This window comes from Schistocerca americana, chromosome 2 (assembly GCF_021461395.2).
Source record: "Schistocerca americana isolate TAMUIC-IGC-003095 chromosome 2, iqSchAmer2.1, whole genome shotgun sequence".
NCBI lineage: Eukaryota > Metazoa > Arthropoda > Insecta > Orthoptera > Acrididae > Schistocerca > Schistocerca americana.
The window spans coordinates 690,972,886-691,117,064 of NC_060120.1; the positions used below are offsets into that span (position 1 = coordinate 690,972,886).

General features: G+C 41.7%; 1 protein-coding gene across 1 annotated transcript; it reads right to left on the reverse strand.

Annotated features, from left to right (window-relative positions):
• Positions 1–5,422: 5,422 nt before the first annotated feature.
• LOC124594341 (putative SLC9B1-like protein SLC9B1P1) lies at positions 5,423–105,839 on the reverse strand. Its single transcript, XM_047132709.1, has 10 exons — positions 105,734–105,839; positions 98,459–98,540; positions 78,684–78,980; positions 67,997–68,179; positions 58,978–59,153; positions 49,831–49,937; positions 31,130–31,291; positions 18,454–18,597; positions 18,263–18,364; positions 5,423–7,777 (listed from the first exon to the last, which is right to left on the reverse strand). The coding sequence occupies exons 1-10, from the start codon at positions 105,837–105,839 to the stop codon at positions 7,586–7,588; spliced, it is 1,551 nt and encodes a 516-aa protein (XP_046988665.1). The 3' UTR covers positions 5,423–7,585.
• Between the last annotated feature and the right edge of the window lie 38,340 nt (positions 105,840–144,179).

Below are 144,179 nucleotides of genomic sequence, written 5' to 3' on the forward strand. Positions count from 1 at the left end.
AAACCAGGACAATTATGTGTCCCAAATGACTTCCTCAGGACACCAGGAGATGTACGTGAAAATCGGGATTGTCCCAGAAAAACTGGGACATTTGGTCAGCCTGCATAAGTGGGCAGTCTATGAACTACCTCATATACAGAAGCTACATAAAATCAGCATTCAGAACAGATCTCAGCATTGAGTCTCTGCCACCAACTGAGGATTCTGCTTGCCAGCATATTCTCTGACTGTATCACAGTATACAACAGTGGGGTGGGCAGGAGTAAACGCTGAGAGAAATGTCATTGGAAAAGATCCAAGGATCACCTGTTTCGAACCACTGTGCTTCAACTGCTACCATCTGATGTTATTCTGACTTCAATGGCATGCAAGTGCAGAACTGGGTGTCATGACTGCTCTTGCAGCAGTTGAAAAGCAGATATCCACTTGTAACATAATCTGAATGTATATGCGGTGGTTTTTACAATTTTTTTTTTTTTTTTGCATTTTGTAAGAGAAATTTCTCATATTAGTGATGCACGGTAATTCTTGACAGCTAGAAAGTGATGTCATGCAAAGTATTGAAATGCACACATACCCTCCACTAATTATTAGCAGTTTTAAGTTGATTTTCAATTAAAACTGACTAAAACTCTCATATTTAATAGTTTTTAATTAACAGAAATAAATAAATGCCATTAGGGAGGGTATATATTTTGGTTATTCTTTTTGGTTTACAAGGGGACCATGCACAGCCAAATCGTGTGCAAAACGAGAGAAAAGACAGTTGCTCACAGAAAGGCAGAGGGCACGGGCGTGAGTCACATTTCACTAGTGATTTTGAGAACGGTGAATCAGTGTAGCCAGAGCTAATAGTTGAAAGTGGTAGTAGCAAATGATGTGGAAAAGTGTTCTCCACCATTTAAGTGGAATGCAAGAGGTTCTTAATTAATATGGATGGCGACCATGGGTGCAGGTGCCAAGGGCATAATAGCAGCCAGAGGCACAGTGGCTCGTTTCAATAAATGCAACCATACTGCAATGTGAAGAATCGTTCATCTGCCACATCGTCTCAACAGCAACTCACCATCTAAACATTCAAGGCAAGTGGAAGACCTTACATTTAGTACAGATAGTTCAATGAGTATTGCCAAATATGTGATGCAGATCTGAATAATAGAGTAATTCAAACTAATGGTTTCAAATTGTTATTTACCTAAACAATTTCCTGATTCCAATATTCAAGTAAATTCCCATATTGAGTATATATATATATATATATATATATATATATATATGCCATATATTGTGCCATATATTGAGTATATATATACACACACACATATATATATATATATATATATATATATATATATATATATATGTCCTTCTTTAAATTTTGCACTTACAACAATTACTTTTCGTCACATGACACAGAATAGCCTCTCAGAACTAAAGAACAATAAATGTATTCAATGGTCACCTATTTATAAATTAAGTTTGCTGGAAACACTTTTCATTTAAAGTATTGTTCGTAACAGATCAATATTGAAATGATTAATAATGTAATAACTTTTTTGGTCCCATTTCACGTTAAAACCATGCATTAGTACTAGTATGCTACAAATAAATAAAGTTGGCTTACCCATCTTGTTTTTGAGTTTGCAGAAAGTTAACATTAAAAGTAAGTAAACAGTTCAGTAAAAGTGTACTTATTTCCTTTAAACCAAATAACTCAGTTAAATTCATATTCAAAATTTAATTACTTTCACGTTTGCTTTAGAAACTAATTACACCAATGAGTAAGGTAGGCAGTGATTTATGATTAAAGCGTCGAACCATCTAAATCAGCTCTGCAATTTGGTGACAAAGTTCGATTGCGTGAAGTGAATTCTTAAATTCTTAAATAAGGAATACACATTTGGAACACCAGTCAGATGTTCACTAAATATTTGTAGTTAAAAAGGAGAGATAGGTTTCATACTACTAACTGAAGAAATACATTCTGTATATGCTTTCCTGGGCGAATAATGGAGTAATTTACAGGGCAGTGACACACGCAAGGTTGAGCAGGTGGCTAAGGTTTTTTGTGTCAGTCGCGCGGCCGGCGGTGGTGGCAAAAAAAGACGCACACGCTGACTCAAGTTACAGCGCAAGGCAGCGGAGCCTGTAAACCATTCCTTCAAGAAAACAGTTTCCTCAGGAATACAATCTGGGTACTGAAAGTGGCTGTAAGCGCATAGTCGCGTTATCTAACATCTCTTCATAGTTAAAATTGATCAACAGTAGTGCTAAAAAGATAAAGTGAGTCGTTCTTATTTGATCTTGCAACTCTAACTTCGCAGATAGGAGTTTATATTCGGAATTATAGGCGTAGTTAGATCTGGAGAAGAGATGAACGTTTCGGTCACATACTGCTCGAAACTTTGCATCACCTGCTACACAGTTTGTGAGAATGTCAACCACCTCAATTCGCAAGCCTTAGAAGAAGATGTGGTGAAAGTAGAGGAGGAACAGAATACTGAAATAAAAGCTGCTGCAGATGAAAGTAAGCAGTATTTAATTTTGTTGTTATTAAAATTTCTCATTGTGAAAGATTACAGCCTCATTAGTGTTAAAAACACTGTACCTTGGTTTCAACTCTAATTTATTATAATTATAATATAATTATTTTCCTATTATCTGGTGTGAACTGAAATTAGTCTTCCATTTTCTCACTTAGGTGTAACATACCGATATATATTCTCATTTTGCAGATGAATCAAGTGAAGCCAAAGGCAGTGGAGCATGAAGCATGAAAAGGATGAAATGTCTTTGAAATTTTTTTAAATTAATACATCAATAATATAACATTTTGATAGCTATTATTATTACCAAATGCCAAATAAATTATAGTGCAATCTCATTTACCTAAGTTACTTCAACACCTTTTATGCTGAAAGCTTTCATTCTGTCATTTGTACAAACAACAAAGCCTATTGAGGAATGAGGTGTTGGGTTTTGATGGTGGCACTGAAACTTACACTAACCTTAACATGCACTACACACCATATGGCTGGTCTGAGAAAAAAAGTCACTCAGCACCGTTTTGTGGAAAAATTACACAGCTTCGTGTTTCCAAATAATTAGCAGAAAACTAGAAAAATGCCTATTTTTGAGTTTTTCCATTTTTGATAGTGTAAAGTATTTTCTTAAATAAGGAAAACACATTTGGAACACCAGTCAGATGTTCACTAAATATTTGTAGTTAAAAAGGCGAAATAGGTTTCGTACTGTTAAGTGAAGAAATACATATATGCTTTGCTGGCAGAATAATAGAGTAACAGGGCAGTGACACATGTGAGCCTGAGCAGTTGGCTGTGTTTAAGACATTTTCCTTTAGGTTGATTTAACAAACACCATCTCATGGAAGATACCAATTTATGAGATACCTGAAATTTTGTGACAGTAATTTGTGGTATGTAATGCTATTAATATCAATGCCAAGTCAAATGTATTGTCTTTGTGTATATAACATTGATAAATAATACCAGCTCTTATCATATAACTTGGAATGTAAATCAGAAAATTCAATGTGTACTTGTATTAAATATCATTCTCCAGCAGTAAACATACTGACATTAATGAAAGAAATGACACTGCACTTCAGCACTGAGATACAAAGGTAGAGTGTTCTCTTCTTCTGCAATCTAATTTGAATATTTACAGTGAACTGTGGATACTTCTTTAAGTAATTTCTCCAAACTGGGTTGGTTCCTTTCTGAAGTGACATATTGCCAAATGAGGAGCTTTTGCTGTATTTGAAAGAGAACTTTAACAAACAACAGAATTTTGCATGGCTTTTCTTATGACAAGTTTTTATCATTTGATTTCAAAAGCTGTAAGATTTGGAAACATCTATTTTCAGAACTTGTTCATTACTATAGTAATTTAGAGTTATTGTTTGTTTTTACATTTGGTAAAGGAGAAAAAGAAAAGAATATATTTACAGTATCAAAAATCAGCAGTATCAATACAAACAAAATTGTAGTGTTGGGACTGAAATAGGCTTCAGAAATGGATAATTGGTAAATTTAGCATTCAATTGTCTCATATTAATTACTAAATAATAAAACACATTACTTAAAATTCTTATAATATTAAATTTTAAAGTCAACACAGTTATATAATATCATACAAATAGAATCACAAAAACTAAGTTCCTTCTTATCCATTCATGGCGATGTAGACAAAAAGTTGATTTGGAATGTTCCATCAGATAATGTAAGACCAGTTGTTGCTGGTTACAGCTTGTAAGACGAATGGAAAGAGCGAGAACTACAACTGCTAGTGCTGAAACAGGATGAAAGGCAAGCAGAAAAAAATAAAAATATGTCTATAATGACCATGAAATCTAAGAAAAAATAGTCAAGAAATACATGATAAAAAATGAGTTAACTATCTTTGAAGATCACAGAAGTGCCAAAAAAGCACAAATATGTATAATAAAACAAGTTTCAAAAGGCATGAGAAATGACAAAATTACAACATATATTCAAGTTAGCATATTATTTGAATACATGATATTGGCCTTAAAATCCAGTTTATAACGATATAATAACAATATTTTACAGTATCATGCACATTGTTTCCACCAAGGGACAATAGTTCAAGAGTGTTTATTAGTGATTTACTAAGAGCAGTCCAGATGGAAAAATAAAAACCTGGTGATAAATATGAAAAAGCTTTAGAAATTGTGCCATAGTACTATTTTTGATGTTATTGTTACTATTGGTATACGATAATAAGAAAATGACTTTACTGTACACTTACTTTATTTGTATTTTGTACACATGTTAGTTAAATCATCTAAATTCTTTTGCTTAGCATAGTAAGTATGACAGTTATCTCAATTTTTGACTAGAACAAACGTTTTGAACATTACTGAACTCCATTGTATTGATTCTCATTTATATATTGGTAAATGTCTGGGTGAAGGTACATCTCAGAAATTGTTACAAAATTTGTTAACTGATTATAAAGCATTAATTTATTTAGTTATAAGTAATTTGATATTTGTAAGAGGCACATTAATTCATTTCTGTATATCAAATGCAAAATTTCTAAACTTCTTATAGTGACAAATAGTTTTGTTACAGCAGTTATCTACAAAATCAGTCAAAAGTTACGAATTTGTTTCCTGACATTAAACTGACTTCAAAAATCTTCCATAAATGAAAATTTGTGTAAGTGGTCTGTGTCTCCCACAGTGTGTGTGTGTGTGTGTGTGTGTGTGTGTGTGTGTGTGTGTGTGCATACATTTCACATGTTCTATACACATTCATTAATATGGGCCTGCTAGCAAATATAGTCTTGTGAATCTGGGAGTAACAGAAAATATAATGAAATACAAGTTTCCATTCTTGAATATTTTTATAAGTCATAAATCTGATAGTGTCTACAATTTACATTTTGTTAACAGTCAAGTCCTGCATTTCAAATTATAAGATTTTTTATATTTTCTTTTTATTGCTATGTGTCTGTTACATTATTATTTTGTAGGACTAGTGCCCCACAGAATTATACTGAATCAGATGACATAGTTTAAGTTAGTATATAAAAGCTGATGTTAAGAACAAAATCGCTCTTTGCACCTATATGAACTGCATTCCCATCGTTGTTTGTTTCAGCTAACACTATAACAAGAACCAATGAAACTGTAACTTAAGTATGTTTGTGAACTTCTGCATCTGGAGTCACGTCAGAAAAATTCTTTAGAATTTATGACAACATAAAAAAAGGTTTTGTCCACTATTCCAGATGACCTTCACTGAAATGTCTCTTCATAATTGTCTCAGGTGGACTTCTAACGACAGTTTGAATAGAAAACCCTTCATGCTTGACATCTAATGCAAATTGGAGAAAATAAGCACAGCTTCAGATTTTCACACAAAAAATGGGAAAAATTAAAGTTATTCAATACCAAGATCAAATCTGAATGTACTCTGAATGTTTTTGATATATTGTGGTGATCTGATAATAAGATTAATAAAACTTTTTGGCCATAGTGAATTGAGCAAAATAGAAAGACACAGAAATCTTTAAGGATAATGGAGTTGCTTAGAAATAACTGTTTAATTCTGTGGTGAGGAAAAGGGTTTTCATTCAGTTTGCATTTTTAATACACATACTTTTGTCATTTTATCTGCAAATTCGTATATTAAATCAGAAAAAATGTTATGGTTATAAATCATTGCTGAATCCGATTTGACTGCTTTCAATGTTTTACAAGAGATGCACAAATCATGCTACACATTGTTCTAAAGACAGTTATGCCTCATCTTTGTACACATAGCATAATATGTATGTCTACAGCAAGCAATTACCTGCATACTCCCACAATCGCTCTTCCATTTCATTTATCACTGTAGAATAGTGTTGATAGATAGATTCTTTGATCCACAGCCCACATGCCCCACTTAAGAAAAAAATATCAAAGGAAGTTAACCTTGATGACTGGGTTGGCTATGCCACTAGTAACATTCTTCCTACTCACAAAAGTTTTGATTAGAAAAAATTGCTTTTAGATACACCTGTGTACTATGCAAAAACGAGACTACCAGCCATCTTTTTGCACTCATATTAACAAGGATGTTGCTGTTGGGAAGTCATGTAGCAACTCCATAAATCCATGATTCTCTATTGGAGAAATTCCAAGTACTACTCACCATTAAATTAAAAGTGTGAGATGAAAATACATTGTCTGCACAATGTTAAGAAGATAATTTAATCACATCTATTATCTAATGAAATTTATTTTACATTCATTCACTACTGTTCAGTTCATTAGCAGCAAGAACTCTTTTTGATTACATCAACATATTTTGAAACAAAAGGAAGTTCATTGAGATCTCTATTCTACAATGCCAATTTTGTGCAAACTTTCTGTTTGAAATGACAAAGTTCGCTTCATTTCCCCCAATTTGTGGCAAGCTCCAAGTAATTTAGAGTTTATTTTGTCCCTAAAGGTTTTTGCTATATATTTTGCTCAAAGAATCTTGGATGCACTTCAAGAAAAAATGTAAAGTGGATTTCTTAGACCATGAATAGCACTAGATCACTGTCTGCCCTTTCAGCTGAAATATGCTAACAATTATTATGTGATAGTTGAAATGGTACAAACGCTAATGAAAGTGACATGTGTCAGTTGTCAAAAAAATGTGTCCTTATTACAAGACAATACAGTCAGAAATCTATAAAAAGTTTATTGAAAGACAGCACATTTTTATTAATGCTTCTCCTCCTAAAATATACTGTGTAATAAATCCCTTATCACATTATACAATTCTTGCTAGCTCATTACATATATGATGCTGCCACACCTGTACTTCCTCTAGCACAAATGTCCATTGATGGACAGTATCTGTCAGAAAGCAATTATAACAGCACCCATCATACTGTTTGAGAAATGAACCATAGCATGTGTTAGACAGAACTCCCACATTCCGAAAGGTGCAATCCATGCTATTTTCACATTGTGCCAAGCCTAGTCTTGTCTTCATCTTGTACCCTTATGGCCTTCTTCTGGGTGTGTGTGGGTCGCCACACACTCAATCTTGTGGTAACCTCAGACAGGACGTTGAGCATCTAGTGGAAGAAGACGTGGCCCCAGCAGCATGATGAGAGCAGATCCAATGGGTGCAGTCAGCAAAATGGCTAGGACAGCCACCTCGAGCACGGTTCGTGCCCACAGCAGCTGATCTGAATCTGGCTGCACCATTGAGCGCACTATGTCCAGCGCCACTGGTCCCAGCGCCGCCTGGAACACACATGGGACCACACAGAATACCTTGCTCATTCTCAACTTTGTCCATGTTCTTATTACGACCCACACAGCATAACAAAGGCAAAGGTACACAGTGTGACTCTGTGAAAATTGTGAATGCCTGCCCTGCAACCCTCTAGTCTGTGACACATTATAAATATATTAAAGTTACAAAGATATTTGAAAAACTAACAAATATACACATTGATGGGAAAAACATCGCACCACCAGGCAAATCAGGTTCGCTTTAAACACACACTGTAACAGTCGTGATCGTTAGTTACCTTTGGGACTGGACGTGGTGAGGTGATGTTACCCAGGAAAGAATTTAAGGCGACAAAGGCCCTATTATTAGCACCTCACTGAGTTTGAAAGAGATCGTGTAAAAGAGCTACAAGAAGCTGGATGTCCTTCTGCGATACTGCAGAAAGACTTGGCAGGAATGTAGCCACTGTAAATGGCTGCTGGCAGCGGTGGTCACGAGAGTGTACAGTCACAAGGAGACTAGGCTCTGGACGGCCACATGGCACTACCGAGAGGGATGACCATCACATTCAGTGTATGGCTCTGGCACATTGTACTGCATCTGCAGCAGCAATTAGAGCAGCATTTGGCACCGCAGTGACACAACACAATGACTTGTCACAAATCAGTTACTTCAAGGACACCTCTGAGCGACACACCCTGAAGACTGCAATCCGAACCACCGTCGTTTGCGACATCTGTGGTGTCAAACAAGAGCCCATTGGAGGGTAGGGTGAAGGTCTGTTCTGTTTTCTGATGAAAGCTGATTCTGCCTTGGAACCAGTGATGACCGTGCTTTGGTCAGACCAACTGTGGTCGCTTGAGGGCCTACAACCAATCTGTCTGCATGGTAGACAACACTTGACCTATTCCTGGTGCGATTTCACGTGACAGCAGGAGCACTCTCGTGGTTATCCCATCCATCCTGATTGCAAATCTGTACGTCAATCTGGCTGTGCTGCCATTCATGAATACCATTCCAGGGGGTGTTTTACAACAGGATAACGGTCGTCCCCATATCGCTGTTGTAACCCAACACGCTCTACAGGGCGTCGAAATGTTGCCTTGGCCTGCTCGATCACCAGATCCATCTCCCGTCGAGCACTTAAAGGACACCATCGAACGACAACTCGGCGTCTTCTGCAACCAGCATTAACCATCCCTGTACTGACCGAGAAAGTGCAACACTCATGGAACTCAATCCCATACATTGACACCCAGCAACTGTACAGCACAATGCAAGCTGATTTGCATGCTAGGATTTAACATTCTGGCAGTTACACTGGTTGTTAATATACCACTGAAAGTCCACTACTCTATGTTAATTATTTTTTGGTATTGCGGTTTTCTTTCCGTCAGTGTAGTCAAACCTCTCGACATCATCAATGAAATTAAGGACGGAGAAACTTATCAGTTGAAGAAGGACAGAGAGAGGAACCCATAATGGCCGTTCAAGAGACCATTTTCATGTTGTTGTTACAGTGGACTTCAGTCTGGAGATAGGTTTGATCCAGCTCTCCATGCTAATCAGGCCCATGCAAATCACATCTTTGCATAGCTATTACAAACTACTTGTTTGAACCTGGTCACTGTAGTCAGTTGTTAGTCTCCCTTATAGTAGTTATTCCTGCTTTCTCCACATTTCACATGTTTATCAAGTAGCCGATTCCTTGGAGCTTCAAGATGTGTCCTATCAATGGATCCCTTCTTTAAGTCAATTTATCATATACTGACAGAGCACTGAAAGATCTGAGTCGAAACAAGGCCCCAGGAGTAGACAACATTCCATTGGAACTAATGACGGCCTTGGGAGAGCCAATCCTGACTAAACTCTACCATCTGGTGAGTAAGATGTGTGAGACAGGCGAAACACCCTCAGACTTCAAGAATAATATAATAATTCCAATCCCAAAGAAAGTAGATTTTGACAGATGTGAAAATTACCGAACTATCAGTTTAGTAAGTCACAGCTGCAAAATACTAACGCGAATTCTTTACAGACGAATGGAAAAACTGGTAGAAGCCGACCTCGGCAAAGATCAGTTTGGATTCCGCAGAAATGTTGGAACACGTGAGGCAATACTGACCCTAAGGCTTATCTTAGAAAATAGATTAAGGAAAGGCAAACCTACATTTCTAGCATTTGTAGACTTACAGATAGCTTTTGACAATGTTGACTGGAATACTCTCTTTCAAATTCTAAAGGTGGCAGGGGTAAAATACAGGGAGCGAAAAGCTATTTACAATTTGCACAGAAACCAGATGGCAGTTATAAGAGTCGAGGGACATGAAAGGGAAGCGGTGGTTGGGAAGGGAGTGAGACAGGGCTGTAGCCTGCCCCGGATGTTATTCAATCTGTATATTGAGCAAGCAGTAAAGGAAACAAAAGAAAAATTCGGAGTAGGTATTAAAGTCGATGGAGAAGAAATAAAAACTTTGAGGTTCGCCGATGACATTGTAATTCTGTCAGAGACAGCAAAGGATTTGGAAGAGCAGTTGAACGGAATGGACAGTGTCTTGAAAGGAGGATATAAGATGAACATCAACATTAGCAAAACGAGGATAATGGTATGTAGTCGAATTAAGTCAGGTGATGGTGAGGGAATTAGATTAGGAAATGAGACACTTAAAGTAGTAAAGGAGTTTTGCTATTTGGGGAGCAAAGTAACTAATGATGGTCGAAGTAGAGAAGACATAAAATGCAGACTGGCAATGGCAAGGAAAGCGTTTCTGAAGAAGAGAAATTTGTTAACATCGAGTATAGATTTAAGTGTCAGGAAGTCGTTTCTGAAAGTATTTGTATGCAGTGTAGCCATGTATGGAAGTGAAACATGGACGATAAATAGTGTGGACAAGAAGAGAATAGAAGCTTTCGAAGTGTGGTGCTACAGAAGAATGCTGAAGATTAGATGGGTAGATCACATAACTAATGAGGAGGTATTGAATAGAATTGGGGAGAAGAGGAGTTTGTGGCACAACTTGACAAGAAGAAGGGACTGGTTGGTAGGACATGTTCTGAGGCATCAAGGGATCACAAATTTAGCATTGGAGGGCAGCGTGGAGGGTAAAAATCGTACAGGGAGACCAAGAGATGAATACACTAAGCAGATTCAGAAGGATGTAGGTTGCAGTAAGTACTGGGAGCTGAAGAAGCTTGCACAGGATAGAGTAGGATGGAGAGCTGCATCAAACCAGTCCCAGGAATGAAGGCAACAACAACAACAACATCCTATATCGGTTTTTCCCAGTTCGATTCAATATCTCCCCATCTGTTATCCAATCTAACAATCTGATCTTCAGCATTCTCCTGTAGCACTATATTTCAAAAGCTTCTATTCCGTTCTTCTCTGGATGGTTTATCATCACGTTGCACGTCTGTACTCGGCTTCATTCCAGACAAACACCTTCAGAAAAGTCTTTGTAGTGTATAAGTTTATATTCAGTATTAACAAATTTGTCTTTTGCAGAAACGCTTTTCATGCTGCTGGTACTATGTATTTTATATCTTCTCTACTTCAGCCAGGGTGAGTTACTTTGCTACCCCAATAGCAAAACTCATATACCAATTTTAGCGGCTCATATCGAAATATAATTCTCTCAGAACTGGCTGATTTAATTCGCCTTTATTCCATTACCTTTGATACTCATAAAACTTATTTTCGAGATATAATCCATTTCGTTGAACTGCTCTTCCAAGTCGTTCAGCTGCTCTTACAGAGTTACAATGCCATTGGCAAACTTGAAAGTTTTAATTTCTATGGCCTATTGATCCATTTTCCCCAATTCAGACAGAGAAGTTTTTCCTGAAATTTTTTTTTTTCTCCAATATTCGTTTTGCTTTTCTTCCTTTTTTCTCTTAAATAGGTTTATTGCTCTTTTCATGGTCTACACGTGATGAGCATCTACTATTCGTGGATCTAGATTCATTATAATTATTATGATATAATTTTGTGATTGGATACCACTCCTGTGACTATATCGTCATTGTAACCAAAGGTAGGAAATAAACTGCAGCGCCTTCTGTCTGTCAGGTAAAAAATAGACAACTGTTGATAGGCGGTAATACATCTTGGCTTCAGAATTGACAGCTGACTTAGTTTTTGATTGTATTTAAAAGATATACCAATAAAGGTTATTCCAGGTTGTTCCAACTATGCTTAGTCTTTGATTGTATTTAAAAGATGTACCAATAAAGGTTATTCCAGGTTGTTCCAACTATACTTCAAAGTGATGTTAAAAATCAGGAAGGCCACTTTACTCCCAGTAATGCGTTAAAGTCTATAGTGTACTCTGAATTTTTCGTTATGGCTGCTGATAACAAACTAGAGAAAAATGCAGAATAGTATATTTTAGAATTTCAGGCACCTCTGGCGCATTACTGACAATTCTGAATCGTCTACCATCTCATCGAAGCCAAATACACGAAGCTTCAGATCGGTATAGATTCAACGTATTCACTGAAAGCAAGTTTCATAATTCACTCCAAATCCATAACCATGCGTCTCTCAAGGTTATCGTACCCGTATCAATCACCAAGGGCAGAGGCGGGAAGTGTATGCATAATCAAAGAGGGAAGTGCAAGGTACACAATGCGTAGTAAGCAATATACACACTCCAAACACTGAAAGTCAAGCACCCAGAAGGGGAGACGAAAATGTAATGAAACCTCATGGGCTGAAAGGCTATGTGGTATTTTCAATGATTACAATACCGGGTCAAATTTATAAAGAACTTGGCAGTGTGAGCCCACTTGTCGGTGCAAATTTACCCCCTTTCTGACGTCGATGCATGCACTAATTCGGTTGGTAAGGGTGTCATAAAGCCTTTGTATCCTTTCCAGCTTTGCAATTGGCCTTGATATCCAGGACACTGGCACTGGGACAGTGTTGATATCTGAGCTACTCCCGCACTTACTATCAGCTCTGGGGATCTTGCTGGCCGCGGGAGTAGCTCAGCACCGCACAGACAGTTCACAGAGACACGTACCGCGTGCAGACGAGCGCTGTACTGTTGATAAACCGCACCACGGTACTGTCGCTTGAAGGATAACACATGAAGGAGTGCATTGTCAGCAACGTATTGTTGTGTCATCAGAGTTCCCTCTTCACTATGTAATGTTATGTGTGCCTCACTGCTTTTTTTTTAAACTAATTTGTGCCTGATTTTATTCTGTGAATCTCAATAATGTATGTAAATACCGTAAATGTAAATGTGATTCAAAAGTACTTGAAGTGAAGTGAAGCGCAGCTGGACAGCAAGAAACTCTTTAGCGTGCAACCCCCGCAACGATAGTATTAGAGAATCTTTGAGTAAGGACTCTAAAAAAAACAGTTGATTTATTAAAAGAAAGACTGTTAATCTGTATCTTGTGGAAAGAGGACGTGTTGTCAGAACATAGTTACATTTAATGAAAATTGGTATTTTAGTGATAAAACCGAGTAAAGTATGTGTAAGAGTTGCCAAACATTAATGTATACAAATTTTCTGGAAGTGAAGAATAGAAATATATTGTTTTTGGAAAAGGGGGTGAACTTAATTGTCGTTGCCGACAGAATTGTAAGTGTACAAAGTTCACTAAAATACAGGAAAAGAAATAAATTCTCTATAGTTTTCATTCAATAAGTAACAACCTTTCATAATTTCTTAATTACAGTAATTGGATTATGTTCTTTTACAATAGTATGGTGCTGAACTCCACTGACCAATTTTGATGTAGCAGGACGTGTAGTTTGAAGGAAGTTTGTGTGCCAAGCAGTCTCCTTTTTTTCACGAAAAGCAGATTGCTGTTTGATCTTACTTATTTACAACAGTGGTCCCTTAGCTATGGAAAGCTACGAAAACTTGGGCTCAAAGCTATCCGCAATGCGGCCAAGTAACTAACAGAGTCGTATTTTAAACCTTAAAGAACAATAACTTCCTCCAAATTGTAATATGTCTCCAACTGGTGCAGAAGCTGATCTTTCAAGGAGGCAGCAAACAAAATTCAGTTACCAGTTACGACTTAAAGTAAAAATCTCAAACAAAAATAAATCTCTCTCTTTCTCTCTCTCCAAACACATATACAAATATTGTCATTATTATTAAAAAATTCATTTTTATAACTACTGGCTGTGACCTGAAGTTACACCCAATGATACCAGAGTACACTGCCGTGCCTCTCCAAAACTTTGGAAGAATAGAACTTTTCCCCAGGGCGCCGCCATAGTCGTCGACGACAGTCATCTGGGGAAGTATAAAACCGTGTTACATCGCTGAACACAATACGACACCCCAAATGCATCCATTTGTGTTGTTGTGTTTATGGCAGCCTGCAAATGGGACACTGTTCACACTTCTTATACAGGGTGGGGCAAATAAAAGTGGACCGGACGAGGGGATAGGATTGGACGTGAATGTATGCCTGTAACCACACCACATGTATGCCCATCACGTAATCCACTCTGACTCAGAGTGTAGTCGGGCTGTGTCAGTGTGAGTAGAGCTGTGCAAAGGGGTGGAGATTGCCACCCAGGTCATGTAATGTCAGTGTGTGATTACTTTGTGAGGGGAGCCCTCAAGTCTAAGGTGTATCGCAACAATCCTCGTGGTCCTCAAGAACTGCAGCAGAACATTTGGGATGAGATTGCAGCAATTCCAGCACTTCAGCTTCTATCTGCCTACAGAAACTTGTTGACCAGGACCCAGAAATGCCAAGAGACGAATAGTGGTCACTTTCAACATTATCTATGGTCAGATTAGTACTATATCTCCTTTCCTCTGCTGTGTTTCCTTTGTACCCTGGAACCCTGTTCTCTTGGCAACTTTTATTCTTCCCACCCTGCACCGTATACCCTATCAGGCGTGGTAACAAAACTACATGTGAACGGTACCGAACGCATTGTAGTGGCCATTTTACCTATTTCAAGAAACTGCGAAGCATTTACATCCCACTGAAGGCGTGTACGTGTGAAAAGCTACGCAATCGAACCGTGTGTTCTGGGTGCTTCACTTTTTTGTCTGGCAGTGTGCATGTCGCTTGGAAATGAAATCATAAAACAAAGGAAAATCTGACTGTCTGAGAGAGACAGACGATACTGCATCGGGCAAGACTGTCATCACTGAAAATAATATTAAGCAAAATTCTGTACCAGTATAACATAAAGACGGTAACCTACAAAGCACTCATGGGACCCGCGTTAAGAAGACGGACTGTTCACAAACGGCACCAGATTACTGTTGGATGAGAGATAAGACATGAAGATGCAGATGACGCAGATATACTGAAAATCTAAACGATCGGGAAGAGCTGTCTAGAAACTTACCAAAAGGATGTACAGAGACTAATGTGGAAGAAATAAAATTACTGTACAAAGGGTTAAAAAACGGTAAACGAGCTCAGACAACTCATCAGTATTTTCAGATTTACCAAAATTATCTGAAGATTTAGAAATTAGGAACTGCTCTGATGTTTTGGTGTTCAAAACTGTGCCGTGAAGTGAAGCACATTTGTCTTTCCCGCCGCTGGCGGTGAGTGTTCAGTTGGATGTGGCTGCTAAACATGTGAGATGTTGCGAGCAGAGCCAAACAAGGCAGCCACCGGTTGGTAACAGGTGGAGTGGAGGCAGAAGGGAATCGGCCAGCGAATGGAACACATCTAGCAGCTTGGAGGTCGAGGACTGCCTTCTGGAGAGACGAAGCGAGAAACATGTGATGGAGCAGCGAGGTATCCTGTCAGATGGACAGCCAAGGCTGATAGGCGCTTGCTGTCAACAACGTTCATTGTTCCGGCAGGACCAGAGGGCGATGCTGGGCTTAGCAAACCGAGGGAATGCAGTGAAGCCAGGAGTGAAGTGCTGGTTGCTCCGGCACTACAGTTAGAGGAGTAAGTGCTGGCTGTAGTGCACACGAACGAGGCAGGGCTGGCCTATTTGAGCTGCCTATTGATTTCGAGCTGAAAAACAAGGCGGCCGCTGTTGGGTCTAGTGTTATTCAATTGAAAGAGTACTAGCTGAAGGAAATGTGCCAAGGGATTTTATTGCTTTACCTTTCTGATATTCTGTGTGCTGCGGAATGTGTAGAGCGTTGGTTCCACTGAGAATTTATCTATCCTCTTTTGTCTCTTTAGAATTAAGTAGGGTGTTGGCTTTGGTCGGGTATCTTTGGAATTTGGTTTTGAGATGACTTCGGGTACGGAGTATCTTTTATGTTTTCACTGTGCATTGTTATTTGTGTATCTCAGTTCATGCCCTTGTGTGTAACATGAATCAACTCACAGGGACTACTGTGTTGTTAGATTTTATATTCATTTGTACCCCCTTATTGTAACATAGCCTGATTCTCTTGGGGCAAGTTTAAAAGCGCCTCACAGTGGTAGCAGAGGGTGGTTGTGAATTGTGTTCGTGTGCCATCAGTGGTAGGATTAAGGTAGTTAATGATTGTGTGTCCTTATGCTCTTTTGGTGTGATGTTGCAGGAATAACTGTTAGGGACGTTACAGGTGCCATTTGGTTGAAAAGGGATGAATTCGGCTATGAGGTTACTTTCGAAGACACACCCTTGGAAGTACAATGTCAGGATTGGTCCAAAAGTCTCGACAGGTTCTGGGGAAGCCAGTACGTTTATCAGGGGAGCACCAGAATATGAGTAGTGGATCAGCTACTATCCGGTTTGCGTTAACTGCAAAAGAGCAAGTGATTAACTTTTTTTTTTAGGTTGAAGTGTCCGCCCACTCACATTTAAAAAGGCAAAAGGCTCGGGTAGCTCATTATGTGAACTGGTTGAACGGTTTGAAACTCTTAAATAAGGAGCACTTAAACGATGAAGTATGACACATCAAAAGTACCGCTAGGATTGCAGGAAAGCGTTACAGTAACCCTGTAGAACAAAGAGCAAGCAGGTAAGGACTATTGCACAATCACCTGCGTATTTCACAATTCTAAACTGGTACTTGCCATAATATACAGAAGAAACCACAGTGACATTTTGCAGAAGCTGTAAAACGAACTCTTATGGTATGCGACACAGAACTTCTGATGAGTGCAAAAACTTGATTAATATTCAGTTTGTTTCAAGCAGTTGCTATTACAGCATATGTAGACCTTTAAAAAGAACGAAATGTAGTATTACTTTACTGGGCCGAAAATAAGCCGCACTTTTTATCCAGATTTCACCTTCGAGAAGTTAGGGCGTGGCTTTGCAACAATACATCTAGTGTCTGTAGCCGAAACTGGAAGCAACGCATTTTGTTACACAATCGTGAAAACTTTATGATATTTTATTGGCGTTAACATTGTGTAGGTCTAGCAATATTGTTTCGTTAGATTATAATTCAATTTCAGCTGGCTGGTAAGAACGTTTGATTTATGCCGATTTCAGCCACCATTTAGAGCGAAAAGCATCATGTAGCCAAGGAACTCGGTGCGGTTACGACGCAAGCGTCAGACTTAGAATTGTGTGTAGTACCAAAACCACAGCCAACAATCCAAGATTTAGACTTAGAATTGTGTGTTGTACCAAAACCACAGCCAATAATGCAAGCCTCAGGCTTATTCTGTGTGTTGTACCAAAACCACAACCAACAATGAGGCCGGAAGAAAGTGTGGACTTGCCACTGTTGGCTGTTGCAGCCTATGGGAGAATGCTACCCCCTTTCGTCATTCTGAAGAGAAAAACTATGACCAAAGTAAACTTTCCTAAGGGCTCAGTGATTTCATGCCAAGCAAAGTGCTGGATGACGACGTAACTAATAGTTGATTGGCTGTTTACTATTTGGAATCGCAAACCTGGGGCACTGATTTCTAACACAGCCATGTTAATTTTGACTGCTTTAAAGGGACATCCAACTGCTGAAGTGAAAAATAAACTTGCTGCACAAAAGACAGACCTTGTCGTAATACCAGAGAAATGACTGCAGGCGCCAGACGAGGTCGAAAGTAAGCCGTTCAAGTACAGCCACCGAGAAATGTATTCAGATTGGCTCCTGGAAGAAGACCATGCCATTACACCGCCTGGTAAAATTAAGAAGCCATCGTTATTTTTCTGTGCGAACGGATTCTTCTTTGGTAGACCTCCAGATAATCTGAGTCCATTATCAAGGGGTTCATGAAATGCTGCATATCGAATGCGCCGAATAGCAGCGAGTATGGTATACTAGGGACGAGAATGAAGAAAATGATAGAAGTAAGAGTGATATCAGTACAGTGAATGCCGGTCCTGATAGCGATAAAAGTGAATATGACAAAATATGATTCCTATACGTCAGGTGCCAACGTGTAATACATGTTTATGATAGAGCAAATGTTTACGGTACACACCAAAGCTTTACACGAAAGACAAGTAAATTTCTGGTACTCTCCTCTGAATCAGTGTGCGACTTATTTTCGCGCGATGTTTTTTTCATTTTTTAAATTTAGGGATGCCGCATGTATGTCATGGTAGCTTACTATAAGGCCAATATTATACTATTTCTGATTAATACCTGAACAGTAGCCTTCGGCAACCATGCAAACGCTAGAAACGTTTTCTCCTTCACATTGAAGCCAGCGCCGAAAGCAATGACGACGGAAATGATGATTCGGCACTGAAACAAAAAAGCAAATCGATGTTGACCGACCGGAGTTTACAGAACACGAGCTCAGCACATTACTGCTCAATAGACTTCCACTTTACCGTGAGGGCAATAGCCAAACACGCTATGGCGAGTCCGACACGATCCCCTTCCAGCTCAAAGAGGTTGATCTCCGCACCAATGAGGCCAAACAGCGCTGGTTGGAAGAATGCCCAGATCGTTTTGAAGGACTGTGACACAGGGCTCTGCAATGGAATAAAATCCATGTCATTCACCGATTCAAGGAACGCTACAGCGGGATGTCCAAGCGTTTGCAGCAGCTACACTGAGGTGTCACGAACCATACGTTAGCGATATGCACATATATAAAATGGCTCTGAGCACTATGGGACTTAACTTCTGAGGTCATCAGCCCCCTAGAACTTAGAACTACTTAAACCTAACTAACCTAAGGACATCACAGACATCCATGCCCGAGGCATGATTCGAACCTGCGACCGTAGCAGTCGCGCGGTTCCAGACTGTAGCGCCTAGAACCGCTCGGCCACCCAGGCCGGCGCACATATACAGATTGCAGTACTATCGAATACACAAGGTATAAAAGGGCAGTGCATTGGCGAAGCTGTTGTTTGTATTTGTACTCATATGGTTCATGTGAAAAGGTTTCCTACGTCACTATGGTGGTACGCCGGGAATTAACAGACTTTGAACGCAGAATGGTAGTTGGAGCTAGATGCATAGGACAATCCATTTCGAAAATCGTTTGGGAATTCAATACTCCAAGAGCCACAGTGTCAAGAGTGTGCCAAGAATGCCAAATTTCAGGCATTACCTCTCACCAGGGACAATGCAGTGACCGACGGCCTTTACTTTAACGATCGAGTTCAGCGGCGTTTTCGTGGAGTTGTCAGTGGTAAGAGACAAGCAACTAAGTGTAACACAACTGAAGAAACCAACGTGGGACGTACGAGGAACGTATCCGTTAGGACTGTGCGGCGAAGTTTGACGTTCACGGCTTATGCTAGCCTATGACTGAGTGCATTTGCTAACAACACGACATCGCCTGCAGCTCCTTTCCTGGTCTCGTAACTATATCGGCTGGACTCTATCCTACTAGAAAACTGTGGCCTGATCAGATAAGTTCCGATTTCTATTGGAAAGAGCTGATGGTAGGGTTCTAGCTTGGCGCAGACCCCACGAACCCATGGACCCAAATTCCAACAAGGCGCTCTGCAAGCTGGTAGTGGCTCCATAACGGTGTAGACCGGGTTCTCTGGTCCAACTGAAGCGATCATTGACTGGAAATGGTATGTTCAGCTACATCTACATCTACATTTATACTCCGCAAGCCATTCAACGGTGTGTGGCGGAGGGCACTTTACGTGCCACTGTCATTACCTCCCTTTCCTGTTCCACTCGCGGGAAGAACAACTGCTGGAAAGCCTCCGTGCGCGCTCGAATCTCTCTAATTTTACATTCGTGATCTCCTCGGGAGGTATAAGTAGGGGGAAGCAATATATTCGATACCTCATCCAGAAACGCATCCTCTCTAAGCCTGGACAGCAAGCTACACCGCGATGCAGAGCGCCTCTCTTGAAGAGTCTGCCACTTGAGTTTGCTAAACATCTCCGTAACGCTATCACGCTTACCAAATAACCCTGTGACGAAACGCGCCGCTCTTCTTTGGATCTTCTCTATCTCCTCTGTCAACCTGACCTGGTACGGATCCCACACTGATGAGCAATACTCAAGTATAGGCCGAACGAGCGTCTTGTAAGCCACCTCCTTTGTCGATGGACTACATTTTCTAAGGACTCTTCCGATGAATCTCAACCTGGCACCTGCCTTACCAACAATTATTTTTATATGATCATTCCACTTCAAATCGTTCCGTACGCATACTCCCAGATATTTTACAGAAGTAACTGCTACCAGTGTTTGCTCCGCTATCATATAATCACACAATAAATGATCCTTCTTTCTATGTATTCGCAATACATTACATTTGTCTATTTTAAGGGTCAGTTGCCACTCCCTGCACCAAGTGCCTATCCGCTGCAGATCTACTTGGAGACCATTTGCAGCCATTGATGGACTTCATGTTCCCAAACATGTCACCAGGCCACAACTGTTCGCAATTGGTTTGAGGAACATTCCGTGCAATTCGAGCAGCGAATGATTCGGTCAGCGAGATTGCTCAACATAAACCCCATCGAACATTTAAGGGACATATCGAGAGGTCAGCTCGTGCCCAAACTCCTGCACAAGCAACAATTCTGCAACTATGGAAGGTTATAGACACAGCATGGTACAATATTTCTGCAGGGGCTTCCAACGACTTGTTGAGTCCATTCCACGTTGAGTTGCTGTACTGTGGCGGACGAAGGGAGACCTCACACAATATTAGGAGATATCCCACGACTTTTGTTCAAATCAAATGGCTCTGAGCACTATGGGACTTAACTTCTGAGGTCATTAGTCCCTTAGAACTTAGAACTACTTAAACCTAACTAACCTAAGGACATCACACACATCCATGCTCGAGGTAGGATTCGAACCTACGACCGTAGCGGTCGCGCGGTTCGAGACTGTAGCGCCTAGAACCGCTCGGCCACCCCGGCCGGCACGACTTTTGTCACCTCAGTTTATTATGCACAAAAGATCTCACTGAAAAGAAAAACTTAGTTACGGTATCTTCACCTGCACTGCGGTTTGTTAGATACAATGGAACAAATAACTGTCGAACGTACGAAAACATTGTGTTCTCTTTTTGTTTTTTTTAATTGTAATTTTGTGTCGTTATTCTTCTGGCTTATTTGATGCCGTCCACCACGATTATTTCTTCTCCTCTTCCAAACTCCCTCCAAACGTCCTCATTTATTTCTTGTCTCTATTCAAATCTCTATCTTCTAGATTTTTTCCCCTTCACACCACCATTTAGTCTCATAGAAGATGTCCTATCAATCTGTACCTCCTTGTAGTTCATGTCTCTCCATGTATCTCCTTTCTCTCTGATTCTGAAAAGACTTTACATTTCTCATCTTGTCAAATAACTTAATTTTCTGCGTGATTCTGTAATAACACGTTTCAAACACATCGATTTCGTTATTTTCCGGTTTTCCTGCTTCTCATTTCCGTGTGATGTTGTGCTCCAGACGTAATTCTCAGATATATCATTAATAAAACTTAACTAATAAGTAAACATTAAGAATTACACATTAACATCTCCTATACACGTTTGCTAAGTAAAAAGAATGATGGAAAGAAGTTAGATCATAGGAAACAGAATATAAACTCGGATACACAAGAAGAGTGTAAGAAATTAGTGGTCTTTTCCAATGGAATTTACCGATACTTCCTTTGTCGGTTTAGAGAACCACGAAAAATTAATCTGTGCAGAAAATTCTGAAAAATAGGGATAAACTGTAAGGAAACACGGGTAATATACAATCTCAACTAGAACGAAGAGGTAAAAACAAGAATGGAACAGGTAGAACGACGTGCTCGGATTAAAAAGGGTATAAAGCGTGTAACATAGGGACGTATTCTTTGGATCCTACGCTTCACTTTGTTCATCGAAGAAGCGATGATGGAAATAAAGGGAAGTTTCATGAGTGAGGCTGAAATTCAGGCTGAAAAAATATCAATGATGAGAGTCGCAGATGAAATCACTGTCCTCAGTGAAAGTGAAGAAACATTGCAGGACATCATGAGTGGAAATGAACAGTCTAATATGCACACACTGAGGCTGGAGAGTAAAGTGAAGAAGTAATGAGGAATAGAGCAAGTGAGATTAGCGATAAACTTAACATCAAAATTGGTGACTACGAAATAGAAGAAGTTAAGGAACTCTGCTCGGAAGCGAAGTAACATAAGACGGACGAAGCGTGGACGACACAAAAAGCAGATTATCACAAGCAAACAGGACAGCCGAGACTAAAGGAAGCCTTCTGATATTAAACATACCCCTAAATATGAGGAAACAATTTTTGAGAGTGTTCGTTTGAAGTACAGCATTGTATGGCAGGGGATCTTGGGTTGAGGGAAAAACGGAAAAGAAGATCACTGAAGAGGATTTGAGATGTAGTGCTATAGAAAGATGCTGAAAGTTAGGTGCACTGATAAGATAAGGAATGAGGAGGTTCTCCGCAGAATTGGTGAAGATAGGACATGTGAAGCACACCGACAAAAAAAAGGACAGGGTTGCAGAATGTGTGTTAAGGTATCAGGTGATAACTTGCATGGTACTAGGGGGAACTGTAGAGGATGAAAGCTGTAGGGGGAAGAAAGACATTGCAATACATCCAACGAATAATTAAAAGCGTAGGGTGCAAATGATATTCTGGGATGAAGAGGTTGGTGCAAGAGAGCAGTTCATTGTGGTCCACGTCAAACTAGCTCGAATGCAGACGGCGCAAAAAACACCTCCCTCCCTATCAAATTAACTGTTCTTTGATGCATCAGATTACGTCATACTGGCGTTCCCACTCTTTAGTCAAGATGTGCCATAAATTTAGTTTCCGTTCATTATATCCTCATTATTTATCTAATATACCCATCCAATTTCCAGCGTTCTCCTGTAGCACTACATTTCAAAAGATTCTATTCTCTTTTTGTCGCAACTGTTTATCATCCTTGTTTCACACATTCTAGACAAACATCTTCAGATCTCACAGTGACGCGTGTGGGACAAAACACTTGCGTTTTCTCTGTCGGATACACAGTGCACGATATGAAAAGATATGGTTAAGAAGACATGTCGAAACGAAGTCATTGCTCAAAATGTCAGCCGTGGTCAGAACAGTGAGTGCAACTCACATACACATGAGTCATGTGTGTGTGAGTTGCGTTTGCGTGAGTGTGTATGTGTGTGTTTGTCGTCTAATTTTGACGAAGGCCTTACTGGCCGAAAGCTGTATTTGTGACAGTCTTTTTGTTGTGTCTATCCCGACTCAGCATCTCCGCTATATGGTGGGTAGCAACTTTCCTTTCCACAATATTGTTACATTCCATCCTGGATTTTCTAGGATTAACATTCTACATCTTCATTCAACATGTTTACTCATTTGCAGCCCTCTGCCGCTAGAGGGCTCCTATCTGTAGCGTGTAACATGGCCGTGGGTACCATAGGTATGTTGGTGCGTGTGAAACAGTGGGGTGTAATCTACTTTCGTATTGAAAGGGTTCGTGGAGCACCGTTTCTTTTAGCATGACAATGCCAGCCCACACATCAGCGTTGCGGCGTTTATAACAGTCCGACGCTCTGGGTACACTGTCATCGATCATCTTCCGTACAGTCCCGACATGGCCCCATCCGATTTTCATCTGTTTCCAAAAGTCAAAGAACATCTTCGAGGACTTCGTTCTCATGAAGCGATGGAAGGAGAGGTGTGTTTTTGGCTCCGTCAACAAAGATAAACATTCTACACTGACGATATCAACAAACTGGTCTCTCGTTGGCAGGGATGCGTTCGTCACCTGCATGACTATGTTGAGAAATAAATATGTAGACATGAAGAATAAAAATGTAGGATGTTAATGACCTTAATTTTGTTTAAAAAGCTTTACGAGTTTCCACATAAAAAATTCAGGGGCATTAAGTTCCAGGACGCCCTCATATGAGATTGCCTTGAAAACCATACAGGACCTCTATTTACTCATTCCGCGACGACTGGAAGCTGTTTTGAATGCTAACGGTTTTGCTACAACTTATTAGGCATGATAGTATGGTGTGTTTTTGGTGTTTCTACATTCCATTATTCTCGTTTTGCTTTTGTTGATGTTCATCTTATATCCTCCTTTCAAGATACTTTCCATTCCGTTCAACTGCCCTTCCAGGTCCTTTGCTGTCTCTGACAGAATTACAATGTCATCCGCGGACCTCAAAGTTTTTATTTCTTCTCCATGTATTTTAATACCGACTCCGAATTTTTCTTTTGTTTCCTTCACTGCTTGCTCAATATACAGATTGAATAGCATCGGAGAGAGGCTACAACCCTGTCTCACTCCCTTCCCAACCACTGCTTCCCTTTCATGTCCATCGACTCTTATAACTGCCATCTGGTTTCTGTACAAATTGTAAATAGCCTTTTGCTCCCTGTATTTTACCCCTGCCACCTTCAGAATTTGAAAGAGGTTATTCCAGTCAACATTGTCAAAAGCTTTCTCTAAGTCTACAAATGCTAGAAACGTAGGTTTGCCTTTAGTCGAATTAAGTCGGGTGATGCTGAGGGAATTACATTAGGAAATGAGACACTTAAAGTAGTAAAGGAGTTTTGCTATTTGGGGAGCAAAAAACTGATGATGGTCGAAGTAGAGAGGATATAAAATGTAGACTGGCAATGGCAAGGAAAGCGTTTCTGAAGAAGAGAAATTTGTTAACATCCAGTATTGATTTAAGTGTCAGGAAGTCATTTCTGAAAGTATTCGTATGGAGTGTAGCCATGTATGGAAGTGAAACATGGATGATAACTAGTTTGGACAAGAAGAGAATAGAAGCTTTCGAAATGTGGCGCTACAGAAGAAAGCTGAAGATTAGATGGGTAGATCATATAACTAATGAGGAGGTATTGAATAGGATTGGGGAGAAGAGAAGTTTGTGGCACAACTTGACTAGAAGAAGGGATCGGTTGGTAGGACATGTTCTGTAGCATCGAGGGATCACCAATTTAGTATTGGAGGGCAGTGTGGAGGGTAAAAATCGTAGAGGGAGCCCAAGAGATGAATACACTAAACAGATACAGAAGAATGTAGGCTGCAGTACGTACTGGGAGATGAAGAAGCTTGCACAGGATAGAGTAGCATGGAGAGCTGCATTAAACCAGTCTCAGGACTGAAGACCACAACAACAACAATATCTTTGTCCTCGCTCTGTACGTTGTATGACAGGGAACGACGCGCGTATTCTGTAGTGAACGGTGGTCGCGCTTGTTATTGTAAGAATGTCAGCTTCATTTTTGAGAAGTTTTATAAACAGATATAGGAGAGATGAGATCGTTACAGCAATTCATACTGAGAGGCAGTTTCGGCGTTAATACTGTACACCCACACAAAAGCTCAAAGCACTCCGTCGTCAGGCCACAAGTGGCTCATAGGGACCATCCGACCGCCGTGTCATTCGCAGCTGAGGATGCGGATGGGAGGGCGTGTGGTCAGCACACCGCTCTCCCGGTCGTTATGATGGTTTTCTTTGACCAGAGCCCCTACTATTCGTCCTCAATTGGTACCATGACGCTGGGTGCACCCCGAAAAATGGCAGCAGCGCCTGGCGCCCCGGATGGTCACTAGAGATGGCCAAACTCGTTCATCCTTGGGAACTAGTTCATTGCTAATCGTTCTTTTTTGGGAACCGTACATTTTTACTCGTTCACCGTTCTTTTGTGCTTGATATATGGTTCTTATGAAAAACTGAAAACTAGTAGTGTAGGTGATTGAAGGATGGAGAGCACCAAAAGGGGGCACTTGCCTCCCCCTGGAGTATAGAGTTTTTATTCATTACAGAATTCTTACGCACTTTTAGAAGTAATTTCTGTGATTCTGCAGAACCTGTCGTTTAGCCAACCGTAGCCTTGTGTGGCTGATCGAAGGGAAATAATATAGGGTGGCGCACGGAAAACCGGCCCCGAGTACAGACCGCTCGCCAATGACGGACGATATGTTGCCCGTTACGAGAAGATACAACAAACAGACAAACACGTAATAATTAGGCAGTGAAGAAATAACAAGCTAATGCAAGCAACAATTGCGAAACAATCGATGACGATGTGTAGAGAGCTGGAGAAGAGAACATGAAAATCTCACGCGACGCGCATGGGCTATAGCTCATGTAGTCTTGTAAACCTGTTGGTGCCTGTTTCCCAACATAATAGACCACAAGTGTTTTGTATAAAATTCTTCGTTTCGACTTCTACTACATAGCTATGCTACGTTGTAAACAATAATCGTTTACACCCTATATATACTTCACGTTGTCTCTGAGTTCGTAGGCGAAGTAGAGACTTCATGGAAGCATGAAATAAAATGTGGTTTTCTCACACTTGCGTCACACGCTTGGTAAAAATTAGGTTTTTATGTTGCATTATTAACGTTAATGCAGCAATAATAATAATAATTAAGTTCACAGTAGTAAAGTTTTCGGTTTGAAAGCTCCTTCTGAACAAATGTTTTTGAGATAATAAGTAAATATGATTTTATGGCAATCTATGTCTTTTCAAATGGAGAGGCACCGCTTTTCCTACTGAGCCGAAATGACCCACAACCCAATTTTTTTCCCAAAGAAACCAAACTAGCAGGTAATGCAAATTGGAAACAACCAAACTTAAGAATAATTAGAGCCTTCCTAAATGTAATGTTTTGTATATGAAAGATAGCCAAAAATCGTTTTATATGAATTTTCTTACACTAAAAATTAAGCAAATTATTGAAAGTTAGCTGCTAAATCAAGTCGATGATACCAAAAAATATATGAATAACAAAAAAAAAAAAAAACTTGCCTTGTTATAAGTATGTCTTATGCTGTTCATCGATATAATGAAGTGAGCTGATATGGCCTTTTGTTACCTGAAAAGACGTACCTATTACATACAACGTAATTTTTATGTAATCTACGTAACTATAAAATACTTTTTGATTACCGGTCGTGGACGCTGAATAGCCAGAGCCAAATGCAAGAACAGTTTGGAACACATTTAAAATAGGCGAGCGCAGTCAACGAAACGAACAGACAACTGGATACTGAAATGACCAGGAGCAGTCGGCAGAGGATCTGAGACAGGTGGTCATGCGAAGAACGACGAGTGCGGCCGAGGGAGACCGAGACTGAGACGAGCACGCGACCGAGGCTGGAACGAGAACTGCCGAAGTGACCGCCGGGACCGAAGTGAACTAGTGAACTATGAAACTATCGTTCCTCGTTCCCGGGAGCTATAAGTAGACCGCCGCGACCAAAGTGAACCATGAACCGATCGTTCCTTGGAATTCGTTCCTCGGTCCTTTCGTTCAACGCAACCTATCCAAGTGCCGGCCATGCCCGACTGTGTTTAACTTCGGTGACCCGACGGCAACCGCCATATCCAGTGCGGCAAGGCCGTTGCCCGTAAACCTGCAGCATGGCGGAGTAAATACATAAATGTTCGGTACAGAAAACAATACCATTTTACTCTCCAGATTAGATAATTTGATTAATTTAGGGTAGTATATGCTGTAGACAATTTCAGGAGAAGAAGTTCGACGCAAAATAGGCGACATGGAATCAGCGAACGGTAAGCAAAAAGATGTACAAGTTATTTGATGACGTACGAAATCTATCAGCCGCGTCTCTGTAATTGTTAAGCAACCGCTACACTACTGTCCTAAATCCTTTCTCATGCCACTTCCTCTCCAATCCGATATACGTCCAAACCCTTCACCCAGAAACTGTTCGCCGGTCGTAGTGGCCGAGCGGTTCTAGGCGCTTCAGTCTGGAACCGCGATACCACTACGGTCGCAGGTTCGAATCCTGCCTCAGGCATGGATGTGTGTGATGTCCTTAGGTTAGTTAGGTTTAAGTAGTTCTTAGTTCTATGGGACTGATGACCTCAGATGTTAAGTCCCATAGTGCTCAGAGCCATTTGAACCATTTAGAAACTGTTCTCAGGAAGTTTCAAGACGATATACGTCACCAATCACATCAAAATTAAGATAATCGTTTTTATTCCTGTCGATATATTTTTGTGTATTTCGTAATATTTTATTCACAGGTTGAAGAGCGGCCAGCTCAACCACCCTCGGGGGAAGTAAATCTAAATAAATAAAACTTGCCGTATGTACGAACGATAATCACTTGAGAACTGCACCATAGATCTGGCTGACTTTTTGTTGTTGTCTTCGGAATTTTCAAGAGAAGCTTGGTACGTTTTTGGAAAATTCAGCGGAAAAGTCGGAAATTTGGATGATGTTTTTGTATGAAAAGCGTCTATAGTTTCCGATTCGCGTAGCATTCCGAGTGACTATTAATAAATCGCAAAAAAAAAATCGTTTGAAGTATGTGGAATAAACCTTGAATTGCCGTATTTCCGCATGGGCAGTTGTACGTGATGTGATCGAGATTCCGTAAACCATCGACGGTATTTGTTTTCTCTCGGGACGAAGAGACAAAAAATGTTAATCTTGAAGTGCTTCAATGAACGTATTAAAAACCCGAAAAAAATTATTACGAAATGAGTGAATTCCAGCTTGTTTCAGTTGAATAAATTCATGATCTTATTGAAATTTTTTGTACGAATTCACTCAAATTCAAGGAAAGATTCGGTTGGATGAACCCTTCTCGATCAACCGGCTGACTGACAGAGACAAAGCACAGCCTAAAGCACCAGTTTATTTCGTTTTAATAAATTCATAATCTTACTGAAATTGTTTTGTTCCAATTCACACAAATTCAAGGAAGGATTCGGTTGGGTGAACCTTAACTCGATCAACTGAAGCACGCTACACAATAAACAGTTTTTGTTAAACCGGCTGCGAGAAAGAACATGCTAAGCTCTGCAGTGAAAATGTGTGGTTTTGTTTTCTATTCGCAGTCTTTTTTAATAGTAAACAGGAAACCTGTGTTTACAGCTAACTTTATAATCCTTCATATTCGTAGATTAAAACCGCGCGAAATATTAAGACTACTGTTCTCACAGATCCAGCAGTTTGAAAAATCTCTCTCTCTCATGCCTCGTGTATTAATTATTCCAACCGATTTATTCATTCATTTTGACTTCTGTTCCAAGTCAAGGTTTCGTTTGTAATAATAATAATAATTATAACTAAATAAACAAGGTTAGATAGAGGGGGGGGGGGGGGGAGAAGACGGGCAGAGAAATGGAAGGAAATACACACACTACTCGCCATTAAAATTGCTACACCAAGAAGAAATGCAGATGATAAACGGGCATTCATTGGACAAATATATTATACTGGAACTGACATGTGATTACATTTTCACGCAATTTGGGTGCATAGATCCTGAGAAATTAGTACCCAGAACAACCACCTCTGGCCGTAATAACGGCCTTGATACGCCTGGGCATTGAGTCAAACAGAGCTTGTACGGCGTGTACAGGTACAGCTGCCCATGCAGCTTCAACACGATACCACAGTTCATCAAGAGTAGTGACTGGCGTATTGTGACGAGCCAGTTGCTCGGCCACCATTGACCAGACGTTTTCAATTGGTGAGATATCTGGAGAATGTGCTGTCCAGGGCAGCAGTCGAACATTTTCTGTATCCAGAAAGGCCTGTACAGGACCTGCAACATGCGGTCGTGCATTATCCTGCTGAAATGTAGGGTTTCGCAGGGATCGATTGGATTAAAAAAGGACGGGGAAGGAAGTCGGCCGTGCCCTTTCAAAGGAACCATCCCGGCATTTGCGTGGAGTGATTTAGGGAAATCACCGCAGGGATGGAATGAAGGGTAGAGCCACGGGTCGTAACACATCTGAAATGTAACGTCCACTGTTCAAAGTGCCGTCAATGCGAACAAGAGGTGACCGAGACGTGTAACCATTGGCACCCCACACCATCACGCCGGGTGATATGCCAGTATGGCGATGACGAATACACGCTTCCAATGGGCGCTCACCGCGATGTCGCCAAACACGGATGTGACCATCATGATGCTGTAAACAGAATCTGGATTCATCCGAAAAAATGACGTTTTGCCATTCGTGCACCCAGGTTCGTCGTTGAGTACACCATCGCAGCCGCTCCTGTCTGTGATGCAGCGTCAAGGGTAACCACAGCGATGGTCTCCGAGCTGATAGTACATGCTGCTGCAAACGTCGTCGAACTGTTCGTGCAGAAGGTTGTCGTCTTGCAAACGTCCCCATTTGTTGACTCAGGGATCGCGACGTGGCCGCACGATCCGTTACAGCCATGCGGATAAGATGCCTGTCATCTCGACTGCTAGGGATACGAGGCCGTTGGGATCCAGCACGGCGTTCCGTATTACCCTCCTGAACCCACCGATTCCATATTCTGCAAACAGTCATTGGATCTCGACCAACGCGAGCAGCAATGTCGCGATACGATAAACTGCAATCACGATAGGCTACAATCCGACCTTTATCAAAGTCAGAAACGTGATGGTACGCATTTCTGCTCGTTACACGAGGCATCAGAACAACGTTTCACCAGGCAACGCTGGTCAACTGCTGTCTGTGTATGAGAAATCTTTTGGAAATTTTGCTCATGTCAGCACGTTGTAGGTGTCGCCACCGGCGCCAACCTTGTGAGAATGCTCTGAAAAGCTAATCATTTGCATATCACAGCATCTTCTTCCTGTCGGTTAAATTTAGCATCTTAGCACGTCATCTTCGTGGTGTAGCAATTTTAATGGCCAGTAGTGTAATGACTCCAACCGATTTATCCATTCATTTTTACTTCTGTTTCCAGTCAGCGTTCCATTTGTAATAATAATAATTACTAAATAAGCAAGGTTAGAGGGAGGGGGGGGGGGGGGGAGAGAGAAGATGAGCAGAGAAGTGGAAGGAAATACATGAGTATATGAATAGGGAGATGTTGGAGGAGGAGGAGGTGGGTTAGAGATGTAAAGGGAGAGGGTGGAAGGTGATGGACAGATATAGCCGAAAAGGAGGGCAAAGGCAGAGAGAGGGTGGAGGAGGACAGGGATAGAGAGAGGGGGAAGGGGACAGAAGGAGATTAGGACGTGTATCCAATTCCCCCATAAATTTAATAGTTGCAAAGCATTGCCAGGTACGCTGGCAGCAGAGACAAGTTGAGAGAGGGCGGACTCACGGTCTGGGGCCAGCCGTGCCTGCGCCAGCCGGCGGCGGCGACGAAGCCGGCCACGGTGGCGCCCAGCGGTCCCGCGCCGTTGTAGCCCACCGCCTCGGAGCCCAGCACGCACACCAGGCCGCCCGCCAGCAGCAGCCACGTGCGCAGCGACACGCAGAACCTCTGCAGCACGGCGCACGCGACAGTCGCGTTACAAAAACGAGAAGGAGAAGCTCCTCAAAACTATGACTAAACTACAGTTCAACATGGAAAAGGGACATCTGGGCATCACTCCCAGATACAGCGAGATCAATATGAGAAACAACACTTCTAAATCAGCCCGAAACAAAAAGCTGAAAAGTGCCGACTGGAAACTGAAGCCAAACTTGTTCACAAAGAGAATGATCTGTTTAATAGCAAACTTACGAACATACACACAGAATTAGCTAATTTCTTCGACAACTATGCTTTGATAAAAACCCTAGACATGAAACTTCCTGACAGAATAAAACTGCGTGCCGGACCGAGACTCGAACTCGCGACCTTTGCCATTCGCGGCCGAGTGCTCTACCATCTGAGCTACCCAAGCACAACTCACGCCCCGTCCTCATAGCTTTATTTCTGCCAGTACCTCGTCTCCTACCTATTCTAGACAAAATCACTAATCCTGTAATTAATGAATAAATGAAGATCACTCGTAATCAGTGCCTTAAAATCAACAAATAAAAAAATAAGCAAGTAAACAGTTAAAACAAAAGTAATAACGACACACACACACATAAATTTTATGATTTATCAAATAGACAGACATCATATTCAGAAGCAGAGAAAACAACTTACTAAGTAAAAGGCAGAAATATAATTTACAACCTGAAATCAACGCCAAAAGTATACAAAATAATAAAAGAGATTAGTGTTGCAACAAAAAATGCTTCAGATATAGCAAAGTTAAGCAATACCAGAAAGACACTTATAGCCCAGAAGACCATGAAAGCCTTAAGCAACGAACTAAACAAACATGATGCAAGGTTCTCGGGAATTACGCCGGATAATATTGTAAAGTTACAATATTATCCGGCGTAATTCCCTGGAACCTATCAAACAGATGCAGCGCCGGGAAAGCCTCAAACAGCACAAACATGATGCAAGTTATAATACCTAGCAAGAGGACAGGAAAACACTCAAAGATATAAACTAAAACCTAATGACCATGAAGCCATACCTACTATGACGAACAAATACAACACATTGTGTATAATTAACGAAGAAGAATATATAAGAAAACAACTGGATTTTTTTTATCATAAATGTCTTTACTGAAATATAGAAAGACCCCGCGAAAGCATACAGACAATAGTCACATCACAGCTGAAAAACACACATCTGTTGTTATCTGACCTTGAGAAGAATTATGAATCTTTGGGCACCAAGGCTAAGATGGCAACCAAAACTACACGAAGAATTTTCCCTGTTATGATCAATTGTGAACTCCAGGTTACAAAATTATAAACGAACTTATCAACATACTAGCCAAGACATATACATACACTGAAAACTACGCGATAAAAACATTTTTCAGCTAGCAGAGGAAATTAGAAACATCATCCTCCAGTCAGCCCAATCACTACCATGTGACATAACAAAACTATACACAGACATACCCATCCAGAATCACTCGAAGTCATCAAATCAAACATTTCAAAACACAAAAAACTACCACTGACTGAAACTGTTGAATTCATGCATATTCTTTAACTAGTTCTAAACCACAACTATTTCACACTCAAAGATTAAATTTACTTGCAATGTAAAAGTCTTGCAGTGGGTATAAGTACAGCAGGTACAATGGCCAATATAAATGTCAACCACCTCAAGCAAAAAGCCCTTGTAGTAAAATCAACCTCCATGAATAAACTTACTTATTGTAAACGTTACGCAGCTGATACATCACTCTTGGTACATGATGACACAAATAATTCAATAAACAGAACAAAAGTATAAAATTCGTTGTTGAATACGAAAATAGCGACAGCAGTAACTTCCTAGACCTGAACATACTTTTAAAGTTCACTGACAAACCAGTAACAAAAAGATACAACCACACACAGCTCATAATGCCACCCCATGACATAAAAACATGCTCCACACAGATCATTAGTTAACAGAGCCAGTATCATACATTCGGATAACCACGTGCAGCTCTATGTATTCAGCTTGACCAAACAAATGCTGCAGCAAATAGCTTGGGTCACTCACTTATTGACAACCTCACACGAAAGAGAAGAAACAATTACCTTTCACGTGCCTACTCTCCCACAGGCTAGCAAACATTTTCAGATCGCACAGTTTTAAAGCTGCTTTCACATCACATAACAAACTGCAACGCATGCTGAGACAACTTAAACACACAGACAAACACACAGTCAGGCGTTTACAAAACTACTGTTTAGTACATGCAAAGCCCTCTATGTAGGTCAAACTGGATAGACCTCCAAAAAGATACAATGAACACACAAAACACTGGCCATCCATTCAATGATATCATGGACGATATTCATATATTGCGTGAAACAGACAAGGAACACTAAACAGATATGCATTAAGAATTAGAAATTTTCATTTGTTGACAGTATATGGTGACAGATTTCTAAATGATAAACTGGTAAGTAGCAATATAAATTTCTTCAAAAATTTATCCATTATTGAATTCTTATTTTATTTAAAAAATCTTAACCAAGTAATCATATTCTTCAATACGTGCTACTGCACAAAGTCATCTATACAGTAAAGGTTTCATTTTTACTATCTTAGCAACTGTAAAATCTCTAGAATGATGTAAACATCTGAATACGAAAGTGTTAAGCTGTGACGTTTTTAATACTGTGCTCTGTTTGTGAGACAACTAAATTTCCAGCAAAAATGTAAGTAAATACGCTAATGAAATGATTTAAAACTTACGAACCACTAATGGTGCACACTAAAATAAATGTATCTTTATGTATGAATTATATCTCGATGCATAACCTCATTCCTGCACCCAGAAAATGAACATCATAATTCAGGTTATTGTAATGCACAAATAATTGTAATGTAAGTAATGACGGCAGCATGCTGCCGAAACACGTTGTGCTAATTAAATATTAGTAAAAAGCGACTGACATAGTACAAATTATGTCATAAACACATAGCACCTACTTCCATAGCGCATGTTGACAGTATAATGACACTCGATCCTGTGTACCTTATTCGCGTCTACATGTGTACCCCGCAGGCCACTTAGTGGTGTGTAATAGAGGGCACATTGTGTAACACTGTCACTCTCCGTGTTCAATCCCCATTCATTACGAATCACACGTGGGAAGAACGATTATTGATAAGTCTCAGTGTGAGAAACTTCCAGGCAGATTAAAATTGTGTGCCGGACCGAGGCGCGACCTCGGGACTTTTGCCTTTTGCGGGCAAGTGCTCTACCATCTGAGCTACCCAAGCATGACTCACGCCCCGTCCTCAAAGCTTCACTTCTGCCAGTATCTCGTCTCCTCAGTGTGAGCTCTAATCTTTCTAATTTTAGTTTTATGCTGTTTCTGCTATACATTCATACAAGGCTAATTCTTCAAGGAAAGTGACTGCGAAATTGTACGTCAATGTGGTGATTCGACCTGTTGTGCTACCATTCATAAACAGCATTCCATGGGGTGTTTTCCAAGAGGATAAATTTCGAAACTTTCTGGCAGATTAAAACTGTGTGCCGGACTGAGACTCGAACTCGGGAACTTTTCCTTTCGCGGGAAAGTGCTCTACCATCTAAGCTACCCAAGCACGACTCACACCTCATCATCACAGCTTTACTTCTGCCAGTACCTTGTCTCCTACCTTCCAAATTTTACAGAAGCTCTCCTGGGAACCTTGCAGAACTAGCACTCCTGAAAGAAAGGATATTTCGGAGACATGGCTTAGCCACAGCCTGGGGGATGTTTCCAGAATGAGATTTTCACTCTGCAGCGGAGTGTGCGCTGATATGAAACTTCCTGGCAGATTAAAACTGTGTGCCAGGAAGTTTCATATCAGCGCACACTCCGCTGCAGAGTGAAAATCTCATTCAGGATAACGTTCGTCCACAAACCGCTGTTGTAACCTAACGTGCCCTACCGAATGTCGACACGTCGCTTTGGCCTGCTCGGTCACCAGATCCGTCTACAATTGGGTACGTATGGGGCATCATCGGACGACAACTCCAGCATCATCACAAACAACACTAACCGTCCCTGGATTGATCGACGATGTGCTAAAGGTATGGAACTCCATCCCACAGATTGAGATCCGGTACCCATACAACACACTGCATATACATTTGATGGTTACGTTCAACATTCAGGTGGTTGCACAGGCTATGAATGTACCAGCATTTCACATTTGCAATGGCTCATCTCGTGCTTATAGAGCAGTTTTCACGCAATGGATTGGTAGTCAGGGGCTTGTAATGTTAGCCAATCAGCAGACTGTAATAATACTGAGAAAGTATATTTTGTGCAAACATACACTTCTTTAAATGGAACAATGCCTACTGACATTAACAAACTTAAAATAGTCAGTGGTGTTTGTTGTAATATTCTAGTACGGGTCATTTTCAGGATATGGTATTTTGAAAAGTTTCCACACCAACACTTGTACAATACCTATAGCAGCAGACACCAAATTTTAGTTGTGTGGAGTCTGACCAGTAACGAGACAAATGACCATAACGGGTTGTGATCAAAATGACAACCGGCAGTGGCAATACACGCTTCCGATCTGATATGGAACGACTACTGCACATGTACTAGCATTCCAGCGGAGATGTCCGAGCAGGTTGCAGTAATACATCACTGCATATCATCGGGTGTAGTGGTATGTCCTTGTAGAAATCGTCTTGCCGCTTTCCCCACAGAAAACAGTTTACAGGCGTCAAATCCGGGGAACGAGCCAGGTACAAGTCCCGTTCGTCCAGTCCAACGATTTAGAAACAATTCATGAACCATGCCGTGGTACTTGGTGCACTATGTGCTGGACAGCCATCATATTGGTACCACAGGTTCCTCTTGGTCTGCAGAGGAACGTCCTCTAGCACCTGTGGAAAATGGTCTGTTAAGAGGCCGCGATACTTCTGCGCAGTCCAGTGTTCCGTCTATGGAAAATGGGTCCATGAGCTGATGGTTCACTATCCCACACCACTCGTTTAAACTCCATGGACTCTGACGCTCCACCTGACAAAGCCAACAGGGATCGTCGACAGACCAATGGTGCATGTTTCGTGCATTTAACCTTGCGATGGCTGGTAAATGTGGCTTCATCGCTAAACAAGATACATAATAAATCTCGAGTATCCTGTCTCATCGCCCATGTACAGAAGTTAACATTATTATCATTATCGTTTCTATGCAGCTCTCTTAATATAGGGTGCAACTTAATCGTTTCTTGCCGCATACACCCAACAACGAACTGCATTCTTATTACACTCTCTGTACACCATGAGCATGTCGGATTTTTCTGAACTCACGACCTCCTGCTTGGACTGTCACACTCTGACTGACTAGCAAGTCACAAGGCACTCAAGAAACACATAAGCACGCTGTAAGCAAACATAACATAATTGTTAGAAATCAAGTCAAAACAGTCTATATCGCGTTTTCAAATTTTTATTCGGCAGCAACAGGTTTCGGCCCTTTCCTCAGACCATTTTCAGGCTTGTCCTCGCCATTATGGCTGCCGGTGGCGGCAAACGGAGCGAGATCGGAAGAAATAAGGATGTCATTGCTCACGCTTAATTCTACGGATCTCGCACCTTCTACCGCCAGCGGCAGCCATAACGACGGCCTGAAGATAGTCTAAAAGGAAAGGGCCGAAACATGTTGCTAACGAATAAAAATCTCTAAATACGAATGAGACTATTTTTTTATTTTTTTATTTTTAGCATTGTATACCGATCGTGGCTTTGCTTCAGTTACAGAATGCTTACTAAAATTTTAAATAACATCACCGTACCTAGCAACTACGTTGGTTGAATGGCACAAAGAAGTGTCGGCATGGAAACTTTTCAAAATACAATATCTCGTAAACGACTCGCATTAGGGTGCTGCAACAAACAACACTGACATTCTAATTTATCCTGCTTTTAGTCTGTTAATGTCAACAGGCATTGTTCCATTTAAACATGTATGTTTGCACAAATAATACACTTTCTAAGTATTATTACAATCAGTTTATTGGTTAGCAATATGAGCCCCTGAACACAATCCATTCTGTGAAAACCGCACTGCAATAGCACTTTCCATTTCCACAATACCTGTTGTTGTAAGTTTTAGATAATTCACCCTACATCTTACCGGTAGCAACAATCATTAGTGTTTGAATACCAAGAGGCCAAACGAATGTTGTGCGCACCTGTTCGGTAGTGCGTGTTACACCGTCCAGGAATCTCACGGAGCGTAGGCACATGCCACTGTTATTGGCGATAGCTCTGACAGAGAGGGATGTGAAATTCCATCGTCTCCTTGTAGCTATTTGGAAGGGTTGAACTACACTATCTCATCAAAAGTATCTGGACGCACATTAAGTCCGCAGCTCTTGGCTAGTGGCTAGCGTTGCTGCGTCCGGATCACAGGGTCCCGTGTTCGATTCGCGGCCGGGTTGGGGGTTTTCTCTGCTCGGGGACTGGGTGTTTGTGTTGTCCTCATCATCATCTTCGTGACAGCGGCTACATTGGATTGTGTACAAATTGGACTGTGTAAAAATTGGGACTTTGTACGGGCGCTGATGAGCGCGCAGTTGAGCGCCCCACAAACCAAACATCATCATCGTCATAACTTCCGAACTGTTCCTCTGATGTACGCAGCACACAATGCTGTAAAATGTGCTTATATCCTTCTGCATTTAGCTTTTTCTTAAAGGTATAACAGCAACACATCATATGTACTTGCTAGTGGACTTCGTGCGCCTTAATGTCCGTTTGTGAAATGTCTATATTGGTCTGTTGATTTTTTAGATTCCTTTTCGTACTTAAAGGACAGTATGAAAGTACAAACTTCAGTTGTCCCAGTAAATGTTGAAAAATTTTCCAACTACGGGCACATGTTGCTTGGTAATAGACGTCGCTTCACTTTCGAGTACCTCTCCGGGCTGAGTGTCATACACTGCAATAGTCAAAGATGTTACTCCAGGTGGGTGTAAAAATAAATGTGCGCAACGGAAATAATAAACGCTAAAATGAAGATTTAGCCCTGTCTGACTACCCCCCGAAGCAGATCTTAGGATCTCTTACTGGACTTTAACATATAAATTACAGCCTAAACATAAATAAATGATTAAGGCAACTAATACTACAAAATGATAAACGTTGTTCCTGCTTATATATTACTGTAGATTAAAAAAACTTTATATTACAACGTTTACATTTCCTAAGTAAAATTACAAATCAATTACCCAACTCTGCCCCTTATTATGACTGCGCGGTCTAATATCAAGCCGGTCGGAGTGGCCGAGCGGTTCTAGGCGCTTCAGTCTGGAACCGCGCGACCGCTACGGTCGCAGGTTCGAATCCTGCCTCGGGCATGGATGTGTGTGATGTCCTTAGGTTAGTTAGGTTTAAGTAGTTATAAGTTCAAGGGGACTGATGACCTCAGAAGTTAAGTCCCATAGTGCTCAGAACCATTTGAATCTAATACCAATAACCGCAAAGTATGTGGATGGGTGCTTTTAAGGTGCGACAATAACTGACATTGTCTACGTACCAAACACTAGAAGACACTACTTTCAAAGATGATCTACGGTGGTGTGGAACCTCAGTAGAAATAAACTAACGTGATCACAGCTGTTTAGCTTTATAGCCCTAATAAACCGAAGCAATTTGCGGTATCACCTTATGTGCTGCGTCCGTTGCGTCGAAGTGGTGGTTCTCGTACACGTCTGCGACGATCGAAGAACTCCAGCCCAAAATAAACTCCTTCAAACACTAGGACGGCAAAAGGCGGTCCTCTGACTAGTGTACTCTAATACTGTCTTCTCCTCTCTGTGTTCTACAGACGAGAAACGCGAACTCCCAGCCACAAGGACGGAGTTCAGACACGTCTCAACGTAAGTATAGGCAGAGGGACTGCTCTAAATTACTGAACGGTGCGTACTCAACAACGACTTCCAAACCGGAGGTGAAATCCAGAATCATATAGGTGCGCAACAGGACAGTGCCTAACTGTTCCAACTATAAACTCTCCTGAAAGCAAAGACAGTAAGTCCGTCTGTATCACCAAAGCTGACACCGAGCGACCATCACACACGGGCGCTCACAACGGAAGACCTCGTCTCTCCACCGCTGGCTTCCCAGCAGGCTCAGCTCCCCCCATCGTAATTCCGAAAACGAATCATATTCCCGAAACCACGGAATGTTCTCCCTCTCTACAGATTCTTCCGAACGCCGACCAACCATATTTTAGTCTTTTGTCTTCCAGAGCGGAAAGTTTGCGAGGAATAAGCTATACTCGTAAAATGGTACACTTCTGAGTAAAAACCCTTGGAAATAACCTATCCTGCTTGTTTTCCGAGGTGCCGCTTCTTCGTTCCTCTCACCTGCATCCAAGATTTACAGAGTTCGGAAGTATTATCTGGTTATCCTTCCGGCCCCTACTACAATAGCGGCCGGCCGTCACCCTATTGTGCTCCAGAGCTCAGGTGCCACAACGTCCTTCTAGCTACTTCCTGTGTTCAAACAGGACCAACACCTGTGTTGGCCTTCCACCCAGAGCTTGAGTTCTGCCTGCCGTTTCATCTCCATTGGCGTTCCAACCTCTACTAGTATAGGCAATCATTCATTGCGCTGTTTTTATAATAAAGAGACTCCGTCACCTTTCATGCAGTAAGCGTTAACAAGTGTTGACAAGGCGTACGTGACAATGTCAGTCTCCTTTAAATATACATATATACGATGTACGATCTATCAAATCATATCTAATTGTGTTTGTAGATCAGCGCAAAGTATGTGGATGGGTGCTTTTAAGGTGCGAAATTATAGCCACCTTACAATAGCTACACGATGGTTATACGGTTTTTGTGCATCTTCAAAGAACTTTGATTTCCTAAAGGAAAACGTAACGATTTTAAACTAAATTTCTTTTTCTAATTTCAGTTCCAACCTGCCATGAAGCTTTTCATTACTCTAGTTAATTTTACAATGAGGTGACAAAAGTCGTGGGATAGCGATATGTACATATACGGATGCGACAGTATCGTATGCACAGCTTATAAAAGAGCAGTGCATGGACGGAGCTGTCATTTGTATTCAGGGGATTCGTGTGGAAAGGTTTCCGACGTGGCTATGGGCACTCGACGGGAATTAAAAGACTTCAACGCGGAATGATACATGGAAATAGACGCAAGGACATTCCACGTGTGAAGAATACCAGGCTTTATCTCTCATCACGGACAACACAGTGGACGACGACCTTCACGTAACGACCCAGAGCAGCAGCGTTTACATGGAATTGTCAGTGCTAACAGACAAGCAACATAGCGTCAAACAATAAGAGACATTTATGTGGGACGTACGACGAACATATCCCTTAGGAGAGTGCGGTGAAATTTGGCGTTAATGGGCTATGGTAGCAGACGACTGACGCGAGTGCCTTTGCTAACAGCACGACATCGCTTGCAGCGGCTCTGCTGGTCTCGTGACCACCGTAGACGCCTGGAAAACTGTGGCCAGGTCAGATGAGTCCTGATTTCACTTGGTAAGAGCTGATGGTAGGGTTCGATTTTGGCGTACACCCCACTAAGCCATGGAGCCAAGATGTCAAATGGTTCGAATGGCTCTGAGCACTATGGGACTCAACTTCTGAGGTCATTAGTCCCCTAGAACTTAGAACTAGTTAAACCTAACTAACCTAAGGACATCACAAACATCCATGCCCGAGGCAGGATTCGAACCTGCGACCGTAGCGCCAAGATGTCAACAAGGCACTGTGCAAGCTGGTGATGGCTCCATAACGGTGTGGGCTGTGGTTGCATGGAATGGACTGGGTCCTCTGGATATTGGGCTACTTTAAGAACATTTGCAGCTATTCATGGATGTCACCTTTGCAAACAACGCTAGAATTTTTGTGGATGTCAATGCGCCTTATCACCGGGCCAGAATTGTTTGCGATTGGTTTGAAAAATATTCTGGACAATTCGAGCGAATGATTTGGCCACACAGATCACCCGACACGAGTCTCATCGAAGATTCAGTTTGTGCACGAAATCCAGCACCGACAACACTTTCGCAATCATGGACGGCTGTAGAGGCAGCATGGCTCAGCATTTCTACAGAGAACTTCCAACGACTTGTTGAGTCCAAGTCACGTAGAGTTGCTGCATTATCCCGGCCAAAAGGAAGTCCGACACGATATTAGAAGGTATCCCATGACTTTTGTCACCTCAGTATGTACCTCAGTTTACATATGTTTTATACAGAGTGGGGCAAACAAAACTTATCCGGACGGGTGTATACTATTGGACGTGAATTTATGCATGTAACCACACCCCGTGATGCGTACACCACGCGTACGCCCGCCGTGTGACCTACACGGCCTCTGAGAGTAGTGCGGGCTGTTCCAGTGTTAGTGAAGCAGCGGGTGTTCATTCCGGAAAGTTACGTGACAACAAAGTCGTGGAAACGATGTGCTCAGTTGTCTGCTGAGACATTGAATGGTTTCAAAGTGCCACCAAAGAGTGCCATCCAACGCTCAGTCCGAAAATGGCTTCAGACTGGTTCTGCTTTGAACAAGTCAAAAACAGACCGGTACGCGGCCGCACACCAGAAAAAGTGGCTGCAGTTCACCAGAAAATGCTTCAGAGTGCTATCAAATCAATCCGACGCCTGTCGCAAGAGACCGGCACATCACGTCGATCTTGCGGACGGATATTCTACCTGGATCTGTTCTCCGGCTCACTTTTATTTGACGCACCATACATCATTTTTGCGTCATTTTATCGGTATTTTCAGGTCATTCTAGTGATAATTTTCTTGTATTTTAGGCCATAAAAATCTGAGCCTTGCGTTTACAGATCCTTTTTCATATTCGTAACCTAACTGAATTCTGGCAAGGGGCGTCTGCCGCCATTGCCATCCCACCTCTCCCCCATTCCCCTTTCTCAGCAGGGGTCCGTGGTTGAAATGTCTTTGACTATTTTTTACTCAGGTAACATCCTCGTTCGAAGTCAATGAGTTCCCCTGTTAGACTCTTCTGCTGTTACTGGTTCTCTACGAACAACGCAATACTCTACCTCTTCTTCTACACTGGCGGGTCCACCTGTCGTGAAGAGTAGTGGTCAATTCCGCATTACGTAGGAGCCTCCGCGTACTTTTAATCAGTTTATTAGTGAAAACTGCATCAAAATCCCTACAGTAGTTTCTAAAAGCAGCCTTCACACATTGATAACAAATCCTGGAGTGGGACTTTTAATCGCCGCGCGGGATTAGCCGAGCGGTCTTCGGCGCAGCAGTCATGGACTGCGCGGCTGGTGCCGGCGGAGATTCGAATCCTCCCTCGGGCATGGGTGTGTGTGTTTGTCCTTAGGATAATTTAAGTTAAGTAGTGTGTAAGCTTAGGGACTGATGACCTTAGCAGTTAAGTCGCATAAGATTTCACACACATTTGAACATTTTTTTGACTTTTAATCCAGTAACGTGTACAGATGACTGCTTGATTACATTTAACTATGAAACCAAGCAACCGTTTACTCAAAGTAAGGAATAACATTTTTACACGCCCTAAAAGTTAGGCGACTGCGAAGACCTGCCTGATAGAGAAACACACGTTGACTCCGCGCGGCGTGAGTCACACGTTAACGACTAAAGCTTGACATACGGTTGTCATCTCTTCAAGGTAATGCGGGTCTGCCCAGTGTAGGGTGAGGTGTTAAATGCTCATGCCAAGCAAAGTAAGCACCAAGCTGCCATCGGGACAAGCGGCTATGCTCTTACAATGTGAAAGTACAATATGACAGTTTTACAAGTAGGTCGAAGCTTTTTCCTTTGCACTGGGTAAAGCCGAGCTCCACTGATAAAATTTCAGCTGTTGTTCAGGGACAGTTTGTCAATATTTTGATATGAAGGACTTGTGATCTCCGGTGGCTCGTCACACAGTAATAATGCAACTGTAATGTATTCGGTTTGTTACGCCGGTTATCTTTGTTTTCATGAAAATACTTTCGCAATAATGAAAAAGGCTCTAATATGCTATTTCAAAACGTACAGTACTATCTGAGGATGCAAAAGTATTGTGATGAAATTGCCGTCTTTACGGTAACAGCTGACCATACACTTTTTGGGCTCTTTCATTACATTTAATGAACCCATACGCGAGGTGTATATCGAGCAGCCCTTCAGACTGAACCTGTTCGTACTTCTGTGTATCACAGACAACGAACGTACAACTGACACTGTCGAAAAAGCATACTCGAGACAGACCCCAGCAGTAATGTGCGCAAGTTTGAGGGCGAAGAGAAAAGTGCGCGTTACTGTTGTCAACTGCAAGCACTGTGATTGAACGAAAGAAGTTTGCGTCCATACAAGACATACAACGCATACCGACGACATTCTCACAGTTGTGCGGATACTTGCAGCGTAATACGGACACAAATATAATTAGGGGAAATAAATCAAATGAAATTCAGTTACTATGTAACGAACCACAGGAGACCACAAATCTCTCATGAAAAAATAGTCAGAAAATATCACTGAACAACTTCCGAAATGTTGTCGAAGGAGTTCGAGTTCACCCACATATAGTTGATAGGGCTGGAAGTAACAAAATCTTCGAACAATTGTTCAATGGACTGCCTGCTTAGCACATGGAAATGAGCGTTTGGCGTCAATGGCCGGGAGGCCCCTTGCGGGGCAGGTCCGGCCACCTTGGAGCAGGTCTTATTACTTTAGACGCCACACTGGGCGACCTGCGCGCCGGATGGGAATGAAATGATGAAGACAGCACAACACCCAATCCCTGAACGGAGAAAATCCCCGACCCAGCCGGGAATCGAACCCGGTCCCGTAGGACGCCAATTCGTCACGCTGACCACTTTTTTTAAAAATCTCATTTTGTTCGTTTTCGTTCGTTGTATTTGCTCGGGGCGGACGTCGCAAGACACCCGTTTCAGTTCGTCGTTGATACATTAACTCCGTTTTTTTATTATAGAGGGCAGCGAACCCATCCGCTCAGCTATCGGGATATGCACTGAGCTGACAGAAGTCATGGGATATCTCCTAACATTGTGTCGGACCTTCTTTTCCCTGGCATACTGCAGGAACTCGACGTGTCATGGACTCAACAGGTAGCTGCAAGTCCTCTGCTGAAATATTGCCTCTACAGCCGCCCACAACTGCGAAAGTGTTACCGGTGCACATTTTGTGCACAAACTGACCTCTCCAATACGTGCCATAAATGTTCGATAGGGTTCATGTCGAGCTATCTGGGTGGCCAAATCAGTCGCTCGAACTGTCCAGAATATTCCTCAAACCAATTACGAACATTTGTGGACCCGTCACACGGGACATTGTCATCCATAAAAACTTCATCGTTGTCCACCTGAAAATGGCATCCTAGGAGCCAAGTATAACCATTTCCAGTCAATGATAGGCTCAGTTTCACCAGAGGACCCAGTCCATTCCACGTAAACAGCCCACACCATTATCGAGGCACCACCAGCTTGCACAGTGCCTTGATGACAACTTGAGTCCATGGCTTCGTGGAGTCTGAGGCACTTTCGAACCCTACCATCAGCTCTTATCAACTGAAATCGGTACTAATCTCACCAGGCCAAGGTCCAAACGATGTGGTTAGAAGCCCCGGAAAGGAGCTGCAGACGCGTCGATCGTCTGCTGCCACAGCCCATTAACGCCAAATTTCGTCGCACCGTCCTTAGCGCTGCGTTAGTCGCACATCTCACATTGATTTCTGCAGTTATTTCACGCAGTGTTGCTCGTCTGTTAGCACTGACAACTGTACGCAAATGCTGCTGCTCTCGGTCGTTAAGTGAAGGCCGTAGGTCACTGCGTTGACCTTGGTGAGAGATAACACCTGACATTTGGAATTTCCAGTACACTTTTGACACTGTGGATATTGGAATGTTGAATCCTTAACGATTTACGAAGTGGAACTGCCAGTCCACGTTCAAATTCACGACGTGCGGCCGTAATCGCGTTACAAATCTTTTCGCATTAATAACCTGAGTACAAATGACAGCTCCGCCAATGCACTGCCCTTTCATACCTTGTGTAAGCGATACTACCGCCATCTGTATACACGCATATTGCTATCCCACGACTTTCGTCGCGTATTGAGTACAGATGAGAAAGTTAGTGCAGATAAAGAAAGCTTTATTCAAGAAAAGGACGAGGTCGGTATTAAATTTTGAGTTCTAATTGAGAACTATAATTGCAAACTGCTCGTCTGGAGCACAACGGCACACAGATGTCAGATGCCGACGATGGAGAAAAGGGAACAGTATTTGTAAGTATTTGAAACTTTATGTAGAAGCTAAACGAATGGGGAAACTTTTCCCAAAGAGATATAAACAAGAATAGAACAAGACTTTAAGAAAAATTTTTATTCACAGTTTATAAAAGGCAGGAAGATAAAGGTCTGAAGTTCAATCGACAACATGCTCTGATAAACAAAAATGACGAAGTAAATCGAATATGTGTTTCTCAGAGCGACCATACCGGCACCTCTTGTTGATCGGTACAGGGAAACCACAAAAATCTGTGCTTGGGTGTCGGAACCGAATGCTAGATCGCTGCCTTACCATTGCGCCACTGCACTAGATATTTACCAGAAGAAGAGACGGGCTAGGGGAACATCTGCTAAGGTATCTCAGAATATTTAATTTATCGTTAAAAGGAACAATACAGCAGAATCAAAAAACAACGCAATCAAGCTAGCCAAAATGTTTCAACAGGCACCGTATCGTAGATTTATATTGTATGCAGAGAAAATGGAAAAACATCATACGCCAAGTGACAACACGGAGGAAAGTGTGTGTTGAATGACCTGAATAAGGTTGTGACGAAACATAAGAGGATGGTAGCTGCAAAAAATCACTGGATAATTGCATGTCGAACTCGAAAACCCTGTCAGCCCTATAACAGCACGTAGGAACCTCCATAAGCAGTGAATTGGAATTCCGAAACCACTCATCAGTGATACAAATGCCCGTAGCAGAAAAACGCGGTACCGAAGCCATAAAACCTAGACTATAAATCAATGGGTCTTATTTCACGATGTTTCCAATTTCTGGCCAAATTTAAGTCCTAAGAGTAAAACATGGCGGGTTTCAGTGATGATTTGGGCAGCCATAGCATAGTACTCTATTAGCCCCATGGTTGCTCTGCAGGGTTGCATCACTGTCTCGGATTATGTGACCATTTCGGCCGATCATGTCCAACCCATGGTACAATGTTTGTTCTCCAATGGTGATGCTGTATTCCAAGACGCTGTTCGCTCAGTTCGCATCGCCCAGTACTGGTTTTGTGAACACGAGGATGAACTGTCGCATCTCCCCTGGCCACCACAGTTACCAGACTCAATATTATTGAATCTTTGTGGTCTACTTTGGAGAGAATCTTGCGTGATAGCCGTCCACCTCCATCATAGTTACCTGGTCTTGCCACTATTTTGCAGAATAAATAGTATAAGATTACACTGAAAACCATACAGGACCTGTATTCATGCATTCCGAGACGACTGGAAGCTGTTCCGTATACCAACGGTTTTCCTATACCGTATTAGGCATGGTAAAGTGCTATGTTTGGTGTTTCCATATTTTTATCCACCCGCTTAATGTGAGGCAACCAAGTTTCGCGTTTGCCATACTAATCGTTGAATGAGAAATTGTCTACAGTGCATCACAATTAATAGCGAATGCCGACACTGTTCACTTTGGAATATTGTCCTGGTTAAATCTAAATGTATCTGAAATGGAAACACAGTCTAAGACCAAGAAAAAGGACACACCACCAAGGAATTATTTGAATGGGACGGAAATCAGTTGATGTGATGTACGTGTAGAGACAAATAAACGGTTACAATTATAGAAAAATCGGACGATTTATTCAAGAGAAGTAGCGTCACAAACTAAGCAACTCCATAATGCGTTGGCCCACGTCTGGCCCTTATGCAACCAGTTATTAGGCTTGGCGTTGGATGTCCTCCAGAGAGATATCATCCCAAATTCTGTGCAACTGGTGCATTCGATTGCCAAAATTCCGCGCTGGCTGGAGAATCCTGTCTATAATGCTCCAAACGTTTCCAGTTGGGGCAGGTCCGGCGACCTTGCTGTCTGGGCAGGGTTTGGCACGGACGAAAACTAGCGGCAGAAACTCTCGCCATGTGCGTCCGGGCATTATCTTGCTCAAATGTAAGCCCAGAATGGCTTACCACGAAGGGCAACGAACCGAGCGTGTAATAACGTCAGTGTGCCGCTGTGCTGTAAGGGTGCCGTGGATGACAACCAAAAAGATCCTGCTATGAAATGGAATGACGCCCCATATCATCATTGCTGGTTGTCGGGCCATATGGCGAGCGGCGTGGGTTCCAGTTCTAAGCGGGACTCATCACTGAAGACAGTGCTGTTCCAGTCAATGAGAGTGGAGGCCTCGATGACCAGACGTGTCAACAGACACCCCAGACAGTGGCTGAATACCAACCTGACTGTCACCCGTCATGTGGCGTGACAGATAAAGTGATGGTATGGAGTGCCATTTCATTTCATAGCAGGACCCCTTTGGTTGTCATCCACTAGCACAGCGGTACGCTGTTTTGTTGCCCCCCATGCACGCCATCCTGTGCTTATATTTCAGCAAGATAATTCCCGCCCGCACACGGCTAGAGTTTCTACTGCTCGTCTTCGTACTTGCCAAACCGTACCTTGGTTAGCAAGTTAGCCGGATCTCTCACAAATTGAGAACGTTTGGGGTATTATGGACGAAGCTATCCAACCAGCTCGGGTTTTTGCCGATTTAACCCATCAATTGGACAGAATCTGGTGGGACAACCCTCATGGGGACATCCAAAGACTCTGTTAATCAGTGCCAAGCCGAATAACTGCTTGCAGAAGGGCCTTATGTGGATCAACACGTTATTGATTTGCTCAGTTTGTGAAGCTCTTTCTCTTGAATAAATGTCCGCCCCGATAGCTGAATAGTCAGCGGGACGGAATGCAGTCTTAAGGGGTCCGGGTTCGATTCCCGGCTGGGTCGGGGATTTTCTCTGCTCAGCGACTGGGTGTTGTGTTGTCTTCATCATCATTTCGTCCCCATCCGGCGCGCAGATCGCCCAATGTGGCGTCGAATGTAATAAGATTTGCACCAAGGCGGCCGGACCCGCCCCATTAGTGGCCTCCCGGCCAATGACGCCAAACGCTCATTTCCATTTTTCTTGAATAAATCATCAGATTTTTCTGAAATTGGAATTCGTTTATCTGTACATGTACATCACATCAACCGATTATCATCCCATTTGCGTAATTCCTTCGAGATGTGTCTTTTTTGTCTTAGACTGTGTTTTGGTTAGGTGCCCGCTTAATTGGCTCATGTTTCAGCCAGACCCAGTGGCCAGGGAATGTAGTAAATGATTAATGTAGAACCGGTACCTCTTGCTACTGATGTAAGACAACATCTAACGCACCAGCATAGTCGAAGATCGATAGGTCGAGCAGGGTCTGAACCGTAGACTCCGATTTCTGACCTCAATTCTCTTGGTTTTACTGTTAGGGGTTGTCTCAACATAGAAGTGTACAGCATTTCTGTTGCTATGGTTGAGGATCCGAGACACCGGATTATACGGTCTTGTGAAGATTTACTAGATAATCCGGTGTCGTTTGAAAGAATTCGTAATTCGCTATGAGACGAATGCAGTATTGCATTCAAATGCGAGGACGACAAGCGGAGCACATATTGTAACACACAACCTGCTGAAGCAGTATTGTGTTTTTTGGTTATGTAGCCTGCTTGAAAATGGAGATCAATTAAAGGGGCAGTTAATACAGTCTAAGACAAGAAAGACAGCTCGAAGGAATTACAAAAATGGGACGATAATTGCAGATCCATTTGTTTTAAATAGGACAACACGTCGTATCAAAGTCAACGGTACGTCGGGAGACCCATGTTTACTGGAAGGTTTTTGTTACTGTTATCATATGTTTTCACTTGTGTCAGTTTTTACCATTAATTACAATACGCCAACTACATATAATTCACCGGAATACATAATTCTAACGCTTGCTTGAAAGTGAAGCTTTGCGGTTCTAGTACTGGCGTCCATAGTGTAGTGGGAATGGAACATCGTGGTAACCAACACCTGGATCGCGGATTTAGCCTCTCGTTATACACGAGTCATCCTTGGGAATGACTCATGCCGTTACTCGTGCGACACTGCAAAGAAGTCACAAAGTCACCACCACACTGAGACGTGTAGAACGGTTTCATAAGGCAAGATAATGTCTGCGCACGGGAGTTACGTCAACAGGGGTCTATAAATTGCACACTGACTCACCTTGCTCACATGATTAGTACACTTCATGGACCAGCTAAAGCAGTAGTCTTCGATATCGTAAGAGACTCTCGATAATCAGCATTCATTGAAGGGCAGTTATTTTTTAACAATGCTGTTGGTTAAAAAACTAACACAGGATTCTTATGGCAGTACATTAGCACTTACATCTTCCGGCTTTGGAAAGAAGTACAGAATGACGCCCCAGACGATACCGAAAGCGAGGCCAATGATAATTCCGAGAGGTCCTTCAATAATCTTCATGGTGAGGTTTCCTGCAGGAAAAAGAGACAGGGCTTAAAACATTGTTACATTGTATGTAATACTGCGTTTGATGTGTAATATTGTGTTTCATGTGTTCCGTGAAAACCTGAAAAAATGTGAGTAAGGTTCCTGAAAGTAGCGAAGCTATAATAGACCAATTTTGTACTTAGATGAACAAGTTTTTCACGATAAAAGTGCAATAATAAAGGTAAGACTTTAACATTACTCTCCCTCTAAACTGCCATAAGCCTAATTTAACTAAAGCCTTGTTTGGTAGTTACATCTTTGAGCCAGCAAAAACTGCTTTCAAAATCAGTTTTATGCAGTTGTTGCTAATACCATGCACTAACCAACAGTCTCATCGTTAGGTATAGAAAGCGGTGCCTGTTTCTCTTATCATCTGGATATTGTACTCTATGAACGCATCACTTATGGTAAAACGATATTATGTTCCAAATATATACTTTCTTTTACCGCGTGCCATTGATTTAGATTAGATTAGATTAGATTTACTTTCATTCCAATTGATCCGTAGTGAGGAGGTCCTCCAGGATGTGGAACATGTCAGAAAAACAACAATACATGACAAATATTTAAACTAAAACAAATAAGCTAATGTACCATTCCACAGGTCCCAAGTGGAATGATCGTCATTTTTTAATGAACACTAAGAGTCATTTTACAAATACTATTGCACTGAATTTAAAATAAAAAAGTTTTATATTTATTTATAAGGTAAGAAACATGTAATACAACTACTGTAATACTTATTTACAATGATTTGTGAACAGAATAGTGCCTACATGTTACTGAAGCCTCAAAACGCAGTCGCTAAGTGTTAATGTACATAGGAGTTTTGTTGGTCAGTCAGTGAAAGTTATCTAATCGCTTTGAGATTTATATACATTACACAGAAATTCTGCTCTAAGTCTGATGTGCAGAGCCATTTGACTTACGGCACCCAAATAAAGTAACTCCCAAATGTACAACATTTACGTGAATTAACAATATATTTTGTTTTTTTAATGGTGGTTATGTAGTGTAGAAAGAAATACATTGTGATCGAAACGAGCTACCCGCAGTGCAACAATTATTGGTTTGTGTCTTTCATTGCTATTAGTATATCGAGTGTTATACTACACCACGGCAGTTTAACCCAAGGCGACATCGGCTATATATTTATGATTTGGTGGTACTGTGTTAAGAGTAATTTCTATTCATTTATTTCATATGCTCCACATAGTTTCAAGCATTATTACAAGGGAAGTGGAGAAATAAGCCAGTACGCCACAGCTAATGACAAGCGGCTTAATTATTGCGGCAGAGCAAGTAAGTATGTGGAATGGAGGAGATTGTGCTATAGATACAATTTCAGCTAATGTAAATGAAAACCTGAGAGGTACTTCACAGCAGCGACAATGTGACACTTTGACTACTAGAGACAGCAGTTTCTAGATGCACAAGATGAGAGTTTAACTCCTTTAAAAGCGAGGTACGCACAGTTGTAGGTGCAACACAGTCCTAAAACAAATCAAGTTTTGACAAATAGCCCGGATTTTTAGAACAGAGGAAGGATGAAAGTGTTTTTTGTGTTGGTGGAGTACCTTAAAATATAACCACATAAGCGGCACATTGAATCAGCAGAGCTACTGAAAACGAACTAATGTTTCACGACAAAGATTCATTGGTCATTATAATCTTTTTAAATTTTTATTATATAAAAATTACACACACACACACACACACACACACACACACACATATATATATATATATATATATATATATATATATATATATATATATATATAATTGAAAATTTGTCCCAGAGCAGGAGTCAGGCGTAGATTTGCGGCCTATCACCAGCATCCACCTTTACTTTCAGGCTACCTGAGCCCTCCTCCAGGCCTCATTCATTAATTTTTATTGTCAGTGGTGTTTCCACTAAATATTACTGGAGGTCACTGACAGAGATTCGCCCTTCTGGAAAGAATTTTACGTGTCTAAAATGAATTTTTCACCTTGCAGCGGAGTGTACCCTGTTTTCAAACTTCCTGGCACATTAAAACTGTTTAAAATCGACACTTAATGGCGTACTATAGCTGTGAGACACTAAATCAAAACAGAAAGTATCAAAACGGCGCGCATTCCTCTGCACAGTGAAATATTAGTTCTGGAAACAATCCCTTAGGCTGTGCCCAAGTCATTTCACGACATTATTCTTTCTTCCAGAAGCGCTGGCTCAGCGAGGTATACAGGAGAACTTCCGTGAATTTCGAAACCAGAAGAGAGGTGGCTAGGCAGGGATCAAAGGGGAGGGTGGGGGTGCGAGGGTCGTGAGAGTCATGACCCCTCACGCCAAAAACGTATTTTAGTAGAAGATTTTGTATTATTACGTGCATCTATTTTCAAATTTCACAACTGCTGAGGATTGGTAGCATGGAAAGTAAGAGGTTAAAATATACCAAGGATTTCTAGAAGCCACAAGCTTTGTTTCAGACAGGATACCTCTCAGCTGCTTGCGTGAGGTAGGCTTGTGACCTGACAAGTAACATTACGCTACGGTCGCAGGTTCGAATCCTGCCTCGGGCATGGATGTTTGTGATGTCCTTAGGTTAGTTAGGTTTAACTAGTTCTAAGTTCTAGGGGACTAATGACCTCAGCAGTTGAGTCCCATAGTGCTCAGAGCCATTTGAACCAAGTAACATTACAGCCGCGTGAAAATGCGCATTCACAGGTACAACCGGTAAGATCACAGGAAAGAAACAGCATTTCCCTCATTTACACGCTCGCGTAACCATAGCATCTAACCTGTGTTCGCAGTCCTAGTGCTGAGTGCGATACTGATAATGGTGACTGCAGATTTCGATCTTATATACAGGGCTATTACAAATGATTGAAGCGATTTCATAAATTCACTGTAGCTCCATTCATTGACATATGGTCACGACACACTACAGATACGTAGAAAAACTCAAAGTTTGTTCGGCTGAAGCCGCACTTCAGGTTTCTGCCGCCAGAGCGCTCGAGAGCGCAGTGAGACAAAATGGCGACAGGAGCCGAGAAAGCGTGTGTCGTGCTTGAAATGCACTCACATCAGTCAATCATAACAGTGCAACGACACTTCAGGACGAAGTTCAACAAAGATCCACAATCTTCTAACTCCATTCGGCGATGGTGTGCGCAGTTTAAAGCTTCTGGATGCCTCTGTAAGGGGAAATCAACGGGTCGGCCTGCAGTGAGCGAACAAACGGTTGAACGCGTGCGGGCAAGTTTCATGCGTAGCCCGCGGAAGTCGACGAATAAAGCAAGCAGGGAGCTAAACGTACCACAGCCGACGGTTTGAAAAATCTTACGGAAAATGCTAAAGCAGAAGCATTTCTTAAACAGGAGATTGGAAAACCGATGGATCGGTCGTGGTGGAGATCATGATCCACAATTCATGTCATGGCCTCCACGCTCTACCGACTTAACCCCATGTGATTTCTTTCTGTGGGGTTATGTGAAAGATTCAGTGTTTAAACCTCCTCTACCAAGAAACGTGCCAGAACTGCGAGCTCGAATCAACGATGCTTTCGAACTCATTGATGGGGATATGCTGCGCCGAGTGTGGGAGGAACTTGATTATCGGCTTGATGTCTGCCGAATCACTAAAGGGGCACATATCGAACATTTGTGAATGCCTAAAAAAACTTTTTGAGTTTTGTATGTGTGTGCAAAGCATTGTGAAAATATCTCAAATAATAAAGTTATTGTAGAGCTGTGAAATCGCTTCAATCATTTGTAATAACCCTGTAGTGCAAGTTATGACGTTGCCGAAGTTTAGACAGTGTGTTGCTATTTGCACAAGGGTAATTTCATAAGTCATGACAACTATGGTATATACATAATGCGACGACATGGGAATTTCACAATAAGCTTTGAACAACGTGTATCTGAACGCCAACATAAAATAAGATTCCAGCACAGGAGATCGCGGCAGAGGGAAAAATGAAACATATGCATTGGAACTCTGAGTAAATGTATTGTGCACAAATACAAGATGAAAAGTATTTAAACCGACAAACTCTGCGAGGTTGTAGGTGACATCAAAACAAATATTTTTCCCTAATGTCATTTTTTCCTACGAGGATTATTTAAATCGGTGGAGGCCATATTACGCTCTTCAGATGTTAGAGGCCGTATTACGATCTTCAGTTGTTAGAGGGCGTATTACGCTCTTCAGTTGTAGGCAACTGCTGTCCACCAGTGTAGTAGTGCATTGTCTGTGTTTACTGACAGAGCGATACACCTGGAGTGAGTACACTGATATGGTTGGTGCATACTACGTAGCGCACCACAACGGACGAGCTGCACATTGGGTTTATCAACAACAATATCCTAATCGCCGTATCCCGCATTATACGACCTTTGCTGCTGTGTACCAACATCTGCGTGAGATCGGGTCATTTAGCAGATTACCTGGACAGGGACACCGTCGCACGGTAAGAACGCTGCAATTTGAGGAAGCTGTCTTGCAGGATTTGGAGCGGGATCCTTCAGTCAGCACTCGTGCAATTGCACGTAACATGAGGAGGAATCAGACGAATGTAAGAACAGTCTTTTGGGAGCAATTGTTACGTCCATTTCACTTACAGCGTGTCCACAACCTGGAACCAGTTGATTATCCAACCAGAGCACAGTCTTCGCGGTGGTACCTGGAACAGTGTGAAATGCATCCTACATTTCCATCCTCTGTGTTGTTTACCGATGTTATTTACCGGGCATGACGGAGTCTTCAACATGCATAATTCGCATGTTTGGAGGTTTGGAGTGAGGATAACCCACATGCCACAGTTACTAGCGCTCATCAAGTGCAGTTCTTCGTAAATTTGCGGGTCGGTGTTGTTGAGGGCTGTTTAATTGAGCCGTATCTGCTACCTAGACCATTAAATGGCAGGCGCTATTACAGTTTACTCGCCAGAGCATTGCCAGAATTGCTGGAAAACGTCCCGCTCACTACAAGGCAACGCATGTGGTTCCAGCATGACGGGGCGCCGGCACATTTCAGTCGTCGGGTGCGTCGATTCCTGGACCGACGGTTCCCAGAAACGTGGATTGGCAGAGGTGGTCCTGTACCACGGCCTGCTCGATCCCCAGATATGTCCCCTCTGGACTTTTCTGTGTGGGGAGAGATGCACAACCTTGTTTATGCAACTCCTGTTACATCAGAAGAGGATCTGATTGCCCGGATAGTAGCAGCAGCAGGAACAATTCAGGGTACTCCTGGGGTTTTTGCCCGTGTCAGACAGAACATGATTCGACGGTTTAACCTTTGTTTACGTGTAAATGGAGGCATTTTTGAAAATATACTGTAATTGAAATTGGGTTGTGTTAATGTGTTGCCTCTTGGTCATAAAAAAATGGAAAAGTGTTTGTTGGTTTAGTTAATCTGCCACCAGAGAAATCTTCCTCTAACGGTTTAAATATTCCTCATAGGAAAAAATGACATTAGGGAAAAATATTTGTTTTGATGTCCCCTACAACCTCCCAGAGGTTGTCGGTTTAAATACTTTTCACCCTGTACAGATGGAACAAAAATTAATTAAAATCAACTACTGTCTTTAAAGACAGTCCGCCAGTGGGCCCAGACAGCGTTGTCAAAGATGAGGAAGGTGTTGTGTGCCCTCGGCATTGCCATCAATGTGTGACATCCGTCGCCGAAATGCAGTGACGATATCCGCCCCGTTTGCAAAGCGAATCCCACGCAATGGTTTCTTCAGTTGTGCAATGAAGTCGAAGTCGCCTGAACTGGGGCCTGATGAGTAGGGTGGATGGGAGAGAATTTTCCTCTCCCATCGTTGTATGCAGTTTTTGATGATGTCTCCAGTGTGGGCTGTAGCGTCATTATGGAGTATTACTGCATTATCCACCAGTGCCGGACGTTTTTGCCGTTTCCCACAGTTGATCGTAGTTCCACATGACAATGAGCATTCCTGTCAGCGAGAAAGGCAATTTTTACGTTTGTTCGCTGTTCCACTCTGCTTACATCCATATTGTAGCACGGCCACGCTCATACTGAATGTTTCAGACGCTGGTACCGTGACATCCTCGGATGCGCTCGCAATCTGCCATTTGGTTGCGATTGTTTGCAGCAGGTTTTCAAATTCTATTACTGCGATTACAGTGATGCTACATGTTCGCACGGTATACCATAGTTGCCAAAACTTATGTAATGATCCTTGTAGCTCTTAAATTAATTACATGACACATGTACAGGGTTGTTATAATTACGGTTTCGTTACTTGAGAGGCCCCCCATGAAAAAACGAAAGATCGTAGGAGAATGAAAGATTGTGGAAACATCTGTAACGACGTGTGGAAGAGAACTGACGAATAAACTGCTGAAAGAAGCATATTTTAATATCTACGTGAGAGGGTAACATTTGTCAACTGCGTGCAATTTTTGCGTCCTAGGTTACAAACGTTGCTTCTGTGACGACCGTCTACACTCTGGGACCACACTAGACATACAATTTCACAATTTTGCGCAGGAGTTTTCGAACGGTGGACCGTGGAATGTACAGCTGTCGTGACACAGCCCTTGCACTGCTTGAAGATCGCACATTGTGTTCAACATTTGCAGCCATGGCACAGTAACTTTTTCAACAACTGGAATCAGCCTCTCTCAGGAGCAATTCGCAAATCGCCATTTAGTTCCAACTTACGGATCACGTTCTTGAACACCTGCTCGAAAAGAGATCCTCTCCGCATTCCTTTAAAGCGTCGATACTCGCGAAGAGCAGCAGTGCTGTTGTTTTTGTTGTGGATTGGCATGACAGCCAACCCACTATGAGAGGAAGCCGAAAGGCACGCGTTTTAGCTCACGCAGGCTGGCGTGAGGTCTGGAACAGGTCAAGGAAATGAGACTAACAAAAAACGTACGTAGCTGTTGGAATACTTAACTTTAATCCATAATTGGTGAACATCGCTCTTGACGGTACATGTTTTACAGCATCAATAGTAACTAGTAATGGCGCTTTGCTAGGTCGTAGCAAATGACGTAGCTGAAGGCTATGCTAACTATCGTCTCGGCAAATGAGAGCGTAATTTGTCAGTGAACCATCGCTAGCAAAGTCGGCTGTACAACTGGGGCGAGTGCTAGGAAGTCTCTCTAGACCTGCGATGTGGCGGCGCTCGGTCTGCAATCACTGATAGTGGCGACACGCGGGTCCGACGTATACTAACGGACCGCGGCCGATTTAAAGGCTTCCACCTAGCAAGTGTGGTGTCTGGCGGTGACACCACAGTTTTAGTGAAGCAGCTTTACGACTAAAGCCCTGCTCACCTTTTCCAGACCCATGTTGACTGTGAGCAACTGTAATGTATACTGATGCTCGTGTCTCAACACTACGCCGCCGAACTCGTACCGGCGCCTAGTGACAAGTCACGACACTATACTAACAACGCAAATCCTGCTGCGCACAGTCTGAACATCATTCCTGTAACGTTGGGTACCCACACGGTAAACAGTTTTCCGCGTACACTGGCTCAAGTAGCGGAAGTTTAATTATAACCGCCCTGTACTTCTCAACTTTTCGGACGTATGCTTTTCAAATGCTTTACTTATCTGAATTACAATTTCTTGGACGTTATGCTAAAGCGCTGTATTAAACACCGATGTGAACGAAATTTTATCATTATATTAAAACATCTCATACATTTTATTGGAATCAGTTTATTATTATTGTCTTGAAAGAGTTCCAGTTTCCACAACAGTCTAGTACACGTGTATTTAGTGGAAACTTATTGCAGAGTAAGGATCACTACTGAATGTCAGAGCATTTTGAAGTCAGGACTGGTCTTAGACGAGGAGACGCCTAATCTCCAATGCTTTATAATTTAATTTTAGAAAAGATAGACAGAGAACACCAGATATTAAAGCAAGCTGGAATAAAATTGGTTAATAACATAATAAATAGGCTTACGTATGCGGACGATGTTGTTTTAATAAGTGGTAGTATAGAGGACTTGCAGCTCATGACAACTTCTTATAGGAATATTGCAAGGAAAGTAGGGTTACAAATTAACGAGGAGAAAACTGAGTACATGGTCGCGAGGAAGGCATCCAATGAACAGACTGCACTCTTAATTGATGAATTCTCTTTGAAAATACTTGGGGAGCATTTTTAGCGAGTAGAATAGAATGGAAACTGAAATTAAAGCAAGGATCGCAGCTGCAAACACATCATGTTTCGGCTTATGGGACCTGCTATAAAATAGAGCAGTTTCGATAAGTTTTAGAATCAGAAAGACACCAGACTATAATTCTCCCAGTAGCTATACATCTTTCTGAAACATTTAAATTAAAGAAAGCTGATGAACAAAAACTGTTGGCCTTCGAGAGAAAGATGTCAAAGAAAATGTTTGGTCCCGAGAGGGACACCCACCCACAGGCATGCACGATATTAAAAAACCTGGAATTGACAGACCTACACTCACAAACTGATATTGGGCGAAAGATGAAGAAAAGAACATTGATGTGGGCAGGGCGTGTAATGAGGGTGGTAGAGGAAAGACTACGCGAGTAGCACTCTCAGGATCCGTGGAAGGCAGAAGGGGCCGAGGAAGGCCACGGAAAAGATGGACAGATGATGTCAACAGGGATACGCAGGCGATGGGCCTGAGAAAAGGAGAATGGACCACGAAAGTCAGAAACATAAATGATTGCTGGGGGAATGCAGAGAACGCATCTGGTCTCGCAGGCCAAAGTGAAAATTAAGGAAAGGATATTACGAGATTGTACGTGTTTTGTCGTTAGCACAACTAAAATTAGAGACATCAGAGACCCGTTTAAAAATACGTTGACGGAAAGTAAAGTGAGGGGGGGGGGGAGGTGGAGAGACGATAAGGAAATAAAAAACTGTGATTTTCCCCTACGCCCCCCCCCCCCCCCCCCCGCCCCCCGCCAATTGAATCCTGGTTACGCGCCTGAAGAGGTACTGCTGCGGTGGAGGACATAGGATGTAGCGATGGCAATACTCAGCAGTAGTGAGAGCGGAGGCGGTCGTACCTTCAGAGAAGATGACGTTGATCATGATTCCAAACATGGAGACGGCGAAGATGTCGTCGACGCTGGCGGCCGCCACCACCAGTGTGGGGATGCCCTTCTTGGTGCCGTAGCCGCGCTCCTGCAGCGCGAAGAGGCACGGGATCACGACCGCGGGCGACACCGCCGCCATCGCCGCTCTGGCAACAGACGACGCCTGTCAGCGCACATCGCTGTAACACCCACGTCTGTTTCTGCTGACAACACTAACACGTAGCGCGGTTAGGCCGCTGTACTCGAGCTCATGGAATATTGATTTTACGAGCACAAGATAAAATGTAATTCCTCCAAATTTTTTATGTGAGAACTGTTAAATTCTTTTAAATGAAAAAAAACGTCATTAACATTCTACATCTTTATTCCTCATGTCTACATATTTACTTCTCAACGTAAACATCTTGGCGACGAACACGTCTCCCCTAATGAGAGACCAGTTTGTTGATACCGCCATTGTAGAATGTCTCGCTTTGTTGGCGAAGCCACAACCTCACCTCTGCTTGCACCGTTTCATCACTATGAAAGAGAAGTCCTTGAAGGTGTTCTTTAAGTTTTGAAAACACATGAAACTAGCATGGGGTCAAGTCTGGACATTATGGAGGAGGGTAGATGACAGTGAACCCCAGGCGTCGGATTGTTGCATAAGTCGCGACGCTCGTGTCTGTTGTGGCATTGTCACGCTTAGAACAGGCTGCTTCATGTGTGGGCGAACTCTTCGAATTCATGCTTTCGGGTTTCCGAGAGTCTTTCACGCACCGACGTAGTTACGTTACGGACTACAAATCGGAGCTCTCTGGCGGCAGAGGGTTGCTGCTTGTCTCAACGAAGCGGAGAAGACGACCAAGTAATATGCGTGACGTTTAATTGCTCAGAATAAAAAATTCGGAGGTATTACATTTCAGCATACCATTGTATTTGGTTAGCGTACTGTATTCCAAATTCTATATAATCCTATATTAAAGATACAACAAGGGAAGGAAGATTAGAGCTAAAGTGCCGTCGACATAGAGGTCATTAGAGACGGAGCAGAAACTCGAATAGTTTCGAGGATGAAGATGCGGTGCTCCTTCAAAGGAATCGTTCTGACAAGATACAAAGAATTGTTCATAAACCAAGTATAAGATTTAAAACGTAAAACAAAACGACTTTATAACGAATATCACAAACAATCGAATTTTGTGTGTAGTTAACAACCTGAAAACTGGGCCAGGGCATTCTAGGAGACGCCAGATCGAGCGAAATTTTGCAGATATGCATAGTTCCAAAATGAACCACTGTGACGCAACGTCCATAAAACAAGAGCCAGTATCGATAATTTTTGAAGCCTCGAGCATTAGGCATATGCAACATGGCGGGAATTTTCGAGAGAGTGGGCCAGCATTTCTTTGATTATGCCAAATTTTTAGCAATACTGGAGGCAGGAATTTCGAGCATTTGTTCCAAAAATGTGATCTGAAGAAAAAGGGTGCTAGAAACGTTTGTTCTCTTAGTTACACTTACTGATGGACTGTACTCATCAGAGGAGACATTCACTCATGCTTTCTGTGCGTTAACAAAATGTGAAATATGTGGATTTACGTTTCTTTATCAATAACATTGCACGTTACAGTACTAGATGTTGACTAGCACACTGCAGTTCCAGTTTTTCTTTTTTTTTTTTTTTTTACGCTACAGCTTATCATCTGAATAGATTAATGACCTGACGGTACTCTAGCGTAGTTTTTTTAATACTCAAACTTTACCTGTAAACGTATAAGAAAAATCGAGTCTAAGGTAACAGCCATGGTTAGCAGTTTAAAAATTGTCTAGCTCTGACCATTCATTTGAAACCATTTTCTCCTGTTTAATTGTGTCCACATGCCTGTAACTTTCTCGATCTGGAGTGTAAAAAAATTATTTGTCCACCACAAATGCGATTTCGGCTTTTCATACCATTTTCAAGTGATGGCTCACTTTTAAGAGAACGATGCAGCGACGCACTTCGTGGTGACATATCACTTGGAACAAAAAATCGCGATTTTGATGAATAAATATATTCTTACGTGCAGGCGGAAAATGTTGACTTTTCTGAAACCCTTATTTTCAACTAATGCAACTGATAACAACACTCTTTAGCACAACAGACATTGTCTGGGGCATGTCAGTTTGAATGCACACACGTCCGCACGCACCCCGTTGACTGGCTGCCGTTTCACGGTGATAGTCCCACAGCCGTGCATTTCCAGCCTGCGATTACTTGCAAACTTTTGATCTATTCGACGTCCTGTACCGCACTCTGACCTTTCTACCAGGTTGTTTCTCTCGACCCTGAATATCCAACGGTATCTTTGTTCGCTGTAGAGAAGACTAATAGTATTGTATGACCATACAGGGAGTTCTGATGTAATAAGGCAGATGGTTGTCTTTTAAATTCACACTGACATTCTGGTGAAGGTACTTTCCGGCATCGGTATAAGGAGCCCACATATCTGCCTAGGCTTTTAGTTATTTTGTTAAGTTTTGTTCAGTGATCGTCAAACTGCGGCCCATGGGCCGCATGCGGCTCGAATAAGGTGTTCGTGCGAAACGCGCACCTTAGCCGTATTTTACAGTAATATGCATCCAACAACTAACAGCTGAATCAAAAAATGTCAGCTAACGTTAAGAGCTTCTTAAAGGTATAGTTTTACGCCCAGTAACAAAAAATAGCGAGTAACTTTTTCAGATGTACTTAATTTTAATTGATGTTGGTGAATTGGGCAATGAGCTAAGTTGGCAGCTTATCTCAGGGGCAGAGGTGTAGGTGGCGTGGCCATTGCCGGTTTGGGGGATGTAAGAGGGCGGATGTTTTATTGCCTTTCAGAACCAATAATTCCACGTGTGTCTCGTACCTATCGGCTGCTACAGCATAAATTTCAGACGGAAATAACACGGATTTATGAATGTACATTACAGAGATGATCATATTCAAACGTGGTACATATTTCTAGCCACCAATATGAAAATTAATTAACGCTGTTCTAATACAGATCAATGAGTACAGAAGAAAACTGACATTTATGATCCTGTATCATGCGGCACAAAGTATTTAAATATATATACAGGTAATGTCATTTTTAAATTAATCATCCTTTCACACAGAAAACTGCCACATTTCTTTCAGGCAATTATAGAGTCACAATTTTGGGGTCGCTGGGGGTAGTATCAATCTTACAAGAAGAACAGTCGACACGAATTATTCCGAACGGTGTCGGCTTTTAGCGATCAGTACCTTGTTGTTCGGCAGCCAACATATAGCGTACTTACTATACAACTAATCAATTGGAGTCTTGTAACATACTGATTTATGTAGATAACCAAGTACTAATAACGTCGGCACGAGTGTGCCACCCCACAATGTCAATACTGGTTCCTGAGTAAGAAAGTTCGACGGCTGCTGGGCTAGTCCATATTTTCTGGTCTAAATAGAAATTAAGATACGAAAAAGCAGAAAACTCTGCAGATTGATAACTACATGTTTGAAGAAGTAGATGAGTTTAAATATCTGAGGGTGGTAGTAAACAACAGAAATGATGAAAAACAAGAAATAGAAACGAGGATCAAACCGCATCTAGAGTGTCATATACACTCAATAAGCTATTGTCATTCAAAATCTTTTCAAGCGGGACCAAAATATGGACATATAAAACTACAAGGGCTTGCTAAGAAGTAATATGTCCGATCTTGTCATGTGAAATCTCTTAAAGCTTTTTTAAAATTAAGGAAATGTTACTAAGATTCTACGTCTTTATTCTTCATGTCTAAATACTTGCAGCCCTCTGCCGCTAGGGGGCTCCGAATAGTAACGAGTAGCATGGCGGTGTGTAACGTAACTATGTCAATGCGTGAGAAACTGAAACCACGAATTCGTCCACATACGGAGTACCCTCTCCTTCAACATGACAATTCCAGAGCGCACATGAGCGCTGCGAATCTGCAACAATCCGACGCCTTTGGTTCACTGTCTTCGATCATCCTCCATACATTCCAGACTTGGCCTCATCCGATTTTCTTCGTGTCCAAAAGTTAAAGAACACTTTCGAAAACTTCACTTGATAGTGATAAAATGGTGCAAGCAAAGATGTGGTTGCGGCTCCGTCAACAAAGTCAAACATTCCAAAGTACGGTAGTTTCAACAAACTGGTCTCTCGTTGTGGAAATGTGTTCGTCGCCAGGGCGACTACGTTGAGAAAGAAATATGGAGAAATGTAGAATAAAGATGTAGAATGTTGATAATTTTTTTTGGATTTAAAAAGCTTTGGAAGCATTTCTTTTCAGCAAGTAATCGTATAATCAGACCAGTATTGCTATGAGAGGCAGAAATATGGAGAATACATACGCACGCAGACAGAAAGATAAATGTATTTCAAAACAAAATCCTGCAAAAAATATTTGGACTAATCTGTGAGGGAGGAGGACGGCGAAGAAGAAATAACAGGGAGCTCAGGGTGATATATAATCAACCGTATGTTGTTGCAGAAGCCAAGACAGGGAGTCTGGGATGGGCCGGCCTAGTCTATACAACAGAGGAGGGATCAATACTGCAGCAGTGTCAAGAAACCCGAAGGACGAAGATCTTTTATACACGCCGAAAATAAGATGAAGAGACAAGGTGGTCAGGGATTTTTAGGTACAATGTACTTGGAGCAAGATAAGAAGAGGCCAAGGACAGAACATCGTGGAGAAGGCTACTTGACAAGACTGTGGTTTGTGAGCCAGGAGAGTAAGAATAACTAAGTCAAAACCTGGGCTCTTCTGTTACGTAGGGAAGGTCGTGGACCTGTGCGGTTTCTTTTCCATTGCTTTTGCTGAATTTCGATGATATTAAAGTTGTTGCAAATCGTTTCGTGGTTTATAAATATGAAGAGGCTCTGTTCACATCTTCGAACAGTTCGTGAACTGGAAGTAAATAATTGCTTCGTATTTTAGTAGATTCTCCGACAAGTGCATGGTTGCGTATTAGTGTGGGTGAATGTGGCTGAGTGTAAGGAGCCAATAGGTATCATCTACATGTTGTAATTTAGTTCTTCGTCAACCTTCTCGACACGGGCACTAATAAGTCTCACCGGAGCAGTATATTCTTATAGTAGAGTACCCGAGACCCAGAGCTGGATCACGGATGATAGACGTCGTGTATCCCAAAGTGACATTGCAGAAATTTTGAGGAACATCGTTCTTCTCTACAATGAAGTTCCTGACATACCTCGGCGTGACTCTGTACAGAAGTTGAACAAAGACCGCCACGAAACATGAATCAGGAACAGTATTCAAAATCGAAGTAGGTCAGCGCTAAGGTTACAAAAGCTAAGCTTCATCAAGAAGTGAAAGTATATTCACTCAACTAGTTGTAAAGATGTTTAAGAAATAGATAAAGCAGTATCACGATATATTTGGTAGTCAGAAGCATCAAAAAGCAAAAAAAAGGGTCTGAAATTGACGTTACATGTTATTTTCACTGAAAAACTGGAAAAATCTCATCAACCACAACAAAGCAACTATTTGGGAAGACGCCTGTCCCTAGTCGTCAAAAATGCTAGAGATTCAATGAGATGATTCAAGAACTTTGTTTCTAGTGGTGAAGAAGTTTGAGAGGGTCATTGCTGGTAGCTGGCGGGTGCCTTTCCCCAGTGCATTCTACATCAGCGTAAAGACAGTGCGTGATGGTGAGTACTTCTTATCAATATTAGTTATTTTCTGTCTTAACCCATTCGTGTACTGAGAGAGAGAAACTGTCCACCTATACGACTCGATACACGCTCTGTTCTCTCTCGTCACATTTTGGTGGTGCCTCTGAGAAAACTGTATTGGTAACAACAGAATAGTCACACAGTCGTCTTCGAAAAGAAGTTCTCTAAATTTACCCAATAGTGTTTCTCGAGAACAAAGTCGCCTTTTTTCTAAAGATTTCCGTTCAAATTTCACGAGAATCTGAGTTACATTCTCGCACGCGCTATGCGACCTCTCCCGACAATTCGTTTGATTTCTGCTGTCGCGCCTATACGATAATGACTCCAAACACGAAAAGTGCTCTAGAATCGGTTGCACGAGCGTCTTCTATGTGGTTTTTCTTTACAGATGCAGTTCGCTATCCAGAAAACCGTTCTGACAGATCTAAGTGTTCCACTCACATTCCTTAATACTGATTTTACGTGTTCATCTCAATTCATATCGCTTCTTCGTGTTATGCTGGAATATTCAAATGGCGTGACGTTTTCCCGATGTTCACCACCAACCTTGTAATCAGGTACTACCGTGATATTTCTCTTTTCACGAGCATTATCTAGCATCAGTCCACATTTGAAGAGAGCTGCCGTTCATTTCACCAGGGGGAAATTTTGTCGTTCTGCATTTCCTCACGTGCTGTATAGGATTCAGCTCTGGACTCCTCTTTGAGCAGGTAATGTGAAGAATATTTTCATCTGCGAGAAATTCAGATAGTGGAGCTGCAGCATGCGAGTGGGCACTATCGTCTAGGAAGAGGAATTCTGGATCAGCTACACATCCGAAAAATCGCCCATGTGGTAGCAGCACCATTCTTCGTTAACAGTATGACACTGGTAACCAACAAACATACGATGCTCCAGGCACCTACCAAACATAATACCTGCTGCACCCGGTTCCCAGCCCCTCTTGCAGTAGTGTTTTCTGATATTGTATCACATACGACTTTCCCTCTAGACGAAAGGTGAGACATTTATCCTGCATATCGAAATAAGATTCATCTGCAAAGAGCACATTTCCCTATTTATTCGTTCTCCAATTTCGGTGTTATCGACTCCATACTAATAGAGCCCATGCCTGCACTGCTGTGTGCCGGTAACACAGTGTGGGACGTACGGCGTACACACCAACTTCTAGTCGCTGCATTTCATCATGCAACTAACACCAGGTACTTGTCACGTTATGGAGTGGTTACACTTGAACAAACTCGCAGTCTGCTGGTTTGTTCTATGCGTGAATACCCCCTCCACAGACACACACATACACACTCACACACACACACACACACACACACAGAGAGAGAGAGAGAGAGAGAGAGAGAGAGAGAGAGAGAGAAAGTGTGTTTGCGTTGTAAGACGTGGAGAGTTATGTAAGACGTGTGTATTTCTACTGTCTATTGTCAAATCACGATTTATGAAAGGGGTTTATATTTTATTAATAGCATTAAGTAGGAATAATTAATATTTGTCATGTTGGAAATAATTGTGGTAGCAAGGAATGTCTGCACCAAAGTATTGTTGACAAGAGAGACCGCAAATTGATATAATTTTAAGAAGGGCGGGAGAGAGCGCTTATGGATACAGTTTAAGAAAAGAGCGGGAGAGACCGCGCATTGATACATTTTGCAATGGTAGCAGGGATTGTCTGCACCAGAAAGGATTGTTGGCAGGAGAGACCGAACTTTAGTGTTCGTAGGAAGTCAGTAGTAAGCGAGATGTGAAGCGAGTCGGTAGCAGGTCTGAAGTGAGAGGTTGAGAGGAGCGGTGTGTTTGCCAGCCACTAGCTATGATTTACAAGAGATTATAAACGGATGTACAGAGACATCAGCTAATTATTATCATAAGAGGAACTAATATTATTGAATTATTTTCTTTGCGAAACTCAAGAGTACTGAAGGTATGTTTGCGCAATGCTAGTCGTAAGATTATTATGAAAAGTAAGTCCCATTTGAACGTTTGTAAAATCATTTCATTACCAACAGTAAATATTTGAAGCGTTTTCAGAATATAATTAATTTTGCCAGCAATGTTGCATTACTGATTATAATCCATCCCAAAAACCATCAACGTAAAACTTTGCAAAACTTTTACTGTTGTCAAGAAAAAGTGTAACTATGAATTACGTAACTTCAGTCAAATTAATTAAACAATAACGTCAGCTTTGCTATTAAAGAATAACGTCAGCTTTGGTAATAAATACAGCCACTTATTACGACAGCCCACCAGCAGTTAACAGATTATAGTAAACCAGAGTAAGTATATTCATGTCGCAGTTCGATGTAGCAGTCAGATGGCGATCCAGTAACAGTAAAAAAGGTAAGGAACAGTTTTGGGTTATTGCAGGTAACGGCTGAGGGCCACGACGACGACACATTCTATGTTTCGTCGAAATAATCAGAAAATCACTTTTAACAAGCAGCAATTAAATTTGTATGCGAAGATTGAGAAAGAGAATAAATTTCAAAGGGAAGATTTCATTTGTTATTATTAAGCAAGAGAGAGAAATCCTAAGGGAACGTTACATAGCTTATTGTAAAAGGGAAGGTTATCATTAACAAAAGAGGTATAGAGGAGACGGGAAGATTTCAAAGGTTTCAGTGTGTGTGTGTGTGTGTGTGTGTGTGTGTGTGTGTGTGTGTGAGAGAGAGAGAGAGAGAGAGAGAGAGAGAGAGTGTACTAGAGTAAGAGCAAAAATTCTATGCCTTTATCTATTTTCTGGAATTAAATCAGGAGATGGTGTAGTACTTAGATTGGGAAATGAGACAGAAAAAGGGGTAGATGAGTTTTGATCAAAAATGGCTCTATGCACTAAGGGACTTAACATCTGAGGTTATCGGTCCCCTAGACATAGAACTACTTAGACCTAACTAACCTAAGGACATCACAGACACCCATGCCCGAGGCAGGATTCGAACCTGCAACCGTAGCAGCAGCGCGATTCCGGACTTAAGCGCCTAGATCTGCTTGTCCACAGTGGCCGGCTGAGTTTTGATATTTGGGCTTGGCTACTGTGAGCAGGTTGAAATGGATTTGAGTTGCAACTGTTATTCGTAGATGAATAGCCTTAGCCAGGATAGTCTAGCATGGAGAGCTGCAGCTAACTAGTCTTCGGACTGTGACGACGACAGCAACAACAACATTCAATTGGAGAAGTCTTCATGTGTTCTGGTTTGTCTACAAGTTCTACACATTTCGATTGCAGCAAAACAGTAGCCAGGCGACATGAAGGAGTGTGACGCTGAGCTCACCCGAGCAGCAGCCCCCAGAGCCAGGGCAGCGAGAGCAGGTAGTAGGTGGTGACGGCGAGGATGCCCGCCTCGGTGATGGACGGCAGCAGCGCCAGCCGCGCCACCACCCCGCTCAGGCGCCGCAGCGCGCCCGCCTCCAGACCCAGGCCGGCCCGCATCATGATCACCGTCAGCGCCGCCTTCCTGCACACACCGAGCACTCTTGTCACAGTACGGCAGGAGGGGCACAACGCATAGGTGAGTGGAATTCCAGTGTTCGTGCCAAAGAAAAAAAAAAAGTAGCCAATTCTCGCGATATACACTACTGACCACTAAAACTGCTACACCAAGAAGAAATGCAGATGATAAACGGGTATTCACTGGACAAATATATTATTCTAGAACTGACAATTGCTTACATTTTCACGCAATTTACGTGCATAGATCCTGAGTAATCAGTACCCAGAACAACGACCTCTGGCCGTAATAACGGCCTTGATACGCCTGGGCATTGAGTCAAACAGAGCTTGGATTGTGTGTACAGCTACAGCTGCCCATGCAGCTTCAACACGATACCACAGTTCATCAAGAGTAGTGACTGGCGTATCGTGACGAGCCAGTTGCTGGGCCACCATTGACCAGACGTTTTCAGTTGGTGAGAGATCTGGAGAATGTGCTGGCCACGGCAGCAGACGAACATTTTCTGTATCCAGAAAGGCCCGTACAGGACCTGCAACATGCGGTCGTGCATTATCCTGCTGAAATGTAGGGTTTCGCAGGGATCGAATGAAGGCTTGAACCACGTGTCGTAACACATCTGAAATGTAACGTCCACTGTTCAAAGTGGCGTCAATGCGAACAAGAGGTGACCCAGACGTGTAACCAATGGCACCCCATACCATCACGCCAGGTGATACGCCAGTATGGCGACGACGAATACACGCTTCCAATGTGCGTTCACCACGATGTCGCCAAACACGCATGCGACAATCATGATGCTGTAAACAGAACCTGGATTCAGCAGAAAAAAAGGACGTTTTGCCATTCGTGCACCCAGGTTCGTCGTTGAGTACACCATCGCAGGCGCTCCTGTCGGCGATGCAGCGTCAAGGGTAACCGCAGCCATGGTCTCCGAGCTGATAGTCCACGCTGCTGCAAACGTCGTCGAACTGTTCGTGCAAATGGTTGTTGTCTTGCAAACATCCCCATCTGTTGACTCAGGGATCGAGACGTGGCTGCACGATCCGTTACAGCCATGCGGATAAGATGCCCGTCATCTCGACTGCTAGTGATACGAGGCCGTTGGGATCCAGCACGGCGTTCCGTATTACCCTCCCGAACCCACCGATTCCATATTCTGCTAACAGTCATTGGATCTCGACCAACGCGAGCAGCAATGTCGCGATACGATAAACCACAATCGCTTTAGGCTACAATCCGACCTTTATCAAAGTCGAAAACGTGATGGTACGCATTTCTCCTCCTTACACGAGGCACCACAACAACGTTTCACCAGGCTAAGACGATTAACTGCTGTTTGTGTATGAGAAATCGGTTGGAAACTTCCCTCATGTCGATTAACGACGATTAACTGCTGTTTGTGTATGAGAAATCGGTTGGAAACTCTCCTCATGTCGGCACGTTGTACATGTCGTCACCGGCGCCAACCTTGTCTGAATGCTCTGAAAAGCTAATCATTTGCATATCACAGCATCTTCTTCCTGTTGGTTAAATGTAGCGTCTGTAGCACGTCATCTTCGTGGTGTAGCAATTTTAATCGCCAGTAGTGTATACTGTCAGGTGTATTCTACATACAGTGTGAATCAGAACTCCATTGACAGATCGCTTGTGTGGACCAAAAAAAACAAACAAACAAACAAAAAACGCTATACAGTTATTGGCCCTAAAACGCATAGCTTATGAGCTATAAGCACTTGTTCATTTTCGTTATTGTGAGACACATCCCTTCTACTGAAATCTCTTTGCTTTCCATCTTTTGATATTTTTAAAGTTGGTAGTACGGGCTAAAACAAGACAAAAAGCCAAGTAAATAAGGACTCTAAAGGGCGTCCCTTATCAGATATGACCACTCGTTCATCTTTGCAAATGTGAAATGCATCACTTCTACTGAGTAAGTACCCATAACTCTTAAGGTTCGCATTTTACAGCCCATTTTCACTTGATATTTTTTTATTGTTTTGACCCATACTACCAGCTTTGAAAGTTTGTCAAACGAGTCCTGGTCCACCCTCTACAGAAACGATCGAACGGTTAGCGTGATTAGCAATCTGCGGCTGTTTCCTGATGACACTGTAGTGTACAGAGAACTGTCATCTTCGAGCGGCTGTACGAGGATGGCATACGACTTGGATAGAATTTCTGTTTGGTGTGATGAATAGCAGCTTGCTCTAAACGTCTGAAATTTTGAGTTAATGCTGCGTACTGCTGCAGTGTTCGGGGTCCCTACCAGGTTGGATTGACACGTTCACGCTGGAACTGTAACCACTATGAATCAAGACACAAGGAAAAAACAGTCGTTTAATGTTCGAACAGATTATTAGTGATGTGCTGCCTGACACAGTCGACTCGATTAAACATCTACGCATAACGTTAGAAAAAGATGTGAAATGGAACGAGCACGTCACATCGGTTATAGGGAAGGGGAATTGTCGATTTCTTTTATAAGGGAATTGTAAGCCAGTGTAGCTCGTCTGTAAACGGGACTGCGCACACACCCCTTGTATGGCCCAATCCTGCACACTGCTGCAACATTTGGGATCCCCACCAGATTGGATTAACACGTTTACGTTGGCGCTGTAGCCAGTGTGAACCAAGACGCAAAGGAATGAAAGACATTAGCTGCCAGTGGGCAATGGGAAAGTTCAAAACCTGTGCCCAACCGGAATTCCAACCCATGTCTTCTGCTTACCAAGCAGATGCACTGATCTCTGAGTCATCCACACACAGTGGCCATTGCCACTGCACGGACTACTCTACCACGCCTCCCGTGAGACCCAAATCCTCAATTTATCCACACACTAATGATGTTGTGCCCCTTGCCCATCATTCTCTTCTCGCTGATTCACGTAGAAGTTCGAGCCAGCTGTGCAGGCGCACTGAACAGAATAATGAATTATATGTGTGGTGCTGTTCTTTCAGACACGTTCGATACGCACGTATATAGACGGTGGTAGTATCGAGTACACAAGGTGCGAAGGGGAAGTGCATTAGCGCAGCTGCCATCTGCAGTCAGGTGATTTACGTGAGAAGGTTTCGCAAGTGATGTAGCCGCACGACGGCAATTAAACAGACATAGAACGCGGAATGGTAGTTGGAATTAGACGCATATGACATTTCATTTCGGAAATCGCTACGTAATTCAATATTCCGAGGTCCACAGTGTCAAGAGTGTACCGAGAATACCGAATTTCAGGCATTACTTCTCAGCACGGACAACGCAATGGCCGACCGCCTTCACTTAACGACTGAGAGCAGCGACGTTTGCGTGGAGTTGTCAGTGCTAACAGACAAGCAACACTGCGTAAAATAACCGCAGGAATCAATATGGGACGTAAGACGAACGTGTCCGTTAGGTCGGTGCGGCGAAATTTGGCGTTAGTTGGCTATGGTAGCAGACGACCGAAGCATATGTCTTTGCTAACAGCACGACATCGTCTGCTGCATCTCTCTTGGACTCGTGACCATATCGGTTGGATCCTAGACGACTGAATCAGTCCCGATTTCAGTTGGTAAGAACTGATGGTCGTATTCGAGTGTGGCGCAGACCCCACGAACCCATGCACCAAAGTTGTCAACAAGGCACTGTGCAAGCTGGTGGTGGCTCCATAATCATTGACTGGAAATGGTACTGATCAGCCACTTGGTGACCATTAGCATTCATGGACTTCATGTTCCCAAACAATGATGGAATTTCTATGGATGAGAATGCCTCATGTCACCGGGCCACAACTGTTAGCGGGTGGTTTGAAGAACATTCTGCACAGTTCGAGCGAATGATATTGCCAGACAGATCGCCCAGTATGAATCCCATCGAACATTTATGAGACATAACTGAGATGTCGGCTGGTACACATAATCCAGCAATAACTTCACAGTTATGGAAGGCTATAGAGGCAGCATGGCTAAGTATTTCTGCAGGGAACTTCCAACGACTTTTTGAGCCCATGCCCATGCCCATGCTACGCCGCGCAAAAGGAGGTCCAACAAGATATTAGGAGGTATCCCATGACTTTTGTCATCTTATTGCAGATGACAGAGAGCAAATCAGTTGATTTCATATTTAATACGCAGCATTGGCATAGAAGTATATTTGTTACGTTCCGATTTATAATTCTGAGAGTGATACACGTCATAGAAAAATAATAAGATAAAATGTTATCACACTATGAAGACTATATGAAGGACACCTTGCCACAGATGCACTTAGCTTTCAATAAATTACACGTGAAACTTATGTCATTGACATTCCGCAGTAATGATTTTGCATATATTAATTTTGCAGCCATAAATCGCCGCCTAACTAAAGTTGGTTAGTATTCGCCCTTTCTTCATTCATATTCACCAACGCAGACGACACCAACAAAAATTTTAAAAAATTGTACGACTATCGTCGAACTTATATGTCTTACGGCTCGTCAGTCTGATGCTATACACACTCGATTTTACACATTTGTTGATGTAGTTACTTTTGTAATGGATGATACGTAATTCATCTCTTCGGCTACTGAGGATGAAACTCCCGCTTGATGGCCCGTAAGTGAGAACGGCCTTACTTATAGGTTGCTGACACCTTACGATAAATTACCATTCAGTCCATCCTCTGATCTCATGCCCGTTCGGAGTTCTCCACTTGTGAGAAAAATTGTTCTCTCATGTTTATTTAGATGGAACATGGATTCAAACACATTATTATGTGAATGAATGCTCTCAAAGTGATGTTTGTCCGAGGAGTATTGCAAACAATGATGCCAGGCTACATTCATCATTTCTGCTGTGCAAGTCACTAAACACACAAACGTGTATCGTATGACAGCGGTGTACTTGTAAGGATATCGGATTCTACAGATCTACTTCCGTCCGCCGCTACCTTCTGTGCGTAAACACGAAAGTGCTGCCACCCTGGCCATGTCACAAGATCTTTTTGCCATACAATACCCACTTCCACTTTGTAAATAACATTAACTCCCGTGCCACAAGGCTCTATTCTTTCTCAACACTTGTATAAAATGTTATCACACTATGAACACTATATGTAGGACATCTTGCCACAGATGCACTTAGCTTGTATATCCTCTACACTGCCGACGTGCCTAAGCCCCTCGTCCTTTCAACGGCTGATTTGGGAGAAAGTACTTCTAATGCGTATCTGAATAGGACACTGTCTTCTGGCGTACGGAGACCACTTCCGGCGAGAGTGGCGTGAAGTGCTTGTAGTGTGCAGGTCTCTGTACACCCCATTTTAAAAGAATGTGTTTTATATCAAGATACGAGAGTTGCAACCGGCTTGCCAGATAATCTGCCCTCTATTTCAGGAGCCTATGAAATGAATGTGTTTCATGTTTTGATATTCTGGGTAATATCCGACCTACATTTTAATGTGTTTTTAGGCTGGCTAGTTCATCCTATTTTTCCCAATGATCAACTAGTAGGAGTTCCGTATTAACTGTTGTCTCGTTATAGTTTGTTTATTTTAGCAATGAAGATTACAAAATGATTGAGTCTCTTCCACTGCGTGCCTCTATGTGAAAGTGGAGAATGGAGCATAGCGGATCGGAGTTTGTATTTGATATTTTATCTTTTGGTATGTAATTTTAAACACTTTTAGTTTAATAAGGGAGCTGACGATCTCTCTGTTGAGTGCCCTTCTTCATACTATCAACCAACAACCAACCTCCCCTTAACCTGCTCCATCTCGCCGACAACACCGCCTTCCAAGACCTGCATCCTACCTTCCAGAAATTCTCACGATCCTTTGAGCTCCATTTCAATAAGTTCACCTCGTGACACGACACGTGGCTTCTTAAAATCAACCCTTCCAAGACGCATGCGATAATAATGCGACGAACCACACGCAAATTCAGGCTCCATGACTTCTAGTTCATCATTTACAATCCCCTATCCGGTTAATAAACACACTAAAATACGTCGGACTAACGCTCGACCGTAAACTCTACCCCACCAGAGTAGCCAGCCGCTGTGGCCGAGCGGTTCTAGGCGCTTCAATCTGGAACCGCGTGACCACTACGGTCGCAGGTTCGAATCCTGCCTCGGGCATGGATGTGTGTGATGTCCTTAGGTTAGTTAGGCTTAAGTAGTTCTAAGTTCTAGGATACTGATGACCTCAGATGTTAAGTCCCATAGTGCTCAGAGCCATTTGAACCATTTTTTTTTAACCACCACAGCAGTACAGCCTGTGGAGAGGGAAGAAGTCACGGAGGAAGAGGCAACCACTGCCTTTAAGCAATACATTGGAGCACTATCGGTAAAATTCGGACGCATATTGAAGAAGCACCGAGTAAAAACTGTCTTTTGCCCGTCCAATAAAACGCGAGCGTTGCTGGGAAGTGTCAAAGATGATCTGGGTTGCGGAAGGCCGGTGTCTATCAGATTCCATGTCAATGTGAGAAAACATATATTGGACAGACAGTGCGCACCATCGAAGATCGTTGACGAGAACACCAGAGGCACATTCGACTGATGTATCCCAAAAGCCAGCGGTTGCAGAGCACTGTTTTTCCGAGAAATACGCGATGGAGTACGAACGTACCAGGATCTTGGCACAGACTTCCAGATACTGGGACAGCGTCGTTAGAGGGGCCATAGAAATTCGCAACAGGAGCGATCTCACCAACCGAGATTGCGGTTGTAATATTAGCAAGGACTGGGAACCAGCACTGAGTTTAATTAAGTCGACCGCGCGCCCTCAGGAGCTTAGTTCGGCAGCGCACCTGACAATGGCGACATTTCCCATCGCCGAAATATTGTATCAGGCAGCACACCCGCGGACTGTTTGATCGCATGGGGTTAAAGTTCTCAGAAATGGTGTATTTAACAGAATTTGAAATAATTTAAATTTATTGGTAAGCTCCATGAAGAGACTCTTGGGACATATTATTGAAAGCTAATGTTAACAGCGACCGGAAACGAGTGAATATCGTTCAGAAGTCATACACGGTCTTTGGACTTTTGTCGAAACAGCTGCTTCCTTGAACCACAGTGCGGTGATTCTTCGTAGAGTGAACGATGCACATAGTGAGCTGCAGAGGTCAGAAATTGTGGAGGACCGTAGGGTTTGGGGCAGCCAGCAAATACACTCATCCTCACAAGAAGAGCTGCACCCAGAAGGACGAGGAGGGCTGCGATCATTGTTGGCGGGCAGGTGGATGGTAGCACACATATGAACTGATTAGACTTTCAACTATGAAGCATCAACATATATAGCACCACACAGCGACGTATTTATAGGACATGGAGCTCCCATGGTTGTGATTACGAGCATTCATTGGGTTGTTTAGGGGAGAAGACCAAACAGTGAGGTCATCGGTCTCATCGGATGAAGGAAGGAAGTCGATCGTGCCCTTTCGAAGGAACCACCCCGGCATTTGCCTTGAGCGATTTAGGGAAATCACGGAAAACCTAAATCAGGATGGTCGGACGCGGGATTGAACCGTCGACCTCCCGAATGACGAGCATCCAGTCGTCAAGGCATGGAGTTGTGCAGGTCTCGGATGTAATATTGAGATACTCTATCCCATGCCTATTGTACCTGAGCACTCAAATCCCACAGATTGGTGTGTGGAGGTGGAGTCCGGAAGACACGCACCATGGTACTCCACATTTCGCGATCGGGGAGAGATCAGGCGATGTCGTTGGCCATGGCAGAATATCCGCGGCTGCAAGGCGCGCTCGGGAGGTGGCACTTGTATGAGGACAAGAGTCGACCTGTTGAAATAGGGCATTGGCGTGGGCGTTCTCGAATAGCAAGGTTACTGGCTACAGGACCTCATCCAAGTGATTTGCAGCTGACACAGAGCTCACTGAGAACACTAACGGTGGACATGCAGCATAGAATAGCTCCACACACCATCACACCAGATTGGTGGACACCACAAGCTACTCTTTGTGGCGCTCTCCACTGCCCATGAAGACAGCGACCCAATGGTTTTCGTCTCCGAGACAGAAGCGGGACTTGCCCAAAAGACGACCCACTGCCAGTCTGCTGGGCCCCATGTCCGTCCTTACCGACATCAGGCCAGACGGGCGCGACGCTGCGGGGCTGTGAATGACAGGCTTTGTGACGGTTGGCATGTGGCGAAATTTGCATCATGCAACTGCCTGACAATGGTACTAGTAGTTAAGAGACGTTGTATAGTACAGGTTCAGGTGATGCTCTGTTGATGCTACATGCTGTCATAGTGGCTGGCACAGCTGCTTAATGGACCCTATTCATTTGCCATTGGGTCCACTCTCATGTGACAGACAATCCTTTAGTGTCCCCTCCTTGTCATTCGTGTTGGACAACCAGATCCCACATGTCGGGCATGTGTGCCTTCCTGTATCGATAGCCGCCACCTACAGGCAATGTTGGTATCCTTACGAACGGCGTGGTGCGCAGTGTGACTATAGGACCACCCAGACTCACAGCCCCATGATAGGTCCTTTCGAATCGTTTATCTGAGGAAATACACTACTGGCGATTAAAATTGCTACACCAAGAAGAAATGCAGATGATAAACGGGTATTCATTCGACAGATATATTATACTAGAACTGACATGTGATTACATTTTCACGCAATTTGGGTGCATAGATCCTGAGAAATCAGCACCCAGAACAACGACCTCTGGTCGTAATAACGGCCTTGATACGCCTGGGCATTGAGTCAAACAGAGCTTGGATGGCGTGTACAGCTACAGCTGCCCATGGAGCTTCAACACGATACCACAGTTCATCAAGACTATTGACTGGCGTAGCGTGACGAGCCAGTTGCTGGGCCACCATTGACCAGACGTTTTCAATTGGTGAGAGATCTGGAGAATATGCTGGCCAGGGCAGCAGTCGATCATTTTCTGTATCCAGAAAGGCCCGTACAGGACCTGCAACATGCGGTCGTGCATTATCCTGCTGAAATGTAGGGTTTCGCAGGGATCGAATGAAGGCTTGAACCACGGGTCGTAACACATCTGAAATGTAACGTCCACTGTTCAAAGTGCCGTCAATGCGAACAAGAGGTGACCGAGACGTGTAACCAATGACACCCCATACCATCACGCCAGGTGATACGCCAGTATGGCGATGACGAATACACGCTTCCAATGTGCGTTCACCACGATGTCGCCAAACACGCATGCGACATTCATGATGCTGTAAACAGAATCTGGATTCATCCGAAAAAATGACGTTTTGCCATTCGTGCACCCAGGTTCGTCGTCGAGTGCACCATCGCAGGCGCTCCTGTCTGCGATGCAGTGTCAAGGGTAACCGCAGCCATGGTCTCCGAGCTGATAGTCCACGCTGCTGCAAACGTCGTCGAACTGTTCGTGCAGATGGTTGTTGTCTTGCAAACATCCCCATCTGTTGACTCAGGGATCGAGACGTGGCTGCACGATCCGTTACAGCCATGCAGATAAGATGCCTGTCATCTCGTTGCTAGTGATACGAGGCCGTTGGGATCCAGCACGGCGTTCCGTATTACCCTCCCGAACCCACCGATTCCATATTCTGCTAACAGTCATTGGATCTCGACCAACGCGAGCAGCAATGTCGCGATACGATAAACCACAATCGCGATAGGCTACAATCCGACCTTTATCAAAGTCGAAAACGTGATGGTACGCATTTCTCCTCCTTACACGAGGCATCACAACAACGTTTCACCAGGGAACGCCGGTCAACTGTTGTTTCTGTATGAGAAATCGGTTGGAAACTTTCCTCATGTCAGCACGTTGTAGGTGTCGCGACCGGCGCCAACATTGTGTGAATGCTCTGTAAAGCTAGTCATTTTCATATCTTAGCATCTTCTTCCTGTAGGTTAAATTTCGCGTCTGTAGCACGTCATCTTCGTGGTGTAGCATTTTTGGTTGCCAGTAGTGTAGATGTCAAACGTGTGGCCTGGGAATAGTGCTGGTTCAGAAAATGCTCTACCTGCCGTCGTACTGGCCACCACAGGCACTTAGGGGTCTCTTATATAAGCCGATGGACATGATGCAAGACTCCTCATGGGCCGGCCGGTTTGGCCGAGGGGTTCTAGGCGCTACAATCTGGAACCGCGCGACCACTACGGTCGCAGGTTCGAATCTTGCCTTGGGGATGGATGTGTGTGATGTTCCAGGGTTAGTTAGGTTTAATTAGTTCTTCGTTCTAGGGGACTGATGACGTCAGCAGTTAAGTCCCATAGTGCTCAGAGCCATTTGAACCATTTTTTTCTTCTCATGGTTCCCTGCGTGATCTGCCGAGCTTGGAAAAATAATCATTGGCACAGCTGATGGTATGTGGCATACCCACCCAATCTGCAGTGGATTGATCACGTCCTCTTGGATACAGCACTGTTTATGATGAGGAGTGTAACTGGCGATATTGCGCGTGATGCTCTGAGAAACGAAGAGGTTTTCAGACAGCAAGAAATCGCGGCAGGCCGCCTGAAACCAGATTACTAGCGACCTCAAAAAGAAGCTAGCAGCGCTGCTTACCTGACGATGGCGGCGATGAGCGTGTAGAGGCCCTGGGGCTGGACGGCGCCCACGTTGCGCAGCAGCAGCCCGGCGAAGAGCGAGCCCAGCAGCGGCGGCAGGCGCAGGCAGGCGACGGCGAGCGCGGCCAGCTGGGAGGCGGCCAGCAGCAGCACGAGCGCGTACAGCGGGCCGCCGGGCGGCAGCGCCGCCGCGCCCGCCTCCGCCACCAGCAGCAGCCACGCCGCGCCCAGCAGCAGCGACAGCGACAGGCCGCGCACCAGCCGCGCGCACCACCGCTGCTCGCACAGCTTCAGCCTGCCTCACCGCCAGCTCGTCTCAGCACACAAGGTGAACCGCAGGAGGAACTAACTACGTTACGTGGTTAGCTACAGCCATGGTCTACTTCAAACAAGTGCACACGAGAGACTGTGCACTTCGGATGGGCAAGAAGTCACATAACTCTACAGGCTACCAGGTAGATGCCATTTTCCTTGACTTCCGGAAGGCGTCCGATACAGTTCCGCACTGTCGCCTGATAAACTAAGTAATAGCCTACGGAATATCAGACCAGCTGTATGTCTCGATTGGGGAGTTTTTAGCAAACAGAACACAGCATGTTGTTCTCAATGGAGAGACGTCTACAGACGTCAAAGGAACCTCTGGTGTGCCACAGGGGAGTGTTATGGGACCATTGCTTTTCACAATATACCGGGTGATCAAAAAGTCAGAATAAATTTGAAAACTTAATAAACCACGGAATAATGTAGATAGAGAGGTAAACATTGACACACATGCTTGAGGCGACTGATGACCTCAGAAGTTGAGTCGCATAGTGCTCAGAGCCACACATGCTTGGAATGACACGGGGTTTTATTAGAACAAAAAAAAAAGTGTTGCTAGACGCGTGAAAGATCTCTTGCGCGCGTCGTTTGGTGATGATCGTGTGCTCAGCCGCCATTTTCGTCATGCTTGGCCTCCCAGGTCCCCAGACCTCAGTCCGTCCGATTATTGGCTTTGGGGTTACCTGAAGTCGCAAGTGTATCGTGATCGATCTCCAGGGATGCTGAAAGACAACATCCGACGCCAATGCCTCACCATAACTCCGGGCATGCTTTACAATGCTGTTCACAACATTATTCCTCGACTACCTATTGTTGAGGAATGGTGGTGGATATATTGAGCATTTCCTCTAAAGAACATCATCTTTGCTTTGTCTTACTTTGTTATGCTAATTATTGCTATTCTCGTCAGACATTTTTTAAACTTTGTATTTTTTTTTTGTCTAATAAAACCGCATTTCATTCCAAGCATGTGTGTCAATTTGTACCTCTCTATCTATATTATTCCGTGATTTATTCAGTTTTCAAATTTATACTGACTTTTTGATCACCCGGTATATAAATGACCTAGTAGATAGTGTCGGAAGTTCCATGCGGCTTTTCGCGGATGATGCTGTAGTATACAGAGAAGTTGCAGCATTAGAAAATTGCAGCGAAATGCAGGAAGATCTGCAGCGGATAGGCACTTGGTGCAGGGAGTGGCAACTAACCCTTAACATAGACAAATGTAATGTATTGCGAATACATAGAAAGAAGGATCCTTTATTGTATGATTATATGATAGCGGAACAAACACTGATAGCAGTTACTTCTGTAAAATATCTGGAAGTGTGCGTGCGGAACGATATGAAGTGGAATGATCGTATAAAATTAATTGTTGGTAAGGCGGGTACCAGGTTGAGATTAATTGGGAGAGTCCTTAGAAAATGTAGTCCATCAACAAAGGATGTGGCTTACAAAACACTCCTCCCATCTATACTTGAGTATTGCTCATCAGTGTGGGATCCGTACCGCGAGGTGGCGCAGTGGTTAGCACACTGGACTCGCATTCGGGAGGACGACGGTTCAATCCCGTCTCCGGCCATCCTGATTTAGGTTTTCCGTGATTTCCCTAAATCGCTTCAGGCAAATGCCGGGATGGTTCCTTTGAAAGGGCACGGCCGATTTCCTTCCCCATCCTTCCCTCACCCGAGCTTGCGCTCCGTCTCTAATGACCTTGTTGTCGACGGGACGTTAAACACTAATCTCCTCCTCCTCCAGGTAGGGTTGACAGAGAGATAGAGAAGATCCAAAGAAGAGCGGCGCATTTCGTCACAGGGTTATTTGGTAAGCGTGATAGCGTTACGGAGATGTTTAGCAAACTCAAGTGGCAGACACTGCAAGAGAGGCGCTCTGCATCGCAGTGTAGTTTGCTGTCCAGGTTTCGAGAGGGTGAGTTTCTGGATGAGGTATCGATTAGATTGCTTGCCCCTACTTATACCACCCGAGGAGATCACGAATGTAAAATGAGAGAGATTCGAGCGCGCACGGAGGCTTCCGGCAGTCGCTCTTCCCGCGAACCATACGCGACTGGAACAGGAAAGGGAGGTAATGACAGTGGCACGTAAAGTGCCCTCTGCCACACACCGTTGGATGGCTTGCGGAATATAAATGCAGATGTAGATGTAGATCAAAAGTGACTGGAAAGTCACAGTTTTCCAAACAACAAGTTGCCAGTGCGTGGCTGTTATTTTAGTCACGAGTGGGCTGCACAGATACCGAGGATACACTATTTTACTGCGTTCATATTACCGTGGAAGTTACCTATCATTTTGGCTGTTCTAAAGAACAGTTTAACTCACCAGTAACGACTAAAAGTAGCACTGTAACACTCATTGCCGTGTGTTGCCTGTTGACGAATGTCCATACTTCATTCTGCACTGATGCTGATGTGACAAAAGTCATCGTATACCTCCTAAAATCGCGTCGGACCTCCTTTTCCCGAAGTGGTTGTAATGTCCTTCGGATCTTCGGTCTTGGCTAACATTCAGCAGTAGAGCAATGAGACTATTACTTCTTATGTATCGGTATCGACGTTTCAAACAGAACATTGAAGAACTGAACTCGCGACCCCTAAGTGGCTGTAGTGGTCAATACGCGTAACTTCACCAAATGTCGTAATTAAATCGTTTATAATCGATGGTTATCAGTTGCTATTTAAATATTAATAATAAGTTCAAATTAGTTCCAGCGACACCAAATTCCCTATAGACCGGTTGTAATCTCAAATCTATAATCAGTCGTAACACTGTTATTAATTCCTAACGTCAAGGTGTTTCTATATAAGCGCCGAGCGCTACAGTCAAATAATATCGCAGCACGTTATCTCTATAAAATACGTAATATTGTACAACTTGGATGATAAGTGCGTGAATTGACACGATATCCTGGTTTATTACACTATATTAGTCGCTTCCTAACAGAGCCGTGAGGAACAAGCATTCCCAGGTGTTGGGGGGGGGGGGGGGGATTATAAATTATATGCTTCGTAACTATCGCCAAGTTCCATAGTCCATTAGTTATTACGAATGAAATTGTCTATCTGTGTTCCTAAATAGTGTTAACTTCAGGTTATGTTATTAAAATTCACTTCTGTCTAATATATGCAAGTCCTCTACCTGAATTCTAAATAACGTAATATTTGAAGTCAAAGTATCGTTTCACGGCGTCATAGTAGATCGCAATAATAAATTCTGAAAAAACAATCTAATTGCGCCTACATATACGAGCATTCAAAAGTATGACCTGCTTCGGCTAACTCTCGTAACGTAGTGACAATGGATTGAATTATCCTTTGCCATTACTCATGAATCTCAAAGAGTACTCACACGGAGTATTCTTTGGGAACGTTGGTTCTACTTTGCGAATTTTAATTATAATGATTTTGTGATTTACTATAATTCTGAATTTTGAGTTTTATTTTACTGGAATCCTATCTTTCTTTCGTATTTTAATAAATTATTAAGTATTAGATTCCTGATTCAATTACTGGTTAATATCCTAATAATAGTGTTAACTTAAATTTGTTTGTTCATTTTTCATGGAATTTGGAACTTGTTTTGGGGAAATCTTTGGAAATTTTGGAACTAATTTTTGATTTTCATTTCTAGTCCGAGGAAGTGGCATTACATGGTGCAGCAACTCCACGTGATGTGGACTCAACAAATCGCTGGGAGAACTCTGCAGAAATGCCGAGCCATGGTGCCTCTACAGCCGTCCATGACTGCGAAAGTGTCGCCGATGCAGGATTTTTGCACGAACTAACCTCTCGATTGTGTTTCTATAAATGTTCAGTCGGATTCATGTCGGACGATCTGGGTGGCCAGTTCGTTCGCTCGAATTGTCGACAACGTTCTTCAAACAAATCGCGACCAATTGTGGCCCAGTTGTAAGGGGTCAACAATATATCTTTGCCTCACACTTGTCGCAGTAAGTACTATCGATACTCGAGCGTCGCGTGCGCCAGAGAGCATTCACTGTTGTGTGTTACCCAAAGCCGTGGATCTGACCTCCAGCAAATACGTAAATGACGTTAATTGAGTGATTTGTTTGATGTGTTTCAGACTTCTTTTGTGCACCGTTATCACGCGGCAACCTCGCCGGACACCCACGATTTGGATTGTCTATTCAATGCCACATGAAGATTATTGGCGTGTGACGACAGTAATAAATGGAAATGAGCGTTTGGCGTCATTGGCCGGGAGACCCCCTTGCGGGGCAGGTCCGGCAGCCTTGGTGCAGGTCTTATCACATTCGACGCCACATTGGGCGACCTGCACGCCGGATGGCGATGAAATGATGATGAAGACAGCACAACACCCAGCCCTTGAGCGGAGAAAATCCCCGACCCAGCCGGGAATCGAACCCAGGCCCGTAGGACGGCAATCCGTCACGCTGACCACTCAGCTATCGGGGCGGACACGACTCTAATAGGGGACCGGTCATGACTTAAACGTTATTACTCTGTCAGATAGAGGGAGTAACTGCCTAACTGCGTCATTCGTACTGTTTAGACAAAAGACATAGAACATTAACAACAAAGTATGTACCGATTATTACTACCTGACGTCCTAATTAGCTTTGTTGTATCTGATATGAATCAACTCTCGTGCAATTATTAACCGATCTGCCTTATCAGGTGCACACGGTCAAACTATTTGAAACTGTTAAGCTACAATCCACTAGTCAATAATGGTGGGTATAATAGGGAGTATTTCATAGTGACATGGAGTATTTTCATCCATAAAAATTCCATCGTTGTTTGGGAACATAAAGTCCATGAATGGCAGCAAATTGTCTCCAAGTTGTCGAACTTACCCACTTCCAGTTAACGATCGGCTCAGCTGGACCAGAAGATACAGTCCACTCCATGTAAACACAGCCCACACGGCTGTGGAGCCACCACCAGCTTCCACAGTGCCTTGTTGACAACTTTGGTCCATAGCTTCGTGGGATCTGCTCCTCACTAAAACCCTAACCGTCAGCTCTTACCAAATGAAGTCGGGACTCATCTGACCAATACACGGTTTTCCAGTCGTCTAGGATGCAAGCAATATGCTCAGAGTCCAGAAGAGACGCTGCAGGCGATGTCGTGCTGTAATCAAAAGCACTCGTGTCGGTCGTCTACTGCCTTAGCCCACCATCGCCAAATGTAGCAGCACGGCCCCAACTGATACGTTCGTCGTACGTCCCACATTGATTCCTGCGGTTACGCACGCAGTGTTGCTTGCCTGACAACTTTACGTAAACTCCGCTGCGTTGCCCGTGGTGAGGGTAATGAAATTTGGTATTCTCAGCATTCTCTTGGCACTGCGGATCTTGGAACACTTAATTCCATAACGATTTCCGAAATGGAATATCCCATGCATCTAGCTCCAACTATCATTCCGCGTTCAAAGTCTGTTAGTTCCCGTCGTGCGGCCATGTCAGAAACCTTTATGACTACATTATTAATTGTTGGTTCACAGGCGCTTTTCTGGCGATTATTGTAACTGTTTTTTTTTAATGTTAGAGCTGGAGGAATAGAAATATCAGATTTTCGCCATATGGAATATTCGAATTCACTTTAAGTCTTCACGTTTCGAGCAAAGGCAGAATATCCGTCAGAAAAGATGACAACAAGAAGCCAGGCCATGCCTGTCTTGTGGTGGATGTGCCAATGGCAGTGATCTCAGTAACAATATTGTACAGCAAAGATAAGTTGCCAACTCAACCGCTGGAGAAGCTCCAAAATTGTGAATCGCGTCTGGTGGATACGCTTTCAAGGTTTCGGTCCAATTAAGACAGTAAAACACAAATAATTGTCGAAGTTATCAATTTATGACATTTAGTTTGCACTCAGGGCATCGATGCATTACAAGTAATTACACTCTAGCCCCTAAACCTAATTACAGAAATGCGAATAAGACTTATTGACATATAATGAGGATATTGGGGCCCTTGCCGCCCGCAACCTTGAGACGAAGCTATAGTCACTTCCGAGGTCACTCACAGAACACATCAGCTGGTATCCTTCCTGACGGTATCACTGAAACTTTGCAACAGTGCAGAATATGTTTGGCAACTCTGTGACCGAAGAGTTACTTCCTTGATGACACAGAACTATCCTGCTAAATTCGCTTGATATTATCGTGTCATTTCAAATGAATAATGTGAGTGATTTTCTCTGGAGATGTGGTTCAAATGGCTCTGAGCACTATGGGACTTAACATCTATGGTCATCAGTCCCCTAGAACTTAGAACTACTTAAACCTAACTAACCTAAGGACATCACACAACACCCAGTCATCACGAGGCAGAGAAAATCCCTGACCCCGCCGGGAATCGAACCCGGGAACCCGGGCGTGGGAAGCGAGAACCCTACCGCACGACCACGAGCTGCGGACTGGACATGTGAGATAAGGATATCAGTTAATCCTTTTGAGTCAACGAAAGTCGTTCCACACGGGAAATACAACTACTCTCGCCTCTTAAGTTGCGATTGATCTGCCATAGTAGCTACTGGGCCAATAAATAAGTCAAACACACCGCACCTATTCGCTAGCTCCTAGGTAACGTGCTTGCCTGTCAGGTGCACACTGCCTCTGTTCGCCTTTCGAGACTCGCTGAAAGCCAGATTATTAATTCTTTTGTAGCAGAGCTACAAGCAGGCAGATACAAACTTAATAAGGGAATCGCAAGACAAAGCTCGAGCAAAATTCCTCTGGCTATTTTCAGTACCCCTTAGTGTCAGAGCGAAAACCTTACGGTACTACAAAATTCATAATGCCACTTTTGTTTTCCTCCGACATATTTTTGTTGTTGTGAATACGTAATTTTATTTATGAACTGCCACATTTTCATAATACTTGGGAATGATACAGGACATGTGGTAAACACAGATATTTTCGAAGTCAAAAGTCGATAATATCCTACTAATTCGTGTTAAAATATGCTCAGTCGTCTTACAGACGCTTAATGCTTTATTAAGATAGACTGCCGTCGTGATGTTTCGGAGTATTAGTACAGTGAATATTTTAACTGCGTTTTCCTTTAGTTTACTGAATGCAATAGTAATCATCAAAGAGAAATTAATCAGCAGCAGGATTTGCATTCACGATGTCTAAAACAACCTGACAATCCTAAAGTAGTTTACAAATTCTGTGCCCATAGAAACCTTCCGGTTCTAACGATGTCATTAAATCAGTGTGGGCTGATGAGCATTTTCGTCTAGAAATGAATTACCTTGACGGTTGATCGATCAAGAGCGGGAAATGCAAAATTTTACAACTATATGATGAGAGGGACAAGTGCTTGAGAGAGGACTTCCCTATCAATACAAGTGCCTTAGAGATGACTTTCCTATCAATCTCCTGGATAGTTTTGTTTCTCAAATCAACAGAGTGCCTTATCATGCAGCAGCACACGTGATGTAGTTTTGTCGGTCGATTTCCTTACACTGCGACCGCACGGCGTCTCAGTTGTTGGCAACAAATTCCAGCTGAATTGCACACACCCCTTGGTGCAGAATTCGTAGCGAAAACACACTTTTGGAGCTATCAGATGTAAAATATTATGTTCACACTACTCTTTGCTCGAGTTTACGTCTTTTGGTGGGACTTTCATTTCTTTTTATGAATTTAACGATAAAGGCATCATAACTCGTCACCAGTGACAGTACTGCATAGGAATGCTCAATGAGCGACCTGATGACGTTAAATAATAATCACTCCGTTGATTTTTGTTGTTTAGAATTAGTACTCCTACACCAGACTTCTCAATTTTGCCTGTTGAATACAAATTTCGCATGATGGTTAAATGGTAATCCATCACATATATCAGTAGTCGAGACTTCCTTAACGTGGAAAATCATTCACGCCAGAACGATCTTTGTTGAAACAAGAATACCTTTTTCTGGCGTATTTTTCCCGAAAGCACTCGCTCCACACCCAGTTCAAATCTTTTTAGCTGCCCCCTCTGCATTCACCCCTCTGTTATACCAAAAGTAAATATTGTGTTGCAGATGTTACACCTTTCTCCACTTGCGACACAATTTTACGACGTTTAATCGTAGTTCATGATTTTCAAGTATGAAAAATCCAATGCCTAACTGCAAGATGATAACTAGAACTTCAAATTCGAAAATGACAGTTGATATATACACTGACAGCTTCGCGACGCGTTCACCTGGGCGGCGCGGGATTTCAGGCGGCGGGTGACGTCTGGCCGGTGGCCGGTAGCCGCTGCAACGCGAGGAAACGCTCGAGCGTAAGCTGTTCTGATCGCGACGCAGCCACGAGCTGTCCTGCGGAATAATTTCTGGAAGTACTCGTTATTGCTGGTGGGTAGAATGTGAAGCGAATTATCTTCGATGTTCAATCAGACTCGTAATTTTAGACGAGGGCCGAAATGTGGTACAAAAAAAATGCCGTTGGACGCGAACACGCGACTATAAGTTTAGAATTCGCGAGGATTACCACTAGACCACGGGCTCCCCAAACACAACTGCATCTCGCAAGTAGATAACACTTCCTCCTGACACTACCGCATCTATCAGTGTTGTCAGATCGTGAAAACGGTCGGACTTAAGCGTTGTCAGGGGCGGTCGGTTTTATTGGCCACCTTAAGTGAACGACTCGGACTTAGTCTCTGTGGTGGCCGGCCGGCGGTCAGTTTTTATGACTAAGACTGTACATTAGCATATAGACGGTACTGTTTGGCAGTGCTCAACACGTAAGAGTATTGGTGTGTACGCTGTTACCACCACCGTTCTCTACTTACCAATCGTAAGAACGACCGTGTTATTTCTGTGACAATGTCTTCACAGTACGTTTTTCGGTCATACAGCAGTGTCCGGCCGAAGTGGCCGAGCGGTTCTAGGCGCTACAGTCTAGAACCGCGCGACCGCTACGGTCGCAGGTTCGAATCTTGCCTCGGGCATGGATGTGTGTGATGTCCTTATGTTAGTTGGGTTTAAGTAGTTCTAAGTTCTAGGGGACTAATGACCTTAGAAGTTAAGTCCCATAGTACTCAGAGCCATTTGAATCATACAGCGGTGTACGCCATTAGGGCACTGTGCTGGACACGGCTGTAGCACGTAACGGTCTAGATACTGGAAGACCTTGCAACAACAAAATTTGGCTGGTCCGAAGGAGAGATGCGATGCTTACAGATCCTCGACTCTAGCCTACGTGCAACTTCCTGGGTTACGTTTCAAACATTTGCCTCCCATGTGTCACGCCCTGAACAATTATTTATTGAAGAATTCCATTTTTGCACCTCAACTGCAACCTCCTGTAAGAGGTCCGAGCAGATGTAATTTCGATGTATTGCTCATGCGCTGCCTGCGATATGCAAGGTATAAGAGAATCGCTGACCAGAGAGCAGTGTTGACTGCAGTAGGTACTGTGTAGCTGTAGCAGTAAGTAGTGGCTTGTCTGCGCTTGTCTGGTCTAGAGTCTGCTCTGGTCTGGTCTGGTGTATCGTGTTGGCTGGCCGGTCGCGGTGCAGCGATGCCGGAGCCTGAGTATTATTGTATAAGGTAAAAAGCAGCCTCGCGCATATCTAGTAATGTATCTAAACTCCCACGTAAATGTTTTAAAAATGTGGTGATAATAATCTTTGTCATATAAAGTAATTTCTAACAAGCATTCATTTCAATTTAAAGAATTTACTAATTTCTTCAATCCATGATCATTCCTATTGTTGCAAAAGAAAAATCACCTGTTTCTTTCATAAATGACAAATCTATCGGCCAGCATTGCACAGAGCTGTGCCGGAAAAATTTTAGGTGAGAGCAGATATATTCGCCGTTTTTATTGAGGCAAGAATTTTTTGCTTTTTTTATTCAGAATGATCTTACAGGGCCATGACGCAACACTGCTGTCGTCCAAAATTTACCAGGTTACTGAATTTATTTTTTATTACGAGGTTTAGGAATTTTTCTGTTTCGAGCTTACATTAAATGAAAAAAGAATTTTGTGGGTACATTAAATGTGAATGCATTTCTGTACGGAGATTATAAATGGGAACCAATTTTGTTCTGTGAGGTTACACTTAAATTAGAATCATTAACCCAATAATATTCATTTTTATTATTTTTTGTGGGGAGGTTACACTCCTTCCCTTCAAAGTAAAGGACTTGTTTCAGACTTTACATGCATTTTCAGATGTCACGAATGCTGAAAGAACGTGAATCAACGTTTTTGTTACCTTGCATGCCAATACGTAGGAACAGACTACATTAAATACTCGTATACCTTTTTTACACCCGCCTCCACAGCCAAGATCGCTAACGCACGCCTATGCGTTGGTGCTTGAATCGAAGGTAGCCGGTTCGAATGCTGGAGGTGAAGACATTTTCATCACCAGTATCTGGTGGTGGCGTAAAGTGTCTTATCATCAGAATTTGTGCCAATGTCCTGGAAAAAATTCCACACCTCTCTGCTGTGTCTCACGGAGTCAGAGGATGTGACACTGTTGCTGCCGATACGTCCATCCGATAGGGACGTTAAGCTTGACGCAGCAGGCTGTGTGTCGGCACCGGCTATCCCTCCTCCGTTTCTCTGTTAATCTTACAACACAAACACACTAGACGCACACCCGTTACAGTCAGCTACGCTGAACAGATACACTTAAGATACAATTCCCTTACACCGCTCGGAAAGAGACCATTCTGCACGGGGGAAGAAACCCCTTACTGATTAGACAGCTGGAAAAAACCTCGGCGCCTCCCAGCTGATGAGTCCATTCTATTCTTTCTTTCTTTCTTTATGTTCCCCCGTATATAAAAAGTGAAACTAACAGAATGTGTGGACTACGATTTTGATATACACTACCTGATTAAAAAAGCGAAGTAACTTGAAGGGGAAGAGGAAACGAAATGAATCTTCACGGGCTTGAAGGGTATGTGATGTTACTGCAGTCATTAAAAAATCGAGTCAAATATGCTTGGCAGAATGACCCTTCTTGTCAGCATGACGTTGCATCTCCTCCGCACTAATTTCTTTTGGAGGAATGTAATAAAGCCGTGTATTCTCTCCAAAAGCCAGCTGTTCCACAACTGTTGTAACACATACTTGTTATGCTGCATACTGGCAATAGTCCAGAGCTGACGTCCGACATGGTTCCACAAATGCTCTATTGAGGACAAAACTGTGCACCTCAGCATCCTGCAGACACTTCATAAGAAACTGTGCAATGCGTCGACGCATCAGAGATAACACATGAGGACGCTCTACGTCCATGACGTAATGATTTGCCGTCAGAGTTCCCTCAGTCACTACCAGCCGCGATCTGATGTCATATCCGGTATCTCCCCATACAATGACGCTAGGAGTAACACTGCTATGCCTCTACAAAATACTGGAAGAACGTATCCACTGCCCAGGTCTCCACTGTTCCTGTCGACAATGGTCATCCAGGATAGTGGAGAACCGTGGTGCATTGCTGAAAACACTATGATGCCTTTCATCAGCAGGCTACCCGTGCCAGTCACGATACCAGTCCAAACATAGCCTGCGCAGGAGACTATAATTCTGCAGTCCGGCTGCTGCTAGTCTGCAACCAATAGTGTGGCATGAAACGTAATGTTGCAGGGAGTCAATTACTTGAAACTTCCTGGCAGATTAAAACTGTGTGCCGGACCGAGACTCGAACTAGGGACCTTTTCCTTTCGCGGGCAAGTGCTCTACCAGCTGTGCTACCCAAGCAAGACTCACGACCCGTCATCATAGCTCTAATTCCACCAATACCTTGTCTCCCACCTTCCAAACTTCAGAGAAGCTCTTCCGCGAACCTTGCAGAACTAGTACTCCTGGAAGAAAGGATATGGCGGAGACATGGTTTAGCCACAGCCTGGGGGATGTTTCCAGAATGAAATTTTCACTCTGCAGCGGAGTGTGCGCTGTTATGAAACTTCCTGGCAGATTAAAACTGTGAGTTCGAGTCTCGGTCCGGCAAACAGTTTTAATCTGGCAGGAAGTTTCATAACAGCGCACACTCCGCTGCAGAGTGAAAATTTCGTTCAGTCCATTACTTGTCCTCGGATAGCAGGCGGGGATGTGAATGGTTACGATGGTGCACGATACGCCTGTCTTCCCTTTTGATGGTCAACCAGAACCTTGACGACGAATATGCCTCCCCTCAGGTTACGATGCAGAGCAACCTTAGACCATTGTCACATTTGAATGCACGACAAATCTAGATACTGTTCGATTCGACCAGACGGTCAAATGGAGACCCACAATGATACCTCGCTTAAACTCTGGCAGCTGCTGATAACGCTCTCTCACACATATACACGGCATCTCTGTGTCCTTCACAGTGATTATTCAACATTTGGTGCTGTGAATGCCCCTTATTTCCCTACTAGGTCTGGTAACAACACTAAGCGTGAGTAACACTAACACAATCTGGTGGCCTGTGGTGTGCATACTGTAAGACCTTCGGTACACACACCATCAGATTATTTGACTTGTCGCTCTAATGAAGTAGGCGACTGTCAGCAATATGTCTCGTGGTCTTATTGTGGCATGTTTATCTTCTGCCGTTAGGTCAGACGATAGAAATGCCACTTGCACGCTTAGAGTAGCAGATTGACAATGATCAACTTTAAACAGAACTTGATTAATTTTCACACACATTTATTAAAATAAATAAAAGCATAGATATTACGTAACTTGATTCTGGATGCTGTTTACAATTGACAATCTGAAGTTCCTTTGGTCTTGGTACGTTAATCTTATTCTCACATATCTCTGATACTTGACAAAGTGTCTAGTCATTTATCTTCATGGCTATGTACAGGAATATGGTAATCTTATTAGGCACAGACTGAAACTTGGCTACAGACTAATGCAGACTGGTACAGACTGGTGCAGACAAATGCAGACTAATGCAGACTGACTAATCGGAGGTCTGTACACTCGTTATAATACCTCTTGCGTTCATGTTTCACTGCGCGATTGTGATCCGCGAGGCGAAAAGGTTCTACGCTAGCAGCAATCTCATTGGCTGCGTTACATATTAATACGCGGATCGGCGGAAGCAGAATTTGGTCCGTCTCTAAGACAGCGCCATCTCGTAGTGCGGAGACGGACGAGCGCTGCGCCTGCGCTGTTGTGCTTAGCGGGGCGCGCTCTAGTGGGAAGGTAGTTTACGCGCTGACCACGCGGAACTATGTACACAACATGGGCATTCTATCTTTCTATCTGCCACAGAGAATTGTAACTCTGATCATTTATACACCCCCCCCCCCCCCCAATGTTATGTGCGTGTACAAAGTTACGTTGACATCTAGCTAGGTTGTCTGGGGCTTCACTTAGGTCTTTGAAGGAAGTGATAGCGAGTAGCAAGTTGTTGTTAGTTACCTGTAGTTGGCGCATGCACGTCAGAAGAGTGCTGAAAGCAATGGTGAACTGCATGTATATCTGTGAATACGTTTCTGTCTGTTTATAAATACGTTCATGTATAAGAAGTCATGTGTAGTGTTGTCTACCCAAATGCATTTCCGTTTTCTTGTAGTTGAAGAAGTTTGATCCGCACTTTTACTACTACCGCTGATATAATGGAATATGGTCACAAAATCTAAACTGTATCTGTACGGTACTTCGAAAAATCAAAAATTTGCATTGGAGATGTAAAGATGATGGTATTCTATCAATCTCCACATTTTATTATGATCACCATTTTAAAAAGTTTCGCACCACTGGCAGGGTATGGCAGGAGTACAAAGCTCTTTGTGTTCTCCCACCACCTCTCTTTTGCTAGTCTGGCCCACTTCATTACAGGAGTGAGAAAATGTGACTTTGCCAATGTTGATACGTTGGTAGCAAGTGTATGTTACTTGGCGGTGCCCTGCTTACACCCCCAGCCCCTTGACTTTTCCATGCTATCACCACTCAATATCTGATTTTCTCTTTCTCTGGTTTCCAAAATCATCCATTACTACTCTGATCAATCTATGGAGCACGGCACTTGGCGCACAAGCTTGTGAGACAGGAAGGTGAGCGAGGTGCAGCTGGATTCCACGTTGGATTAGTGATACCTCATCAAAAATGTGTGTGTGTGTGTGTATGTGTGTGTGTGTGTGTGTGTGTGTGTGTGTGGGTGGGTGGGTGGATGGGTGTGTGTGTGTGTGTGTGTGTGCGGGTAGGTGTGAATTCCTAAGGGACCAAACTGCTGAGGTCATCGGTCCCTAGACTTACACACTACTTAAACCAACTTATGGTAAGAACAACACAACACCCATGCCGAGGGAGGACTCGAATCTCTGGCGGGAGAGGCCGCGCAATCCGTGACATGGCGCCCTAAAGAGCGCGGCCTCTCCGCGCGGCCATAAAAAATGCAGGAGCTTTATTTGACAGTTTTACACATCAGTCTAATTGGTTGTTCACAAAATCCTAAATTACGAGGGTCAGATTGTGATTTTCAAACCACTAATTCCAAATACTGAGACGTTGCTTTAGTCCATGCCAAAGAGTTTCCATGGCACTGCAAGAAGTTGTTCTCATGGCCACAGCCTGTATCCACACACTCTTGCTGATGTGTGATACGCAGGACAGATTACATGACGTATTGCTCCTCAGATTTAATAGGAAATAGTTATTGTTGGATCCAGTTGATTTCTCTGCAGGTGTTGCATAGTATAAAATCAGTCTAAATAATGGTCGCCAATGTAGCATCCTTGGCTGGCGCCCTACGATCCAGCCACAAGCAACACAGTAGGGAGCTGTGGATTGCCGCCCTGGCAAGGCGCCTGCAACAGAACCGCATCTCATCCCGCTTGCTGGGGTGCCACATGTGGCGTATACAGCGCTAATGTTTTAAGCACTGGCTCACCCCACTAGCCACGTGATACTCGCACAACTCCCTGGTCTTCCTCCATCGGATGGCCTCACGGTACGTTGCCCAGAAACTCAACAGTCAGTGCATATTCCCGTGTTAGCTTAAACGTCTCGACTTTAGCATTCGCCGTCGGAAGTTCGGCGAGAGTATTTGCCATAGCGCAGTACACACCATACAGAACTTAAGACACAGTGCCGGATATATTGACTTTGCCTACGGCAGAGTTTTCTTACTGTTACAGACTGTACGCGAGTTGTATCTTCAAGAACAGTTATCGTGTTAGTCTAGTTTCTCATCAGGTCAGGATAAACTTTCAGTTGCATTCATTCTGAAACTGTTTCAGTTGCTACCGACAGCCAAACGTTATTGTGTACTCCCTATGTCAGCAATAAAGTTCTACTGCTCTTAGCTACCTGGGCACGTCTCTTTTCGTAGTATACATCACACACAACAGGATACTAAAACCATGGCGCACTTTGAGCCATGAGCTAGGTTAAATTTCTCACTGCTCCAAAGCCTATAATTAATTTCCTGTAGCAATACAAATACTATCAGAAAAATTCCGAGATCTAACGAGTGAAATGTAAAATGCACACCACTAACAGTTCATACGCTTCGTCTAAGTGTACATTAACAACTTTCGCTGATAATCTTCACAACAACAGAACAGGTATATTTAAAGTCAATACGGAAAGAGTCACCCAAAAACACTACGCTCAAATTTCAACAGAGACAAATATAGTTTCCTGCCTTAAATGAAAACCTCACCAAATCCCTTTCGTTCACTAAACACCATTTTCCAACTAGCTACTTGGCTCCATAACGTAGTTTGAGGTTTCTGACTATTGAGCATGTGCACACTCGCTAAATGGCAACACTCGCCTAGAAAACTGGAATGGCTCAATGCGAAATCCATGGCCGCTTATGGAAATGCACTTTTGGTACCTCTCAATTTTTCTTACTTTAAGAAATTAGCTGGTTGTTCACTAAAGGATCACCCCCTCCCTTCTTCTGAGACACCCTACGAAAGCACCCCCTCCGTCTCAGCGGGCACGTGATTTCTACACCCCATGAAGGCTGTCGACCAACTCCTTGGTCACGTAGACTCCAAACCGCTCCACGAAATTATTTTCCATTAAATCTTTCCAGCCAGTCTGAATCAGGAACAGAATGTAGGCATTTCCATTGACCATTTCCTGCTGCCATCAACAGACCTTCTGAGAGGGGCAGCTTCCTGACAGTGTTTTCAGAAACCTTTTCTGTAATGAAAATCACACCGCTGCATCTTTCGGCTAATGGTACAGTAACATCTTGAGATGTTCAAGAAAGAACACGCAGTCTCGGTTGTAAAATGGAAATGCTTTTTCATTTGTATAATTTGTGACGCGTTTCACACTCACAAGAGTATCGTCAGACATCGAGTAAAAACACTCGAGTCCCACAATCACCAAAAATGGCACGTCATCCAGGAAAATATACAGGGCACATCCATGGGGTAAAAACACTCGAGGACCACTGGCAAGAATACGCCTAAACACAGGTCGATGTGTCCTGTATATTTTATTGGATGACGTGTCATTATTGGTGAAAGCAGGACTTCCTGTACACTTGCCAGTGATCCTCGAGTGTTTTTACTCGATGTCTAATGATGCTCCTGTGATACGTCACAAATTAAATAAATGAAAAACCATATCCATTTTGCAACCGAGACTGCCTATTCTTTCTTTTCCGTAATGGGTGTCGGCTCCGACCGCAACGTATTTAGGAGGATTAAGGAAAACAGTCCTTAAAATAAGCCTAGTCGGCTCCGACCGCAACCCATTTGGGAGTATTAGGAAAAGATCGGCCCATCGCCCTCAGGCTGAACAGAAACCTCCTTCTCCCTGTAGCTGGAAACTAACTTAGGCGACTGCAGTTGCGAAGATTCTAGCACACATGGGCGACGGGGAAATGAAATGTTACAATACAAATCCAGCGTCTTAATTATCTAAGATTTACTACGATGTATAAGGGGCGATTTAAAAGTTGCCGTTCGAAGATCACGCTAACCCCTTGCCTACTTGCAGATGTCACGCTGGGCTGTACATACGCTACAGAAACGCACTCAGACGGGAACTTCTTGATCGTCCGCAATAGTTCATCTCCCTTCGGATTGACTTCAAACTGTGTTGCTCCACAGCAAAAACACAATGCTGAGGCACTCTCAACTAAGCGTCTCTGACATAGTTTGTCTAGCCATACCGAACATTAGACGATAAATTATGCAAACTGCAACTTATAAACTAAACCGAGCGAGGTGGTGCAGTGGTTAGCACACTGGATTCGCTTTCGGGGGGACGACAGTCCAAACCCGCGTCCGGCCATCCTGATTTAGATTTTCCGTGTTTTCCCGAACTCGCTTCAGGCTAATGCCGGGATGGTTCCTTTGAAAGGACACGACCGACTTCTTTCCCTATACTTACCTAACCCGACGGGGCCGATGACCTCGCTGTTTGGTCCCCTCCCACAAATCAACCAACCAATCAACCTTCCATTAACTACACAGAAGAAGAAAAAACGTGCTAAAATAGTAACGCTATATTATCAAAAATTATGAAATAACGATGCACAGACCTAACAAGCGGACCGCGCCTATTCGTCATCATCGATTTCGTCCAAATTTATGGCGTACGCAGCACTTGGAAAAGAAATAAAATCATAGAAGTGGGAGTTCCAGATGGCGAAGCGTTTAGAAAATATAGCGTAGTTTCCAGGCATCTATTGACGCAGCTGAAAGAACATAGAACGGTAATCCTAGAGCTGTTGGGTCGAATCACTGTGCGGAAACTTTAATTTTCAGTTTTTACGTTATACAGCAAAAAACTGAAATAACGCTCAATACATTGTATTTATTACCATTCTCGTAAAACGGCGCGAAAAGGAAAACCGAAGTAAAATTTGGGATGTGAATAAGTTTCCAGTGAGGGTCGTAAGGTATGCATAAGAACTTGGTGTATGAAGTTAGATCAAAAGACAGAGAGAGAGAGAGAGAGAGAGAGAGAGAAGCAACAAGTCTCTCGTAATCTAATGTACATTATAAAGGCCCCAGTTCTGCAATTGCTTGGTCGTTTTAAACTTTATATAAAAACTTTTTTTTAATTCATAAAAGTTCCTCCCTCGTCGCCCAGTTTGTTAGCAATCCACGCATAATGCATTATTTCTACAGATATTGGCAATGATGGCTGGCGATGTTCAGTGAAATGTATTTTTATGCAGTCTCCTCGGAATGTGATTCTCTTTCTTTCCCTATCGGACTAGAGTAGTTTTGAAGCTTTTCGATCAAATTCTGTAGCTGACTATAAAAACGTACATCGTACGGTTGCACTAACGGAGTGCGTTTGAGGTGGTATCATTTTAATACTGCACGATAGCAATCCTTCTTCATCTTGAAAAATATCGTCATGTTAGTGTGGATTTGTTTGTCCTCACCACAAGTCATTTAACAGAATAAATTTCTTATTCTGCACGTAGAGATTCGTCAGAAAACTCAAAAAATTTCTGTATAACGCTGTTCGTAATGTTTCCCTTTCCTTTTCATACCTATTTATGAAAATATTAATAAACTGTGTGCGCATTATTTCTGTTTATTTCTTGTGCAAGTATTGTAAAAATTGAATATAAAAGACGTTTCCGCATAGGGACTCGACTCTACAACCTTTAGGTTACCTTCCTCCACTCTTTCTGTTGCGCCAGTCGCTGTCTGAAAATTACGTTAATATATGTGGCTCATGCCTCGTCTGACCCGCGTCAAAAATGCTGTATTTTATAAGCCCCTTGCCATCCGGTGCTGCCACTTCCGTCAGTTTCATATCTGACTAAATTCATATAATATAAATCTGGAGGAAATCAGTGATGACGAGTAGGAGCGGTCCCGTTGTAAATGACCGCGTAAACAAACAGTAACTTTTTACTGATGATGAAAGGGGACCAGTCTGCAGGCGCCGTAGCAGTACAAGAGCTGACAATGGTCGGTACACTTAACCATACTTGTTTCAGTTCCGTCACACGTTTGACTCGTTATCAAGTTTCAAACACTCCACAAAAATTAGAGATAAATACTGCAATGAAGAAGCCCTTTAGATGCTATCCACTCTTTTGAAACCAACAAGCTGTAGTTACTAGTTCGACACAAACGTTGTGACCCATTTGCATCGCTGTTTTCGGGGCATAGTGTAATACTGAAATACGGCTCCTCTTTTTCCTTGAACGTAGAGTACCGAGCGTGCATCTGGGTAGTTAGGATGGTTTTGGCGAATTCTTGGCCATTGGTGTGTTATGTTTGTATTGTTATAAATGGCTCTGGATATGGAAGGTTAGGAGAGAATGAAACCCAGTGACCTCTTGTAGATTATTCATCACCATTAGCTCAAAAGGACCACAGAACTAAACGTCACGAATTGATAGTGTGCGTATGAGACAGGATTTGCAGAGGAGGCTGAAATCGAAGAACTGTCGACAAGTTAGTATCTCCTGGCATCTTGTATGAAGTGAGCAAGTTTCTGATAATATATTTCGTACAAGACCTTTAGAGCTGATTTTGTCTCAACTTACATTTTTACTCTGGAAGTGTCTGAGCTCTCTTCGACGAGATCAATGGTCGACACCGACACGGACGTCGCCACTTCTGATTTAGCTGAAAGAGAAAGAGTGATCATATAATAAAATCACAAAGGCAAGGAAACAATCTCGTCGTTATTAAACAGTTATTTCATTCACAAACATATGGTCTGTTCACAACGTCCTGAGCGAATTATCAGCATGGGGCGGGGAGTGGAGGACACAAACTCGGCCCACCGATTCCCACCACTACGACCGTCGAAGGGGAGAGATGGCGCTTTTGCCTCGTAGCACTTCACATGTGCTTACTGGTTGGGCACGGCGCAACTTTACAGTTATTTCGTAAAGGCTACGGTACACAATGATGCTGGATCGCCAGTGTTGGGAGTGGCTGGATGCAAGACATTAGAGAGCCAAAGTCGAGCGATCTCTGCCTATCCAGAACTAGCGATCCCTATTTCAGTTCTAAAAAAATAGTTGCAACTGCAACTTTTTTAATTCTATATTTATCAGTTAATAATAATCTCTGTGTCATAGTTACCTGTCTTGACTATGTCCTGGTTTACGTATACAGAGTGTTCGGAAATTCTCGTTGTACATTTCTAGGACTTGCAGAGGGGAATGAGTAGGTAATATTTTGAAAAGGAGTCCATGTCCGGAAATGTCATTCAACGACACTACAGAGCGTCAAAGCTATGGGCACCGGCGCCATAAATATATGTATGCGTGATTTCGTGATGATATTACAAACTTTCAAGAATGATGGAGAAGAATAACATTACCAATTTGAGTTAAGGGTCCCTCTACCGGAGCTGTAAGCGAAAACCGTGCTAATACCTCTGACAGTGGAATACATGCAACCGTATCGTTGTTGCTAAGACTTTAGGGTAGGCAACTTCCACAGGTGATAGTATGGACCAAAATAAGAAAAATAGTCCAGTAAACATGGGCTCTAAAATGCATACCTTAGGATCTATGAGCACTTGTTCAATAGAGGAGATATGTTTCACACTTGTGAAGATGAAGAACAGCTCATAGCCCCTCAGGTATGCATTTTAGAGCCCATGTCTACTAGACATCCTTTCTTGTTTTGGTCCATACTATCACCTCTGAAAGTTAAATTCCCTTCACTTCTATCACAACAGTACAGTTACAAATATTTCACTGTCAAGGATATCAGAACGGTTTTCGCTCACAACTTTCGATTCGTTTGTTTCCGGTACAACGACCCTTACCTCAAGTTGATACTATTATCCTTCTCCATCATCCTTCAAAGTCTGTAACATCATTAAGGATCACCTTGTGTATACGCAAATTAACAGGCTTCGGTGTCTGTAACTTTGGCGCTCTGCAGCGTCGTTGGATGACGTTTCGGACATGGGTTTCTGTTCAAAATATTAAGTACTCAGTCCCCCTACAAGTCCCGGGAGCTTGTAATGGGAATTTACGAACACCCTGAATAGCTTGAAGAACATTTTACGACAGAGTAACATGCGCCCAGTGCTTCGTTCTAATACACATGCATCAACACTCGATTTTTTCATCGCTGATACTCGAATTGTCAGCACTGACTGTATTCCTAAGGTGTGACAGATCGGAAATTCCCACTGTAAATTTCTAGGGCTTGCAGAGGGGGAATGAGTAGATAATATTTTGAATAGGAATCCATGTCAGGAAACGTCATTCAGCGACGCTACAGAGCAACTGAACTGGGTGACTGACTTGTTGGACTCCAGACACCAAAGCCAATGGAATAGCTCACCATGTCACGTGGACTGGGAGATCATCGGACTTTGTACAGGCTGTAATAACAATCGGGCACAGGATTGGCAAAATGCGAGATATCAGCACATTTGATCGTGGCCAGATGGGAGTCCGGCATATGAGATACTCTATTTCCGATATTACTGAGTTACAGAGCTTTTTTGCGTGTTCCCACTAGTCCACTCAGCGGCTGACTATCAAGCATTGTCAAAGCGGGCAGAGCGACCACAATGCAGCTGTTAAATTGCTAGTTCAGTTCAGAGTAACAAGTGGTGAGCAGTCAAACCATACAGAAGAACGTTGTGGAAGTTACCTACAGATTGTGTTCATCGATTTGTTCAACTCCATTTCGTTGCAGATGAGCTGCACCTCCCAAGACAATGCTCCACCTTATTTCGTCAGAATGGCTTGAAGAACTTTACAAGGGGTTGAGGGTAGTTGTGTGTCTCCCCATGGACCTGACCTCATTCCTATTTAGGCAGTACTGTATAAGTGTTACAACTAATCCATTACGCATCGAGAATTGGATAGACGAGAGATGCTGTCTTGAACAACTTACGATAGAGATGTTGCTTTGCAGTAGATATAGAGCCTTACGAGAATATCTCTCACACCACAGCGCTGCATGTTGTGATGTAAATATGTGAAAGACTAAAATTATCTATTTGATTGGGACTCGAATGGTTCAAATGGCTCTGAGCACTATGGGACGTAACATCTGAGGTCATCAGTCCACTAGAACTTAAAACCTACTTAAACCTAACTAACGTAAGGACATCACACACATCAATGCCCGAGGCAGGTTTAGAACCTGCGACCGTAGCGGTTGCGCGGTTCCAGACAGAAGCACCTAGAACCGCTCGGCCACAGCGGCCGGCGGACTCGAATGTAAAAATTTGTTTTTTCGAAGTCTAGTTTCCCATCTGGGCTATCCGAAAGAGATCAATTGTTTCATTGTAGTTCTTCTGACTTCAGAGATAAACTGTGGTACAGCCCGAGCTTGTGACACACGTCAGAACACACAACTTGTGGCCCGAGGCAAGCAGAAGACGAGCACACACATGTAGTGTTACCAGAGGTGTACAAATTCTCCTTCAGCCTGCCTTCTCCTAACTCCACCGCAACCATTAAAGCGACTCAACGTGCCGCAAAAAAGACACGAGGGTAGGGGCCTAATTGTGTACTGAGGCACAATAGTTAAAGCAGGGGTTTCCGCAAGCATGGCAAGCTTCACAGGACCCGTTGAGCGTGCTACACCTGACAACAAGTCGCGCTACTAATCTAACGTGACTAACCAGATATATGATAACGTAGGTAGTTTCACTGTAGCTCATTTATCATAACGGCGGGAGTAGCAAAATGAACAAAATAGATTGAGGAGAAATAAAGAACTAGTGAATATGTACCAGTCAGAAAACAGAGTCCAAGCCCATCAAAGGAAAAGCTGTCGTGACTTTATGAGGCAGCTTCAAATGAATGGCAGTTGTATCCCGAAGTAAATTGTGTATAAAGTTACTAACCACTCATTGCGGATCCTCGAGTATCTTACGACATGTTTGGAAATTTGATCAGCAGTTTTGTTACTCGTGAAATATTTCGAAAGAGGGCAAAGGCTCTTAGTGGATGGCAAGTGTGTGGAAATGTGTGGTAAAGAATTGAAGTCATTTAGTTGTATATAGGCTTTCTCAATTTAGGACTAGCATTGATTGAAATACAATAGATAAATAATAAAATGGTTATTAAAAACCACAGTAGTGCGAAGAGGAATTAGTACGAGAGAAAAGTTTCTTCTTCCAGACATGTTTTTCTTACGTTAACATAATATGAAAAACGAACTTCGTGTTTGCTTAAATGCAATTTCGGGAATTAAGAATGAACTATTTTAGCAACTTGAAATGAATTCAGCAAACACGTAGTACACATCCTGAAAGAAGTAATTAAAATTGGTGTAACTGGGATCATATTTGGCTGGAACACGCTAAGGTTACAGAAAACAGATTTCCAAGACCTTGCTGTCGTTGCAGTATAATATACGTTCCCAGATTCCTAGGTGCAAGGGATCTCGACTTTCAGAGACGGTTCTGCTTACTATAAAAAACATGTATTAGAGGTGATCTGATGACGGCTCGAATTGAGAACAACCAGTGATAGTCGAAAGAAGGGGCAGAGAAAACCGTTCGTATCGAAATAAACAAATAAGCACGAAATACGTCGAAAAGATAAAAATGACAAATAATATCCACCATTTTCTGCCCTACAATGACACAAAATAATTACGTATTTATTAAGCCTCGTCTTGTGATACTCGGGTAAAAAAAGACTTGTCATCAACTTCCGTATCCTATGTTAACACCGCAATGAAAGAGTACAGAATAAACTGCTACGTAGCCTAGCATAGCGGGAAGACGGGCATACAAGCAACATTCTCGTAGCCTGCTTGGGTTGGGCATAGCTTGGCTAGGATGGGAGTAAAGCAGCCTGCCCGTTCCACTGACAGCACGCAGCATCTTGGCTGTCTTGCAAACAGGCGAGCACGGGTAGGTTAACAGCGGAGTGTGTACACCTCTGAGAGTGACAGTAAACTCCACTACTGTCAAAGATAGTCAGATTCATCAATCTGGGACAGCAGAGGTGATGTGGAAACGACGAAATTACTGATCATAAGCTGATACAAGAGGAAAAGAAGTGCATTTAATATCTTGTTTACTGAAAAAGTAGCCGTAAGGAATTGTAGGAAAACAATAAGCTTCAACGATATTTGGTTCTAAGTTATGCTTCGGATTGTTCAGTAGTACGAACGATAGACTATAACGTGGCAATACTTTAATCAAAAGCAGCTTATTAAAAGGATCCTTTTGCAGGCATCCTTCGCAGTGTACAATCACCCCTCCCTCTCTCAGTTTGTCTGTCTTGCTGATGTAGTTAATTACCAATGCTCCAGAGACGGGTCAGAGATCGAATTACTGTTGTAACATCTTTGGGAGTCAGAGGTACAACTAGCAGAGTGAGATGCACGACAGTAAAAGACGAAGGGAATTGTCATTATGTCACAAACATAGAGCCGCAGTCCGCCACCTTAAGTAGCTCAAAACATTAGGTTCACCGCGTTTACACCTACTTGCGTCGTTTACAGGTGTGTTGATCGATCCGATCGTAATCTTAAGTTTAGAGGTACCACATTTCGTTCGTAAGTGGACCCATTCAAGCAATATGTTCATTTGTATGTTTGGTTATTCTTCAAAAACTGACAGAGTTACTGGCGAGAAATATTCCACGAAAAGAAGCAAATAGGCTATTTGAAAATGGTATCTGTTCCCGAAAGAACACATTTTCAGCTGTCCCCATTGATGTATATCAACAACACCTGTCGGCAGCTAAGAGTTTCGATTTAATTATCATTTGAAATAGGCTATTGTTGGAAAGGTAGGCCTATCTGTTACACATATAGGCTATCACTACCAAAAAATTACCTACGTACATGTTATAGCAGCCGGCCGAAGTGGCCGTGCGGTTAAAGGCGCTGCAGTCTGGAACCGCGAGACCGCTACAGTCGCAGGTTCGAATCCTGCCTCGGGCATGGATGTTTGTGATGTCCTTAGGTTAGTTAGGTTTAACTAGTTCTAAGTTCTAGGGGACTAATGACCTCAGCAGTTGAGTCCCATAGTGCTCAGAGCCATTTGAGCCATGTTATAGCAAAATATCCATTTTACTGCCGACCAGTGTGGCCGATCGTTTCTAGGCGCTTCAATCTGGAACCGCGCGACCGCTACGGTCGCAGGTTCGAATCCTGCCTCGGGCATGGATGTGTGTGATGTCCTTAGGTTAGTTAGGTTTAAATAGTTCTAAGTTCTATGGGACAGATGACCTCAGATGTTAAGTCCCATAGTGCTCAGAGCCATTTGGACCATATCCATTTTACTGGAACTAAGCGTTTGAGACCATCCCCGTAATCACTTTTATAGTATTGCATAACGCTGTAACATGTTTTAAAAAAATTATATCTTTTCTTACCCTGTAACTCGCTATTATTGGCCACACACTGAATGTCGCATCATAGGTAAGATTTCAAAGTGAAAAGGTGTGTAAACTACAGTGAGACTTCTTGTATTTTTATTTTTTAGTGACAATCTAATAAAACCAGAATTCTATTCTGCGTGGAGGTATAGTTCTTTGCAGTTCTGTTTCTTTGACATTTCAAGAATCGTTCACTTTGTTGACATCCATAAGATACGATAGCATGCCTTGCTTCTTTCCTCATTGCACACGTTAATCGCCGGCCGAAGTGGCCGTGCGGTTAAAGGCGCTGCAGTCTGGAACCGCAAGACCGCTACGGTCGCAGGTTCGAATCCTGCCTCGGGCATGGATGTTTGTGATGTCCTTAGGTTAGTTAGGTTTGACTAGTTCTAAGTTCTAGGGGGCTAATGACCTCAGCAATTGAGTCCCATAGTGCTCAGAGCCATTTGAACCATTTTGAACACGTTAATCGGCTAACAAGGAACACGTAGGTAAGATTTTTGCAAACATGAACATTAAAAATGCTGTGCATATGGACATAAAAAATGCTGTACGTACGATTTGAAACCTGATAATGTAACGACAACAAGCAGTAGCAGCGAGGAAACAAGCAATTGTTTCGGAGTTCCAGCTTTATTTGCTATCAGTACAAATACAAGTAGAATTAGATGGATTACGAAAGCTTCCTCTTTACATCATATCCTTCTCTTATTGACTATTGAAAATTATCACTTAAAACCAACTTACATTAACGAGGCCAAAAGTTTCGTATTATTAAATATATATCCATGAAGAGACAAAAGTTCAAAATTGTCATCCTCACACAATGTTATTCATGAAAGCACTGCAGTTTTTAGTGTTTAAAACAGCTGTTGCGTGCGCGCGACAGAAATAATGAACAAGAAGCAATCGTAGACAATAGTCTATTTAAGATGGCGGCAGGCCGCTTCCCCTATCGCTTCAAAACAACGTACAGTGTAAGTCTAGAGTGCCATCTCCCTTCTTGTTTTACCTCCATGGTGAGATGGTACTCTGGGGTACATGGAAAAGGTAATAGTGTTCCCTCCGAGTCAGCCGAATGTGACGTCGTTATGACGTGTAAACATTGTATTGAATACCACAGAAGCGATATATCGACTTTTGTGGTCATTCAAGACACTAAATGGCGGTAGCCATTCTAGCAGACGAATTAAAGGAGCAGCTCATTACTTCTTCAGTAAGCACATAGAATACAATTATAAAAGTCTGAAACAGATGAGTGAGTCAAGGAATAAAACCAAGTCAGCCTGCAACTGCATTCCGGCGTCAGTTGTGTCGAGTAAATGCAGTTACCGATGAACTACAGCTACGTCGAGGCAGTCCTTATTGTCTTTCTTACTCTTACACACAACCCCCCTTGCTAAAGTCTGGTAGTAGGAGTTGTGGGTGGGTGTTACAAAAACTCAAACAGTTTACAGAGTGGGCAAGAGAAGGAATGTGGTTCTTACTTACGTCTACTGTCCTCGCCGACGTCGGGGGGTGGTGCCATCGTCATCTTGAACTCTGGCTCATTGTTGGCAGCTGCTGTCACATCAAATTCCTTTCTCTCCCCGAACATGTTGACTTTCCAGTCTTACCACTAGCTCTAGATCTGCAGCAATAAAGTCACCTGCGAACAGAATGTCCAGTGTCATGTATGTGAAGTATTTTTGAATGATTTCGTGATGCCCTTAGCCACCGTTCTCTTTATTTAATGTAAGATTGTACAATTTCGGCCTGAGGCCATTTTCAAGTATCTAAAATGGAAGTATTATACCTATATTGAACACATTAGTGTTACTTGTGATTTTAACATAGTTACAAGTCATACCTCTAGAAGTACTGGGTGCATTATAACTTACTTTATCAACGATTTTTTATTGGTATATTATGCCATGTACGTCCTTTCTCCTATGTAATTGTCACAAAATAAATTCGAAAAGGTTTTTCCCTATGTTGGGAGCACGCCACTTTCGAACAGGTGTTGTAAGGCTCTTATGTATAAGATCGATGTTTTTAACGTTCTTACACTAATAAGATTACAACTGTTTTAAAGAAATTTGTTAATTAAGCTACATATATATCTTTCTTTTCAATTATATTTAATTATCGTTCATCATTGGTGTAAATATGACTGTAGGTAATTTTTTTTAAAAATAACTTATAAATATTTGTTACAAAGATCTTACATACAGGGTGTTCATTTTAACTGAAGACATCGAAATATCGCCAAAACTACACATCGAATCATAGAAAGTCCGCTGTATGAACGGCCACGCACACTTGTAAAAGCCGGCCGCTGTGACCGAGCGGTTCTAGGCGCTTCAGTCCGGAACCGAGCTGCTGCTACGGTCGCAGGTTCGAATCCTGCCTCGGGCATGGATGTGTGACTGATGACCTCAGATGTTAAGTCCCATAGTGCTTAGAGCCATTTGAATCATCACTTGTAAATTTGTAAACCCTAGTCTTCCGAAGCACCAAATCATCTTTGACGGAACGCAGGACCGCTGCTGTCTTTGGTGGAGAGCAGTAGCACACAGATGACACTTACAGTCCATGAGAGATTCACAAAGCACCGCAGGTTCACCCAGCTCTTACAACCTAATAAATCGGCGGTACAGAACACTGTGTTGACAAATGTGTGTGTGAATCCCTAAGGGGCCAAACTGGCTAGGTCATCGGTCCCTACTGTATTGACACTGGACTTTCTATGGTGTACGATAACGTCGGAATTTTTGCCTCTAATTCAACTTTCCGGGACTCAGTAATGAAAGAAGCAATTGCAATTCCGTTGGCGACGAATTTAATTAAGAGAGATAGCGTCTTCAGCTTGGACAAATCATGAAATCCGACACTTTCTGTAATAAACTCACAAAGACGTTACAAAGACTCAGCTCGCAGTGTTCATCGATATCACAATGTGGATCGACCGTGTCGCCATAGATCTAATTTCTTGCATATGTTGTACCTTCTTGCCGCCGATCCACGTCTCTGGCGCCTGTGTATCTGTGGCCGCACGCGCACTGGCGCGGTCCGCTGGTATCAAAGGACGGAACAAGTGCTGCAGCCCGGTCACTCGGGTCACTCTGCTGATGGCTAGACGGTCTACAGCCGATATATCGGAAGAAGAAACGAAATTAACGCGGCTGCAAGGAAGAGTTGCAACACCTCCGCAGTGTTTATTGCCTGCACACCTACCCATCGTTTGGAAAACAGACGTGCAAGTGGACGGTGAATGTTGCGGACACAGAAGAAGAAATTGAAATGATCCTGATTTAAGAAGACTGTATAAGAAAAATTGAGGCTGATTTTGCCGAGCGTTTTCCAGAGAAAGTTCGCTCTCTTTCGTTCTTTTACAAGGTTGTGAACACCCTTATGTCTGATGGCAGCGTACAGACCGGCAAAAGGAAACGAAGGAGAAGCTAATGAAATAACTATACTGGCGGCAGTGCACAACAGCCCATGATGTAGGTGGTATTGTCACCGTACTGCATCGTCGTAAGTATCATCCATACCACGTGTCACTGCATCAAGAACTTAATGGCGCAGATTTTCCTTCGGATAGTGTTTTGTGAATGGCCACGTCAAGGAGTGCAAACAACCCCAACGTTCTTTGCTAATGTACTATTTTCCGGTGAGTCTACATTCGCAAACCATGGTAGCGTTAACCAGCATAACATGAATTACTGGAATGTGGACAATCTCCACTTGCTATGGCAAGTTGACCACAACGTCCTCGGACGGTTATCGTATGATACGTCGTCATGGCGAACAAACTCATTGGTCCATATTTATCGACGACACTTTGAATGGATACAAATATCTAACGAACGGTACTGCTGCAGGATGTTGCCCTGCACGTTCGACGACGTATGTGGTTTCAGCATGACAGTTGCCCAGCGCATTAGGCAATTGAAACAAGGGAGGTAAGGACCGTGTTTACACTGGTCGGTGGATCGGCAGAGGTGCCCTTGTTAATTGACCCGCTAGGTCACCGGATTTGCCGTCGTCGGGTTTCTTTCTGTGGATACTTAAAAGATAAGTTGTACCAGCAAGTGCCAACAGGCTGTGAAGATATGGTCGACCGCATCAGAAACGCCGCAGACATGCTTCTATCATTTGTAAATCGGATCATAAAGTGTTTTGAAGTTCGTGGTGCTACGTTTGAACACATACTCTAATTGGAAAAGTAGAGTATTGTTCGCCTTGAGCCTCGGCCACAGTGGCGCGTCGAGTAATCCCCTCTCCGATATGTCGGAGTATTACAGTGTAGGGTTTTCCAATTAAAAGTTTTAAAGTACTGGCCTGTCCTACCCTCGCCGCATGGAAGTGGTGTCCAACGCGCCATTGAATATTCAAGGGCCACTGAGAGAATGTCGTAAATCACGATTGTGTACTCATTTCTATTCCCCCGATTACATCACCATCTGTGGCAAAACGAAGAAAATGCTTCAGACAAAATGTATGTAGATTTTACCGTAGAATCGTAATCTGCAATGAAAAACGGGAGTTCCCAATGAAGATTTCAAAGCTGCCCTCACGCCACCCACGCACGGGTTGGGATTGGGGGGGAGGCGGGGTTTAGATTAGATTAGATTAGATTAGTTTTTCGTTCCATAGATCCGTGTTGAGGAGATCTTCGTGGATGTGGAACATGTTAATTTTTTTTATGCTGAAATAACAGTACTAATAGTATGAATATATACAATACATTTTAAGCAGAAATAACAATGCTAATAGTATGAATACATACAATACTTTTTTAAGCTGAAATAGCAATACTAATAGTACGAATCCATACAATACATCACTTGTTTCTATTAAAAAATTCGTCAATGGAGTAGAAGGAGTTGGCCACTAGTGAGTCTTTCAGGCTCCTTTTAAACTGATCTTTATTTATAACTAAATTTTTTGTGTTTGCTGGTAAATTATTGAAGATGAGTGTTCCTGAGTAGTGGACCCCTTTTTGAACTAAAGTAAGTGCTTTTAAGTCCTTGTGCAGATCATTTTTGTTCCTGGTATTGTGTGTATGAACTGAGCTGTTTGTTGGAAAAAGAGATATATTATTTAGGACAAATTTCATCAAGGAGTAAATATACTGAGAGGCAGTAGTTAGTATACCCAGTTCTTTGAAGAGGTTTCTACAGGACGTCCGTGAATTTACTCCACAAATAATACGTATTACACGCTTTTGGACTCTGAAAGCTTTTGTTTGACTTGAAGAGTTACCCCAAAATATTATACCATATGACGTTATGGAATGAAAGTAGGCAAAGTATGCAAGCTTTTTCATTTTTATGTCGCCTGTGTCTGCTAACACTCGAATTGCAAATACAGATTTGTTAAGGCGTTTCTGCAGTTCTGTGGTGTGCTCCTCCCAACTGAATTTATTATCAAGTTGTAATCCCAGGAATTTAAGACTGTCAACCTCTTCTATCTGCTCTTCTTCATACTTTATGCATATGCTGGGTGGAAAAAAATATCATTAGCAGATCTTTCTAGAACTACACTCGACATACTGTTTGTTTCAATACTTGTCTCATCTGCAAAAAAAACGAACTCTGATTCTGGCAGTGTAACTGATGAGAGATCATTAATGTACACAAGAAAAAGCAATGGCCCTGAGATGGATCCTTGTGGGACATCACATGTAATTTCTTCCCATTCTGATGACGACTGATGAGTTAATTCTCTAGTCCCTTGTACTGACACCCTTTGTTTCCTGTTATCGAGGTATGACTTGAACCATTTTGCAGCGCTGCCAGTTGACACCATAGAATTCTAATTTATTTAAAAGGATGTTGAGGTTCACACAATCGAGTGCCTTTCACAAATTACAGAAAATACCTGCTGCTTGTAACTTGTTATTGAATGAATTAAGTGCATTTTCACTGTAGGTGTAAATAGCCTTTTCGATATCAGAACCCTTCAGAAATCCAAACTGTGTTCTTGATAATATGTTATTTGTGGTCAGATGGTTGAGAAGCTGCCTGTACATTACTTTTTCTAAAATTTTTGAGAATGCTGTCAAAAGTGAAATCAGTCTGTAGTTTGATGGTATCTCTTTATCCCCTTTCTGCATATTTTAACCAGTCAGGAAATGTCCCAGTTATAACTGACTGGTTACACAAGTAACTTAGAAACTTGTGCTAAACTCACAAGAACATGCCTTAATTAACTTTGTTGATATTTTATCGTAACCACTAGAATGCTTTGTTTTTAAAGGTTTTATTATGGAAGTTATTTCTTTTGGTGAAGCGAGTGACATATTCATGTACCTGAAGCTATTTGTAAAGGCTAGTAACGGATATAAAGTCGAGTGTAGTATCACTGGGCGTCTCTCTCCGAGATATTTCAATGTCTTTAGTTAAAAGTAACAACATGTATAAAATCGATCACAGTACTTCAATGAAACAGTATTGGAAACCACAAGACTCGAACTACTTTATGCTAGCGTGATCTTCCGCATTACAGTAATATTTATCACCGAATGCAGCGACAGTTATAGATTCTATGGTTCTGTGACGCTTCGTCGTAGAATTGGTAAAAAGTTGTTTAGGAATTTTTCATTATGCAGGTGTTTTTGTTTATTTAAAACTATGTCTGACTGGTCTTATAGGTCGATGTAAATATCAGTTTCTTTCATTACGTCCATAATTTTTCCTTCCTGAATATGTAACATTTGAAGTGATTCATGTATATTAGGTATTTTGTAGTTGGTATCTTTGAAGTGGGCAGTAGAGTTGGATGGATTACTGTCGCTTAATGTTGTATGTTCTTTAAATCGTATGCTAACTTTCCTTCCTGTTGGGGGAATACAAAATTTTGCGAATTCTTAACAGTTAATTGCGAAAACAGTGTTCCGTGGTATAAGTCTCAATAATCGTTGTAGATTGTTAAGTACTCCTGTATCTAGCGTCTAATTTCGTACTCTTGAAACATCGAGTAAATTTGTCGGAAACAATACCCAGCTATGTCCACACAAAATATTATTTCACAGGTACCCTCACTGCCTTCCATCAGATGACATTTAAATATAAATCTGGCGGAGGGATTCTGACAATTTGTCTCTGTTAAAAACATTTGTACCATTCTTTTCTATTTGAGATAATCGTAACTAAGATGATATTGCATACGTGAATCATTTAGTGATTGCCACTATTCATCTGGTAATCAGAAGATGACATGGTAATAATCAACAACAAATTGATGTCTCTATCGTAAATTGTGAAAACTCGAATCTCATGAGTAACGTAACCACGTACAGTTGTTATACAATAAAAGACTTCTGCAGCTACTGTACCAAGGGGTCCCTTCTACAACTTATTGAATAATTCGTCTGAAGGTAACTTTCTCATTTAGCGTAAGTGAACATACACAAACATCGATGTCTACTTATTGAGTTGAGAGTAAAGCGACACACCTAGGAAATATTTTTTTCTCGTAAGTGGAATGAATTAAGGTCTCAGTTCGCGTGAAGGGCCATTATTGATAATTTTTTTCATCGAATATACTATTTCTGATCCAAATTTTCGAAAAGCACTTAATGTTGGGTATAAGTTAACAAAGATAAAAAAAGTCAGTCATCAGCTGCGCTTTTTAATCTTCGTTGAAATATATTTCAGTTGCTGAACTGCAGCTATGAACAAGATTGTTGGATATAAGTGTTTCTGAAATGAGGTAAATGCAAGTAATGTAACAGATGGAGGTGGTGCAGTAGTTAGCACAGTGGGGAGTGGACTCGCATTCGGGAGGGCGATGGCTCAAAGCGGCGGGTAGCCATCAGGATTTACAGGGGGTGCACAAAAATATGAAAACACCAAAAACACAATACATTACCATAACTAACATAGCGTAGATAAACCGTTGGCATTCAATACGGCCTCCAGTCGTCTCGGAGTGGATAAATACAGATCCTGTCTAGTTTTCAAGGGAATCTCATATCCTTCTCCTGCAAACTAGTGGGAAATTCAGATAACGATGATGGAGGTGCTCAGAAACAAAGTGGACCACATAGCCACAATAATATTAAGACCTGGTGACTGTGTTGGCCAGGAGAGATCCTGGTTCTCACAAAACCAGTCCTGGAGGACGCGAGCTGTGTGAACAGGCGTCCTGTCCTCTTGGAGCACACCGTCATCACTGGGGAGAAAAACATTGCATCACGGGATGAACCTTACCAGCCAAAACGGTTACATTATCCATGGTAGTAATGCGACTTTGCAGAGCAACCATGGAGCAAATGGAATAGTATGATATGGTTGTCTAAATTATCACCGAGCCTTTGCCGTGTTTGATTCTCGGGACGCAAACGGCCAGAAGTTAGAAACAGTGTGGAACAACACTCATCCCACCAAATGACATCCTCCCAAGTTTTATGGCTTCAGCACCACGGTTTCCTATTATGGGCATTTACACCACTAACTGTGGTTCTGGAATTCCAGCTCATTCTGAAATTCCCTGCTTACGGAGCTCCATCCGTGTTGTCTTGGTGCTGACAGTACGCGCGAGTGTGCCATTCAGTTCTGCAGTGACTTTTGGTGCTGTACTTCTCCTGTTTTTCGTCACAGTCCTCTTCAATTACTGTCCGTCACGATCAGTCAACAAATGCTTACATCCGCGCTTTTAGTGCCTGACGCTTTTCCGCTTTCCCTGTAAGCATTATAAATCTTCGATTTGGTGTCTATTGAAACATCAAACACTTCTGCTCCCTTGGTCACCATACAATTTTCCAGTGTTCGTACTCACTTAGCTCCGACATAATGCAGTCACAACACAGAACACAGTGCTGACCACGACTGACACGTACTGAGGACACTGCACAGGTGCCGTTCGTGATCATATACAACAGCGCAACCTGCAGACATGGCTAGTATCTGCATTTTTGTTCAAGACAACGACTTAAGAAACGATATTTTGACGCTCGCTTGAAAAATTCCGGATCCCTGTGTAACAGTAATAATGAAAGGAAGGAAGATCAGAATTTAACGGCCTGTCGACAACAAGGTCATTAGTAATGGAGCACCAGTTCAGGTAGGGGAAGAAGGGAAACCACCCCTGCATTGCTTTAAGCGATTAAGGGAAATCAAGAGTGCTGGATCGGTATGTGAACTACTGACCAACAGGATGCCATTGTCTTACCAGTGTCTCAGTGTGAAAAATAAAGGGTCGTGGAATATTCTACAAAATTACGTGATATGTCGGCTGAATTATCCAACCATCTATGCCGTAATATTGACGGTGCAGCGCTCCCGCCTGCTCACTGAAACACATCGTTTGCGCTATTGGGCATCTAGACACAGACCATAACAGCCGCAGAAATGTCACTTAGACGACAAAGATGAAAACCAGTAGCATATCCTTTGTAACAGATATCGTATCACATGTTCTAGTTTATAAACACTAGGCATTAACGAGAGGCGCATGGCACCATTATCGACAAGAAATGACTATTTCAAATGCCAGATTACTCATTTTAGCCAAGTTAAAACCTCCGTCGCGTGTAAGTAAAACTTTCGTCAAACGGACTTCAATGGCTTCCGTAATCTAAGAGACCCGGAAGGATGGTGGAAGTTATTAACTGGACATTTTTATAATCCATGGAGTGGCATTTTGTGGTATTCTTGTGATCCATCCAAGGGATTTGTCTGAGTAGATCATGATACCCCCTTACTAAACGGCTTTATGCGCAGCTGGTTTGAATCAAACTTAACAAACACAATACGAAAGGTTGTGCTGAATGATTCAGACAATGTTGGAAAGGTAGAAAATTTTAGTGACTGGGGAATAGTCACAAAGGGAGTCCCATAGGGCTCAATTTTAGGTCCATTCCAATTCCATATATATATGTGAATAACCCTCCACTTAACAATCAACAAGCAAAATTGGTACTTTTTGCAGACAATCCTGGTGTGTGAAAACACACTTGACCTCTTAGCAACAAATAATCCTGAGTTAATAACGAGCATCAAAACTGATTCAGGGATTAGTGAACACAGAGTTGTAGGGATATCGAATATTGTAATCCCCAAATACTCGAAAAATAAGCGAAAAACATACCTAGTCAGAAAAGCAGATAAAGTTCACTCGACGCCTTCCTAAGAGACAATCTCCACTCGTTCCAAATTAATAATGTAAGTGTAGACCAGAAGTGGCATAAATTCAAAGAAATAGTATCGGCAGCAATTGAGAGATTTATACCAAATAAATTAACAAACGACGGAGCTGATCCTCTTGGTACACAAAACGTGTTAGAACACTGTTGCAGAAACAACGAAACAAACATGCCAAATTTAAACAGATGCAAAATCCCCAAGAATGGCGATTTTTTACAGAAGCTCGAAATTTAGCGCGGACTTCAGTGCGGGATGCATATAACAGTTTCCAAAACGAAACTTTGTCTCGAAACCTGGCAGAAAATCCAAAGAGATTCTTGTCGTATGTGAAGTATGTTAGCGGCAAGAAACAATCAATGTCTTCTCTGCACGGTAGATACTATCGAAGACAGTGCTGCCAAAGCAGAGTTACTAAACACAGCCTTCCAAAATGCCTTCACAAAAGAAGACGAAGTAAATATTATAGAATTCGAATCCAGAACAGCTGCCAACACGAGTAACGTAGAAGTAAATATCCTCGGAGTAGTGAAGCAGTTTCAATCAGTTAATAAAAGCAAGTCTTCTGGTCCAGACTGTATACCAATCAGGTTCCTTTCGGAGTATGCTGATACATTAGCTCAATACAATATACAACCGTTCGCTCGACGAAACATCCGTACCCAACGACTGGAAAGTTACACAGGTCACACCAGTATTGAAGAAAGGTAAATTGCAGGCCCATATCGTTAACGTCGATATGAAGCAGGATTTTAGAACATATATTGTGTTCGAACGTTATGAATTACCTCGAAGAAAACGGTCTATTGAAACACAGTCAACATGGGTTTAGAAAACATCAATCCTGTGAAAAACAACTAGCTCTTTATTCACATGAAGTGTTGAGTGCTATTGTCAAGGGATTTCAGATCGATTCCGTATTTCTGGATTTCCGGAAGGCTTTTGACACTGTGCCACACAAGCGGCTCGTAGTGAAATTGCGTGCTTATGAAATATCGTCTCAGTCATGTGACTGGATTTGGGATTTCCTGTCAGAGAGGTCACAGTTCGTAGTAATTGACGGAAAGTCACCGAGTAAAACAGAAGTGATTTCTGGCGTTCCCCAAGGTAGTGTTATAGCCCCTTTGCTGTTCCTTATCTATATAAACAATTTGGGAAACTATCTTAGCAGCCGTCTTCGATTTTTTGCAGATGACGCTGTCGTTTATCGACTAATAAAGTCATCAGAAGATCAAAACAAACTGCAAAGCGATTTAGAAAAGATATCTGAATGGTGTGAAAAGTGGCAGTTGACCCTAAACAACGAAAAGTGTGAGGTCATCCACATGAGTGCTAAAAGGAACTCGTTAAACTTCGGTTACACGATAAATCAGTCTAATCTAAAAGCCGTAAATTCAACTAAATACCTAGGTATTACATTTTCGAACAGCTTAAATTGGAAGGAACGCATAGAAAATGTTGTGCGGAAGGCTAACCAAAGGCTGCGTTTTATTGGCAGGACACCTAGAAAATGTAACAGACCTACTAAGAAGACTGCCTATGCTACGCTTGTCCGTCCTCTTTTAGAATACTGCTGCGCGATGTGGAATCCTTACCAGATAGGACTCAAGGAGTACACCGAAAAAGTTCAAAGAAAGGCAGCACGTTTTGTATTATCGCGAAATATTGGAGAGAGTGTCACAGAAATGATACAGGATTTGGGCTGGAAATCATTAAAAGAAAGGCGTTTTTCGTTGCGACGGAATCTTCTCACGAAATTCCAATCACCAACTTTCTTCTCCGAATGAGAAAATATTTTGTTGACACCGACCTACATAGGGAGGAACGATCACCACGATAAAATAAGGAAAATCAGAGTTCCTACGGAAAGATATAGGTGTTCATTCTTTCCGCGCGCTATACGAGATTGGAATAATAGAGAATTGTGAAGGTGGTTCGATGAACCCTCTGCCACGCATTTGGATGTGGTTTTCAGAGTATCCATGTAGATTTAGATGTAGATGTTGATGTAGATGTAGAGTGCTATCATAAACGCGATTAGAAAGAAAGCAAATGATAATTTCCAAAGAATTATTAATTGATTCTCTGGAAATGGACTCTCCCTGAATTTTGAAAAAAAAAAAAAAAGAAAAACTGAATTCAGTTCTGTACAACAGAAAGAGTAATATCAACAATTGATGTAGCACATGAATAGCAGTCATTAAATAGGGTACAGTGCTCCTCATTTGTGGGTGTACGTATTGATGAATACTTGAACTGGGAGAAGCGTATTACTGTGCTTCTCAAACAATTAAGTTCAGATACTTTTTCTTTTCGTATAATTGCTAGTCTTAGAAACAAACGTATCAATCTCCTGACATATTATACGTATTTCCACTCAAAAATGTCGGACTTAATAATTTTCTGGGATAACTTGTTTCTTAGAAAGAAAGTACTGATTACACAAAACCGAGCCGTAAGAATAAATGTGGTGCTCAGCCACGGACGTCATGGAGACACCTCTTCAAGAAGCTAGCAGTTTTAACTGCGCCGTCACAATACATATACTCGCTAATGAAAGTCGTCATAAATAATCCATCACAATTTGAGAAGAAGAGTGATATATATACCTACAACACTAGAGGGTAAAAATGACCTTTATCACCCATTTTTAAAGGTGTCAATGGCTCAGAAAGGAATTCAGTATGCAGCAACAATAATTTTTTATAATTTTCCCAACAACATGAATGTCTGACAGGTAGCGAAGCATGTTTCAAATCTAATTTAAAATAATTTATCCAAGACAACTTCTTTTATATTCCACTGATGTATTTCTACTTAAAAATTTGAAGCCAGTAAAAAAGAAATAGTGTATTCATATGACTAGGACTAAAAATAACAATGTGTTTCTTAATGTTGACACAAACTATGTATGGAGATCCTGCAGAGTGATCCGTTCCACATCACTTCGATAAAAGAATCGTTCAGACGAACTATAGAACATGTAACTGACTAACTACCTAACATGCCTCAGTGCATTTCTCGGCCACCCTGTAGTCAGTCTGTATCAGACGCTTGCAGTGTCGATGTTCACGCTTGAATAGTTCTTAATGTTTTATCCCGTTTATTCTTACGGATGCGACGGAAACTTATGTTGACGGTGTCATGTCTGCGTGGAATTTGGCAGGCCCCTCTTTGAACAACTGTTGCAAATATAACACCTCTTGGAAAGTTATAAAAACAACTTTACTCAGATTTTTGCGCTTTCAACAGACATCTTCCAGAGGATGTAGTATACCATCAGACGTGAGGTTGTATCCTGCCAGCTGCCATTCGTTGCCACACAGCAACGCTCTATGCAAGTGTATTTCTCTTAGCTACAACAATAAAGCCGTTATTCTGTACAACCCGTACTTGTGGGCCTTTTCAGGCATCGTGATACAGACTCGTCGATGTGTTTCTTCTGTTAACGGGCTGTTCTTGAATATGATCGCTTTTCATCCAAGTTAATTACGTAATTTAATGTATCGCACAAGTCTTAGTTCGTAGACAAGTTTTCTATATTTCACAGAATTCCTCTCACACGATCACAGCCTATATAAGAAGCAGTAGTATAAGCAGCATCTCGTATTCTTAAGCCTCTTATCTCACAACGCACAGTTCGAGTTTCAGAGTAACTTCTCTGTTAGTATTGCCCGGTTAAGACTCTTTCCTGACAATTTGTCTCTGAATATCTCATGAACATGTTGTCACTTAATTCTTTTTTAGAGTCTGATGGGACTTCTCCTCCTCAGATCTTCCTCTTACGTAGTGAGGTAGCTCGTATGTTGTGTAACATCGTGGGTGACATAAGCGTGCTCAAATATTTGTTGGAGACACGGTCTCTACTGGAAACCACGTCGGGATCCTCTTCTCTTGTTAAAAGAAACAGGATTGTGTTAATTGCAGGATAAACACGGAAAGTCTCGTTTCTACATTACTAATTTGAATATGTGCTATACGCGTTCAATCCCTGACGTCCAATTTCTCTTTGAAAAACCAGTGAGCAAACGTTCATAAGTTACTTAGCATTTTGTCTGCCGTTATCACTTGCATTTTTTGAAACATGTTGTATATAAATTGTTTAAAACAGTACTTAAAAGAATGTTGCTCTATAATAGTGAGTGGAAATTCTCGGATTCTCAGATCATTTTTGTGGAGAGCATTACAGTTTAAAGTTAAATCATCGTGGGTGACTCAGTTGTTAAATTATCACGGATAAATCAATTCACCTTCTTTTGAACTTCATAGTCTTTCTGAGAAAGACTTTCACAGTCGTTCTACCTTGCACCGGGTCCAGGTACTCCACTTCTCCACCCCTTCCTGTCTTCTGCGTTTCAAACTATTTTTGTATAATTTGATAGTAACATAATACTCTTTCGTAGTAAGATTGCTAGTTGAAAACAAATTTTATGTGTCATATGTTATTCACCACTACAAATTCCTTCCAATGTGCTGACTGAGAGATAAGCTCATGCCTTTAAGATTCATCGAACAGAGAAAAAATATTAACATTTGTAAATTTGATAACGGAAGCAAAGCTGAAAAAAGATCAAGACACGTTCATAGGATTTGTCAACATGGAAGAAAACGTTGGACAATGTAAAATGGTGTATAATGTACGAAATTTCGCGAAAAATAGGAGTACGCTATAGGGAAAGACAGGTAAGATACAATAAGCACAACAACCATAAGGGAACAATGAGATTGGAAGACCAAGAACGAAGTACTCGGATTAAAAAGGGTGTAAAACATGGATGCAGTCTTTCGGCTCTACTGTCCAATCGATATATCGAAGAAACAATGGTACATATAAAAGAGAGGTTAAACAGCGGGATTGCAATTCAGCATGAAAGGATATCAGTGGTAAGATTTACTGATGACATTATTTTCCACAGTGAAGTTGAAGAAAAATTGTATGGAATGAACAGCCTAATGAGTACGGAATATGAACTAAGAATAAACCGAAGGAAGTCGAAAGTAATTAGAAGAAGTAGTGAGAAGCTTAACATCAAAACTGGTGATCACAACGTAGATGGGAATCTGATACCTTGGAAACGAAATAATCTATGGCAGACGATGCAGAGAGGACATATAAAGAGACTAGCAAAGGCAACAAGGAAATTCTTGACCAAGAGAAGTCTACTGATATAAAACATAGGCCTTAATATGACGAAGAAAGTTCTGAGAATAAGTGGGTTCTCTGTAGAACGGGCGAGGAAAGGAATATATGGAAAACACTGACAAGAAGAAGGGAAACGAAGACAGGTCACGAGTAAGAACTGTAGAGGAAGATAGAGACTGGAATACATACAACAAAGAACTGAGGATGTAAGTTGGAAGTGATACTCTGAGATGAAGAGGAGAGGAGAAAATCGTGGAAGCACTCAAAACTTTGGAAAATTGCACAAAAGATAAAGAAAATAAAATTACTTTGGAGTTACGTACTTTAACACGGCAGAAAAAGGAAAGCCAAAACATTCAGAATATCGGCTACGAAATTGGAACACGAGGGAATAACACAAATAACGTTCTACGTTGAATTTCAAAACGCTCTCCATTCATTACAACGGACAATGAATAGTCGATTAGGCCATGGGAATGTATAGCATGCACTGTGTAAGGATTCAATACAGACTTGCTACTGTGTTGTACTGCAAAACATACGAATGTGCTCATACGAATTTGAATCACAATCTAATCTGCATCTATACTCCTGAAGGTACTACTGACACTGGCATAATTTCCCACCTTTCCTGTTTCACTCCCGAATGAGAAGAAAAATTATCGAAAAGCGTTAGTATGATTGATTTTTATCATCGTGGCCATTTCGCGAGATATGTGGGAGGAGGTACTGTGTTGGCCGTTTCTTCTAGAAATGCACGCTATCGGAATTTCAACAGTGCACTAAGCGTCTTATAGAAACCGCCACTGTAATCTTTTGATCATTTCCATAATGTTTTCGCGCTCACCAGACACTACCGTTACGGTAATTAGCCACTCCTAGTTGGATCTTGTCTATCTGTGCTATTAATACAACTTGGAAATCGTCTCAGACTGATGAGCAGTACTCAAGGATCGGTCTTACAAATGTTGTATAAACCACTTTTGTCGTGGCTGAATTACATTTCCATTTAAAATAAGTGAAACAAGAGGCTTATCAATTCGCAGGGAGATAAAGTGGAACGATCGCATAGACTCAGTCGTTGGCAAAGCTGGTGACAGATTTCGCTTCATTGGTAGAATATCAGGATAATGTGCTTAATCTACAAAGGAGATTGCTTACAAAACTCTCGTGCGACCCATCCTACAATACTGCTCACGTATGTGAGGCCCGCACCGCATAAGACAAAGAGTGAATATTGAACGGAAAGAAAGAAGGACGGCACGAAAGGTTTGTTTGACCCATGGGAGAACATCACGGAGACATTTAAATAATTGACGATGCCCTAAGCAGAGATTACAAAAAACAGCAGACTTGCATTGTCAAGAAAAGCTTATTAAAAAAGAGAAATGTGTAAACGTCGAATATAAATTTAAATGTTAAGCACTCTTTTCTGAAGGTATTTGACTGGAGTGTATCCTTGCATAGAAGTGAGAACTGGACTATAAACAGTTCAGACTAGAAGAGAATAGAAGTCATGAGTACCGCTACAGAAACTGCGTAAGATTGGATGTGTAGATCGAATAACTAATAAGAGGGCACTAAATCGAAGTGAGGAAAAAAGAAATTTATGTCAAAATCTGATTGTAAGAGGGGGTCGGTTGACAGGAGACATCCTGAGACATCAAGGAACCGTCAGTTTGGCAATACAGGTAAGTGAGTGGGGGTGAAAATTGTAAATGGCAACCAACACTTTAATACGGTAACGAGGCTAAAATGGATGTTGGCTGCAGTAGTAATACAGAGATGAGGTTTGTGCGGATACATCAGAGTGGAGAGGTGCATCAAACCAGTCTTACGACAATAACAAACACATGCTACAACCCCCTACCTGTCACTCCCGTAGGGTCGCGAAGACAAGATTAGACTAACTACGGCGCGCACGGAGGCGTCCAAACAATCATTCCCCTATACATGAGTACAATGGGAAGAAGCCCTAATAACTGGTGCAATACGAAGTACCCTCCGGCATGCACTTCGCTGCGGTTTACGAGTATGAATGTAGATGCAGCCTGGCGTCTTCTTTTCCCACAATTTGTCTTATGTGGTCAGTCAACTTTACTCTGTTAATGTTACGTATCTTACGGTTAATACTGTTTGCAGTATTTTAACACCAATACCACAACAGAGTATTATTGGAGCTCTTCTCTCTTTGCGACGCCAGGTGATTGGTGGAATGCAAAAAGACCTGCGGAGGCTCGGTGGTTGGGGTGGGGGCTGGTAGTTGATTCTGAACGTAAATAAATGTAATGTATTTTGCATAAATAAATCTTCGCCTATTTATGCGCAATACGTTACATTTATTTACTTTAGGGCCAACTCCGCAGATCTTCTTGTATTTCATTACTCTTCTGGCGTCGCAGAATCGAACTTCCATGTGTAAAACAGCTTCAAGCGTCTGATTACTTTCCAAATGATTTAATGTGTTAAATATTTAATTCTAAGTATGTAAGCGAGAAAAAGTGTAAAAAAGATCTGAAATTCTGTTTGGCGTTTGTTGCGAGTCGCTAAATGGTCTCTTTATGAAACAGTGGATTAATATTGTCAGGGTAATTTGCGCCCCATTGTGAGCAAAAGCAAGTTTCTCACACATCTCAATGTTTATGACTTCAGATCTCCTGACCCATGTGTCATATAATGATATAATTTTGCAGTTACACTCAGTGGTATATGTGGATACTGTCTGCGAAGTGTGCTGTTAATAGAGTAGGTAGTAAAGGAATAAATAATTAAAACGTCGTACCTAATGCCGAAGTTTTACTGCCTGAACATCGAAAAAGTAGTAAGCGATCAACCTTTTTCCCTTTCATCATTATGTGAAGGGAATTAGCCAGAAAAAGTTTCGTAAATGTGTAAAATTACGTGTAAAGTTTACTGGTAGTCATTAGGCTCTCTCATTCGCAATTACGAATAAAGTCCGGGGATTTGCGTGCTGTCAGTTACGCTGCCCCAAGAAAACACATATTTCCTAACTGTAATACTTGTTTTACTGTCTTAAACTTCTAACATAGGCTTATTATACCATTTTAATAATTATTACAGCATTTTAAATTTTTAAATTTATTACAGTATTTTAAATTCTTAAACTCTGTCAATAACTACTTGAAATATTGAATACAAGCCGTTAGATACGTAAACTACAGCTGGGACCGAGTCCCAGGACCGTCGCTCAGTAACATAGATATCGTCTACGAGTAACGGACTGGAGTTTCCGACCTCATCCAGCAGATAATCTGTATGTACTGTAAACAGTAACGGCCCTATACACTCCCTTGGGGTACTTCCGAAATTCTGTCTGTTTCGTCTCGTTAAGAAGAACGTTTTGAGTTCTGTTTGTTAGAAATTCCTCAGTCCAGTCACAAGTCTGATCCGATACTCGATAACGTCCTAATCTGTTCACTGAACTTTTGTAAAGGATACAAGGATATCTTGTTCGCCATTGACCCTAAAATTATTGATTTGCACAACACACTATTGCAATTTATGCCATGTGTCCATTAACAAGTGGAAAAAATTGTGGTTTTTCACACGTTAAAACACAAAAATAATCCTACATATACCCATGTCATCGCCATATCCGCAGTTGGATCTGTAGTTTACCGTTGTTAACATCTTTTACATCGAACACCTTAAACCACAGCCCGTGTACACTGTATACGTAACGACTCGTGCAGCAATGTACAGGAGTGGTCGTCTGATGTGATTCAAGTAAAAGATGTTAAGAATGGTAAAATTACAGATCTAAGTTACCGATGTGATGATGACATGCATATAATGTCAGACGACCTTCGGGTTTTCATCTGTGCTAAAGCGCAATTATTTCTATTTGATAATGGCCGCAAGACTGAAATTACAATAGCACGTTACACAATGTGGTGGACGCCCCTGCTTGTGAAAGAAATGTGTGAACGACATCTTCCGCACGTATTCCACTCTCTACTTACATCCTTTTTACGTGTATATTCTTAAGTAATTAATGAAAATGACTTCTCTGATTTGGATGTAGTTCCCGCAATGGACCAGGAATTGCTTCATTATTCACTTCACAACTAATAAAGGAACTAATTGACAGAACAACTCAAAAGTAACTACGCAATGAATTCTACACCGCTGTAGCACTTACACATAATAATAATAACATTAATAATAATATTAGTGGCAATTGTCATACACAAAGCGTTAATAGCCTGAAGTCCTCCATTTTCTAATAATTTAGAAGTAAGGAATCCAGGAATCAAGTGGCTTACAAACAATAAGTGTTGTGCACGCATTTTAACATGGTCAATTTTAATTATGGGCGGGGAGGGGAGGGAGGGGGGGGGGTGAAGCAAGTGTCGGTAGGGAGAGGATTGGTGCAGATAAATCATGTTTTGTAACAATCATCTATCCTCAATGTGGGCAGCTAGCTGTGTTTCCTGACGATGCACTTGCTGTGCACTGATAATTGCTTCAACATACTATATAAAAAAATGTTATTGCAGGGTAGCAGTACCAATTGTCTCATGGTCTCATTAGTACGTGGTTTAAGAAAACAACCACAAAACTAAAAATCATTAATCTTTCGCCATTTTGAAAATAGCAGTGTCGAAAGGAAATTCTTTTTCATTCTAAACTTAAGTTAGACGCTGATATTGATGATGGTATGGAGAGGGGTGGAATTCTAGATAAAAACTTATAGGTCACAGGAGTAATGGTCTTAAGGACATAGGGTACTTCTGAGTGATGGAAAAATTAATTTTTATCACTTCATTAAATTCTATAGTCTTTCCTGAGTAAACTGATATATACTTTATTGGGTATAGGATGAAAACCGACCGCTATATATTACATTTTATAGGCACGGTCGTGTCGTTACCATTGCCTTCCTCCCGTTATTTAATTTAGAGAAAACCATTAGTATTTCGTAAAACAAGTAGAAAATTTGGCTACCAGCGTTCCTGTTTGGGATGTATTGTATTTGTTGGTAACGCTACTAGTTTCCACCATCTGTAAATTACCCTCTTTGTTCCTGTTTGTTTTCGCTTTGATGAAGTGTTACTTTTACGTCCTACTGAAAGTCTGTTACCTAAGTAACGCAGATTTTTGTGAGTACAGATGTTCATTTGTGTGCAATAAGTACTAACAATGCCACACATCAAGAAATTCGATAAAATAAAATCCATGGGAAACTAGTTTAGAAACAAAGCAGTCCACACTGTTGGGAGTAAACTATGTATCTGTTCTTCATATATGATTCAAATTTTTGTGAGGGCAATGTCTCTGTTTGTAGTGTACCTGAAACCCTTCCTAATAGTTTGCTGTTCATTTACTTTCAGGCAGTTACTTTCGCTACTTCTTTTATCAAAGAAGATACTTCGATAACCAATAATTGGTTATAAAGCGATATCATAGTACCTCCAGAATTTTGCACATAATGATGAATTAAATGTAGAACTCTATTGCAAGACAGGCATAATTTATTCCAAGCAATTATATATTCATTCATGTAAAATGTATTTATCTCTCTAGTAACCTCATACAAGAAAAAGAATTTAATAGTTATGTTTGCTGAAGTCTGTGGACATAAATATAATTAATATACATTCGTCAATGAACTAATAAGTAATCAAACGAATGGCAAAAGGAAGCTAGAAAATGGAGAGGTAGTACTTTTCAGAATGTAGGTACATATATCGCCTCGAGTAGATAAAGCATTCCACCAATCTCTTTCCTGTAACTTGCAGTTGTTTACACCTATGAAACAAACCTTAACCTTATTGCTGGTTCATTGTACAGAAATAAAATTTTAACTAGGGAAAATATTCTAAAAATTTATTATAAAATAAAATATGGTAATTTTTAATTTGTTTAATATAGTTAACGTGCTAAAATAACTAGGTTTAGTATCTCAGTCACCATGTCATATATATCTGGTAAAAATTTAGTCTCCTTCACATGCGTATTGGCTCTGTGCACTATGGGACTTAACTGCTGTGGTCACCAGTCTCCTAGAACTTAGAACTACCTAAACCTAACTAACCTAAGGACGTCACACACATCCATGCCCGAGGCAGGATTCGAACCTGCGACCGTAGCGGTCACGCGGTTCCAGACTGTAGCGCCTAGAACCGCACGGCCACTCCGGCCGGCATGCGTATTAAATGGTACCTGAATCTGTTGAAGTATTTTAGAAAATCTTGTGCATCGCTATTTTAATTATTGTTTTTCATAAACATAATATGTCCTAAAATATGCAAAATTCTTGCAAATTGCTTATATTACTATGATTTCTACAAAACTGTAAGATATACGCAAAAGAAATAGTGCGTGAAACAAATAGGTACTGATTTTCGAAACATACGGAGCTAAAAAAGTTTCTCGTATCCTTAAAAGGGGTGGGAACCACTGCCCTACAGCCCACCGGGTCGCTTACCTGCGAGACGGCGCCTCTGCTGCTGCCGACTGGTCTCGACTGGGCCTCCTCCACTCAGCGTCTGATATTAATAAGAGTGAGCGGCGCTTCCAGCACCGAGCGCGTTGCGTGATACGCACGTGTGCACTGACACGCTAAATAAGGTTACTTAGCGCTCTGTGTGACGTCGCTACTAAAACACTTTGTCACGTGAGCTCGGCCCTCCGCGAGATAACCTCTGGAGAACGTACCTTACCGGCAACGTGCGCGCCAGGCACTGCAGCTCAGTCACACCGAGCCCTTCCTACCTGCCAGCAGATAAACTGCACAAATGCGACTTTCGCTTCTTTTCCCAAAAGCGGTCGTGCGTGGAGCTACGTCTACTCTATTCTCGTGTTGTAATCACCGGTGAGACGACCGATTGAGTGAAGCCCTCCACATTATTATTATTATTAGTAGTAGTAGTAGTAATAGTAGTAGTGGTAATAGTAGTAGTATATCTTGTGCAAGCTTTTTCACATATGCACTACTGCTGCATCTTACATCTGCGTCTGAACCTGATTCTGTATGCAAGCCTTGGTCTCCCTTTACAGCTCCTCCTCGTACTTTCGTTCCTTTCCAAATTAGCAATTCCTTGAACTTTCTGGCAGATTACAACTGTGTGTCGGATCGGAAATCGAACCTGGGAGCCGACCGATGTGGCCGAGCGGTTCTAGGCGCTTCAGTCTGGAACTGCGCGACCGCTACGGTTGCAGGTTCGAATCCTGCATCGGGCATGAATGTGTGTGATGTCCTTAGGTTAGTTAAGTTTAAGTAGTTCTAAGTTCTAAGGGACTGATGACCTCACATGTTAAGTCCCATAGTGCTCAGAGCCATTTGAACCATTTTTTTTCGAACCTGGGATTTTTGCCTTCAGCGGGAAAATGCTCTACTGTCTGAGCTATCCAAGGAAAACTCACGATCGACACTCACGACTTTGCTCCCGTCAGAACCTCGTTTACTACCTTCCAAACTTCCACATACCTTAAGGGACTAGCACTCCTGGAAGAAAGGGTATTATGGAGACATTATTTAGCCACAGCCTTGGGGGGGGGGGGGGGGGAGGGTTATTTCCAGAATAAATTTTCACTCTTTAGAGGAGTGTGCGCTGAGTTTAAATTTCCCGATGAATTAAATCTGTGTGCCCGACCAGGACGAGAACCTGGACCTCTGCCCTCTGCAAGTAAGTGCTCTAACGACGGAGTTGCTGAAATCAGGGCACAAACCGTAGCAGATTGATCATCCTGGAAACAATCCCCCACGCTGTGGCTAAGCAATGTTTCCGCAGTATCCTTTCATCCACGAGTGCTCGTCCCACAAGGTTTGCGGGAGAACTTCTGTGAAGTGTGCAAGACAGTAAAAGCGGTAATGGTGGAATTAAAGCTCTGAGGGCAGGTCGTGAATGTTGCTTGGATAGCTCAGTCGGCAGAGCACATGCCTACGATAGGCAAAGATCCCAGGTTCATGTCTCAGTCTGGCAAACAGTTTTAATCAGCAAGGAAGTTTCAAATCAGGGCGCACTCAACTGCAGACAATTACTATTAAAAATATGTGTAATAACCACGGAGGCTCAATGAGGTTGATGGGGGACTATATATACTTGTATATAGAGAAGTCACAACGGTAGAAAGTTAAAGAGAAATGCAAGAAGACGTGCAGAGGATCGACGCTTGGTGCAAGGATTAACTGTTGACTCTAAGCATGAAGAAATTTAGTCTGTTACTCGTAAATGAACGGAAATCGCAAGAGTGCTAAAATTTGAGTGGAAACAACATCAGTTAAATACCTGGGAGTTTTCATTCGCAGCGATTAAAAGCGGAATGACCACATAAAATAAATCGTAGGAAAGTTAGATACCAGATTGAGATTGTAGAGACATAATAGTATTTTTTCTTTACTTCCTAGTTAAAAGAAATTTATTTCTTTTTAGAACGTATTTAATAGTATACCTATCGAATATGTTATCTGTAATAAGAAAAGAACTTATGGTCTCAACTGTAAAATCATAAAAATGGTGTCAGTTAAACTTCGGAGGAATAGAATGACTGGCAAGACCATATTTGTAAAATTAATGTTCATCTTTATTCTTTACCTGTCACTTCCCTCTTCAACTTTTCTCCTCCTGGCCTGGGTCTGTTAAGATATATGCATCGCTGCAAGCTCATGTAAATGAGAATACTTATTTATTCCGTTTAAATGTTGACTCATGTCTTATTGTTTATTACCATTAATCTCTCCGATATGTTACTGAGAAGTGGAAACGCGGTGACTCGTGATGTATGAACGCACATGATCTGCATGGGAGACGTCTGTTAACCACCATTACGGGCTATCTCACAAAGATCGCTACGAACTGTAATAACATTAGTTAACAAATTAAACTTTTTTCAGCATCTGGTTTACAAATGAGTGGATTTACCTAATTTTGGGGTGCTGAATACACTGGTAAAATCAGTTTTTTTCTACGACGTCACATTTCCTACATACAAAGCAGAATAAAAAATGGTAATAGCGAAAATTGACACAATTAGGTCAAACAAAAATACACAATCAGAATGTTTGAAATCAATACTATTTCGTATGTATACATGGCCATGATGCCAATAAAAGGTCCAAATTAATTCAGAAGATATTTTCCCCTTTAATCGTCTTTGGTTTTTGAAAAATGCGACGAGGGAGCTCTTCTTTTGTTTGTCGTTTCATCACTCTCCCTAACAAGACACCAGCAGTAGTCACCCATCATCGAAGGGTTCCAATGGCCTTGGTAACGGTGTTCCGTGGTAAGAATGTCTTGGTGAATGCGTTCACCATGCTCATCGCTTGCGGCTCCCAAGTTTTCCGGGAAGAAATCAAAGTGAGTAAGTAAAAAGCGACATTCTATACTCCCTGTTCTTATAGTTGTCCAACAGATCATTCGCAATGGTAACATAGTTTTCGTCTTTTCTTTTACTCAAAATGCCATTCACAATTGCTTTAAAAGAAGACCAAGCAGCTAATTGGATATCTCTGAGTTTGGTATCAAAGGTTGGATCTTTCAGCAGTTTTCTTATTTGTGGTCCAACAAATATACCCTCTTTCAGCTATGCCTCACTTAATTTGGGAAACTTTTCTTTTAAGTGATTGAAGGCCTCATCTTTTTTATCCAGAGCTTTTACAGAGTTCTTGATAAGGCCCGACTTGATATGAAGGGGAGGCAAAATGATTTTATCGGGCTCAACCAATGGGCTATTGTTCACATTTACGTTTCCACGAACATATGACTTCCTTATAGGCCACTCCTTGACTGTATAGTGGTTCTTGGTGTCACGGATTCTCAGACGCACAAAAAGCAGCAGTATTTCGTGAATCCAGCCTGTAAACCTGTAAGGAGTGCAACAACTTTTAAATCACAGAAAAGCTGCCATTCATGATCCTTATATTTAACTGTCTCTAGCAGCAAAGCCATGGTTTCATAAGTTTCTTTCATGTCTACTGCATAAGCCAAAGGTACCGATGGAAATACATTGCCGTTATGCAGTAGTACTGCTTCAAGCTGGTTTTACTAGAGTGGCCACTCCCGTGTATTATGATGTACACCTAGCTGCATCATCAGGCCATTGACATCCCTACATACACACATTGAATTCTGCGTATCGAAATATTGAGCGAAGGAAGCACCTCTTGATCTGAAACAGGAAATTTTTGTTCCTGGAGCTAGAAGATTCCACTGTTGCAGTCTCGACCCCAAGAGTTCAGCTTGCTGTTTCGAAAGTTTTAGATCGTGAACCAAATCGTTCAATTCCTTTTCATTAAAGAGCTGAGGCGAACCGTCATGATATTGAGGGCAGTACTCTTCTATACATTCAATACTTTCTGATTCACTTGACAGGGTGTCTGGTACCGTGGGTTTCAAGTTACAGACAGGAACAGGCTACCCCTCATCATGGGGCACAGGCAAATGCACTGAAGATACATTTGGATACTTTATTTTTTGTTTAGTTTTGCTTGAATGTCCCGAAACATTTGTAAGACAGAAGTAACAGTCTGAATAATGGTCATTAGGCTCACACCACACCATTGGAACAGCGAATGGCATGCCTCGACGTTTTCTTTTCAACCACTCGGTTAAAGTTGTAGTACAGGTTATGCAGGCAATATGAGGTGCAAAATTTTTACCTTGGTCACCAACAGGATAATCAAAATACAATTTATATGCCTCTTTAACTAAATCAGTTATTGGCTTTCTTTGGACTTTTGGAGTGAATTTCCCACACACATAACAAAAGTTGTCAGGGTGGTTTAGACACCAACGAGATTTACTAGTTCTCGTTTTTCTTAGTGTAAATTTTAAACACAGAAAGTTTGCACTATCTTTCACAGGAAACACTCACTGTGGATCTCTTTGACACTACTGGATTACCACACCAACCATTTACTGACTATTTGTAGATCTTCTAGCTCTCCTCTGCAAATCAAAAACAAACAATTAAACGTCAAAACGGAAGAAAACGTCAAAACGGAAGAACAGCAAAAAGCGAAATACTGAATACGAAAAATAAAAAAAACCTTTAAAAACTCAAAAATGGTACGTACTAAAACATTTTGAAAGGTATATTCTGATTCTACACACCAAAACACATACTAGTTGATGTATCACATCCCAGATGCAAAATGGCTGTTGACCAATGATATTCATTCATGACCTGCTTGTTATATAATTTTACGAAGTCCTGTTTGTTAGTGCGATTAATATTGTCGCGCTTCAGATATTCAGAGTTGGCATGGTAGCGGAAAACAAGAAACCAAGCAAGTTATTCTCGAAACATGTAATATTTCGTCCGAACTGAAGATTTTTAATTCGCTTTCAAGTCTCCAGTGGAGTTTAAAGATTCGTTGGAAGAATCCTCAGAAAGTCCAGTCTACCCACAAAAAAGGTAGATCATAAGAGTCTCGTTCGATCGATGGTTGAATATTGCCCTTCAATCTACGATTGGAACACACAAACAATAGCTCTCCCTGCGCACTGTTGTAACCTCCCCACAAAAATTTTAAAAGACAATATTATATAGAAATGGAGCCATGAAGCAATATCGTGCCCACAGAAATATTTAAATGAAAAAAAAATAATAAATGGGAGCCAAGTGTAACCTCCCGCAATGAAATCTACTGACAATGACAATTAAACAAAAATTAGCAATCTGACCCAAGTATAAGTTCCTCACAAAAAAATGAAAGTCAATTCAGTGATAAGAAAATCTCAGTGATAATGATAACTCAATTAAACCGAAATATCGGTCTTTGGCCCTTGTGCAAAAATCAGAATTAATTTCCTACCTCATTGAAACTGCTTGTCAAATTTCTACTCTTATTGTTAGCTACGGCTTGGAGGAACTGCATTGCAAATAATATATTTTTTTTTTAATTTAACTGAAACTTTTCTTTAAGGGAAATAAAGGAAATCGTAATTAAAATGATTTTTTTTGTTAAAAATTGCTTTGAAATCAAAATTATTATTGGGGCATTTGTTGGAAATTAATTACAATAAATAAACTTTACATTATCTGATGATCACCTTAATTAACAATATACCTCATTCAGCATCTTGACCAGAATGCCATGTCGACGCTCGCCGACTGCGTCCCGCTCGCGACCGTGACAGGACTAGACCACTACTGCCGACAGACTACATCACATAACTGCACTGGGCTGCTACTACTGACTCCACGACGACTACTACTGTACTGCTCGCAACACTCGCGCGGCCAAGCGCAGACTAACCACGATAATAGGCTCTCTGGTCAAAGATTTTAACGTGCCTCACCATCGCTGCTACGTTACATACGTGTTTCATAACCCTCCACTGGGGGGGCAAAAATTTGGCAGCGATGGTGAGTCATTTGGACTTGCCATCGCAAGAAATTTTTTGTTTTTTAATTAATCAATTTTTACAATTTACAGAATATTCAAATGTAGTACATAAATTAAATGTGGTGCACACGCACCAAGTACAAAATATATCAGACAAAGACAAAATGTGAGTACAAAACATAGTAGCAAATCAGAAAAATGTATATAAAAATTATTTGACAGATAACGAAGTGCACACGCACTGAAAAAATTCTTTAGCATTTTCAGAACAAATAAACAGAATGGCAGAAAATCATGTTGATAAGTGACATGAGTGTACTCGCACTGGAGTTGAGAACATATCAGCAAATGACGAAATGTATATACAATGAGTAATAAATGACATAAGTGCATACGCACTGAAGTATTGAATATACAGAATGAGTACAAATCATATTGAAAAATGAGAAAAGTGCACAGGCACTGAAGTTCAGTAGAAAACATATTAACACCTAACATAAGTGCACATGCACTGTAGTTCAGAACATATCATCAAAATAATAATGTATATACAATATAAAAGACAAGAGTGCACATATACTGTACTTCAGAACAAATCAAAAAAATGTCTTTAGCATTTTCGCAATAAATAAACATAATGGCAAAAAAGTCGACAAGTGCCATAAGTGTACTCACACTGGAGTTCAGCGAATCGAAAAAAAATGTATAACCCATGAACATAAATGATGTTAGCAAAAAAAATGATTTTCACTATGTGACAAGAATTAGGACGGGAAAGGGAAGGATTGCATCATGGTTGTAGCACTTTAGATTGCACACAGCTGTTCTGAAAGTCCATATCTTTCCACAGCAGTACAACACCAAGTGACACAATTTGAAGTTCTTTTCCCATCAGAATTTATCAGCGTAGCCAAGACACTGAACTGTCGTAGTAATGTTCCATGTTTTCATTTTGGCAGTACATTAGGTACACCAAACAGTGGGACCATAATAACGTCTTCATCGCTCACGGTGGTGGACAGCATGTCGTGTCAACACCACGCTCTTACAAGGCACACCAACGTAGAATTAGTGCAAAACCAAAGATAGTGCTCCATGATCACTAGGATAGACAGGACAAATGGACATTGCAGTAATTAAGGGTAGTTAGCTCATAAGGTGAAGGACATTAAGTCACATACCATTCTTCATTAGTAGTTTGCGGCATTCATAGCCCAGTTATTGAACATTTCTGTACCATGTATGTAGTATTACAGAAAAATGTTCATTAATTGTTTTACATAGAATCAGTAGCCTTCTTTTCCTAGTTACAAAGCATTATTAAATAATCGCATTCTTTTCCAGTTACAAAGTATAGCATAGTTAATTAATCATTTGTCATTCCAATAGTAATCTCATTCTTGTCCAGTTACAAAGCATAATTAATCACTTGTCATTTCAATATAGTAAGAATCATTAGCTTTTTTTCTAATTACAAAGCATTATCAAACAATCACATTCTTTTCCAGTTACAAAGCGTAATTAATCATTTGTCATTTGAATATAGTAAGAATTATTAGCCTTCTCCTAATTACAAAGCATTATGAAACAATCACATTCTTTTCCAGTTACAAAGTATAGCATAGTTAACTAATCATTTGTCATTCCAATATAGTATTAATCATTAGCCTTCTCCTAATTACAAAACATTATGAAACAATCGCATTCTTTTCCAGTTACAAAGCGTAATTAATCATTTGTCATTTGAATATAGTAAGAATTATTAGCCTTCTCCTAATTACAAAGCATTATGAAACAATCACATTCCTTTCCAATTACAAAGCATAGCATAATTAATTAATCATTTTCCAAGTGACATATTATTCATTGCTGTTCAGCATTACTCAGAACTTTCTCGAACTGGTATCACTATTTGGGACTGTTAATACATTTTTTTGTTAGCAATGCATTGCGTTGGGATCGATAATTAATTGCTGAGGCATAACACTATTTGCTTTTGACCTATTGCTGCAAATGAGGATAGGTAACGTCATTCGTCATGAGTCAGCTGTAGCAAGATTATGTAACAAGGCAGTATATGTGATCACATTTATAAATGATAAACACAAACGGGTAAAAAATAAAAATGCAAGTACTAGAACAGGTATAATAAGTAACAGGTTTAGTAAGTATCATGAAAAACTTCTCCTGGAAAAAATACAAAATGGATTATTGACCTGAAAGAAGAAACGCATACTATGCTGAAAAGTAGTGAACTTCGAATTAACAGGTAGTGAAATGTGTATAAAAAATGTGTTCCATAGCCTTCCTTTCCAAAACTTTCCGTCATCCTACTATGCAATATAACACCTGCTGTCAAAACAAACTGCAACAAATACTTAAACAACTACATAGCCTAAATACATAACTTCATTATTATCATCACCTGTAAAGAAAAACTTCATTATTCATAACAGCATATTCTTCATCATTATTCATCAGCATTCATTATCATCTGCAAAAAAATCACTTCATTACTCATTACATAACTATTCCTTATCTCTAGCATATTTCATCACTAAAACTAAGATGTGTAGTTCTGTCTGACAGCCTGCATCAATCACCTTGTATTCTGAAAGAAAAAATTAGTTAAGACTGCTATTCTACGATGAGTATAGTATATTCTTGTTAATGTTTGTTAATCCTGATCCATTTACTCTTCCTCATAAAGTTATTGCATCTTCTTTCGTTTATTCCGTAGGTGAAATTCCCATTTCTGTTGAATTTATTTCTTACACGCATCATTTCTTTCTGAAATTGATGAACAAAGATTAATGTCCTGCATTTAAATCATATACACACTAAACAATGACTAGTTTATGGTGACATAATTAACCATACAGCATAACATGACAGAAAACGTAATATGTCAAAGACATTGACAGTGTTCAGATGCAAAATGTACAGAGAATATCACAATACAGCAGCAAAAGAAAATGTAAAACAGTCACGATGTTGAGATATCATAGGGTAAAAAAAATGTCAAAGTCAACTGGTGTGTTATATCTTAACTATTTCACAGTGCATACAAACAAAACTGGAGTACAATCAGATACACAAAAAAAATGGAAAATGTTCATGGTCTGATGTGTAACGACAAGAAAAGCGACCTGCTAACCTTACCTTGTCGGGCACTTGCCAAGAAAAAATACGATAATCATCAGTAATTAGTCATGTGAATATAATTGCATTGGTAAATGGCATCATAGTGTGTTGAATCATGAAGTGGTTTCATTCAATAAACGGTTTAATATTTGACCAATGGTGGTTGCCTTTCGATTTTCTGGTTCTCCAAGTTTCGACGTGTACAACATTGGGGTGAGGGATGCTGCGAATCCGATATGTACCTGCGTATAGAAGTTCAAATTTACTGCACTTACCTTTTAATTTACTGGATAAATAGTGTGTACGTACTAATATCTTCTGTCCAACGTGAAAGTCGCGGCGTGTACAAACCTGTTTTTGTTGTCTTCTCCGGCGCTCTGCGGCACGTTTGATGTTGTTCAGCGCAATGTCAATTATTTCGTGGTGTCTTAGTCGACGACATTTAGGGATGTTTACTAATTCTTTAATTTTGTTTGGTGGTTCAACGTTTTTCAATATAACAGACGGAGATAGCATAGTGGATTCATTTGGAATGGAATTAATTACATCTTGGAATGAGAGTATGTGTGTATCCCAATCAATATGTCTTTTGTGGCAGTATATTCGGCACAGCTTACCAATTTCTTTCATTAACCGCTCACAAGGGTTCGAAGAAGCATGGTACTTGGATATATAAATCGGAGAAATGTTTCTAGCCCGAACATACGTGTCCATGTACCAGAACGAAATTGAGATCCATTGTCAGAAATTACTTTCATCACATGCCCTACATGAAATAGAAAATGTTTTACAAATGCTTTCGAAACAGTTTTAGCAGTAGCTTTGCGTAATGGAGTGAAAGTAACAAATTTTGAAGTGAGCTCAACAGCGACAAAGATGTAGCAAAAACCTCTGTTAGTTCTCGGAATTGGACCAAAAATGTCTACAGCGGCCATGCGTCTTAATTTAACAGGTACAATGGGATATAATGGAGGAATATGTGAAGTGGTGTCTGATTTAGCTTTCTGGCAAATTTTACAAGACGCTAAAACTCGTCGTATACGTTTCTCCATGTTGGTAAAATAACAGTTCTGTCTCAGTATAAGAAAACATTTTCCTGCTCCGTAATGTGCGTAACTTAAATGAGTGTACCAAATTAATTTGTTAATCAGCTCGTCAGGAATGCATAATAACCAATTGCTGCTGTCAGGATGAGAGCGACGAAACAGAATGTCATTGCGTACAGTGTAATGGTTTCTAATCGTAACATTATTCTTGTCTTGCCAAAGGTGTTTAATTTCTTTCCACACGTTGTCTTTATTTTGTTCTTGTGCTATGTCCTGTAATGACGATGAAATAAAGTTTTCAAATGCAACTTGCTGAATGTACGTGACACTGAAATTTGTTTTGCAGAAGTTGGTTGCTACGTCTTGCTGATTGTTGCCGAGAGAACGCGATAGTGCGTCTGCTATAACATTTTGTGTGCCGGGAATGTGAACTATTGTAAAATTAAATTCCTGTAAATAAAGTTTCCATCTGCTTAATCTGTCGTGAGTGAATTTAGCCGAAAGTAGAAATTGTATCGCTCTGTGGTCTGTGTAGACGGTGGTATGTCTGCCATAAAGAAAGTGCCTAAATCTCGTGAAAGCCCATACAACACATAATGTTTCAAGTTCTGTAACAGAATAATTTCGTTCAGCAGGTGACAGAATGCGACTTGCAAATGCGATGTTTTTAATTACTATTGAACCATCTTCAATTTCCTGGAAAATATGTACGCCTAAAGCGGTGTTGGAACTGTCAGTGGCAATGGAAAAATTTCTAGTAAGATCTGGGTGCGATAAAAGTGGAGCATTCAACAAAGCATGTTTCAGGTTCACAAATTCAGAATGTGCTTGCTTATCCCAAGACCAAATACTGTTTTTACCTGTTAATTGGCATAATCTGGGTGTGTCTAAAGCAGAGTGATGAATAAATTTACGAAAAAAGTTAATTAAGCCCAAAAAACTGCGTAGTTGTTTCTTCGTCGTAGGAACAGTAATGTCATGTAGAGCTTGAAGTTTTTCCGGATCAGGTGCAATGCCTTCTGCTGAAATTACGTGTCCAAGAAATTTTATAGAAGTTTTGCCAAAGTGCGATTTACTAAGGATAACTGTAAGTCCTTGTGCATGAAAAGTTTGTAACAGTTGTTCAAGAATCAGATTGTGTTCAGACCAGTTAGCTTCTGCAATAAGAATGTCGTCTACGTACGTCGTGATAATATTTTTCATGCAAACGTGTGTCGGATGGCGTCAAAATTAATAACATTTTTCGTGAACAAGAATCTGCGAGTCAAAATTATTGCTTATGTTACTGGAATATGCAACCTGTACTGTATGTGGTCAAATTCTATCGTACGTGCCGTTATTTATTTTACGGGAGGATGCTGTGGCATATCCACTATATGAACTGTTCTGTTATTTCTTACTGACGTGTTACGCTATGGATGACACCTATTGTCTGTTCCATTCATGATTATTTGTTGTTGCTGATGTTGTTGCTGCTCATAAGATCGACTCTTATTAAATGTACGCTGAAAATTGTGCTCATCATTTTTTTTACGTCTGTCATGATAGTAATTTCTATACGGCGCATTGCGATACGAGTTGAAATAGTGTGTTATCTGTACGTAGTTATTTCCTTGCTGCCGTGCGTTACTATTTGTTGGACCAGGGACTATACGTCCACGCGGCGAAACATTAAAAGTTAGGTTGACCATGTAGACTGCATTGTTGATTACGTATGCTAAGCGGCTGACTTTCATGCTATTGTGGTGAAAAAACATCTATTGTTACAAAAATGTGGTTCCTGTTACTAATAATTTTGTACATACTGATGATTACGATTTTATCTGTAATTAAAATTACGCTGGTTTTGGAGTGCCTAAAGAATGTTGTCACTTTCCGTAAAAATTTGTCTTATCGCGCTTTCTTTACATATTCTTAATCCTAAATAGAGCAATAGTTAAAGAGCAGTTTTGATAGATATAAAGGATAGTAGAAGAGAAGGCAGCAGTGCAGAAAACTAAAGGTGAAACAGCACTACTCCAGCTCGGGGCCCTATGCTCGCTACGGCACATATTCATTAAAGCGTAATGAATCCCCTGAGGTCTATTACGCACTGCAAATAAATTTTAGCTTTTGCGTTGCAAGCAATAGCGGTAAAATTCCAAAAGTAAATCGCTGTATTCTTGCTAATTCCAGTTTCTGCATAATACGTAATGCTGATGAAAATACAATAGCAAATTGTCGCCTCTGGTTCAAAGCTAGTTTCTGCATTACAGGTAATAGCGGTGAATGTACAAAGATAAATTGTCGTATACAGTGCAAAGCGCGTACCTGTACGCTGTCATTATTAAATTCCTTACATTTTCTTACAAATGCAAACTGCTTATTATCAACGTTCTCGCCACTGAATTTGAGAACACGTTCGGGTTTGTGTGAGAATTTGTTTGTCTGTGTCATTTCGTACTTCAAGTTACGTAGCTTTTCAGATTTTAAGTCGCGTGGCTTTTCGGATTTTAAGTCGCGTAGTTGCTGTAAATTGCTCACATTATACACGCTGCGTGAGTCAGACAAATGTTCGCAAAGTGGCGTCTGCTGTGTTGAGTTATTAACTGAAATATTTTTCATATCTATTACCTCTTGCTGTAAATTTGACAAATTTCTCCGTAACGAGTGATTAGCTGAATCGATCTCATTGACTGTCTGTTGTAGATTTTGAAATTCAGGTGTTTGGTTAAATGAAACCGGTGCAGTATCGTCTGATTTATTATCATTATTACTTTCAATAGCATCAATACGACTGGCTAATTCATCATATTTTTCAGTCAGTATTTTTGCCTGATCATCGGTTTTAGAATCGGACGCATTAATCTGTTTTTGCAACTTACGCGTAGTTTCGCTCAGTTTTTTAACATCAGCTTTGATGACATCGCAATCTTGTGTTAGTTCTAATTGTTCGAATCTGTCTGTCACTGTTTGAATATTTACTGTGTGTGTATCTGTTTTTGATTTAAGATCAGAAATTTCATCACGTAATTCCGCATTCAACTGTTCTATGGTATTAATTTTGTCGGACACTGTAGTAATATTATTGTCTACATATGTCTTCGCTTTCGCGAACATTTTACGTTTGTCTTTGTGCAGTGATTGTTTCCATGACTTGTCGTTTTACTTTGTTTTGATCCTGAATAAATTTGCGGAAACGCGTATCACTATTTTGTATGTGAAGATTAAAGCGTTCGTCAATTTGAGAGTTCTGTTGGTCGAATTTCGCGTCTATCTTTTCATCCATTGCGCGCGAAAGTTCTGCAGTCATTGTTCTAAACTCGTCACGTAATTGTGTAGCCTTTTCAGAGCATTGTTTAGCGACTCCGCTAATTTCGTCTCTGAGTGTTTCTGTTGCGGCTGTTTGCATTTTCCTTAATTCCTGAGCAACAGACCTAATTTCTTCGCTACTTTTTTTTGAACAAGCCTCAATTTCCACGCGCAACTGTTCCTTAGTGTCATGGCACTGCGCGGCAAAGACTCTAATTTGTTCACTAAGCTGTCTGGAATTGTCGTCTAATTTTTCATTTAACTGTTTGTTCTGCTCACTAAGTTGTTTGAAATTTTCGTCATTATTGTCAAGTTTTTCATTTAAGTGCTGTTTGAGATTTTCGTTATCTTGTTTGTTTTCTTCCCTCTGTTGTCTGACCTGGTCACTAAGTTGTTTGAAATTGTGTAGCAAAAATGCCATAATTGGATCCGATAAAAAATTAGCATTTCTGTTCTCTGTGCTAATTAATGCTGGATCTGAAATTGTCTCATTTTCCGTAACCATTTGGTTATTCTGAGACTCACAAAAAGGTCTGCTTATCGAATGTATACCGTGCGTCGCTATTTCGGAATTAGATAGATCCGTCCTACTTTCAGTACATTGACCATTTTCATTCGAAAAATTTGTCTGTACATTATTTGAATTTTCTAAATCGGGTGTGTTAAGCTCGGCAGCGCTCATTACTATAGACCGCTCCGCGTCATCAATTGTCGTCAAATTAACAGACACAATCGAGTTCGTTTGTTCATCATTAAGGTCTACATCATTATTAATGGTTGGTACGCACTGATTGTCAGTGAACGCAGGATTGTCATCATTACACTGCGTGTCACAATTACTATCGGTCTCGTTGTTGAAGTCGGTAATTTCGTTCATAATACCTCGCGATACACTATTCACAGTCTTTCGCGGCATTTTTACAATAGTCAAAATTATTCACAAAATAAATAAGCACAATGCAAAAGCAACACACAAATACAACAGAGCAACGAATTGCCGTTGACCTGTAGAAAGAAAGTCCCAAGATTAGTAAAAGCGTTGCGCCAAATCCTAATTATATCTAAGCAAATAAGAGCAGATATCTGACTGTTGTTCAAAAGATTCTCAACGAAATTCGATCCTGGACTGGGTGTCGCCAAGTGTAACCTCCCCACGAAAATTTTAAAAGACAATATTATATAGAAATGGAGCCATGAAGCAATATCGTGCCCACAGAAATATTTAAATGAAAAAAAAAAAATAATAAATGGGAGCCAAGTGTAACCTCCCGCAATGAAATCTACTGACAATGACAATTAAACAAAAATTAGCAATCTGACCCAAGTATAAGTTCCTCACAAAAAAATGAAAGTCAATTCAGTGATAAGAAAATCTCAGTGATAATGATAACTCAATTAAACCGAAATATCGGTCTTTGGCCCTTGTGCAAAAATCAGAATTAATTTCTTACCTCATTGAAACTGCTTGTCATATTTCTACTCTTATTGTTAGCTACGGCTTGGAGGAACTGCATTGCAAATAACATACTTTTTTTTTTTAATTTAACTGAAACTTTTCTTTAAGGGAAATAAAGGAAATCGTAATTAAAACGAATTTTTTGTTAAAAATTGCTTTGAAATAAAAATTATTATTGGGGCATTTGTTGGAAATTAATTACAATAAATAAACTTTACATTATCTGATGATTACCTTAATTAACAATATACCTCATTCAGCATCTTGACCAGAATGCCATGTCGACGCTCGCCGACTGCGTCCCGCTCGCGACCGTGACAGGACTAGACCACTACTGCCGACAGACTACATCACATAACTGCACTGGGCTGCTACTACTGACCGACTGCTCTGCATGACGACTACTAGCGTACTCCACGACGACTACTACTGTACTGCTCGCAACACTCGCGCGGTCAAGCGCAGACTAACCACGATAATAGGCTCTCTGGTCAAGGATTTTAACGTGCCTCACCATCGCTGCTGCGTTACATACGTGTTTCACTGTTCGTTTTTGGGACAGGAAAGGGAGGAAGCTGTAGTAGTACGCCGGGTCACACGCCGTTAAGTTGCGTGCAGAATGTATATTAATGCATAGATGTAAATGTAGCCCTATAAATTTATTTATTTTCTCCCTCCTTCAATGCAGTACCTATTCATTGGTTATTCGGTCTGCCTGTCTTCTGTAGCATCACATATCTGTAGCATCACATATCTGTTAATGTTACCATTGACGTTGAACTTCTATATAAGGCTACACCCCACATAAACACTTTCAGAAAATATATCTTACGCTCGAATTTTATGTTCTACAGTAATATATTACTCTATATCAGAAAGAATCTCCGCAATGACCCTCAGATCAGAGACAAAACATACAATCATCAACCGACATTCATCGACAAACGATCGCAACAGGAAGAAACAACAAGCAAATCAGAGGCACATACACAGCACACAGACTTACGAACAATAATGGAGAACATATGATGCATTACTGTCAAAATTTTAACTTAAAAATTATGTCAACGAAATTTCAGAAGCCAAGATGAAAACTCACAACACGGAAAATTTTCAAATACGTATGGGGAGAATTCCAAATAGACCGCGTAGCCATAATAAAGAAAAATACAAGACAAATTATGAAAGTGAGAAGACGCAAAGGATTCTTAGAGCCCGACCATCGCTTGCTACAAGTGAAGATTATGCCAGTTCGAAAAAACAGAAAGACATCACAGGACTAAATCTAAGACGACCCGGAATACTTGAAGACAAATAAAGACAAAATTATTGAAGAAATTAATCAAAATACAACAGAAAATTGGGCAGATCTCGCAAAGATATTCAGAATGCAATGCTTTGGGGTCAACCTCCAATGACAGGCAAACATAAAAGGAGGAACGCAACTTGTGATCAGGCCACTGAACATAGAATCCAGCCATGGAAGAAGTTTAGCAGTAACATGGCAGGATTTCTACAAGGACCAGAAACAATCGTCGAAATATATTAGAAGTGTGCAAAGAGCATTCAACAAAAGTAGGCTACATGAACTGGCGGAAGACTTAAAGAGAAATAACAAGACAAATTTCTACAGAATATTCAGGGAAAATATAAAGGGTTACGTGCATCCAAATTTTTACTTCGAAAGAAGGCATTGATATCTAGAAATCAATAGTAAAGGAAGCTGCAAAATTCTTTAAAAAATATTTTGAATAACTTCTCGACTGGGAGAAGTCTAAAGACAAATTACACTCCACGAAAACAATATCAAGTCTAGATTGGAAAACGCTTACAGCCACAAAAAGAGAGGGGAATATAAAACAACCAAAAACAATAGAGACTCAGGATAAGACATCCAAATTTTCGAGATATGGAAACCCAAAGACCCAACCATCACAAAGAAAATTCATAAGCTGTCACAGAAATATGAAATACAGAGAAAATTCCAGAGGAAGTGAAATGTGCATCGATTCATCCACTTCACAAAAGAGTCAACAAGGTAGACCCCAGTAATTACAGAGGTATCTTATTATTACCTGGTACAAAATCTCTCCAAAACATTACTCAATAAACTAGAGTAACAAGTTGATGCAGAGGTAGGTGCATATCAACCAGGCTCTTCAGAACAGAAAGATCCTGTACTGAATAGATTTGGAACGTGTGTGCACTCTTGAAAACCAGACAGACAAACAACATTGTGGACTTTAAGAAGGCCTTGAATCGATAAACAGGCAGACTCCCTTTGACACACTAGAAGAATAAGGAATAGACAAAATTATCAAACAATGAGAAGAAGAAGCAAGAGGGGCTGAGTTAGAAAGAACAAGTGTAAACGGGACAATCAAGAAAGTCTGGCATTTGCAGATGACCTGGCAATACTCATCGACAATAGACAAATATTACAAGAAGCACTGGAATACTTACATAAGTCTCTGCCCAAACAGGTCTACAGATATCATACGAGAAAACGCAGTACATGGAAATAAGGGTCAACAACACACAAGCCATGAACACAAAATACGGAATGGATAAAAGTGTGAAAAAAATTCAAGTAGCTAGGGGGATATATACAAATAGGAAGGTCAAACTAGGCATCCAGGATCCAACATAGAACGAATGGAAAGCGTACAAACTGACATGGACACACTACAATAAAAGAAACGTTTCGAGACAGACAAAACTCAGGCACTACAGTACAACTGTACAATCAGAAGCACTCTATGCATCAGAAACGACAGCAATCGGATCATCAGGCATCACACAGACAGCAAACACTTGAACTTAAAATCCGAGTAACCATTGCAACCTAAATCATTCTGAATCTGCCTAGTGTATTCATCTCTTTGTCTCCCCCTTCGATTTTTACCCCCCACACTTCCCTCTAGTATTAAATTGGTGATCCCTTGATGCCTCACAATGTGTCCTATCAACCAATCCCTTCTTCTAGTTGGGTTGTGCTGCAAATTTCTTATCTCTCCAATTTTGTTCAGTACCTCCTCATTATTTCCATTATCTTCCCACTTTATCTTCGCCATTCTTCTGTGGCACCATATTTCAAAAGCCTCTGCTCTCTTTTTGTCTAATCTGTTTATCGTTCATGCTTCACTTCCATTCCACATAAATACTTTCAGAAAAGACTTTCTAGCACTTAAATCTATGTTCGATGTTAACAAATTTCTCTTCTTCAGAAACACTTCTCTTGCCATTGCCAGTTTATATTTTATATCCCCTCTGCTTTGTCCATCATCAGTTATTTTACTGCCCAAACAGCAAAACTCATCTTCTGCCTTAAGTGTATCGTTGCTTACTAATTCCCTCAGCATTGCCTGATTTAATTTGACTGCATAATATTGTACTTGTATAGCTTTTGTT

Bases quoted from the DNA above. Each gene is read 5' to 3' on its own strand.
- LOC124594341 (XM_047132709.1), bottom strand. From the start codon at position 105,839: ATGTTCGGGGAGAGAAAGGAATTTGATGTGACAGCAGCTGCCAACAAT. The intron at 68,180-78,683 runs GTAAGCAGCGCT...CGGTGTGTGCAG, and splicing joins CTCATCGCCGCCATCGTCAG to GAAGGCGGCGCTGACGGTGA. The intron at 31,292-49,830 runs GTAAGTGCTAAT...GCCGTGCTGCAG, and splicing joins TCTTTCCAAAGCCGGAAGAT to AGGTTCTGCGTGTCGCTGCG.